This window comes from Oryctolagus cuniculus, chromosome 17 (genome assembly GCF_051225735.1).
Source record: "Oryctolagus cuniculus isolate XC-2025 breed Fujian yellow rabbit chromosome 17, ASM5122573v1, whole genome shotgun sequence".
Lineage (NCBI taxonomy): Eukaryota > Metazoa > Chordata > Mammalia > Lagomorpha > Leporidae > Oryctolagus > Oryctolagus cuniculus.
Window position 1 is genome coordinate 607,896 of NC_142883.1, and position 114,670 is coordinate 722,565.

At 61.9% G+C, this 114,670-nt stretch overlaps 6 protein-coding genes and 1 non-coding gene across 29 annotated transcripts; 3 read left to right on the forward strand and 4 right to left on the reverse strand.

Moving 5' to 3' along the window:
* The first annotated feature begins 7,775 nt into the window (after positions 1 to 7,775).
* TRNAM-CAU (transfer RNA methionine (anticodon CAU)) lies at positions 7,776 to 7,847 on the forward strand. Its single transcript has one exon. It is a non-coding gene; the product is annotated as a tRNA-Met (tRNA).
* A 1,447-nt stretch (positions 7,848 to 9,294) lies between these two features.
* Positions 9,295 to 34,754, reverse strand: NARF (nuclear prelamin A recognition factor). Of its 7 annotated transcripts, none has more exons than XM_051838812.2 (12): positions 34,598 to 34,754; positions 34,227 to 34,310; positions 32,116 to 32,259; positions 26,533 to 26,665; positions 22,099 to 22,233; positions 16,567 to 16,685; positions 15,279 to 15,408; positions 13,055 to 13,118; positions 12,647 to 12,703; positions 12,360 to 12,497; positions 12,099 to 12,256; positions 9,295 to 10,507 (listed from the first exon to the last, which is right to left on the reverse strand). In XM_051838812.2, exons 1-12 carry the CDS (start codon positions 34,622 to 34,624, stop codon positions 10,266 to 10,268), a joined length of 1,431 nt encoding a protein of 476 aa, XP_051694772.1. In that variant the 5' UTR covers positions 34,625 to 34,754; the 3' UTR covers positions 9,295 to 10,265. The 7 variants fall into 7 exon arrangements, with proteins under 7 accessions (XP_051694772.1, XP_089174665.1, XP_089174666.1 ...); XM_089318539.1 differs by lacking the exon at positions 34,227 to 34,310 and adding an exon at positions 30,873 to 30,950 and having other exon boundaries at positions 34,598 to 34,721; XM_089318540.1 differs by lacking the exons at positions 34,227 to 34,310; positions 34,598 to 34,754 and adding exons at positions 30,873 to 30,950; positions 32,721 to 32,918.
* Positions 34,755 to 40,076: 5,322 nt separating this feature from the next.
* On the forward strand, positions 40,077 to 44,453 carry CYBC1 (cytochrome b-245 chaperone 1). Its single transcript, XM_051838820.3, has 7 exons — positions 40,077 to 40,168; positions 40,441 to 40,527; positions 41,032 to 41,073; positions 41,271 to 41,344; positions 41,720 to 41,816; positions 42,581 to 42,725; positions 43,100 to 44,453. The coding sequence occupies exons 2-7, from the start codon at positions 40,443 to 40,445 to the stop codon at positions 43,218 to 43,220; spliced, it is 564 nt and encodes a 187-aa protein (XP_051694780.1). The 5' UTR covers positions 40,077 to 40,168; positions 40,441 to 40,442; the 3' UTR covers positions 43,221 to 44,453.
* On the reverse strand, positions 44,391 to 57,985 carry HEXD (hexosaminidase D). 5 transcript variants are annotated; one of them, XR_016224385.1, is made up of 14 exons: positions 57,844 to 57,985; positions 57,380 to 57,515; positions 57,091 to 57,200; positions 54,909 to 54,996; positions 50,684 to 50,848; positions 49,542 to 49,725; positions 48,884 to 48,955; positions 48,306 to 48,501; positions 47,332 to 47,414; positions 45,796 to 45,874; positions 45,614 to 45,715; positions 45,330 to 45,512; positions 44,689 to 44,882; positions 44,391 to 44,587 (listed from the first exon to the last, which is right to left on the reverse strand). XR_016224385.1 is itself a non-coding variant. In XM_051838803.3 (14 exons), the coding sequence occupies exons 2-14, from the start codon at positions 57,461 to 57,463 to the stop codon at positions 44,412 to 44,414; spliced, it is 1,623 nt and encodes a 540-aa protein (XP_051694763.1). In that variant the 5' UTR covers positions 57,464 to 57,515; positions 57,844 to 57,985; the 3' UTR covers positions 44,391 to 44,411. The 5 variants fall into 5 exon arrangements, 4 of the variants coding, with proteins under 4 accessions (XP_051694763.1, XP_051694764.1, XP_069916184.1 ...); XM_051838803.3 differs by having other exon boundaries at positions 45,330 to 45,419; XM_051838804.3 differs by lacking the exon at positions 57,844 to 57,985 and adding an exon at positions 57,667 to 57,791 and having other exon boundaries at positions 45,330 to 45,419.
* On the forward strand, positions 57,887 to 91,374 carry OGFOD3 (2-oxoglutarate and iron dependent oxygenase domain containing 3). Of its 13 annotated transcripts, none has more exons than XM_070060079.2 (10): positions 57,887 to 58,118; positions 62,012 to 62,229; positions 62,599 to 62,865; positions 67,361 to 67,436; positions 70,183 to 70,223; positions 70,999 to 71,074; positions 71,480 to 71,536; positions 74,467 to 74,620; positions 81,825 to 81,948; positions 90,729 to 91,374. In XM_070060079.2, exons 1-10 carry the CDS (start codon positions 58,045 to 58,047, stop codon positions 91,301 to 91,303), a joined length of 1,662 nt encoding a protein of 553 aa, XP_069916180.1. In that variant the 5' UTR covers positions 57,887 to 58,044; the 3' UTR covers positions 91,304 to 91,374. The 13 variants fall into 13 exon arrangements, 7 of the variants coding, with proteins under 7 accessions (XP_069916180.1, XP_051694756.1, XP_069916181.1 ...); XR_016224382.1 differs by lacking the exon at positions 90,729 to 91,374 and adding an exon at positions 86,756 to 87,032 and having other exon boundaries at positions 57,901 to 58,118; positions 70,183 to 70,225; positions 70,907 to 71,074; positions 71,480 to 71,590; XR_016224381.1 differs by lacking the exon at positions 90,729 to 91,374 and adding an exon at positions 86,756 to 87,032 and having other exon boundaries at positions 57,901 to 58,118; positions 70,183 to 70,225; positions 70,907 to 71,074.
* A 6,793-nt stretch (positions 91,375 to 98,167) lies between these two features.
* On the reverse strand, positions 98,168 to 99,521 carry UTS2R (urotensin 2 receptor). The gene has a single exon (XM_051838865.3). It carries the CDS (start codon positions 99,464 to 99,466, stop codon positions 98,300 to 98,302), a length of 1,167 nt encoding a protein of 388 aa, XP_051694825.1. The 5' UTR covers positions 99,467 to 99,521; the 3' UTR covers positions 98,168 to 98,299.
* A 10,893-nt stretch (positions 99,522 to 110,414) lies between these two features.
* LOC103347578 (testis-expressed protein 19.2) lies at positions 110,415 to 113,896 on the reverse strand. Its single transcript, XM_051838838.3, has 2 exons — positions 113,814 to 113,896; positions 110,415 to 112,364 (listed from the first exon to the last, which is right to left on the reverse strand). Exon 2 carries the CDS (start codon positions 112,348 to 112,350, stop codon positions 111,286 to 111,288), a length of 1,065 nt encoding a protein of 354 aa, XP_051694798.1. The 5' UTR covers positions 112,351 to 112,364; positions 113,814 to 113,896; the 3' UTR covers positions 110,415 to 111,285.
* Between the last annotated feature and the right edge of the window lie 774 nt (positions 113,897 to 114,670).

Here is a 114,670-nt window from a genome sequence, read left to right on the forward strand (position 1 = left end):
GCTCCCTGCTAATGCACTTGGGAAAGCAGTGGAAGATGGCCCAAGTCCCTGGGCCCCTGCACCTGCGTGGGAGACCTGGATGGAACTCCTGGCTCCTGGCTTCAGTCTGGTCCAGCCCTGGCTGTTGTGGCCATTTGGGGAGCGAAACAGCAGATGGAAGACCTCTCTCTCTCTCCCTCCCTCCCTCCTTCCCTTCCTCCCTCCCTCTCTGTCACTCTGCCTTTAAAATAAAATAAATAAATCTTAAAAAAAAAAAGGAAATAACTCAAACTGCCAACAACACAGCAGAGGGGCTGGCAAAGCACGTGCCATGCACAGAGCCTTCCCTCACCAGGGGTGAGTCCACATCCGGTGCACGGTGACGTCACCACACAACCTCAGAGCTGCTTTCTCCTCCCTCCCTCCTTCCCTCCCTGGCTTCCTTCCTTCCTCTCTCTCTCCCTAAAGATTTATTTATTTATTTGAACAGCAGAGCTACAGAGAGAGAGAGAGAGAGGTCTTCCACCTGTGGGTTCATTACACAGATGGCTACAATGGCCAGGGCTGGGCCAGACTGAAGCCAGGAGCCAAGAGCTTCTTCCCGGTCTCCCACGTGGGTGCAGAGACCCAAGCACTTGGGCCGTCTTCCGCTGCTTTCCCAGGCCACAGCAGAGAGCTGGATGAGAAGTGGAGCAGCCGGGACTTGTACCGGTGCCCACGGAGCTCCTTCACATGCTCGGGGTGTGCAGAACTCGGCACAGAGTATTGTGTCACCACAGAAGCCGGAAACGCCACTGGACGACATCACGGGAAACGAGGCAGGCAGGGCTGCAGGAAGTGACAACACAGTGGAGACAGCCCGAGACTCAGAAGGCTCCCAAAGAGAGAAAAAAAAAAAAAAAAGGCAAAAAAAAAGCAGAAGGAAGATGAGGGTAGCAGAGGGGAAACCCGAGATGTGCCCAGCGGGCAGCCGCCCACCGATGACTGATGTAAACACGGCCAGCCCGCAGGAACTCCACCCAGCGCTGCTGAAAGATTAATTTTTAAAAAGATTTTAAGTTCTAGTCCCAGCTGCTCCTCCTCCAATCCAGCTCTCTGCTGTGGCCTGGGAGGGCAGTGGAGGATGGCCCAAGTCCTTGGACTCTGCACCCACGTGGGAGACTGGGAAGAAGCACCTGGCTCCTGGCTTCGGGTCAGCGCAGCTCCAGCTGTGTGGGCATTTGGGGAGTGAACCAACGGAAGGAAGACCTTTCTCTCTGTCTCTCCCTCTCACTGTCTGTAACTCTACCTCTACCTCTCAAATAAATAAATAAAATCTGAAAGAAAGAAAGAAAGAAAGAAAGAAAGAAAGAAAGAAAGAAAGAAAGAAAGAAAGAAAGAAAGAAAGAAAGAAAGAAAGAAAGAAAGAAAGAGCCGGCGCCGCGGCTCACTAGGCTAATCCTCCGCCTAGCGGCGCCGGCACACCGGGTTCTAGTCCCGGTCGGGGCGCCGGATTCTGTCCCGGTTGCCCCTCTTCCAGGCCAGCCCTCTGCTGTGGCCAGGGAGTGCAGTGGAGGATGGCCCAGGTGCTTGGGCCCTGCACCCCATGGGAGACCAGGAAAAGCACCTGGCTCCTGGCTCCTGCCATCGGATCAGCGCGGTGCGCCGGCCGCAGCGCGCAGGCCGCGGCGGCCATTGGAGGGTGAACCAACGGCAAAGGAAGACCTTTCTCTCTGTCTCTCTCTCTCTCACTGTCCACTCTGCCTGTCAAAAAAAAAAAAAAAAAAAAAAAAAGAAAAGAAAGAAAGACGGAGCCACAAAGATACACAGGGGGTGGAGGGGTCTTCCATGTGCTGGTTCCTCAAATGGCCGTAATGGCCAGGCCTTGGACAGGTCAAAGGCTGGAGCTTGGAACTCCATCCAGGTCTCCCACGTGGGTGACCAGAACCCGGGAACCCGAGTCATCGCTGCTGCCTCCCGGGCGCACTGGCAGAAGCCGGGTCAGAGGGGCAGCGGTCGGGCTGGATTGACCCCAGGCAGCCCGATGTGGGATGTGGTGCAGTGCACCGACCCCTGACCCAGTGAGCCGAATTTGTTCAAGACTGCAATCCTGAGCTACAGAAAATCAACCAAAACATACAACACACACGAGATGCTCTCAGAACATCTTGAAATAACAGCAAACCTGCTGTGACGTGGGCAGACTAAGCATCGCCTGAGTGGTTTTGCTCGTGTAGGTTTTCCAAGATGGATGCCGCTCATACCACACAGGCCTCCACATCAGTGAGCGAATCAGGAACCCTCAACGGTTCCGAAGGAGCTGGTGCGTGGCACAGTGGGCAAGCCGCCGCTGGGGACGCCGGCATCCTGTATCTGAGTGCCAGTGCTGCTCCGCTTCCAATCCAGCTCCCTGCTCGTGAGCCTGGGAAAGCAGTAGCAGATGGCCCAAGACCTTGGGCCCCTGCACCCGTGGGGGAGACCCGGAAGAAGCTCCCGGCTCCTGTCAGCCTGGCACAGCCCCAGCCATTGTGACCCCTTGGGGAGTGAACCAGCGGATGGAAGACCTCTCCCCGTCACTCTGCCTTTCAAGCAAATTCATAAGTCCTTGTTTAGAAAAAGTGAAAAGGATCCGCAGAACACGTGGAGACGGTGTCTACTGGGTCAGGAGAGGAAAGGACACCACCTCTCGCGGGAACAAACAGCTCAAGGTGTGAGGTCCAAGTGCAGAGAGGAAGGAGTTACAAACGCGACGGTTTCCGTTTCTGCCCGATGAGACAGGAAACGCTGAAACCCACCGCGTGGGGAGTGTGGCACCGCGCTGGGGGGCAGCCCCTGAACCCCACAGCTCACCGAGCGTGGCCAATGCGGATGGAAACTTTTGCCAGTAAGAACATAAAAACGACCGAAGCCTTTCTAAATAATCAATGGTAAAAGGCAAACTCGAATTATCTTTCTTCTTAAAATTGTTTATTTGGGGGGCCAGCATTGTGGTTTAGAGGGTTATGCTGCTGCCTGCAGTGCTGGCATCCTGTATGGGCACCAGTTCGTGTCCCAGCTGCTCCACTTCTGATCCAGCTCCCTGCTAATGGCCTGGGAAAAGCAGCGGAGGACGGCCCAAGTGCTTGGAAGTAGCTCCTGGCTTCCACATGGCCCAGGCCTGGCTGTTGCGGCCATTTGAGAAGTGAACCAATGGATGGAAGATCTCTCCTCCCTCTCTCTCTCTGCTTTCCAAATAAATAAGGCTTTTAAAAATTATTTATTTGGGGCCGGCGCCGCGGCTCACTAGGCTAATCCTCCGCCTAGCGGCGCCGGCACACCGGGTTCTAGTCCCGGTCGGGGCGCCGGATTCTGTCCCGGTTGCCCCTCTTCCAGGCCAGCTCTCTGCTGTGGCCAGGGAGTGCAGTGGAGGATGGCCCAAGTGCTTGGGCCCTGCACCCCATGGGAGACCAGGAAAAGCACCTGGCTCCTGGCTCCTGCCATCGGATCAGCGCGGTGCGCCGGCCGCAGCGCGCCGGCCGCGGTGGCCATTGGAGGGTGAACCAACGGCAAAAGGAAGACCTTTCTCTCTGTCTCTCTCTCTCTCACTGTCCACTCTGCCTGTCAAAAAAAAATTATTTATTTGAAGTGCAGAGGGCAAACAGGGATCTCGGTTTTAACCGCTAGCTCATTCTGCAAATGGGCTGGGACCCTGCGCGGCTGAAGCCAGGAGCCTGGAACTCAGTCTGGGTGCGGGGACGCAGCTCGGTGAGGGGCTGCCTCCCAGGTGCGCATCAGCAGGAAGCTGGGCCCGGAGGAGGCGGAATGGAACCCAAGCCCCAGGCCAGTCGCCTGCCCCATCTCCCTACTGTCGCTATAAAAACAGCATTCCTGGGGCCAGCACTGTGGCAACGCGGGTTAAGTCACTGCTCTGGACGCCGGCACCCACACGAGTGCCGGTTTGAGGTCAGCTCCCCGGTTATGCACCCGGGAAAGCAGTGGGTGATGGTCCGAGTACTTGGGCCCCTGCTGCGGCCATTTGGCGAGTGAACCAGCACATGGAAGGACTGTCTCCCCCTTTCAGCCTGTCATTCCTTCTTACAAAGCCACACCCCTCAGGCCAAGTCCGCAGCCAGACTCGGCAGACACGTGAGGCTGTCGCTGGGCAGGTGCAGGTGTCAGCGCCCCACTTCCTATCCTTGCCCCCAAAGCAAGGGCTGCAAATCGCACCCGGGGGAAGGCCCCACTCCCCGGGCCGGCCGGCGGGCACCTGAGGGCTGGGGGCCAAACCCACCCCCGCCCGCCCCGACTCCGCTGCGGGGGCCACAAGTCCCGGCCACGCACGGGGACGACGGCTGGGCAGGGCCGGCGGGCACAGGCGGAGCGACAGGTGTGGACGTGCCACTCCCAGGCCCCGTGGCCTGCGCAGACGTGACCCTGCCCGCCCCAAGGGCCGGTGACCCCGCGCTGTCGCATCCCATGTGCACGCGTGAACCCCCGGTCCCCGTGACCGGTGCGGGCGCCGCGACCCCGCGCTCCGACGACCTCTCGGGTCGGGACTGAGCACTCGCGCCCAGAGGCTGCCGCCCTCGGGCTGAGAGGCCGGCGCAGCTCGGTCCCCCCGGCCCGGAACGCTCGGCGCGGACTCCCGGGGCAGCGCGGAGCGCGCAAGCGCAAAAGTGCGTGCCTCGCGAGGGGCGGGGCGGCGACGCGCGAGCACGTGACGGGCTGGCCACGTGACTGGCCGCCCCAGGTGACCCGCGCCGGTCTCGCTGCGGGACGTCGCAGGGTCCTGCTCCTCCGGAGCGCGAAGCCGACCCCCGGCTCGCCTGCCCCTCGCTCTCGCGCTCTCCCCCGGCGCTGGCGGCGACCCCGGCCACCGAGCGGCTCCCGCCCGCCAGGCGGACTCGCCTGGAAGCTGACAGGCGGCAGGGACGGCCCCGGTGCTCGCCACTGGGCAGTGTCGGTCGGAAGCGTGACCCCACGCCTCTCAGGGCCAGCTGCCCCGGAGCGTAAGGTACCGGAAGGGCAGCTTCCCGGCGTCCGTCAGGGACGGGGTCAGCGAGGTCGCCGCCCCCAGCCCGCGGTGCGGTTTCCGGTGGTCGCTGGGACTCGTCCGCAGGGTGTGAGCCCGGCAGGGTCTCCCTCCCTGTCCCCATGGCCGTCTTGGTCGGCGGCCACTCCACCGCGTCACCAGGGTGGCTGCAGAGGCTGCCCGGTCCGCCTGCCCCGCGCTGGGGGTCGGCTCTGAAGTTCTGGGCCTCTTGCAAGCCCTCGCATCCGGCTTCACTGAGCCGGGAGATGGCCACCTGTCCACCTGCAGCCGCGCCTGGACTGCCCGGACGCGGGGATGCCGGTCAGATCCTGGCGAAGGCTCGGGCTCCAGAGCAGTCCTGTGGCCTGGGAGCGGAAACTCGGCCTGCGGGTGGTCCCCTGGCCGTGCGGCCCCGTGCCCTGTTGTGGGTGTCGCAGCTGGAACCCGGGCTCCGGCAGGTGTGGTCCCGTACTGGGTCATAGCTGTTTCCGGTCGTGCTGCGAAATGTTCTGTTTGTCCCGCGCCCCTCCCCAGCTTCCTCTTACCTAAGACCACCTGGAAGTGCGAGGGCCAGTGAAGGGATGGGACATGCTGGCGCGAAGGTGGGAGGGAGGCCGGCCTGCCTCAGCTGTCAGGGTGGACGCCCCTCAGAGGACAGCCACAGCCCCGTGTGGTGGTCACGCCATCACCTTAAGCTCTCACAGAGCCCAGGACCTACTCCCGGCCTTTACCTGTTGTCTTTGGGATACTGACCCCCCACTCCCGCCGTTGGGCTTGTTTGGCAAAGTAACTCATGGGTGGCCAGTGCTGTGGCTTAGCAGGTAAAGCCGCCACCTGCGGTGCATCCCATGTGGGCGCCAGTTTGAATCCCGGCTGCTCCACTTCCAGTCCAGCTCTCTGCTAGGCCCTGGGAAAGCGGAGGAAGATGGCCCAAGTCCCACCCGTGTGGGAGACCTGGAAGAGGCTCCTGGCTCCTGCCATTGTGGTCACATGGGGAGTGAACTGACAGATGGGAGACTCTCTGCCTCTCAAGTAAATAAATAATTTAAAAAAGGTAATTCATGGGACTTGCAGTTTGGTGTAGTAGGCTAACCTTTGCCTGGCACGCTGCCTCCCACGTGGGCACCAGCTCAATTCCCGGATGCTCCACTGCCGATCCAGCTCCCTGCTAATGTGCCCGGGAGGGCAGTGGAGGACGGCCCAAGTGCTTGGGCCCCTGCAGCTGCATGAGACCAGGATGAAGCACCTGGCTCCTGGCTTCAGTGTGGTCCAGCCCTGGCTGCTGTGGCCATTTGGGGAGTGAACCAGTAGATGGAAGACCTCTCTCTCTCTTTCAAATAAAGCTTCCAAAAACAAATTTTTTTTCATTAGACTGCAGCCATTTCCTTTGAATACCCTGGCTGATACTAATAGCTTGATCCCTCCAATTTTTTTTTTTTTTTTTTGACAGGCAGAGTGGACAGTGAGAGAGAGAGAGACAGAGAGAAAGGTCTTCCTTTGCCGTTGGTTCACCCTCCAATGGCCGCCGCATCGCACCGATCCGATGGCAGGAGCCAGGTGCTTCTCCTCGTCTCCCATGCGGGTGCAGGGCCCAAGCACTTGGGCCATCCTCCACTGCACTCCCTGGCCACAGCAGAGAGCTGGCCTGGAAGAGGGGCAACCAGGACAGAATCCGGCGCCCCGACTGGGACTAGAACCCGGGGTGCCGGCACCGCAAGGCAGAGGATTAGCATATTGAGCCATGGCGCCAGCCCAATCCCTCCAAATTTTTCACTGGCTCAAGAGAACTGTATTTACTATTAAAGTCCCACTTTTACCATAAGTTTCACTGTGGATTCAAGGGGTTTGTCGCCCGAGGATTGATGTCCAGAATGTTCACGCCTCTTTGAAAACGCAGGCTTTTGGGAAGCAGATGGATGGCTTCAGTCCTCGGTTCCCCGCCACCCACTTGGGAGACCTACACTGAGATCTGCACTCCTGGCCTCGCCTGGCCCAGCCCGGCTGTTGCAGGCATTTGGGGAGTGAACCACTGGTGGGAAGCTCCCACTGCCTCTTTCAAACAAGATAAAAACTGAAGTGAGCACTGCAGTGCCGAGGGCCAGGCGTCCCATGTCGTGTCTGGGTTCAAGTCCTAGCTCTGCTTCCAATGCCAGCTTCCTGCTCGTGTGCACCCTGGCAGGCAGCAGGTGGTGGCAAGTACTTGGGCCCCACCACCCACATGGGACGCGCAGACCGAGTTCTGGGGTCTTGCCTTTGGCCTGCCCCAACCCTGCTTGCTGTGGGGATTTGGTGAATGGACCAGTGGATAGAAGATCTTTCTGCCTTTCAAATAAAAAAAACTTCTTTAAAGGTAAAGAAAATATAGGCTTTTATTTTCCTTCAAACCATGAACCTGAACAAGCAAGAATCTCTTGAGACTTCGGTTCTAGGCAGTTTGGAAAGAAGAAACTGCGCCCATGGCCACAGGGAGAAGTGCTGAGCAGAACTGGAGGGACAATCTGTGACCGTCCAGGTAACAGGAGACGGAGACATGCTCTTTGTTCCTCTCCAAACGTCAGTCACCACCAGCACCTCCAGCCATCACCCCGTCCAGGGGCACGGACACTCGGGGCTGCACAAGCTGTTTCATTGTTAACGGCAGAAAAGAACACAAATCCAGACTTCTCTGTGTGATGAGGGAAGGGCAGACTTCGTCTGCTGTGTGATTGGACACCTGCCTCGTCTCACCGGCCCTGGCTTGTCCTCTGGTCATCTGGGGACACTGTGACAGCAGTCAGAGGCAGAATCAGCCAAGGACCTGGCAGGCAGCAGAGTGGCGCAGCGGAAGCGTGCTGGGCCCATAACCCAGAGGTCGATGGATCGAAACCATCCTCTGCTATGTGCTCCCTTTTCCTTCCTGGCCCCAAGCTGCACACTGCTACTGCCAAGGCAGGGCGGGCGCTGGCTGCAGCCAGGACCACGGTGCAGCGGTCAGCACTCCGGACTCTGGGGGGCTTGTGCACCCCTTTCCCCCACTCTTCCCCTCCCACCACCTCTCCTCAAGGCGGGCCCTGGGGCTGTGGGTTCTATGGTGTAACAGTTAGCACTCTGGACTTTAAATCCAGCAATGTGAGTTCGAATCTCTGTAGAACCTACCCCACCCAGTAGCTATTTTATAGACCTGGGGGCCTCCAGTACCCCTCCAGGGTCCACCTGCATTGAGGCTGAGCCCTCACCTGCCACCCTCAGGCTGGGCGCCTGCAGCACCCCTCCCCCTTCCAGCCCAAGAATGCCTCAGGTGTACCCAGGACTGCAGCCCCCACCCCCCACATCAGAGGTCCACCTGTTGGTCCTGTTTCCCAAATGCCTGCATCAGCTGGGCTGGGCTGGGCTGAAGCCAGGAATCCCAGCCGGGTCTCCCACGTGGGCGCGGGGGCCCACACACTTGGGCCATCCGCTGCTGCTTTCCCAGGTGCCTCAGCAGGGAGCTGGACTCAGAGCGGCACCCAGGTGTGACGCGAGCATCCCAGCGGGGCTGCGCCCACAGTGCCTGGAGCTCAGCTGTCCCTCCCTCCACGCACTGCCTCCATCTCCCACATGGGCGACTGGCTGTTTTGCCGGCTGCCGCAGCTCGGTTATGCCATACACAGACCCAGCAACAGCATCGAGGTGCTCATCAGGCACCTGTCAGGCGGTTTCCCGGCTTCCGCTGGGGCCACCCCGCCAAACCGCACTCTCCAGCAGTCTGCAGGGGTGCGAGTCCCACCTGCCCGTGTCGGGCACAGACCACCCGCGCCTCCGTCCACAGAGGTGTTCAGCCCTGGCACCTGCTCTCCTTCACTCACAAAGTGGAGGCCAAGAGGCCAGGGGGCCAGCACTGTGGCGGAGGTTAAGCCGCCACTTATGCTGGCATCCCATACGGCACTGGTTCAGGTCCTGGCTGCCCCTCTTCCAATCCAGCTCCCTTGGAATGGCCTGAGAAAGCAGGAAGACGGCCCAAGTACTTGGGCCCCTGCACCCGCGCGGGAGACCTGGATGGAGCTCTGAGCTTCCTGCTTGGACCTGGACCAGCTATTTGGCGCAGTGACCAGAGCATGTAAGAGCTTGCCTTCTCTCGCTAATGCTGCCTTTCAAGTAAATAAATATTTTTTAAAAATTACTTTAACACACACACGGAGAATCAGCCACGGCAGGACCCTGACCTGCAGCAGGGGCTCGTGGCACGGTGGTCACTGGGAGGCAGCCCTCCCCATCTGACTGCTGGTGAGGCTGAGGGAGAGAGGACGCCCCCGACCGCACACCAGGGGAAGTGCAGGGTCTTGTGCGGGCTGGGGCAGCACCCACACTCACTCTTCCACTGTTTATTCCACCACCAGTTACTTCAGGCTATGTACATGGATTGAAAGCAAAAAAATATCCCATTTAACACAGCACGTCCAGTTGTCTACCTGGACGGCACACAGGCACACACGACATGGAACAGGATGAAGGCAAGCCAACGAGAAGCTTCACGACACACGGGGCTGGGGCCACCTCCCCTGTTCTTTCTGAAACCACGTGGGCCTCTTCAGGCGCCCTCCCAGGATGGCCCTTGTGCGGTGCTGCAGGTGCGCCGGCCCGCCCGCCGTTGGTGGACACGCGGGCGCCCAGCAGCAGGCCCTGGGCAGCTGAGGGGATGAGCTGGGTCCACTTGTGTGAGGTCCCGTCTGAGGCCGAGGACACTGGGAAGGATGAAGGGGTGCAGAGGGGCCCCACGGCCTGTGGGGCAGACTGTCCACCGGGGTGACGCTCCACCTGGGGGGCCTTCCCTGTCTCCAGTAGGGCTGAGCCCACATCAGCTGAGGGTGGCCACAGCAGGGTGGCGGCCACTGCTCTCTGGTGACGGTGACTGTGCAGAATTTAGGATGCCCCCCCCCGAGATGTAAATGGGTAAATGTAACAGCCACCCTGGGTAAGGCAGTGGGGACCAGGCACTGCCAGCCCCCACAGCCCCAGAGCCTTCTGCGTCCATTTCTACCTCAGTGACCTCTGGGGCCTGGGAATCAGAACTCTGGGGACCTCAGCTCTCCACAGGACACTTTTTGGATTTTTTTAAACCTAACAGTGTAGTCTGTTCTGTCAGTCTCCGGGACTCTCCCACCATCTTAGAATAAAAGGGCACTCAGTCGGGGACGCCTCTGCTCCTGTTGACACATCCCAACCCCACGCACAGTAAGATAGCACCACGTGACACGGGGCCACCGACACGGCGCGGCAGAGCCCGGGGGCCCGAGAGGCGGCCTCCTCCACGCTGAGACAGCCCAGCCTGCCGGGCTCTTCACCACTTGATGTCCAGGCTGTCCGTGCAGTGCTCCGGGCTCTGGAAGGTGGTGTGCAGCGCCTCCTGCACTTTGGGGGAGTCGCTGCCTTCCAGCCACTCCTGGTACAGCGCCTGCACATGCGCGCTGGTCTCCGGGGGGTGCACCGGGAGGGCCGAGTAGATGCCTTCCATCTGCCGCAGCAGGGCCTTGTCCGCCTGGCCGTCCTCAGTGCGGGCCTGGCCCCTGCCGTTTAAACACCCTGGAACACACAAGGGGAGCCCTCGGCAGCAGCGCTAAGGACGCTTTCGCTTTAGGGGAGACAGTGTGGGGCACGCGTGGCCTGAGCCTGCCTCCGACACCTGCGTCTCCAGCTTCCCTTGGACAGACCACACCAGGAGAGCGGGAACCGTGGGCGGGGAGCCGGGCGTCCCGCCAGCGGTGGGCCATCTGAGTGGCACCCAACACCGAGGCCTGAACAACCACACGCCTCCCTCCTCTCAAGCGTGCCGTAACTGACAGCAGAAAGTCACTTAGAAGAATTCGCAGACTCCCGCCATGGCTGAGCCCATGTCTAGCGGCCCCCCGTCCTCTGCAGCCTGGCCCCAGGGTCTGTCCACGGGGGCTTCCACGGCCCCATGTCGCTGAGAGACAGCGTCTGCTTCTCTGCCCGAGCCCACGCCCAGAGCAGACGGTCCTCTCCGCCCCTCGGGCCCTGCCCCTCCCCCTCCCCCTGCCTCACTGGGCGCTGGACGCACCTGGCGTTTCCACCGAGCCTCTGGCATCCCTCACGCAGAGAGATGTGAACACCCCGATTCCCTCCGAGCCAGGGGCTCCTTTGTCCGACCCCACCCCTGGTCACAAGACCCCTCCCCGTCTGGGCCCCCTTCTCACCCACAACCTGCGATGGTCCATGCTCCGTCCACGCAGCTCACACCACGCCCCTCCTGCACCCACCCCGCAGGGGGCCCCCCACCGACAACCAAGGACAGAACCCGGCCCAGCCTCAGTCCCCACATCTCAACACTGAGGTTCACGGTGTGTTCCCCACACCCGCAGCCACAGGGCAGTGGACTCTCCTGGTACCACATGTGGGCGAGGCCATTTCTAAGGCACGCCACGCAGGTGGGAGGGGACAGAGAGAACTGGCGGTGTCAAGGATATCACACCCAGCTCTGAGGGTGTCCACGCCCATCATGGGTTGGGGCTGAGAGCCCATGGGGGCCCATGCCTGACCTCGGGGACACGCCTGACCTCGGGGGCACACCTCACCTCGGGGACCCACGCCTCACCTCGGGGACACGCCTGACCTCGGGGACACACGCCTCACCTCGGGGACACGCCTCACCTCGGGGACCCACGCCTGACCTCGGGGACCCACGCCTCACCTCGGGACACGCCTGACCTCGGGGACCCACGCCTGACCTCGGGGACACGCCTGACCTCGGGGACCCACGCCTGACCTTGGGGACACGCCTGACCTCGGGGGCCCATGCCTGACCACGGGGACACGCCTCACCTCGGGGACACGCCTGACCACGGGGACACGCCTGACCTCGGGGGGGGGGGCACGCCTCACCTCGGGGGCCCATGCCTCACCTCGGGACACGCCTCACCTCGGGGACACACCTCACCTCGGGGACACGCCTCACCTCGGGGACACACACGTCTCACCTCGGGGACACGCCTGACCTGGGGACACGCCTCACCTCGGGGGCCCATGCCTGACCACGGGGACACGCCTCACCTCGGGGACACGCCTGACCACGGGGACACGCCTCACCTCGGGGACACGCCTGACCTGGGGACACGCCTGACCTGGGGACACGCCTCACCTCGGGGACACGCCTCACCTCGGGGACACGCCAGCACCTCCACGAAGTGGTAGGGGAGCCTGCCCCTCCTGAGCTTCAGGACCATGTTCTGGATGTTCCTGAAGCCGTAGGCGGCAGCGAAGCGCAGCAGAACCTCCCCGTTCTTCTCAAGGGTCACCTCCTGGAAGTCCCGGTTTCTGTCAGGTCAACAGAGCGGATGTGAGCGACCGAGCCTGTGCACGCAGACAGGCCTGACGCGGCTGCACTGGCCCCGGCCCCGGCCCCGCCCGCCCCGCACACCTCAGGGCGCGGTAGGTGACCTCCTCCACGTGCTCGTCGAACAGCTCCTTGGCCGCGTGCCTGAAGACGTGCGCCAGGTACCCGTCGGCGCCGGCTCCGTCACGGCGCCCCACTCTCTCCTCCCTGCAGTCCCCAAACCTCGGCAGGCACAGGAAACAAAGGGCTTTGCTACTGCTGCTAAAGGCGCCAGAGTTCACCAGACCACCCAGGGCGGGGCTCCCCGGCTGCCACTGCTGCCTGCCTGTGCCAGGCCAGCCTGAGGAGCCCCAGGCCCTGGGGAAGCTGACCTTCTGCAAACTCCAGTCTCGCCTTCCACCACCAAACACAGCACTGGGGCCCGAAGGCTGCAAGGGAACGCACAACACTGGCCTCACGGCAACTGCCACTCGCTGCAGGCACCCAGAAGCCCGGAGCTGCTCTCTCAGGGCCAAAGGGCTTGAGGGAGTCCCTGCTCTGTTCTCTGGGGCCAACGTGCCGTATTTGGGACAGGAGGGTGCAGACGTGACCCCCACAGGGTGGCTGCTGCACCACGGGAGCCCTGAGCCCCTTCATGGCCCTGCCTGCATCCGACTCCAAAGCTGACAGGGTGGCTGGGGCTGCAGTGTGGCCACACGCACACTTCACGTGGCCTTGTCACACAGAGTGGCGGCCCTGGGACAGGTGGGGGCCTCCTCCCACCTCGAGAAGCCACTTACAGAGTGTCCACAGCGGCATCTTTCACAGAGAGGTCGCTCTGCTCCATTATCTGAGCAATTTCACCTGCAGACAAACGAGAAGGGACCTCGTGGCTGCGAAATCTCCACACAGGCAGCAGGCGCCCACCTCAAGGACAGAGTAACGGTAACAGAATGAAGACACGACGGGGCCAGCGTCGTGGCAGCGGGTTAAGCCGCAGCCCGCGATGCCACCACCCACGTGGGCACCGGTTTGTGTTCCGGGTGCTCCACTTCCAATCTAGCTTCCGGTTAATGGCCTGGGAAAGCAGTGGAAGATGGCCAAAGTGTCTGCGCCCCTGCTACCCATGCGGGAGACCCAGATGAAGCTCCTGGCTCCTGGTTTGGCCTGGCCCAGCCCCCAGCTGTTGCAGCCATCTGGGGAGTGAACCAGCAGATGGAAGATCTCTCTGTAACTCTTTTAATTTTTTTTTTAATTTTTATTTGACAGAGGTAGACAGCGAGAGAGAGACAGAGAGAAAGGTCTTCCTTCCTTTGGTTCACCCCCCAAATGGCTGCCATGGCCGGTGCTGCACCGATCTGAAGCCAGGAGCCAGGTGCTTCCCCTGGTCTCCCATGGGGTGCAGGGCCCAAGCACTTGGGCATCCTCCACTGCCTTCCCGGGCCACAGCAGAGAGCTGGCCTGGAAGAGGGGCAGCCGGGACTAGAATTCAGCGCCCATATGGGATGCCAGTGCCGCAGGTGGAGGATTAACCAAGTGAGCCACGGCACTGACCCCTAAATAAATTAAAAAAGACATGGATAAAATGTAACAGTCTGATTTTTCTTTATGCCCTTGAACTGACGGATTTATGCAAACAGTGTCTCCAGCTCCGTGTTTTTGCTTCCCAGTGTAACTTCTGTGCCTAAACCCGCATGGACAGGATGACCACACACACCGGCTGCACTTGTATGGTCATGTCCACGGTGCAATGAGATCAACTGAAATCAGAAGCACTTTCTCTCATTTCACACAGGGGCTTTTAAAAATATCTACATGTATTTATTTGAAAAGTAGAGTAAGCGAGCGAGCGAGCGAGCGATCTTCCATCCTCTGGTTCTCTCCCTCAAGTGCCCACAATAGCCAGGGCTGGGCCAGGTCAAACCCGGGAGCCCAGAACTTAACCCTGGTCTCCCACGTGGCAGGAACCCACGTACTAGAGCCATCATCTGCTGCTCCCCCAGGGTGCACTCAGCAGGAAGCTGGATTGGAAGAGGAGCCAGGGTTCAGGCCCAGGCACCCTGACATGGCACATGGACGTCCCAGGCAGCAGCTTCACCACTGTACCACAACGCTTGCCCGACACAGGCATTCCCGGGAAGAAAAGCTGACAGACAAAGTGAGTCTTCTAAGACCACCACGGCACAGCCGGGTAAGCCGCCACTTGCAACATCAGCGTCTCACGCGTCCACTTCAGATCCAGCTTCATGCTAATGGGACTTGGGAGACCCGGGTGGAGCACCTGGCTCCTGGCTTCGGCCTGGCCCAGCCCCAGCTGTTGCAGTCGCTGGGGAGGGAACCAGTGTCTGTGGCCTCAGACACAGAACACAGGGCAGCTCTGCGAGGCTCCTACTGCCCTGCGAGCAGCCAGGGATGGACCCTCTGCCCTTCCTGCCCCTCCTGCCCCTCCTGCCCCTCTGCCCCTCCTGCCCCTCCTGCCCCTCCTGCCCCTCCTGCCCTGCAGGCTGGGGCCTTCCTGGGGGTGTCAGCCTGCTCCCAGGTCCTGCGGCTCCTGAGTGGACGCCTGCCCTCCATGTTTGTCTCTTGAAAGCCGAGCTCCCACTAGCCTAAACAAGACAGGGCCTGTTTTCAGAGTCCCTTTGAAGCAGAGCTGCCTGGGTTTCTACAAACTCTTGGCTTCCCAGGTGATCCCGGCACACAGAGCTGCCGCTGGCTCCGAGCATCCGACGGTGCCAGCAGCGCCGCGGGGCAGGTGCACCCTGCCCTCGAGCGCAGACTTGACTTGTGAGGAGGGGGCTGAGGGACACAGCCAAGCCGTGGCCCCAGCAGGCGCATGAGCTGCTCCACTGGGAGGAAGAGGCAGGGGACGCAGGACCCGACACGACCCTGCGCTTCTCTTTCAGGCAGAGCCCCAGGGCCCTTGGCTGTCAGCGCCCGTGAGGGCGGCCAGAGCTGCCGGACCCCGTGTGCCTGGCCAGCTGGGGACGCCCCCAGTGCCCAGGCACGGCCCTGCCCACCTCTCACCTGACGTGAGCACACAGTCAACACCGCGGGACCCGTGCAAGGCAGCAGGAAACCCTTCTCGAAGAGCCTCCAGCTTCTTGTCATAGCAAGGGGCCACGATCACGTGGAAAATCTTCTCTGGAGACAGGTTCTGGGGGAGAAGCACTCACGTTTAGGGCTGGTGGAGACAATGCAGCGGCTTCAGCACCCGGCCCAGAGTGCCACCCACGCTGTCTCAGCTGCTGCAGCTGTGGTGGGGCCCTGCCCTGCAGCCTGGGTTCCTACAGCCACATCTGGCTCCCACTGCCACCTCAACCACACCAGCACCGTGTCCACGAGCGTCCACTGCCTCACTCCACCGAGTTGGACTCAAAGGGTCTGCAAGCCAGCAGCCTAAGAGCCTCCCTGGGAGACAGGAGCTGAGCCTGCCCATGGCGGTGACACAGCAGGGGGCGTGGGCTCCCCAGGCCACCCCGCCTGGGGCCGGGCCACACAGCCTGGGCGCCAGCAGACACTGAGTGACCCTTTGGTCAGGTGAGAGGCTGCAGGCCAGGCCTCCAAGGCTCAGCTGTCCCTCACCAGCGCCTGCAGGACACTCAGAGCTTTACTGCAGCCGGGCAGGACAGGGCTGCAGTCCTGAGACGCCTCAGAAACAGCTGGACCCCACAGGTGGGGACAGGGCAAGGAGCAGGTAAAGATGTCCCTGACTCATTTTCCCCAACAGCACACAGCCCTGACATCAGTTAAAAATTCACCAGCTGTGGTGATCTGATGAGCAACAGGTCAAGAGAACATCCCATTGCTACAGTAACGGGGCCCGTGTGGCTGTCTCAGGATCTCAGGCCGCAAGACTGCTTCTCTAGACCCCATGGTGCCCGAACGTGGCTGTCCCCAGGAGGACAGAGGGGGCCCCAGCGGCTGGGGGCCTTGCATGGGTGCTGCAGAGACGGAGGGAGTCACGGAGGACTCGGGAGCTGCCAAGGGCCAGGGCGGGGGGCACGCAGTCCCATCACATGGAACCGCAGATCTCACAGAAGCAGCTAAGGGAGTCACGTGACAGGGGTCTCCCCGGAGAGGCCGTCCCAGAAGCCTTGGGCCTCATCCCAGACGTGTGCAGTTTCTCCTGAACCCAGCACCGGCGCAAGTGAGCACCAAGTGACACACGGGAGCTTACGGAGATGAAGCTGTTAACAAAGGGAGGGGCACGGGGTGGCGCCACAGGCCCGTGCTCACCTGGGGGCCGAGACCGCCTGACCACAGCCAGGGAACACGGTGGTGCCCACTCCATCCCTGAGTAGCCCCAGCTTACCTGCTGTCTGGCAAAGTAGTCCTTCACCAAGGAGCCCATGACCTGCTGGGGGGACTTGGCAGTGCAGAGGTGGGGCGTGACGGGGCGGCCCAGCACCCGCTCCGCGTATCGGACCCAACCTGGGGAGAGAGGAGGCCCACAGGAGAGTGAGTCCACCAGGTCCGCTCCTCGCTGCCCCCTCCCACCTTCCTGCTGCCCAGGGGAGGCTGGGACACCTCTGTTTCAGGTCTGGTCAGGAATCTGCAACGCCGTCTCCACCACACTCCAGGCTGTGGGTCCCAGGAACCCACACGGTGGGGGAGGTCCCGTCAGAACCCCAGCAGGAGCTCCAACAGGAGGAAGGCACAAGGCGCCAGCCCCCACAGAAGGGTACAAAGGCCTGAGCCTCAGACCCAGCACACGCGCCACCTGCTGACGCTCACGTGAACTACAAGGCATCTTCCAAAGCTCCTGGAAAACGCATCTTAGGAGAAAACCATGCAAGAGTTTCTTTTTTTTTTTTTTTTCTGACAGGCAGAGTAGACAGTGAGAGAGAGAGAGAGACAGAGAGAAAGGTCTTCCTTTGCCGTTGGTTCACCCTCCAATGGCCGCTGTGCCCGGCGCACCGCGCTGATCCAAAGGCGGGAGCCATGTGCTTCTCCTGGTCTCCCATGGGGTGCAGGGCCCAAGCACCTGGGCCATCCTCCACTGCACTCCCTGGCCACAGCAGAGAGCTGGCCTGGAAGAGGGGCAACCGGGACAGAATCCAGTGCCCCGACCGGGACTAGAACCTGGTGTGCTGGCGCCGCAAGCGCAAGGCGGAGGATTAGCCTAGTGAGCCGCAGCACCGGCCAAGAATTTCAAAAAAAACTTTCTTTTTGCAACAAACTTATCTTTTAATTCCATTTTTCCATGAGTTTCTGGAAGTACCTTCCTACAGACCCCAAATCATGAACCACCAGGGCAAGGCGGGTGTTGTGCTCACTGTCCCCAGCCCAGCTGAGCGTCTCCCATGCTGCTGCCACCGCCGCTCCCAGAGAGGTGGACACAGGTGGCGCGGTCAGCTGACCTCTGTACCTAACAGCTTCTCCCAGCACAGCTCCCGGCAGGAAGGGAGCACTCACTGGGCTGCAGGGCTCCTCAGAGCCCCCCACCAAGTCCAGGTCATTGTGCCAGCCACCAGACATGCAGCAGCGTCTCGTGTGGCTAGGATGAGTGGCAGCTGCTGCTCTGCCAAACCCAGCTCATCCTCCCTGGAGCCTGCCCCAAGGGCAAGGCAGGGGAGACCTGGCCACAGCTCCCCCATGGCTTCCTCACACACAACCCCCACCCCATCCCACCTGAAGCCGTCTGCGCTCAGGCTCCCTAACCAGACTGTGACACCTGCGTGTCTCACAGTTCCACGGAGCCACAGCTCTCTCCTGCCTCCCACTGGGTGCAGTGTGGTGGGCACGAATCAAGGATGTTCCAATAAAACCTTCAGGTGGGCAACACTAATCTTCAACCCTGGGCCCGTGGACACACACACACGTGCGCACAGAGCACCCTGGCACCCTGGCCAGGCAGAGGCCTGGGGATCAGTACGGGCGGCGAAGGTTGCCCAAAGGGTGCAGAGGGGCTCAGGCCCTCGTCAGACGCAACACTGCCGACTGAAATATCCAACCCTCAGGCCATGGGGACAGCTGTCCCAAGCCCCTATACATTTCATAGCTCTTGCCACACACACACACAATTGCTTCCACTGGGGGAAAAAAAAAATGGGGGCTGGCGCTGTGGCATAGCGGGTAAAGCCACAGCCTGCAGTGCTGGCATCTCATATGGGCACCAGTTCAAGCCCCGGCTGCTCCACTTCCGATTCAGCTCCCTACTGTGGCCTGGGAAAGCAGCAGATGGCCCAAGTCCCTGGGCCCCTGCACCCGTGTTGAAGACCCAGAAGAAGCTCCTGGCTTCAAGTTGGCACAGCTCTGGCCATTGCGGCCATCTAGGGAATGAACCAGTGGATAGAAGTCCTCTCTCTGCCTTTCACATGAATAAATAAATCTTAAAAAAAAAAAAAAAAAAATTGCCTTAAAAAGCAAGAGCACCTGGCAGGCACAAGAGCTGTGTCCTGTGTGCCACCTGCTGGCCGCTCCGCCCCAGGACAGAAGGGCCATGAGCTTGGAGGATCGCGCCGCAGGCCGCGGGCAGGCACAGCGCAGCGGGGAGGCTCCAGGTAGGAAGACGAGGCCCCAGTCCTCGCATCTGAAGGACCTCGACGGCCAGAAAGCCCGGCGTGCCCCGGGGAATTCTGATCCAGGCCTCAACACCGAGCGCCAGCGCCACACACAGAATGCGGCGGCGGCAGCAGCGGCTGCGGCAGCACGGGCACGAGGAGAGCACTCACCCGCAACCAGGGGGTGGCGGCCCCGCGCCTGTCAGCGTCCCCAGCGAGGTGAGAAGACGAAGCGTGCAGGGGGCTGGCAGAGACCGCAACCACAGCTCTGCTCACTGGTGCTCTGGGCGGGGCAGGAGAGGACCCCTGGGTTCTCACGGACCTGAGCCAGAGTCCAGATGTCCAGCAGCTCAGTCACCCGCCCCTCCTCTGCTGGGTACTGGGCAGGGAAGCCTGGCAGGTGGCACCATGACTGCAGGAACGTGGAGCCCGGCTGAGACGGCTCTGCACTGTGTTCCAGGCCAGGCCTAGATGCCGCCCGAGGAAGCCGCTGTGGGCAGTGGTGGGGTCCCTGCGCCCCCAGGCCATGAGGACTCTGACCAACTGTGGCTGCCAGGGAAAATATTTTTAATTAATTTATTTGAGAGGCAAAGTCAGAGAGAGAAAGAGGGAGAGAGAAAGAGATCTTTAACCCGCTGGTTTGCTCCCCAAACAGCCGCTACGACCAGGGCTGGGCCAGGAGCTTCTTCCAGGTCTCCTGCGGGGTGCAGGGGCCCGAGGCTTGGGCCATCTTCCACTGTTTCCTCAGGTGCGTTTGCAGGGAGCGGGATTGGAAGTGGAGCACCTGGGACTCAAACTGCCACCCATATGGGATGCGGCGCTGCGGGCATCTTAAATCTGAAGGCCACTCAGGGACCCCGTACGTGACTACCCCACACCCAATTCCGGTCACCAAGTGAACTCAGCTCAGCAGGGTGCTGGCCCCTCTCCTTACATTGCCAACGTGAGTGTAAGGAAGGTCTGGTCTCCAGCCGGATCCCCCGAATCCTGCCCTGACCACCGGAGGCAGAATGCACCTGTGCAGCAGCTGCAGTTGTGACGAGGAGCCCCCAGAGGAAAGCACAGCATGACCAGGGGAGAACATTCTAGAAGCTCCAAACCTAGAGGGAAACCACCCTGCAGTGAACTGTCACACACAGCAGTCCGCAAGCCGAGACCTGCAGCGCTGCGGCACTGTTTCCACTGCACTCAGCCATATCCGCCCCACAGGGCCTCCCACAGACGATGCGTTTTGCTGGTCTGGTGTTGGGAGATACCGTCCACTTGGTGGCGGCACCGAGGACAGAAAGTCTGGAGACCACTCTCCCTAAAGCACACTCTCCTCTTGGCCATGGGGTTGAGCTGGGAACCACGCTGCCCATGGCACCACGCCAGACCCCAAGGACAGCCCTCAGAGGGAGGAGGGGCTGGCGGCAGGGTCGCCACACCCACGCCAGGACAAGCAGACAAACCCCTAGGTGTGTGATGACGGCAGCGCTGGGCCTGATGCGGCCCCTCGCCGAAGTCCAGAGTCCGGATGGTGCACGCTGGGACCTGGGGTAGAGACGTGAGTCACTGTTCTGCCCCAGAGCGCACTTGCCTACCCCCGCTCAAAGCTGAGCAGAGCGCAGCAGGCCTGGTCCTTGGTGAATGAGTCAGCCCACGTGGCTCTTGAACGAGGGGCAAATTTCCGTTTCCTGCTTCATAAACGGGTGGAAAGTATCACCAAGTTCTCAGTGACCCCACCATCGACATTCTGTTTTATTAACTCCCAGTCCTAACGCGCGAAGGCTGACATACGCCATGCTAGAAGAACGGCAAGCTGTGATGGGGGAGGGTGACAGAGGCCCAGGCTGCGAGCAGCTCAGCCAGGCGGCGGGGCTCTCAGGCCTCCCGAGTTCAGCTTCTGAATGGCAGGCGGCTGCCGGTGCAGATCCCTTCCTTCCTCCCTTATGGGTCACCTTCAAAACCTTCCAGAACGGAAAACTCCGAGACAGACCTCGCCAGGGCTTCAGTCACCGGCTCTTCACAGTGAAGAGGGCTCTGTGGGGCACTGCGGCCCAGAATAGGCAGCTGCTGGGATGCCCACATTCCACGTTAGAGCGCCGATTCAAGTCCCAGCTACTCTACTTCCTAGCTCCCTGCTAGGACACCTGGGAAGCAACAATGGGTCAAGGACCTGAGTCCCTGTCACCCCTGTGGGAGACCTGGACAGGGTTCCTGGCCAACCCTGGCTGGGGGAAGGAACCAGTGGATGGACGGTCTCACTCTGTCACTTTGCCTTTCAAATAAATAACTTTTTTTAAACAGCGCTTTACAAAGCGCTCCCTGGTAGAATCTGAGCATTAATGTGAAAATGTATTTTTATTTTTTAATACTTATTTAATTCGGAGTTACAGCAAGAGGGAAGGACAGAGACAGAGACAGAGATCTTCCACCTGCTGGTTCTCTCCCCACGTGGCTGGGGCTGAGTCAGGCCAAAGCCAGAAGCCAAGAGCTTCATGCATGTCTCCCACGTGGGTGCACAGGCCCCTGCACCTGGGCCGTCTTCTACTGCTTTTCCAGGCACGTGAGCAGGGAGCTGGATGGAACTGGAGCAGCTGGGACTTGAACTGGCGCCCACATGGAATTCCAGCATCACAGGCAGTGGCGTTACTTGCTACAATGCCAGCCCCAAAATGTATTTTTAAAATTATTTGAGAAGGAGAGAGCGAGCGAGCGGGCGAGCGAGCGAGCACGCAAGCGCGAGTGCACACACGGGTTCACTCCCCAAATGCCTGCAATGGCTGAGATGGGCCAGGCTGCGGCTGTGAGCCAGCAGCGATACCCAGGTCTCCCACAAGTGGGCGGCAAGAACCCAGTCACCTGAGCCGTCACCAGGGCCTCCCGCGGTCCACGTTAGAGGGAACTGAAGCCAGAACAGGAATCAAACCAGCACCCTGATGGGGGCATGGATGCATGCACCCCCGGGCTAAACAGCTGCCTGCAATGTGAGCAAGTTTTTATTCTATAATTTTAAGCAACAAAGGATACATGAGTGTTTGCCAAATTATTATCTGATTATGTGGCTATCTGAAATATATACTTTTAAGAGAAAGTAGGTTTTTCTTAATGAACAGTATATTTACCTTAGATATATGAGAAATACAAGTAAGTGAAAAAAAATCACCATTGGCCATCAGGTCCTCCCCACAACCCACCCTCAGTTCCTAATTAACAACGGCTGACAGCAAACCGTGCAGGGGGCTGCGCTCCACGGCCGGGCCTGCAGGTCGAGGGGGTGGGTGCCCCCACTTCCACCTGCCCCCAGACTCGGACTCTTGGGAAGCAGTGCGCCAGCCGACACACAGCGAGTGGCTCACCGGGACAGGCGGAGGTCAGCATGGGCAGCGCACACGCGTCCTGGCCGTGCTGCTGGTAGCGGCGCACAAACTCCCTCTGACTCTCCAGGATGCTGAAGTCCGCAGCTATCGTCGTATCAAACACGTAGTGCACCCCTGCGGGAAGACAAGCAGGCTCAGGGCTCACAGAGTCCCGCAGCTATCGTATCAAACACATAGTGCACCCCTCGGGAAGACAAGCAGGCTCAGGGCTCAGGGCCCCGCAGCTATCGTATCAAACACGTAGTGCGCCCCTGCAGGAAGACAAGCAGGCTCAGGGCTCAGGGTCCCGCAGCTATCGTCGTATCAAACACGTAGTGCGCCCCTGCAGGAAGACAAGCAGGCTCAGGGCTCACAGAGTCCCGCAGCTATCGTATCAAACACATAGTGCACCCCTCGGGAAGACAAGCAGGCTCAGGGCTCAGGGTCCCGCAGCTATCGTATCAAACACGTAGTGCGCCCCTGCAGGAAGACAAGCAGGCTCAGGGCTCACAGAGTCCCGCTGCTAGAAGCTAAGCACTTCCTCCCCCCTACTCATTTTTTCTTACGTTTAAAAGACAAATTTAAACAGCAAATTCATTGTGGTTCAGCGTGTTAAGATGCCACTTGCAATGCCAGCATCCCGTGAGTGCGCCAGTTCAGTCCTGACTGCCCCAGTTCCGATCCTTCTAACGCATCGGGGAAAGCAGCAGCAGATGGCCCAAGTACCTGGCCCTGGACCCACACGGAAGAACTTCGTGCAGTCCAGAATCTTGGCGTTGGCCTGGGCCAGCCCTGGCCATTGCAGCCGCTTAAGGAGTGAACCAACATCTGGAAGACCCCTCTCTCCGTGGCTCTTTCAAATGATACATAAATCTTGAAAGAAAAAAATCCATGGAAACTAGATTTAAATGTAAGTTTTGGTGCAAAGTATTTTAAACCCATGTTTGTAAGGGGCCTTCAAAAAGGAAAACATGTATTAAGAAAAATTCTGCTGGGGCCACTGCTGTGTGTAGCAGGTAAAGCCGCCGCCTGCAGTGCCAGCATCCCATATGGGCGCTGGTTCAGGTCCTGGCTGCTCCACTTCCGATCCAGCTCTCTGCTGTGGCCTGGGAAAGGAGCAGAAGATGGCCCAAGTGCTTGGGCCCCTGCACCCATGTGGGAGACCTGGAAGAAGCTCTTGGCTCCTGGTTTTGGCCTGGCCCTGCCCTGGTCATTGTGGCATTTGGGGAGTGAACCAGTGGATGGAAGATCCCTCTCTCCCTCTCTCTCAATCTGTAACCATACTTTTCAAAATAAATAAATAAATCTTTTTTTTTTAAAAGGCAGAGAGAGAGAGATCAATCAATCAATCTTCCATCCACTGGTTCACTCCCCAGATGGCAGCAACGGCCGGAGCTGTGCCGATCTAAAGCAGGAGTTTCTTCTGGGTCTCCCATGTGGGTGCAGGGCCCAAGTCCTTGTGCCATCTTCTACTGCTTTCTCAGGCCATAGAAAGAGCTTTTTTTTTTTTTTTTTTTGGACAGGCAGAGTAGACAGTGAGAGAGAGAGAGAGACAGAGAGAAAGGTCTTCCTTTTGCCATTGGTTCACCCTCCAATGGCTGCCGCGCTGCAGCCGGCGCACCGCACTGATCTGAAGGCAGGAGCCAGGTGCTTCTCCTGGTCTCCCATGCGGGTGCAGGGCCCAAGCACTTGGGCCATCCTCCACTGCACTCCCTGGCCACAGCAGAGAGCTGGCCTGGAAGAGGAGCAACCCGGACAGAATCCGGCGCCCCGACCGGGACTAGAACCCGGTGTGCTGGCGCCGCAAGGCAGAGGATTAGCCTAGTGAGCCGCTGCGCCGGCCAAGAGCTGGGTTTTGAACTGGTGCCGATATGGGACGCGAGCACTGCAGGTGGCAGCTTTACCCACCACGCCATGGCACTGGCCCTATATTGTATTTTTTTTTTTTTCGACAGGCAGAGTGGACAGTGAGAGAGAGAGAGACAGAGAGAAAGGTCTTCCTTTGCCGTTGGTTCACCCTCCAATGGCCGCCATGGCCGGTGCACTGCGGCCGGCACACTGCACTGATCCGATGGCAGGAGCCAGGTACTTCTCCTGGTCTCCCATGGGGTGCAGGGCCCAAGCACTTGGGCCATCCTCCACTGCACTCCCTGGCCACAGCAGAGAGCTGGCCTGGAAGAGGGGCAACCGGGACAGAATCCAGCGCCCCGACCGGGACTAGAACCCGGTGTGCCGGCACTGCAAGGCGGAGGATTAGCCCAGTGAGCCGCGGCACCGGCCCTATATTGTATTCTTTAGGGAACATCTGGGTATTTTTATCTGCAATTGGTTGAATCCCTGGTTGCAGAAACCATGCATATAGAGGGCAGACAGTATAATACTCAATTATATGATTATTGATTATATAAACTTTTTTTTTTGACAGGCAGAGTTAGAAAGTGAGAGAGAGACAGAGAGAAAGGTCTTCCTTCCGTTGGTTCACCCCCCAAATGGCCGCTATGGCTGGCGCGCTGCGCCGATCTGAAGTCAGGAGCCAGGTGCTTCTTCCCAGTATCCCATGCAGGTGAAGGAGCCCAAGCACTTGGGCCATCCTCCACTGCCCTCCCTCCTGGGCCACAGCAGAGAGCTGGCCTGGAAGAGGAGCAACCAGGACAGAATCTGGCGCCCCAACTGGGACTAGAACTCAGGGTGCCACGCCACAGGTGGAGGATTAGCCAAGTGAGCCGTGGCACTGGTTGATTATATAAACTTTTAAATATAAATTTTAAAAAATCTCCCCAAATAGAGTCTTTGACCGTGAGACAATATGGATGCAACAACTCTCATCCCTGGTAAAACTAAGCTACCCTAGGCTTTAAAATTTATTTATTTTCCAGAGAGAGAGACCATCTATCTGATAGTTCTCTCCCTATGACTGTACCAGCCCCGCAGGAACAAAGCTGAGAGCTGGGAATTCAATCCAGGGCTCCTACTCGGGTGGCGGGAGCCCAGTGTCCTGAGCCATCACTCTGCTCCCAGGGTCTACGTTAACAGGAAGCTGGCGTCAAGTGCCAGTCAGGGCCGGGGACTGAACGCAGCTGTTCTATGTGGGATGCAGGTCTGCCACAGGACCCTGACCTCCAGGTCACAGCCTGCTCCCACCCTGGCTTTTTAAGGCCAAAAGCATGAACGGATGATTTAATGAACAGCGGCTCAGCTTTGGCTACAACACTTAGAGCACTGAAGAACAAGACCCCACCCGAGTGAGGCCCACAGGCTGCTTCTGAGGCTACAGACCCTCCACTACAGTCCATCCCATAAAACCAGGGGCACAGTAAAAACTCTTACTTGCGGATCACCCAGGTGTCCTGAATTCACATGTCAACTGCTAGGGCTCTAAAACACCAAGAGCAACAAGCCGGGCTGCTCGGCTTCGCAGGGCGCAGGCCAGTCCAGCCTGAAGACGCAGCTCACCCCAGTGCTGCCCTTGAGCGCCGAGTGTGCGCTGTGTGTGCATGTGCACGTGTGTGCGTGTGTGTATATATAAAAGTACTTTAGCTTCCCCACATACATCAGCAGGAAGCTGGCCACAAGCAGAGGAACCAGGACTCAAAACTGGCGGTCTGAGATGCAGGTGCCGCAAGAGGCACACAGCCCACTGCGCCCCCACACGGCCTCCACGGTGCTCCCCACAGAAGGAACACGGCCTGCTCCCTTCCTGCTCTGCTCTCCAGAGCCTCTTGGGAAACTGGACACCCACCACGGCAGACACCATTCTCCATCAGACAAACACTGTGAGCTGACGATGACTGGCAGATGTGCTGGGGGGGGGGGCTCCTACCTGTGCCTGTCCACACAACAGGCAGGCAGCCACTTCCTGCTGCCAAAGGGGTCAGCCCCCACTGTCACAAAGCACCCATGCGCCCATGGCAGGGAGTGAGCGACACCCGCCCGCCAAGGGTTTTAGGCTGGGTTTCGTGACCTACAGGACTGGGTCCATTTACAACCACCAGACTCTCCTGGAGGCTTCTTATCTAGCCTGCCCTTGAAAACTGAGCTGGAGATAAAAAGGGCCTTAGAAGCTCAAGTTATCAACACACAGAAGCTCAAGTAACCGACCCAGGGTGTATCAGAGATAACCCACCCAGGGTGTATCAGAGATAACCCACCCACCCAGGGTGTATCAGAGATGACCCACCCACCCAGGGTGTATCAGAGATGACCCACCCAGGGTGTATCAGAGATGACCCACCCACCCAGGGTGTATCAGAGGTAACCCACCCACCCAGGGTGTATCAGAGGTGACCCACCCACCCAGGGTGTATCAGAGATGACCCACCCACCCAGGGTGTATCAGAGGTGACCCACCCACCCAGGGTGTATCAGAGGTGACCCACCCACCCAGGGTGTATCAGAGATGACCCACCCACCCAGGGTGTATCAGAGGTAACTCACCCAGACCTTTGAGGAAGCCGCAGAGTCTCCTGGAGGCATCAGTTACACTGAGGCTGAACTTAGCAGCAAAGTAAGGCAAAGACTGCGGGCACACAGACACGACCAGCACTTTGTGCTCTGAGGTATCACATTTCTAGAAGAAACAGAGGAAAGTCACACATGTGCTCCTTGTACAGCGGGGAGCAGACCTCCTAATGCAAAGTTCACACAAGCGACATGATCACCGTCCTATGCAAATACTAATAAAACAAACACTGGCAAGCAGAATTAAGAAAAAGACAAAAACATCAGGATTCACACGACACATGGGCAGGTGTCACAGTGCCACAGCTTAAGCCACCATTTAGGACACTGGCACCAATGCCGGAACATCTGGAATCAGCAGATGATGGCCCAAGTTCTTGGGTCCCTGCCACCCACATGGGAGACCAGGACGGAGTTTGACTCCTGGTTTTGGTTTGATTTGCCTTTCAAATAAAATAAAAATAAAAAAAAGTCAGGGGCTCGTGCTACAGCGCAGCTGGTTGAACTGTGGCCTGCAGTGCTGGCATTCCATGTGGGCACTGGTTCGAGTCCTGGCTGTTCTACTTCCGCTCCAGCTCCTTGCTAATGTGCCTAAAAAGGAGAAGATGGCCCAAGGGCTTGGGCCCTGCACCCATGGGAGACCCAGAAGCAGCTCCTGCTCCTGGCTTCAGCCTGGCCCAGATCTGCCTGTTGGCAGCCATTTGGAGAATGAACCAGCAGGTGGGAGTTCTGTCTGTCCCTCTCTCTCTCTCTCTCCTCTTTCAAATAAATATAAAATGAATAATCCTTTAAAATTATAACTAGTTTATTTGACAGTTCTTCCATCCACTGGCTCATTTCCCTATATGCCTGCAACAGCCAGGGTTGAGCCAGAACAAAGCCAGGAGCCTGGAACTAATCCAGTCTCCCACTAGGTATCAGGGAGCCATCACCCACTGCCTCCTAGGGCGCTCACTAGCAGGAAGCTGGAATCAGAATCGGAGCTGGGACCGAAACCCGAGCCGACAGCCCAACGGGCGTCTTAACTGCTGTGCCAAATTCTGCCTCAGAAGTGGATAATCTGAAAGGAAAATGTAAATTACAACATTGGCCCATAAATCGCTGAAATGACCCAATAACACTAAACACAGACACAACGAAATGGTGTCTAGAGTCTTCTCCCAACAATCACTCAGCTAAGCGACTCAGTGACACGTTCCATCACGTTTCTAAGGAATACGCACTTCTCCTCTCATATAAACTGTTCTGAAACACACAAGCACCAGGGCCAGCTACCACCTGCAACATGGCATCCCACATCGAAACACCAGCTCAGGTCTCAGCTACGCTGCTTCCCATTCAGCTCCCGGTGAGGAGCCTGGGAAGGCAGCAGTGCTGGCCTTGGACACCACCCTCCCTCCAACGTGGGAGACCCCGATGGAGTTTCTGGCTCCTGGTTTTGGCCTAATGCAGCCCAGCTGTTTTTCTTTTAAGATTTATTTATTTGTTTGAAAGGCACAGTTACAGAGAGGCAGAGGCAGAGAGAGAGGTCTTGCCCCTGCTGGTTCACTCCCCAAACGACCATAACAGCCGGAGCTGGGCCTATCCGAAGCCAGGAGCTTCTTCTTGGTCTCCCACGTGGGTACAGGGGCCCAAGGACTTGGGCCGTCTTCCACTGCTTTTCCAGGCCACAGCAGAGAGCTGGATGGGAAGTGGAGCAGCCAGGACTTGAGCTTGCGCCCATATGGGATGCCAGCACTAAAGGAGGCGGCTTTACCTACACCACCAGGCCAGCCCCACCCCGCCCCGCCCCCCCACCGCTGCCCCGGCTATTTCAGCTAGCAGATGGAAGATCTCTCTCCCTCTCTCTCCCTTTCAAATAAATAAATACATACATACAGAATATGAATAAAATACATTAAATTAAGGTAATAAATAAAAACAGGTGAGCACAAAGTCCCAAGGCTATCAACACCCTGAAGGCAGAATCTGAAGCTGGAGGCTTGCCAGAAGAGATCCCCGGGAACCAGGAGCACGTGGACCACAAGTGCGCGGAGTGACGCCTCTCGGGCTGCCCAGGTGTGACCAGGGAGCAGCGAGAGCAAGGACGTCCGAAAAGACGAAACTTACTTGTAGCCAATAAGCTGAAAAGCCCTAAGACAGCCCAGTAAACGTGGGAACATTACCAAAGTCCAATAAAATGCCACACACAGGGAAGCATTTAGCCTGGTGGTAAGCTGCCCGTTGGGACACACACCCCCTTGTCAGAGGGCCTGGCTTCAAGTCCTGGCTCTGGCTTGATTCCAGAAGGTCCAATCAGATTCCACACTTCATCCCTACCCCAGACGTCAGCGAGAAACCAAAGGTGACTGCAGCCGGCGCTGCGGCTCACTAGGCTAATCCTCCGCCTTGCGGCGCCGGCACACCGGGTTCTAGTCCCGGTCGGGGCGCCGGATTCTGTCCGGGTTGCCCCTCCTCCAGGCCAGCTCTCTGCTGTGGCCCGGGAGTGCAGTGGAGGATGGCCCAAGTGCTTGGGCCCTGCACCCCATGGGAGACCAGGAGAAGCACCTGGCTCCTGCCATCAGATCAGCGTGGTGTGCCGGCCGTGGCGGCCATTGGAGGGTGAATCAACGGCAAAGGAAGACCTTTCTGTCTCTCTCTCACTGTCCACTCTGCCTGTCAAACACACACACACACACAGGTGACTGCAGCAGCGGCTCATGAGAAAGGAAAACAAAGCAGCACAAGAGCTGAGGTTCACGGGCGACTCCCCGCAGGTCTACCAAGGAACTGAGGGCACTGTGCCAGCAACCCCACCCACAGACAAGCAGGCCGAAGCTGCTGTGTGATACGGGACAGCAGGAAATACTGGCGGTCGGAGGCTGCCTGTCCCCTGCGGACCCCTTGAGAAGCCCACGTGACACCATCAGGGCCAGCCCTGGAGCACACCATCCTCGGGCGCACCCAGCATTCCCAGAAAGCCAATGGCGGAGCTGCCACTGTGGCACGGAGGGCAAAGCCAGTGCCTGCGATGCCGGCAGAACCCGAGAGCTGGTGCGAGTCCCAGCTAACGCACCTGGCAGGAGCAGTCAGCCCAGGTGTCTGGGTCCCTGCTACCCGTGTGGGAGACCTGGATGGAGTTCCAGGCTCCTGGCTTCAGCCTGGCCCAGCTCTGGCTGCTGCAGCTATTTCGGGAGGGAACCAGCAGATGGAAGACCTGTCTCTGCCTCTTGAGAACTCTGCCTTTTAAACACTTAGATACATCTTAGAAACAAACGAAAACGAGCAAGCCCAGAGCAGCTGGGTCTGCGGCTGACATCACAAACGCAACACCAGTGCACAGCCAGGAGTCCAGGGCTGTGCGAGCAGAGGCAGGCAGAGGCGCCCCAGGAAGCAGACTCCGCCTCCGCCCGACGCCTCCCTGGGCGCGTGCAGGGCGTGCAGGGCTCAGTCCTCAGTCTTCCTCAGGGAGCAGCCTGTGACCGTGAGCGCTCAGTGTGAGCGCAGGGCTCAGGAGGGAGAAGGGCTCCTCACGCCCGTCCCAAGCACGCCTCGAGCAGCGCGGCTCTCCTGCCTCCCGCCTTTCAGCTGTGGCTTACGCCAGCCTGATCCGGGTTCCTGCCGCGACAGCCGAGGTGCCGGTGGCCGGGGGCACGAGTCCCTGACAGGCCTTCCACTTAACAGTGAAGCCGGCCAGCACATCCACTACCGGTCAGGACAAGACAGCAGTGCCATCCGTCACCACCGTGAGACCTGGCCGATCGCGTCAGGAAAATGAAGATACGCAAGTCTCCTGAAAAGCCACATACAGGGCAGGCGTGGTGGGTGAGTGCCAGCAGGACACACACCCCGGCAGCAGTGTGCCTGCTTCCAGACCCGGCTCAGGCTTCCGACTCCAGCTTCCTGGAAGGCGGCCAGCCACGGATCCAGCAGTGGGACCCCTGCTCCCCAGACTGGGAAGCCTGGACTGAGTGCCAGCTTCCAGCTTCGGCCTGGCTGTCTCAGCTGCGAGAGCACTGGGAGTGAACCAGCAGATGAAAGCCCTCTCCGCCTCTCACGCGAAACACGGTGACCAGCCTGGCAAAACCCACGTGCAGCGTGTGCGGCCGAGGGCCTGAGGCTGGACACACAGAGGACGGCGGGAACCCGGGTCCTGAGGACGTCACGGAGTCCCACTGAGCCTGCAGCCGCTCACCTCCAGACTCCTCCACAGAGCGACTTCCGACTTGATAAATGCCACGGGGAGTTTTGTCACTAGCAGCTGAGTGTAATTCTGAAACGTCATACAGACAAACAGCACAGCAAAGAGAGCCGGTACTGTCCGGTTAAGTACCCACCAGCAGCACCAGCATCCCCTGTGGGCTCTGGTTCGAGTCCCGGCTGCTCTACTTCCGATCCAGTTCCCTGCTGATGACCTGGGAAAGCAGCAGAAGATGGCCAAGTCCTCGGGCCCCTGCAGAAGCAGCTCCTGGTTCCTGGCTTTGGATTGGCCCAGCTCCAGCCATTGCGGCCACTTGAGGAGTGAACCGGAGGATGAAAGACTTCTCTTTCTTTCTTTTTTTTTTTTTTTTTTTTGACAGGCAGAGTTAGACAGTGAGAGAGACAGAGAGAAAGGTTTTCCTTTTTGCCGTTGGTTCACCTCCCAAATGGTAGCTATGGCCGGCACACAGCGCCGATCCGAAGGCAGGTGCTTCCTCCTGGTCTCCCATACGGATGCAGATGCAGGGCCCAAGCACTTGGGCCATCCTCCACTGCCTTCCCCGGGCCACAGCAGAGAGCTGGACTGAAGAGGGACAACCGGGACAGAATCCGGCGCCGCAGGCAGAGGATTAGCCTAGTGAGCCGCAGCGCCGGCCACGTTCTCTTTCTTTCCCTCTCTTTGTAACTCTGCCTCAACTAAATAAATATTTTAAAAAATCGTCAATAAGCATATTAAAGATCTTCAGCCTCTATAATCAGAAAAATGCAAATTAGATAAAATTTTCTACTCAACACATTAGGAAAAGGTGTGAGTTTGCTGTCGCGTGTCAGGAGGACTGGACACAGCCATGTGTGAGCGCCACTGCTAGAAGGAGAAAGTGAAATACGCACTTTCGGGGCCAGCGTTGCGGCACAGCAGGTTAAGCCACAGCCTGTGACCAAGGCATCCCGCGAGCACAGGTTTGTCCCGGCTCGTGGCCTCACACGGACCAGCCCTGCTCCTCGTAGCCCTCTGGGGAGTGAACCAGAAGATGGAAGCTCTCTAACCCTGCCTTTCAAATAAATAAATGAGAAGACCACGACCTCCACCTCGGCAAACAGCTTCAGAGGCACTGACAGCCCATGACTGTGGGCACGACACCTGACCTCACCTGGCTGAGGCCTCCCCTTCAGCTAGGGGAGCCCGATGGGCGACAGCAGCCCCCCACCCACACCCCCACTGCCGAGTCAGGGAGGGAGTGTGACTGTGCGGGGACTGTGTCCGTGATGGAGAAGGGCGTAGGCTCAGGGACAGGGCGTAGCCACACAGGGACAGGGCTGGGACAAGCAAGTGATGTCCCCACCCCCCGCCGCAGCACCAGCGAGCCCTGGACACCGTACCTTGTTAAGGTTCAGGACCCGGAAGAAGTCCTTGGCATTCTGCTGGGAGAGCTGGACGCCCTCCTCTGCAGTCACACAGCTGTCACACGCCAGGCAGTCGCTCAAGAAAATCTTGGCATCAGCCAGCTTGTGGAACGCTCCCTTCTGGAAGAGAACATCGAGGTCTGGGAGGACGCCTCACCTCAGAACACGGCGCGAGGGAGGGCGGAGCACGAGCCCCCCCCCCCCCCCCCCACACGACAACAGCAGGCAGGAGGCAGCTTCCACCTCCGAGCAGCCTGAGGCCGTACAAGGACACAGGCCCCAGCCCGTGGTGACGCTGCCGGAGACCCTGCAGACAACCGCCAGGTGGAAGCCTGCCCCACGTCCTCGGGGAAGGCAGGGTCTGGGAGCAGCCCCGCCCGCCCGGCTTCTCCTCCCTGCAGTTCTGCTCAGCAGGGCCTGGGGCACAGCTCTGCTAGAACCTGAGCTGCCCCCACCCCGGCTCCCTGGGGTGCCTACAGTCCTGGCCTCTCCCTAGAGGCTCAGAGCTTGCACGGCTCCCTGCTGGCTCAGGGCCCCCACCTCGCTGAAGCTGAAGCCCGTCTGTCCACCCCTGGTCTCACCTGGACGCCGGCACCCTCTCCTTCCCTAGAATCTGCTAAGACGGAGCCGCATCTGCACTCTGCTCAGAGCCCTCCACAGCCGCCCCCCATGTAGAGGTTCAAGCTGGTGGGTGTGCTCCCCATCGCGCCCAGTCACAACGGCCCTGGCTGGGACTGCCACACTCTGGGACACACCCCCAGCCAGCTCTGGGCTCACTGAATGGCCCTGGCTGGGAGGTCCTGACACCTGCCAGCACCACCCTCATCCACCAACCGCCTTGCCCCCCGGGCTCCACGTGCTCAGCCCTCCTGGGTACAAACTTCGGTCTGAGAGTACACACCCCAGAACGTGCCGCATACAGACCGTGCTCGCTACTGGGCGGACGGACGTAGCCCACTGGAATCATTTCAACACATTATGAGAGCCTGAGCCACGGGTCCCGTTTGCTGTTGTTTTCCCCTTTAAACACGGACTGACAGGAGCCAGCTCGGGTGCCCTCTCCCCCACAGCCACTCTGAACGGAGCTCAGCCCACTGCCTCCTCCTGGAAATGACCCAATGGCCCCGAGACGCCTGCTCACTGGGGGTCTTGTTCCACTACCGGTGATTCAGGAGGTCTGTGTGGGGCCCAGAAGCCTGTACTTCTAAGGAGCTCCCGGAGCCTGGCGCGCGGTGCTGCACTAAGCCCGAGGCCCGGCCAGCTGCACCAACTCGCCATCCTCCCGCGTCTCCTGCTGCAGGGCCGGCTCTCCCGCACCTGTCACATTCCTCCCTTTCCCCTCCTGCCCTAAACGCACGCGCCGTTCCCTTCCACCACCTGGCCTATCGCCTCTGTCCAGAGCAACAGGGGCCTGTGCTGCCTCCAGCCCAAGCTCGGGGCCTGTGGAGCTAACGCCGCGCCCGGGTACAGCCTCTTAGCTCTGCCGCTCTGGCTGGCTCACGCAGGTCCCGTGCCCCGCCAAAGCTGCGCCCCAGCTGTTCCCCGGCTCCCTCCAACCTGCACTGACACACACCTGCGCTCCCCCGAGCCCGGGGGCCTTCGCGATCGCCCACTGCCCTCCACTGAGCGGGTCAGGGTGTGCGACACCCTCCGGGCTGGCTGCTACACCGGCTCGGAGCTCTCCCCGCCCTGCGCGCCCGCGCTGTCCGTGTGCCCACCACCGACCTGCCGAGACAACCACCTAGGCTGGGGGTGCCTTATCTCAGCCTCGCAGAACCCGGGAGGGGCGCGCCTCAACCCCCCGCATCACTGATAGCGAAGGGGCTGGAGCTCCGCGCAGGGGTGCGCCCAGAGGAAGGCCCGCCAGACGCAGGTCGCGGCAGAAGCGCTCAGCGCCGGCGCTCGCGGGGCCCTCCGTGGAAGGCGTGACGGCTGCGTCTCCGCGCGCCGCTGGGGCGGCACTTACACAGCACACGCAGCTCGGAGCGCGCATCAACTCCCGGCCAGGCAGCATCTCAAAGAGAAGCAACCGCGAACAGAGGCGACGGCGGCCGGGCCCCGGCCGGCCCCGGCCGGCGCACGCTCACCTCTCCGCCCGCCCGCGCCGGGCTCGCGCTCGCCTCGGCCGACACATCCTCCGCGTCCTCGGTCTTGCTCTTCTTGCTACATTCCTTAAAAAGGCAAGGGGGCGTCACTGACCGACGACTCTGCCGCTGCCCTCCCTCACGGCTCGGCCACCTGCCCGCAGGTGCGAGGGCGACCCCGCGGCGCTGCCCGCTCCGGACCGAGGAGCGCCGCCGCCTCGGCCGGCCGGGGCCGCCGCGAGGTTCGGTCTCGGTGTCCCGGGCTGAAGGCTCGGGACCGTTTTGCGGGACAGGGAAGGATGGACGGGCGCGCGAGAGCCTGCCGCCACCCGCACGCGGCCCGCCCCAGCCCCGGCCCCGCGGTCCGCGCCCACCTTGCGCGTGCAGTGCTCGCACTTCATCTGGAGCGCGCGGGCGGAGGCCGGCGCCTCGGCCTGAGGGGAGCAGCGCGGACGCAGACGCGGCGCCCGCCGCCCGCAGCCCTTTGTCGTCCTCGCTGCGGCGGGCCCCGCCCCGGCGGCTGCGCCCGGCCAATGAGAGCGCCGGGACAGGGCGAGCCGCACCCTGAGCCAGTAGGAGCGCGCGGAAGGCGCTTCGGCCCCGCCCCACACGGCTGGGTCTCGGCCAATGAGGATGCCGGAAAGAGGCGGGCCCGCCCCTGGAGCCAATGCGACGGGCGACGCCGCGGGGTCCCGGGCCGGTTCCCGCGAGGGTTTCCGCTTCGGGCGGGCCGGCGGGGGCTGCTTAGCCACGGGCGCGGGGGAGGGGCCGAGGGAGAGCCGCCTGCGGCGGGGGCGCGCGTCGTCCGCTCGGCCCCACACCCGCCTCTGGCCGCCGCCATGGCCGCCCTGCCGCGCGGCACGTAGGCCGGCCGGGCGGAAGTGCGCGTGCGCGGCGAGCGCCGCTGGCCCGCGTGGACGCAGCCGGGCGGCACGAGGGCGGCGTTTTCCGTTCGTGTCGTTGAGCGCGGGAGCGCCGCGCTCCGCCGGCCCGCCCCGGGGTCCCCGCCAGGGCCCGCTTCCGTCGGCCGCTGCGGTCCGAGAACCCTGACCGGGTGCCCGGTCAGTGTTTGGCCTGAGTCCCGCGGGTACTGGTCAGGGCCGCACTTTACAAAGCTCGAGGAGACTGTCGTCCCCCACGGAGCTGACTGGAACCGCGCAAAACCGGCGGCACGCGAGGGCGCTCGGGAGTCCTGGGACCCGGCCGGTGCACTCCGCGGACGCGCGTGGGGACGCGGAGGTCACTTTCCAAAATGCAGTCGGGGACTCGGACTTGGCACTTGGCAGGCTGCTGCCCGGTGTGAGCTCTGGGACGAGGCCGGCTCCCCCACCGCTCTGACCACCCGCTAGCGAAGACTGCAGGGCCACACGTGACCGCCACCCACGGGCAGCGCTGCCACGCGGTGACTCGCTGTTAGCGTCCCCGGAGTCCACATCTCCCCTAAACCCCGCGCCCGGGTCGGGTGCAGAGCGCGCGTGGAGCAGTCAGCGTGACAGGAAGCGCTCCCGCGTGTACAGCCCAGAGTCCCGATCCTGCGCCCCTCCTGAAGGCAAACCCTCCCCTCGGAGCGTCAGATCAGACACTTACGCCTCAAAACCCCAGTAGGATCTTTTCATGTTAGATCATTAAAAATGTTCTTATTTATAGTTTTCCATTTCTTAAAAAAGTTTATTTATTTGAAAGAGTTACAGAGAAATGTAGAGACAGAGAGAGGTCTTCTATCCACTGGTTCACTCCCCAAATGACCGCAACGGCTGGAGCTGTGCCGATCCCAAGCCAGGAGCCTCTTCCAGGTCTCCCACGTGGGTGCAGGGCCCCAAGGACTTGGGCATCTTCTGCTGCTTTCCCAGGCCACAGCAGGGAGCTGGACCAGAAGTGGAGCAGTCAGGACTCGAACCAGCACCCAAATGTGATGCCAGCGCTGCAGACTGAAGCTTTAACCCACGGTGCCAGAGCCGGCCCCGCGTTTTCCATTTATATACCATATTACAAATACATCAATCAACCTTGGGAAGTCTTAACCTTTCAGTCATTCAATCCATGTCAGCACTGCACAGAAAACATCTCCCTTCAGTTTTCAGGAATGAAAGAGTAGTTTTAGATTTGTATATTTATTGTTATTTTAAAGATGTATTTATTTGTTTGAGAATCAGAATTACAGAGATGGAAAGAGAGAGATCTTCCATCCACTGGTTTACTCCACAGATGGCCTCATGGCCAGGGCTAGGCCAGGCCAAAGCCAGGAGCAGCATCTCCCACAGGGGTGGCAGGGGCCCGACTCCTGGGGCCATCTTCTCTTCTTCTCCAGGTCATTAGCAGGGCGCTGGAGCAGAAGTGGAGCAGCCAGGACTAGAACTGTTGCCACAGGGATGCTGGCAATTACAGGTGGAGCCTTTATCTGCTATGCCACAATGCTGGCCTCTAGTGTTTTAAAAGCAGAATTGCAATGCTATCTGTTACAACACTTCGCAGTCAGTCTCGTCAATGCCCAATGTCCATATTTCTCAATTGTCTCATAAATTTCTAGCGAGTTTAAATCAGGATCTAAATAAGTACAATGTGTTCTATATCGAAGTTGATTTAGATGTTCCTTAAGTCTTTCTTTAAAAAAAAAAATCCTGAGGCCAATGTTGTGGCGCAACAGGTAAAGCTACCACCCATGACGCCGCATCCCGTGTGGGCACTGGTTGCTGTCCCAGCTGCTCCACCTCCCATCCAGCTCCCTGCTCACTGTCTTGGGAAAAGCAACGGAAGGTGGCCCATGTTTAGGCCCCGTCACCCTCGTGGGAGACCAGGATGAAGCTCCTGGCTCCCGCCTGGCCCAGCTCTGGCCTTTACAGGCATCTGGGGAGTGAAACAGCAGATGGAAGCGCACGCGCTCTCTCTCTGTAACTCTTTCAACATAAATACATATTTTTCTGAAAAATCCTTATTTTGAAATAAGGCTTGCTATCCGGGTGTAGAGCTCTAGCCTGAAGGTGTGACTTGGTTGAAGTCTGTGGGTTCCAGCCACATCCCCCTTCCCCTCTGCATCATCACAGGGAACCGGGCCTTCGTCTGCAGGCTTTCCCGAAATCACTGAGGTGTCCCTGTGCGAGCTTTCAGGGTATCCTTGTCCTCTGACTCTCCAGCAGATGCAGGCTGGATCTCACACCCAGGCTGTGGTGGTGTTTTGTTTTTATAAGACGACTTCATAGAAGGGGCTGTGTTCTTTCCGTGTCTGACTGTCCTTTTGTGGTGCGAATTGGCAGCCATTTATGAAACTGCCGAGACCCATCACTTCTTTAAGCAGATGTGTGAATTCCACCATTTCTTCCTGCTTAGTGGAAACAATTTTTTATTAAAAAAAAAAGATTGATTTATTTTAAAGGCAGAGGTAGAGAGATATCTTCCATCTGCTGGTTCACCCCCCAAATGGCGGGGCCTGGGTCAGGCCGACGTCAGGAGCCAGGAACTTCACTTGGGTCTTGCACGTGGGTGCAGGGGCCCAGGCACTTGGGCCGTCCTCTGCTGCTTTCCCAGATGCATTAGCAGGGAGCTGGGTCAGAAGTGGAGCAGCCGGGTCTTGAACCCGCGTCCACACGGGATGCCTGTGCTGCAGACAGAGGCTTTACCTGCCCAATGGAAACACTTCTACCTGAAAAATTCTCCTCACCACTGGTTACACTGCTATAACCTTATAAAAATAGGCAGGATAAATGTTGGATTCCTTCTCCTAATCAAACAGCCAAAAAGCCCTGATTGGTAGTCACTTCCAAAGTGAACAAAGTTTAAAATGTCACCGTGACCTGTGGGTTTCGGCTCGATTTCCAGCGGCACCGCTGCCTCGCCCATCCGAGGTCCTTCCACAGAGGTGAAGTGGTCTCCCTAAGTGGGAATCGACATTAAAACCCACAAAGCCGATACTGAAATTGTGTGCTGCTCCCGGCTTGTCTTTGTAGCACTTTTAAGCAGACAGTACTGGGAAACATACTTTTTTTTTTTTTTTTTTTTGACAGGCAGAGTGAACAGTGAGAGAGAGAGACAGAGAGAAAGGTCTTCCTTTGCCGCTGGTTCACCCTCCAATGGCCGCCGCGGCCGGTGCACTGCGCTGATCCAAAGGCAGGAGCCAGGTGCTTCTCCTGGTCTCCCATGGGGTGCAGGGTCCAAGCACTTGGGCCATCCTCCACTGCACTCCCGGGCCACAGCAGAGAGCTGGCCTGGAAGAGGAGCTACCGGGACAGAATCCGGCACCCCAACTGGGACTAGAACCCGGGGTGCCGGCGCCACAGGCAGAGGATTAGCCTAGTGAGCCGCGGCGCCGGCGCTGGGAAACATACTTTAAAAAAACAGTTCTTATTTATTTTCATCCACTTAAAAGGTAGAGCATGAGAGAGAAAAAGATATCTTCCACCTGCTGGCTTCCTCCCCAACAGCCAGGGCTGGGATAGGTTGATGCCAGGAGCCAGGAACTCCATCTAGGGTTCTCATGTGGGTGGTAGGGACCTGAGTCCTTGGGCCATCATTGGCTGTTCCCAGGACACATTAGCAGGAAGATGGACTGGAAGCAGAGGAGCCAGTGGAACTGGCACTCAGAAACATTCTTTTTTTTCTTTTCTTTCTTTTTCTTTTTTTTTTTTTTTTTTTTTTGACAGGCAGAGTGGACAGTGAGAGAGAGAGACAGAGAGAAAGGTCTTCCTTTTGCCGTTGGTTCACCCTCCAATGGCCGCCTCGGCCGGCGCGCTGCAACCAGCGCACCGCGCTGATCCGATGGCAGGAGCCAGGTACTTCTCCTGGTCTCCCATGGGGTGCAGGGCCCAAGCACTTGGGCCATCCTCCACTGCACTCCCGGGCCACAGCAGAGAGCTGGCCTGGAAGAGGGGCAACCGGGACAGAATCTGGTGCCCCGACCGGGACTAGAACCCGGTGTGCTGGCGCCGCAGGCGGAGGATTAGCCTATTGAGCCGCGGCGCCGGCCCAGAAACATTCTTTAAATGTTTAAAATTTGAGGGGCGGGCACTGTGGTGTAGTTGGTAAAGCCACCACCTGCAGTGCTGGCATCCCATATGGGCGCTGGTTCGAGTCCCGGCTGCTCCACTTCCCATCCAGCTCTCTGCTGTGGCCTGGGAAAGTGTGTAAGATGGCCCAAGTCCTTGGGCCCTGCACCCGCGTGGGAGATCTGGAGGAAGCTCCTGGCTCCTGGTTTCGGATTGACCCAGCTCTGGCTGTTGAGGCCATTCGGGGAGTGAACCAGCAGATGAAAGACCTCTCTCTCTGTCACTCTCTTTCAAATAAATCAATCAAGTTTAGGGGCCGGCGCTGTGGCTTAGTGGTAGAGCCGCCACCTGCAGCGCCGGCATCCCATAGGGGCACCGGTTCAAGTACCGACTGCGCCGCTTCCGAAATGCAATTGCGGACTTGACCTGCCCAGTGCCGACGGCGTTATCTCCTGGCCGTTCGCTATCCCGTGTTCAGCAGCGCCAACCAGACCAGGTGCGGTAGTCGCTCCCTTCACACGCGCACAGCTCCCCGGAGGTTGGCCTTTACCCGCGCACACGGCCGCACCGGGAAGCACCGGCTGTGAGCGCGGTGCAGGTCCCCGGCGACGGCGGCAGGCAGCAGTCAGCACGTCCCGGCCGCAGACGCCGTGGCGGGCAGAGGTCCCCGAAGGGCGCTGCCCAAGCGAACTTCCCGCAAGCTTCCGCTGCGTGAGCCGGCGAGTGTGCGCCGCGCAACGGCGCGGCGTGCGCGCGGGCCGCGGGCCCCGCAGACCCTCCGTGCGCCCCCGCGCCCGGGCCCCGGAGGCCCCGCGAGCCCGGAAGTCCGCGCGCCCCGCCCTCGAGCCCGGAAGTCCGCGCCGCCCCGCCCCGCCCCGTCGCAGGTTCGCGCCCCTGGGTGGCGGCGGGTGCGGACGGGCGCGGCGCGCTTCCTCGGGCCGGCGAAGGCGCCCTGCAGCTTCCCGTCAGGTGGGCGCGCCGGGCAGGGCCTGGGGCTCACCTCCGGGGGGCGCGGCGTGTGCGGGGGCCGGGGTCAGACACCCGAGTTCACTGAGGCTCGTGAGGCGCGCCCTGCCGGCGTGGGCTGTGGTCTCGAGCTGTCCCGGCACTGACGCGCCAGGCTCGGGTCCGCGGGGCCCGCGCGGGGACGAAGGGTTCCGGCAGTTCCGGGTGGGGGGTGCACCGAGTGCGCCTGGGGCCGGGTTTGCTGGGCTGACCGGCGGGCGCTGCGTGTCCTGCAGCGATGTACATGCAGGTGGAGACGCGCTCCAGCTCCTGCCTCCACCTCAAGAGGGCCCCCGGCGTGCGCTCCTGGTCCCTGCTGGTCGGTAAGGCCGTGGGCAGCACGCGGGGCACAAAGCACTTCCTCCTTCCGCTGCCGGCGGCGCTCTGGCTCTCGGGTCCCCGCGCGGGGCCGGCAGGCGCCGCTGTCCGCCGCCCTTCACCGAGTCCCGGCGCCGGTGCTGTGATGCGCGGGTCGTGGGAGGGCTGCCCGCGCGCCCGCGTTTCCGGTTCCCTGGCTCAGTGCCCTGCGGGAGTCCACGTCTGCCCCTCGCGCCGGTGGCTGCCCGTGGGGAGCGTCCTGTGGCCCCTCCGGCACCGTGTTTCCGGCGCGCGCTCTGACCCCCTGCCTGGCTGGCTTTGCGCCCTGCTGTGGTTTTCGGGCCTTCGTTCCTCAGCGGGTGCTGCCAGGGTCACCCCCATCAGGACAGTCTCCTGAGACCGCTCTGGGGCCCGCACGGGTCGTGTCCAGTGAACACTGCACTCCAGGCTGCCCCGCCGTGGGAAGGGCCCGCGAGGACCCAGTCGGAAGCCTCTCGCTCTCTTCACAGGCATCTTGTCCATCGGCCTGGCTGCTGCCTACTACAGTGGAGGTACAGGACACCTCCCCAGTGTGCCCCGTTTGGGAAAGTGTGGGTCAGCAGGACAGGTGATGGCCAGGGCCCGCACGGGCACGGGCACTGTCAGGCCTCCCCTTCCCCCCGCCCTAACCTAGTGGGTCTGGGGTCAGGCTGTGCTGGGCAGGGTGCCTGCCGGCACTCACGGGGTGGCGTCCTGCGTCTGTTTCCAGATAGCCTGGGCTGGAAGCTCTTCTATGTCACGGGCTGCCTGTTGGTGGCCGTGCAGAACCTGGAGGACTGGGAGGTAAGGCCGTCAGGTGGGGCGTGGGGGGGGGGGCACGCTCGGCTCTGGGCCCTTCTGCAGCAGGAAGGTTCCGGGTGGCTTAGTGCTCCGTTCCCGTCCTGAAACACCTGTCCTAGCCGGTGGCTTCGGTGTAGCGGGACGTGGCCCCTGAACGTTGCCTGTCGGCGCTTGGGCCAGGGACTCCTCTAAGGGGGTCTTCCTTCTGAAGTACCCTGTGACTGGTTTTGCTCCTGGGGCTGCCGTGGCAGAGGGCGAGTGCCATCCTGTCCCCTCCCTGGCCTCAGTGTCCTTGCCGTGTGCTTGTTTGACCCCGGGAGGGCACCTGCCCCACCCAGGACGGGGAGTGGGGGATGTGCTCAGCACTCTGGTTTCCAGGAAGCCATCTTCAACAAGAACACCGGCAAGGTCATCTTGAAAACGTTCAGCCTCTACAGGAAGCTGCTGACTCTTCTCAGAGCAGGCCACGACCAAGGTCAGTGTGCAGAGGAAGGGAGCCCAGAATGGCTGCTCAGCGCCTGAGGCTGAGACGCATGCAGCCAGCCAGGGTCCCCCCACGTCCCCGGCCTGCAGGGCGGGGTCTAGGCAGATGCCCCAGGTCTGGAGAATCCTGGGTTCTGCAGAGGCGCAGCCTGCCGGGGCGGTGGAAGGGGCTAGGGTGCATCCTGGCTCTGGGTTCTCCCCCTCCCCCCACTGAGCTTCCTTTGTCTGGGTGGTGGGGTGGTTGTGGGGCCCGGGAGGCAGGGTTACAGCAGTGAGCAGGTGACTGGAGCCAGCCACACTCCTCTCTGCTCCAGGGGTCACACGGCTTTTCCTAGGCCGTGGCCCTGCTCGGCCTGTGGGGAGGGATGGGTGGCTAGAGGAAGCCCCGGCCTGGAACAACTTCTGAGCCTGGAACTGGTTCAGCTGGGAGTAGGCAGAAGGTGCCACAGCCACTATCCTGGACCCTGAGGAGCTGGTTTCCAGGGCATCACAGGGAATGGCCAGGAAGCCCCCGCTTAGTGATTGGTCATGGGGGCCTTAGCCTTGGGTGTGCACGTGAAGACAGGAAGGGCTGAGCTGGGCTGTGGGCTCACACGGGTGTTTTGGCTCCATGATGGGAGCCCTGGGTGTGGCCTCACCAGGAGATTCTCGGGCCCAGGCTTGGACAGGGAGAGGTAAATGCTTTTGCCACTGACAGGTGCCTCGTGGCACAGGTGGGGTCGGGGACGGTGTGGCCACTGACCCGTCCCTCCACAGTGGTGGTCCTCTTGAACGACATCCGGGACGTGAACGTGGAGGAGGAGAAGGTCCGATACTTTGGGAAGGGCTACACGGTGGTGCTGCGGTTTGCCACGGGCTTTTCCCACCCTCTCACCCAGAGTGCTATCATGGGCCACCGCAGGTAAGACCCGGCTCAGGGCGGCAGTGCCTCATGCAAGGCGTGGCTGATCTGGCTAGAGCCTCCCACCCTGTGCCTCGGCCCTGTCGGATGACCCTCATGACTGATGGCCCAGTGTTGTGGGGCAGGAGGGGCAGGAGGGGCAGGAGATGCTAGTGTGTACACAGGAGGGGGGCCTGAAGGGGAGGCACAGGCTTGTGACAGCCCTGCCATGGCCACCTTGGAGAATTGGGCTAGGGTCAGGTACAAGTGGGACCAGACAGGAGATGTGGGGTCTGATTAGAGCCTAGGGGCTGCTGGACACGGGTGGGTTGGGTTGGGACTGGTGTGGCCTCCTGCTGGCTGCCGCCGGCTGACCTGGTGCTGGCCTCGTCCAGTGACGTGGAAGCCATCGCTAAGCTCATCACCAGCTTCCTGGAGCTGCACCACCTGGAGAACCCCTCGGAGTTGTCTGAGAGCAGCGACAGCGAGGCCGATGGTCCTGGGAGCCAGAGCTGACAGCCCAGGCTGGCCCTGCGTCCGGTCGTGCCTCCAGCGGAGCGGCTACCGTGAGGCCTGCCCAGAGAGCTGCTTGTGCCTTCTGGCCCTGCTGCACGGACTGCGCAGAACCACAGGCTGCGCCTTTTCCGAGGGCAGGGCCAGGGGGCGCTGGTGGGGGTCTGTTAGGGGATGTAGGGTGGGGTGCTATGTCCAGGGAGGCCACAGGGCTGCAGGGCTCGAAGTCACTCCTCGGAGTCGGGCAGCAGCCCTGGCTGTGGCAGGTGGGCAAGAAGATGGCGGTGGCACAGCCGGTCTAGGTAGGCCCATCCATGGCCTCTGAAACAAACAGGACCTGGGCTTTCTCCAGCGTGATGACCACAGTGCTGGGCCAAGCTGCTCTGCGGACACCAAGTTCTCTTCCTGCTGGACACCCCCATGGCCAGGAGCTTCCCCAGGGCAGCCCTGGCTGCCAGGGAGGGGGCAGATCCCCGGGCACCCCCTGCCGGAGGCAGCCTCTCCCCAGGGGCCCGCTCTTCCTGCGCCCGGCCCAGACAGCTGCCTCCTTCTCACCAGCACAGCAGCTGGGCCATCAGGAGCATCCACGCCCTCCCCGCAGCCTGGGCAGAGGCGTGTGTTGAGAACAGGAAGTGACTCGTGCGGTGTCTTGCAGAGCTGCAAAGGGGTTCTTGCGCTGGAGGTGAGTTCCAGCCCCCCCTCTGGAGCCCTGGAAGGCTCGGCAAGGGGGGGAGCCCTAGGCTGCAGCCACCCCCAGGGACTGAGAGCCGCCGTTCTCCCAAGAAGCCCGGTCTCTCCAAGGCACAGTGTGCGCCAAGAGTGCCCGCCTGGCTGCAGGCCTGTGAGCTGGAGGCGCTCGGCCCCTGGCCATCCCCCTGAGCCTGCACACCTGGACTGGCCAGGCTGCAGTGACCCCCCCCCCCAGAGGCAGGGGCCCAAAGCCACTGGGGAGGGGAGAGGAGAGGAGAGTGAGGTCCTGACAGTGCTGCCCAGCAGCCCCTGGGAGGGCCATGGCCATCTAAACACGGAGTTGGCTTCTAAACGGGTGGGTCTGAAGTGGCTGTGGGCCTCGCGGGTGCCGTCAGGCCCCTTCCCCACAGGGGCCAGGCCAGTCCTGCGGAGGGAGGGACTGGACTGGAAGTCATAAACCAGGGTGCAGACAGGAAGCCTGTGTCCGACTGCAGCTTTCACTCTTTATTGCAGAATAAAGTTCTGTGTGCAGGTCACGGCCCCAGGTCCCTGCTGAGTGAGTGTGTCCTTTGCTGCCATCTGCTTCTCCTTCCCCAGAGACCCCTGCGCATCCTGGGGGTTACCCAGCCCCGCACAGCCCCCAGGTTCAGCAGGGAGTGGCTGCGAGGGGCCGGCTGCAGCTAGATGAGGGGACAGGGGTCACTTCAGCCTGGTACTGCCTGGGTCCACAGCACAGGGCCCTCCAGCCCCCACTCAGGCCCCTTCCCTCAGGGGTCCTGACCTTGGTTCCAGCAGGGGCCACCAACCAGGAACTGGGCCGTGGCCGCCTCACTGAGGTCCTGCAGCAGTGCCTGCAGCTGCCGCATGCTGGGATGCACGTTCTCCTCCAGCCACTCCTCCACGGCGTCCGGCTGGAAGGTGCGCTGCAGGGCTGCCTCCAGCTCCTGCACAAGGGCACTCCACCTGCCCAGGAGGCTAAGTACGGGAGGCCTTGAGTCCCGAGGACCCCAGGACTGCGCGTGGGCTACGCACGCCTCAGTGCTCAACAGCCGTGCTGTGCCTCGGTGACCCTCTGAAGCGGGGCTGCTGGCTCCCACCTCACCGGGCCTTGGGACAGATGCATGAGCAGATCTGTCATAGTTTCACCTCTGAAGCTGGGTGCACTGTCTAATTAGCTGGCATTTTCTTTCCTTGCGGTTGGTCCATGGACCTGCCAAGATCCTAGCTCACAGCCCTGAACCCAGAGGACAGGAAGGCTGCAGAGATGAGCCCCGAGACTGCCCTGGCACCCGGCAGCGTTCAGCCTGTGAGGCAGGAAGAGCCCCACTGTTCACTAACGTGGGAGTCCGCACCCACGGGCCCCTGGCGCCGTCCCGTCCCCAGCTGGTTCCCGTGGACAGTGGCGCGAGGCGGGATGGTTACCTGCGTGCCTCAGGCTGGATGTGCTGGATCATGACCGGGTGGATGAGCTTGTGCCTGCGATGGTAGGGGCTGAACCAGCCGGTCACGTACCTGGGGCAGAGCCACAGTCAGCTGTGGCAGCCGTGGGGGTTATGCTAACACCTGCAGACAAGCTGAAGAATCTGCTGAAGTTTTCAACTCTCCCTGTGTAGGAGGAGGCCATAAGGGGCCCATGTGCCTGTCTATCCGTCTGTCCACTCACCTGTGCACCTCCCATGCACCTGCCCGTCTGCTGGCCCACCCACCTGTTCCTCTCCAGCAGTGCATCCACGGAGCTGCGCAGGTGGAGGCTGACTTGGGTGACAAGGGCGAGGATGTTGCTGCCAGGGAAGGAGCCAGCCCCCTTGCTGCCAGAGAGCCACACTGAGGACGGTGGTCCCCACGGGGGATCCAGGGGCTGGGGAGTGGGGTGGGATGACCACATTACCTCGTAGAGTCCGTCATCTCCAGGCTTGAGAGCCCGAGAAGGTTCTCCACCTTGGTTTTAACATCTTCGGTAAACCCTCCTGAAACCAACACAGGTGGAGATGGTCGGAGGGGCCTTATCCCTGTGCTGGCCAGTGTCCAGACCTCCGGGCCCGTAGAGCTATGGTGGCCGGCACAGAGTGGAGAGGCGTGAGCCCAAGACCTCTCCAGAGAAGTCCTTCTCATTAAATGTGAGAAATATGGAGCAGACAGAGTTCCTTTGCTAGTTCACTCCTCAAATGCCCACAATGGCTGGGGCCTAAGCTAGGAGTTGGGAACTCAATCCAGATCTACGTGTGTGGCAGGAACCCAGTGACTTGAGCCACTGCCTGATGCCTCCCAGAGTATTAGCAGGAAGCTGGAGACAGGAGCAGGAGCCAGGGCTCGAACCCAGGCGCTCTGATAGAAGACAAATGCATCTTGACTGCTACACTGAGCTCTGTCCCCATTAATTTTAAAAAGAGAAAACAGTGGGGGGCCCAGCGCTGTGGCATGGGAGGTAAAGCCGCCACCAGCAGTGCCAGCATCCCATATGGGCACAGGTTCAAGTCCCGGCTGCTCCACTTCCAATCCAGCTCTCTGCTATGGCCTGGGAAAGCAGTAGGAAATGGCCCATATCTTTGGGCCCCTGCACCCACATGAGAAACCTGGAAGAAGCTCCTGACTCCTGGCCTCAGATTGGCCCAGCTCTGGCCATTGTGGCCAACTGGGGAGTGAACCAGTGGATGGAAGACCTCTCTCTCTGTAATTCTGCTTTTCAAATAAAGAAAGAAAGGAAAGAGAGACGAGAACGGCACTGCTGGCAACCCACCAGACGAGCCGCTGGCCCTGCCTGTGGGGCAGGACTGACCTGCAGTTGTCCACCACTCGTGCAGCTTCCCACTGTGGCTTACTTGGCAGAGCAATGTTCTAGAGCGCCTGAAACCAGTGAGGCCTACAGCTACCAATGTGATCAGTGTGCGGGAGACTCGGGGCAACAGGCTGGTGCGGGCTGGCAGGAGCCTGGGTGTGGGACTTGCCTCCTCTTGACCAGCTGACACTAACCCTCCTCCTCCTGTTGGGTTCTCAACGGCTCAGAGTTGACAGTTCAAAGTCATCCACAGGGATGGACTCTGGTGTAGCAGTTAGGACAGCTGGTCACTGCTTGCATTCCACCCCCGATTATCTGGGATCAGTTCCAGCTTCTTGCCCTCGTGGACCCGGGAGGCAGTGGTGATGACTCAAGCATTGGGTCCCTGCTGCCCGCATGGGAGATCCGGAGTCGGTTCCTGCCTCCCACCTGCTTTAGGCTTGAGCTTGAGGACCCTCAGCGGGGTTGGGGTGGCTGTCGGGGTGAAGGGGAAGGAGGGAGCGGCCTGGGCTGACGATGGTGGACAAGGGCTATCTGTCACACTGCCAGGCTGACCACAGACCAGCAGGCAGAAGTCCAGGGACACAGGACAATCAGCTTTCTAGCTGTCTGGTCTCCCTGGGAGGAACCAGTGGGGCTGAGACCTACCATGCAGGAGCAACTGCAGACAGGCGGCCAGGGACGGGATTCCCACAGGAAGCAGCTCACACAGCACTGAGAAGTGGTCGTACCTAAGGCCACGAGAGGCGCACTCAGCTCCCCAGCCTTGGCCTCAGCTCCCCAGGTTGTGCTCTGGTCCCTACCCCCCCGCCCAGGCTGTGCTCCAGTCCCTACCCCCCCCCCCCCAGGCTGTGCTCTGCTCCCTACCGCCCCCAGGCTGTGCTCTGGTCCCTACCTCCCCCCTCCCCCAGGCTGTGCTCTGGTCCCTACCCCCCCCAGGCTATACTCCGGTCCCTACCCCCCCCAGGCTGTGCTCCGGTCCCGACCCCCACCCCTCAGACTGTGCTCCGGTCCCTACCCCCCCCCCCAGGCTGTGCTCCGGTCCCTCCACCACTACCACCACCCCCACCCCCCGTGCACAGGCTTCATCTGAATCCCCAGGAGGAGGATGTCAGGTCACGGCGTGTGTCCTGAGCGAGGGCTGACGGGCACTTGGTGCTGGGCATGGCACCTCCCCCAACCCAAGCCCTGGTTTCCTCAGTGGTCATGGGATGTGACATGTGCCCACCGGGGTGGCAGGCACTGCCTGGGGTGAACCCCAGCAATGCCCCAGCCACTGCCCTGAGCGCTGTCCTGAGCAGAGTTGAATGCAGACTGAGGTGGACCAGTGCCACATGGCATGATGGGACTGTGGGAACCATCTAGAAGCTTCTGCAGAGCCAGCTGCTGCCTCCAGCTGTATGGAACAGAATGTGAGGCACAGGTGCCGGGTCAGGAGCACCTGGGTGGCAAGAGGGGCCGGGGACTGAGCTTGTGACCCTGGACTCCGGCCGGCTTCCCCTCAGCAGAGCGGGGGTGAAGGCTTGACCCCCGTGGCTGAGGCCTGAGCTGCTCCCCCTTAGCTGACCTCGGGGGTGCTGGGAGCCACCTGGACCCCCAGGACGGGAGGCCTGAGAGCTCACCTCTGCCAGCCGGTCAGGACGATGCCCCGCAGAGCGTCCGTGGGCGCGCTGCCTGCCACCTGCAGCCACTGTGTGTGGTTGTGGAGGTGGTACTCGATAGGCGGCAGGGCCCGGCTGGCCCCCGTGGCCCCCTTGAAGGCACTTGCCGCCCAGAGGCGTGGGAAGCGGCACTCCCGGAACTTCTCCATGAGGAGGACTGGGGAGAGAGCAGGTGGTGGGCGATCTCGGAGGCCGCACGGCTGACACCATCCCTGTGTCACCCACTCGTCCAGACCCACAGGGAGCAGCCAAACCGCTGAGCCAGACCTAGTCACCAGCTCACCAGGCAAACTCCGCAGAGAACCAGGAAGGGGAAAACTTTTTGTGAAGGGCCAAGATGACCTCATGGCCGTCCCAGGCTGGGCAGGGCACTTCCCGGGTGGAGTCTGGTGGAGCAGGGATAGTGCCCAGGCAGGGGCCGTGCCTGACCTTTCTCATCAAGGCCCATCAGCCACACTAAGGCCAGGCAGTCGGGGTACAGCGGCACGTGGGCCGGCACGTGGGCCGGCACAGGCGCATCCCGGCGACTCGGTACTGACCCTTGCTGTGCACGTCCAGGTCGGCCCCGTAGTCCCAGAGCACTGGCTCCACCAGCCGCGGCAGCCCTGATGCTGGAGACAGAGCAAGGCCATGTGGGGGGACCTGTCCCCACGCCTTGTCCCGCCCCTGGGGCTCATTCTTTCTAAATGGGAGCGTAAATCATTTCTCCTGGCCACAGGTCATACGCGGCCTCAGCACTTGCTTCACTCTGGAAAGTTCCCTGACCAGACGGAACTGCAGGTGGTGACTCTGGGAGCTGGGGGGCCCCTCCCAGGAGGGGCCTCTGCCTCTCTGCTCAGCAGGGCCGCCAGCCCCAGGGCCACTTGGCACACACTGCTAACTGGCGTCAACTTTCATCTGTCTTAACTCGGCAGTGGCTGTCACAAGGATAGGATGCAGGAGCCACTCAGAAGCCCAGGTGGCAGCAGCTTGGCTGGCCCTGGCTCTGCTCTGGGTACAGCAGGGACGTGTTTAGCTCTAGCCCCTGGCACTCCCCTGCAAGATGCCCCAGTGACTGTCACAAATCCCTTACACCTGGTCTTTCCAGGGCAGAACCCTGACGAGGTGGTCAGGGCTCATCCTGCGTGCAGGGCCCTTCTCGGGGGCCTGCCGAGGGAGGTCCCACCCTCACCCCCAGCCCAGCCCCGCACGTCTGACCTGTGAGCTGGTCCTGCGGGATGTCCCGAAGCATGTCATCCCACACCAGGGGCGTCGTGCCGGGGTGCCGGGCCCGCACGTGGCTGGCCACAGCCCTCATGTGGGACAGGCACAGCGCTGCCTTATTGTTGTGCTCCTGCTGCAGCCAGCGCCTCGAGGCCTCGCCTTCGCCCAGGTAATACACCTGGAGGAAGAGGTGGCACGGGTTTGCCGGGTGGCCGCGTGTGGAGAGGGGGAGCTCAGGGCCTTGCTGGCCGACAGTGACCCTGCCTTCTTCCAAGAGGAGGTCCTACGCTGCTTACAGCTCTCACGTCACAGCTGCCACGAGCAGGAGCAGGTCGTGTTCACCAGCAGACAGAGGGTAGCACAAGGTGCCCTGTCTACACGGTGGTCAGTGAGGTGTCCCGTCTACACTGTGGACAGCGCTGACACACTGGTGCCCGTGAGCACTGAGACTGATGTGGGTGCAAGAAGCCTGCTCACAAGGCCATGGCGTGTGACTATGTATGGGACGCGTCCAGAACATGTGACTCCACGCGGGCAGAAAGTGCACTGGCGTTGCCAGAGGGGTTTCCCACGGGTGAAGTGAGGGTTGTGGACTCGATGGTGCACACCCTCAACGCCTCAGGAAGGTGCTGAGGCAGTCACTCTCCCACAGCGGCGGTGGTCGCTGCATTTCATCACAAACACGCGGGCACAGATTTCCTTTAAGAAGGCGGGGACCCTCGGGGGCTGAAACACTTGCCTCCAGCACAGAGCTCACTGACCCGTCCTGGGCTCAGCTCTCCCAGGGTGAAGGGTGGGGCTGCGAGGGCACGTCGCCAGCACTCCCGTGACCCACCTTCCCAGCAAGTCCTTCCGGGCCCTTCTCTCACACCCCAAAACTGCTTTTCTTTAGTAGGAACAGAACAACGCCCTCCACCTCCAATGCAGAGCCTGTGGCATGAACCTGCCCCTGCTGGGGGGAGGGAGCGTGGCCATTTGGGGGCCCAGCCTGCCCAGTGAGTGCAGTCCCACCTGGCCCCAGGCACTGAGCCATCCACCCCCGCAAAGTATGTGCTAGAACAGCCCCCGTGAGTCCTGTCAACTCGCCGGGAACACGGCTTGGGAGGAGGTGAGAGGGTGTGGGAGGAAGCACCCACCTCATCGCATCCGATGTGCAGCCACCGGGCATCTGGGTGCAGCGCCAGCACCTGGTCGATCATGGCTCCCACCAGAGCCAGGGACTCTGGCTCATGGGGGTTCAGGGTGTTGGGGAAGGGCGGTACTTCTCGGAGGTGAGCGAACGTTGCGTGCTTCAGCACAAACTGTGGAGACAGGGGTGGGTAGGGTGCTGACGGGAGGGGGAGGGGGACACAGGGAGGCTGGCGCCTACCCCCTCTACCCTGTACCCTACAGTCCTGGGCAAGAGCCCTCAGCTCTGATCAAGCCCTGAGCTGTCTCTGTTCAGCCGGTCCAGATGGCCCCTGAAGGGACAGAATTTTCCAGAACCTGTTCCTACCTGGCTTCAGTGGCCTTTCTCCAGCTTCCAACTCTAACCGTGGAAAGAAGGCTCCGCCTGCTGACGGCAAGAGCTGGGCACGCCGCCTCTGGCCTCTGGGGTGCAAAGGCGGCGGCAGGGTTCCTCCCCAGAGCAAGCGGAAGCACAGGGTGACTTTGTGAGGGCGGCCCTTTCAGTGGGCGGGCCCCCAGCTCGCTGAGGCCCGGAGCCTGGCACACACCCACCCCTTGGGGCTACATCCTGAAAGCAGCAACTTGGAGGAAAACCCTGCCTTCTGCTGGCCGAGGCAGACCCCTGGGAGGCAGAGCCATGGAGGACGGTCCAGGCTCTCACAGAGACCTGAGGAGGCCGGGGGGAACTGCCAAACCAGCTCCAAACAAGGGTTCAGGCCTGTGGGATCAGGGTGCCGACAGGACCTCTACCCAAGCCCTTGTGACCTCCAGCTGTGAAGACAGAGGGGTGAGAGTGGGAGGCCACACAGCTGGGGAGGCGGGGGCACCTGTAGAAGGGCTCAGAGGCCAGGTGGCTGGGGAGGGGGGGTCCTCCAGGTGAATCTAGGGGACCCTCCCCAGCACCTCCATAGGGGAGAAAATAAACCTCAGACCTGCTATTACACATTCCCTAAAATGCCCAGTCTTCAACCAAAAACTACAAGACATGCAGACCAACTGGAAAGCAGAAGCCAGACCCAGGGATAGCCCGTCAACAGAGGCTGACTCTGAGCGCGCCCATGTGTGCCAATCAAATCTCTCTGAATGTGCGCAAGAATTAAGGAAAGAGCCCACGGGACAGGCTCTGCAAAAGACCTGAAATGTCAGAAGGCAGTCCAGGACTGTGACAACGAAGAAACAGAAGTCTGTCAAGAGAGGAAGCAGACGGGCAGGGCCTCGGAGAGCTGCGGACCCTGCACAAGTCAACACGCGTGCAGCGGGAGCCCCAGAGGAGGAGGAAGACGATGGGACGACTGAAGAAGCGGCCGGAACGCCACAGAGGCAGATCTAAGTTCAACAGACCCCAACCAGATCAGTGTGAAGAAATCTACATGGAGATGGAGGAAATAAGGCCGCGACCAGACCCAGGAAGGAATGCGGCCCCCGCACGCACCTTGAAAAGTTGCTGCTTGCAATTAGCTGGCGAGGCAGCGCCCGCGGAGCGGAGAGGCCCTGAGCTCTGCCTTCCGTAACTCTAACGATAAATCTGTCCTGTAAGTCTGCCCCGGTTTCTCTTTCATAAACATACTGGGCCCACCGACCATTCAAAGTGTGGTCTCGAGTCACGAAGACCAGTTCCCCTTAAGTTGTCCTAAGTCACACAGGCTGCAATTTAGACCCACCAGTGCTGCAGCGGTTAAGGCATGATGCTGACGAACCTACACATAGTGTAAGAAACCCGTGTTTGATGCTCAGGCTCGGGAAATGATTCCCACTGAACCTGCTGGTGTCAATAAGCCGTTTTCCATCCTCCACCTCTCTGGTGCCTGTTTGAAGGAATGCGGTTTTCCCACCAGGTTTCTGTTACAGAGACACAGCACCATCCGAACACTAACGGCAAGTGCCACAGCAGGTCTTGCAAACCAAGGAAAGCAAAGGAGACTGTGTGGGCAATCAAAATGCAGTCAACAGCTGACGACCATGTTCATGAAGCGGAAACACAGGAAAGAGATAAATTTCCCCCAAACTGATTTATGGAGTTAATGCAACTCCAAAGAAAATCCCAGCAAGGACCAAATCTAAAACATATACTTGTGTGAAGAGGCAAAGCCACTAGACCTCTCTGTCCATGCCCCTCTCTCTCCGCCTCTCAAATGGAAAAGGGAAGTAAGTAAATTAAAAAAACAGAATAGCGAAACAACTCTGAAATTGGAGAAATCACCTTTTTTTTTTTTTTTTTTTTTTTTTTTTGTGACAGGCAGAGTGGACAGTGAGAGAGAGAGAGACAGAGAGAAAGGTCTTCCTTTTGCCATGGGTTCACCCTCCAATGCAGGTGCAGGGCCCAAGCACTTGGGCCATCCTCCACTGCACTCCCTGGCCATAGCAGAGAGCTGGCCTGGAAGAGGGGCAACCGGGACAGAATCTGGTGCCCCGACCGGGACTAGAACCCGGTGTGCCGGCGGAGGATTAGTCTATTGAGCCGCGGCGCCGGCCATATCACCTGATTTTAACTCACAAGAAGCAGTAAATGGCATCAGCAACAGACATGCAGATCCGTGAAGCAGAGTATCCTGGGAACGAACGCTCACAATGCGGCCAAGCGGCTGCTGATGAAGCAGAGGCAGCGTGGCAGCAGGGCCGAGGGGCATCGGCCCTGTCAGGAGGGTCTCACAGCCAGCCCGGAGCTGGTGTAGACAAGGGTGGTGCGGGCAGGCTGGAGGGAACAGGGACCATGACACGAAGAGCAGGCGTGGGACTGATCTGGGTTGCCCAACCTGAGACTTGGAGGGGTCCTCGGTGGAGACACAGCAGGCTGGGGACAGGGCCTGGGAGTCACTGAGGTGTGGACAGGAAGGGGAGTTAGGAGCAGAAATGGCAGAAGGCAGAGGAAGAGCGGGAGGTGGGGAGGGGCCCAGCTGGAGCAGCTCCAGGCGCCCAGGATGCGCCCAGGATGCGGGACAGTGAGGAGGGGAAGCAGAAGGCCGGGATCCCAGGAGGGGCGTCCACTGAGGGCCCAAGGAAGAGAGGACTGGGACCCAGGACGGAATCCGAGATGTCGGGGACACTGGTGGCCTCAACAGACGTTCTGCGATTGCAGAGCCAAGAACGCACACCGAACTCAGAACCCAGGAGAGCGCAGGGAGCATGCACCCAGCGCGCGCAGGCCAGACCGGGAGAGCTCCAGAGCCACGGGAGAGGCCTGTCCACGTGGAAACCAGGAGGTTCCTGCGCGGTGTGAGCCACGGCAGGAAGGGAGGGGCGGGCAACAAATCCCACCTGTGTCCCTAGGACAGAGTCAGTGCTGTAGCTTCATGTGTTTCCCATGTGTTTGACACAGACATGAAAAACACGTTTGGGAAATTATTCTCAATCTTGACTGAGACAAAGACATAAACTGAAAATTAAAAGCAGGTTTTCTTAATAGTTATTGAAGGGAATTAAATTACCTTCAACAAATACAATGTAAAAAGCAAACGCGGGGCTGGGGGGCTCCATCTCCTCCCTGCTCACTAATTCAGGACTCTCTTACATAATGGTTGCAGATTTATCTGTTTCCCCAAGTAGACTATGAACAACTTGACAGTGTCAACCATTTCTAACTCATCTTTTGAACCTCTAGCATCTTTTAAAAATTTTTTATTTGAAAGAAAGAGAGAGGGAGGGAGAGGGGGAGGGGGAGAGAGAGAGGGGGAGAGGGAGAGAATTCTACCCACTGGTTAATTCCCCAAATACCCAGAACTGGGAGCGGGCCAGTTTGAGGCCCGGAGCCAGGAACTCCACCCTGGCACCCCCACGGGTGGCAGGGACCCGAGTGTTTAAACCAGCATCTGAGGCCTACCAGGTGCATGAGCAGGCAGCTGGGTCAGCAGCCGAGGCCAGGCTTGAGCCCAGGCAAGTGAACGGAAGATTGATCCCTCTCTTTCAAATAAAATTTTCAAATAAACAACTCTTTGTAAAAAAAGTTCATGGAAAATGTTCATGGAAAATGCAAGAAAAAACTAAGCATGGATTTCACAACTTTTTTACTAAAATAAACTTTTTAATTAAAAAAAAATGCCACCTGGCCCCATGGAAGTCACTCACCCCTTCTGTCCCTCTCCCTCTGTTCCGCCCTGGCCTGGCATCATCTGGCCTCTGGCCTCTTGGTGCAGGGCTGAGCTGGAGGCCCCTGGACCCTATGCCTAGCACCAGGTGACTTCTACTTGGGCCACTCACCTCCATGTGTCCAAATGTCTGGACCAAGGGGATGACCTCCAGCTCGCTCAGTCTGGCCAGATGCAAGATCTCTTTGACTTCAGAGGGGCTGGGGAGACAAAAGCCACCCAGAAGCTCACGCCTGAGGTCAGCACAGCCACTCTCACACCCCCACCCCCACCCCCACCAGGCCCTGGAGGGTCCTCTGGGAAAACACGAGGCTGCCACCTCCTCGGAGCCCACAGGTCCCGGGAGGGCATTACATCCCCTAGTAAGTCTGCTTTTCCCAGCTGCTCCTACCCAGACACTACAGGGTGATGTCACCCACCCAGAGTAGGGACTGGCAGCCCGGCCCAGGGCAAATTCGCCTGCCACCCGTGCATCCCTTGGTCCCCTCAGGCCAGCACTCCACTGTCTGGAGGTCACGTCCCACTGTCCCGTGCCTACCTTTCCCTTTCTCACAAGCTCCATTGTGAGCGGTCATCTACAAATTTATCTCAGAAATAAAGCTACTGAACAAACAAGAGTATGTGCGGGACAGTGGTTCATTCATACGAACTGCTCATTCAGGGATCTGATGAACAATAGGTCCCATTATGATAAGGCTACGGAGCGCTTGGGGCCAGAAAGTATCACCGTGCTGGCCAGTGTGCTGAAACCAGAAATCTTAGAGGTTTGCCTGCTGGAGTCTTACGTGAGAATAGCCCAAAATAAAGATATTTCTCTTTTACACAAAAAGCGAGCAAGCACGCGCCGACTTCCAGCTCGGGCCCTCTCCGCCTCCGTCCGCCCCTGTTCCAGCTCGGGCCCTCTCCTCCTCGGGTCCGCCCCTGTTCCAGCTCAGGTCTACCCCTGTTCCAGCTCGGGCCCTCTCCGCCTCCGGTCTGCCCCTGTTCCAGCTCAGGCCCTCTCCGCCTCCGGTCTGCCCCTGTTCCAGCTCGGGCCCTCTCCTCCTCCGGTCCGCCCCTGTTCTCGGGCCCTCTCCGCCTCCGTCTACCCCTGTTCCAGCTCGGGCCCTCTCCGCCTCCGTCTACCCCTGTTCCAGCTCGGGCCCTCTCCTCCTCGGGGCTCGGGTCTGCCCCTGTTCCAGCTCGGGCCCTCTCCGCCTCCGTCTACCCCTGTTCCAGCTCGGGCCCTCTCCGCCTCCGTCTACCCCTGTTCCAGCTCGGGCCCTCTCCTCCTCGGGGCTCGGGTCTGCCCCTGTTCCAGCTCGGGCCCTCTCCGCCTCCGTCTACCCCTGTTCCAGCTCGGGCCCTCTCCGCCTCCGTCTACCCCTGTTCCAGCTCGGGCCCTCTCCTCCTCCGGTCCGCCCCTGTTCCAGCTCGGGCCCTCTCCGCCTCCGTCTGCCCTGTTCCAGCTCGGGCCCTCTCCGCCTCCAGTCTGCCCCTGCCCAGGGGCACAAACGTGGAGCCCGAGTGCGCCCGTACCCTCCCACGGCAGCAGCAGGAGCCTTGCCTGCTCTCTTCGCACACACAGCGCATTGTCAGTTTTTGGTTTGTTTTTTTTTTTTTTTTTTTTTTTTGACAGGCAGAGTGGACAGTGAGAGAGAGAGACAGAGAGAAAAGTCTTCCTTTGCCATTGGTTCACCCTCCAATGGGCGCTGCGGCGCACCGCGCTGATCCGATGGCAGGAGCCAGGAGCCAGGTGCTTCTCCTGGTCTCCCATGGGGTGCAGGGCCCAAGCACCTGGGCCATCCTCCACTGCACTCCCTGGCCACAGCAGAGAGCTGGCCTGGAAGAGGGGCAACCGGGACAGAATCCGGCGCCCCGACCGGGACTAGAACCCGGTGTACCGGCACCGCTAGGCGGAGGATTAGCCTAGTGAGCCGCGGCGCCGGCCCGCATTGTCACTTTTTGAAAACGTTGCTGATCTGGCACTGCATGGTAACTTCCGCTCCCCCTGTTGCCACGCGAGGCCTAACACCTCTCCCAGCCTCACCGGGCCTCCCTGTTTCCTCTCGGGTCGTTCGTTCCCGGCCGTCTCCCTGCCTGCTCCGCTCCCGGACTGCGGCCCAAGGAGCAGCCTGCCTCCCTGCAGAGGGGAGCGGCGCCCTTCCTGCCTGATGCTGCCGTCTCGTTCAGATGTTTCCAGATTTCTTCAGGGACACGCTACATTCCACACGTTTTGGTTTTATATTTAATTCTTCTTGTAAGAAAAGTACCCAGCACGGCCAGGCTGCGCCCGCCCGCCCGCGGGGCCCTACCTGTAGGCGTGCGTGGCCCTCAGCAGCCTCAGGCGGCCCTCGTAGGGAAACGTGTCCTCATATTCCACGAGGAGGCCGTTCGCGCCGAGCTCGCGGAACAGAGGGAAAACCTGCGGCAGGCGTGGGAAAGCGGCTGGGCCAGGGCCGCGGTGGCCGGCAAAAGCCCCGCCCGGCGCCCGGCGCAGCCCGCGGCCCGCGTCCTCCGCCGCTGCCCCCACCCCGCTCCGCCCGGAGCCCAGGGTTCGCGCGCGGGTGCGGACAGACGCGGGCCCCGCGCGAGGGGCCTCACCTCCGCGAGGTACGAGACCTTGGGCGGGGCTCCCTTGAGGTCCAGATGGACCAGCCTCCTCTCGAACGGCGCGGCCCCCGACATCCAGGACTGCGGGCGGGCTCCGGCCACCCACGCCCTCCGTCAGGACCCTGGGCTGGGGGAGACCCCGGGTGAGCGCGCCCCGCCGCGGCCGCCTGAGGGCCCGGCCTCGGACACCCGCCTCAGGGCCCGCCGCGCCGGCCGAGCGCCCGGCTGCTGGAAAACGTCTTAGCAACCAAACCCACGTCCCAGGGGACATTACTAACGGGGCGCCCCGCGGCTGCGGACGCGGACGGCCCGCCTGAGCGCAGCCCGGCCCGCGCTCGCCAGTCCCGCCGGCGCTCGCCACTCCCGCCCGCCCTCGCCACTCCCGCCCGCCCTCGCCACTCCCGCCCGCGGCCGCGCGCAGGTGAGGCCGGGCGCGCAGTGGGCAGCGCGCGCACCTGGGGGCGCGCCTCGGCCGCCGGCCGCCGAGGGAGGAGGCCCCGCCCCGCTCGACCGCTCGGCCGCCGACTGCTCGCGCCTGGCCGCCAGCCCCGGGGCCGACGGCCGAACGCGACGCGCCAGCGTCCCCGCGCCGCCTCGCGCTTCCTGTCACCGAGCGCGTCCCCGGGCTCGGCGGCTCCCGCGTGCGGCCCGAGCCGATGGCCCCACAGCGGAGGGGAGCGCCCAGGGCGCCCGACGGCAGCACGGCAGCCGAGCGCCGGCGCCCGAGCAGGTAGCGGCGAGCGCGGAGCCGGCGGGCGGGCGGGGCCTGCGGCGGGCGGGCGGGGCCTTTGTCGTGGCGGGCGGGGCCTGCGGCGGGCGGGCGGGGCGTGATGGGCGTGGTCTGCAGGTCGCTTCTGCCCCCGCCCGGGCTGGAGGAGGGTCTCTCCGGGTCCGCCTGCGGCCGGGCCGGGCCGGGCCGGGCGCTGCGGTGGCTCTGGTCTCTGCGGCTGGACTGCGTGGCGGCGCGGGGCCCTCACCTGCCCATCCGCCTTGCTGTTCCTGGCCGCGGCGAGGCCCTCCGTCTGGCCCCAGGACCCCCGGTCTTGTCCCTTCGGCCTCCCTTAGGGCGCTGGGGGGCGCGGAGCAGGGGCAGCGCCTGCGTGAGCGAATGGACGGGGCCGGGGGTGGCTCTGGCCTGGGCGCAAGTCCGCTGGCACAGTGCACCGGGGAGTCGGAGGGCGCGGCGGGCGCAAAACCGCTCCCTGGGGGACGCAAGCAAGCCCCCAGCCCCACCCCGCGGCCTCCGCCGGCTCTGGTCCAGTTGCGGGGAGGCTGGGGTGCGGGGCCTGAAGCCGCAGCCGGTCGGCCGCCCGCACCGCGTCTCAGCTGCCACCTCCCCGTGCCCCGCTGTCCCTCCCTGCTTTGGGGCCTGGGAGCCCGGGAGCCGCCTGGTTGATGGGCATCGGCTGAGCGGCCTCTGCGGAGTTTGAGGCTGGAAGTCGGCCACGGCCCCACACCTGGGCCCTCCTCGTCGGCTTCCCGCCCTGGCCCCCGTCCCTGCCTAAGTTCCACCTGCCTGCGGCTCCCAGGGCTCTGATACCGCCGCCAGGCCACACTGCCCTGCCGGGTGCAGGGCCCCTTGCCCAGGACTCCCACCGGCCTTTGACACCTGATGTCAGCCCCTCCTGGAGCCTCAGCCCTCAGTCCCCGCCCTCCCTCCCGGGTCTCTCCGTGGTGGTTTGGCCAGGCTGGCCGCCACCAGGCTTCCTGGCCCGGGGGCCACACCTGGGGGTGATGTGAGTGTGCTGACGCGAGGGCTGCTGCTAGCGTGGACGTTTGACGTGGGGAACTGCGGGAGCTCCCGACAAGTGTGGACAGAGCAGGGATGGGGAGGGGGCTTCTGTCTCATGAGCCTGCTGTGCAGCGGCTGGCAGGTCAGGGCCCACACACCCAGCAACCCGAGCTGGCAGCGCTCCGCGGGCCGCCTGCCCTAGGATCTGGAGGGCTCAGGGGGGACAGCCCACATCTAGGGGGAGGGACAGCCTGCATCTAGGGGCTCAGTGGGGGGCAGCCTGCACCTAGGGGCTCGGGGGGGACAGCCCGTGTCTAGGGGCTCAGTGGGGGGGCAGCCCACATCTAGGGGCTCAGGGGGGACAGCCCGCGTCTAGGGCCTCAGGGGGGACAGCCCGCGTCTAGGGCCTCAGGGGGGACAGCCCGTGTCTAGGGGCTCAGGGGGGACAGCCTGTGTCTAGGGGCTCAGGGGGGACAGCCTGTACCTAGAGGCTCGGGGGGACAGCCCGTGTCTAGGGGCTCAGTGGGAGACAGCCTGCACCTAGGGGCTCAGTGGGGGGGGACAGTCTGCGTCTAGGGGCTCAGGGGGGACAGCCCACGTCTAGGGGCTCAGGGGGGACAGCCCGTGTCTAGGGGCTCAGGGGGGACAGCCCGCGTCTAGGGGCTCAGTGGGGGACAGCCCGTGTCTAGGGGCTCGGGGGGGCAGCCTGCACCTAGGGGCTCAGGGGGGACAGCCCACATCTAGGGGCTCGGGGGGGACAGTCCGTGTCTAAGGGCTCAGTGGGGGACAGTCCGCGTCTAGGGGCTCAGTGGGGGACAGCCCGCGTCTAGGGGCTCGGGGGGGACAGTCCGTGTCTAGGGGCTCGGGGGGGGGGACAGTCCGTGTCTAGGGGCTCGGGGGGGGACAGCCCGCGTCTAGGGGCTCGGGGGGGGGACAGCCCGTGTCTAGGAGCTCAGTGGGGGGACAGTCCGCGTCTAGGGGCTCGGGGGGGACAGTCCGCGTCTAGGGGCTCGGGGGGGACAGCCCGTGTCTAGGAGCTCAGTGGGGGGGGGACAGTCCGCGTCTAGGGGCTCAGGGGGGACAGCCCGTGTCTAGGGGCTCAGTGGGGGACAGCCCATGTCTAGGGGCTCAGTGGGGGGGACAGCCCACATCTAGGGGCTCAGGGGGGACAGCCCGTGTCTAGGGGCTCAGGGGGGGACAGCCCGTGTCTAGGAGCTCAGTGGGGGACAGCCCGTGTTTAAGGGCTCAGTGGGGGACAGTCCACGTCTAGGAGCTCAGGGGGGACAGCCCGCATCTAGGGGTTCGGGGAGGGGGGACAGCCCACATCTAGGGGCTCAGGGGGGACAGCCCATGTCTAGGGGCTCAGTGGGGGACAGCCCGCGTCTAGGGACTCGGGGAGGGGGGACAGCCCGTGTCTAGGGGCTCAGTGGGGGACAGCCCGTGTCTAAGGGCTCAGTGGGGGACAGCCCGCGTCTAGGGGCTCAGGGGGGACAGTCCGCGTCTAGGGACTCGGGGAGGGGGGACAGCCCGTGTCTAGGGGCTCAGTGGGGGACAGCCCGTGTTTAAGGGCTCAGTGGGGGACAGTCCACGTCTAGGAGCTCAGGGGGGACAGCCCGCGTCTAGGGGCTCAGGGGGGACAGCCCATGTCTAGGGGCTCAGTGGGGGGACAGCCCGTGTCTAGGGGCTCAGTGGGGGGACAGCCCGTGTCTAGGGGCTCGGGGGGGACAGTCCGCGTCTAGGGGTTCGGGGAGGGGGGACAGCCCGCGTCTAGGGGCTCAGTGGGGGGACAGCCTGCGTCTAGGGGCTCGGGGGGGACAGCCCGCGTCTAGGGGCTCGGGGGACAGCCGTGTCTAGGGGCTCGGGGGGGACAGTCCGCGTCTAGGGGCTCGGGGGGGACAGTCCGCGTCTAGGGGCTCGGGGAGGGGGACAGCCGTGTCTAGGGTTTAGAGCTCACTCGTGGTCTGGTGTGTGTCACGGGTGCGTGATCTTTCAGCACACAGAGCGGCAGTGTGGATCCCGTGCTGTCTGCTCGTTGGGGCTTTCCTGACCTTGCTGTTGCCAAGGTCCGTGTTGAATCCATCAGTTAAGATACGTCTGGAAGGGCTGGCGTTGCGGCGCTGGCATCCCGTGAGGGCACCAGTTTGAGTCCAGCTGCTCCACCTCCAAGCCAGCTCCCTGCTGGTGCTCCCTGGAAGGCAGACGAAGACGGCCCAAGTCCTTGAGCCCCTGCACCCACCTGGAGACCTGGAAGAAGCCCCTGGCTCCTGGCTTTGGCCTGGCCCAGCCCTGGCTCTTGTGACCATTTGGGAAGTGAACTAGCATATGGAAGATCTCTCTTCCTCTGTGAAATTCTGCCAAATAAATAAATCCTTTTTTAAACAACGTCGTCTGGAGGACGCTAGGCTCAGGCTACGTGACCCTTAAATCTGGTGGTTTGTTCCTGAGAGGAGTTCTGTCCCTTTTTGTCCCGGCCGCTCTCGGATTCTCCTGGATAAGGTCTCAGATACCTCGTCTGACCTGCAGCCGCGGTCTGACTGAGCGTGGGTAACCCACAGAGCCTTTCTAAGCACCCCCCAAAGCAGAGCTCCTAAAGAACGTGTCACACAAGAACATTTGTCTGTCCCTCCCTCCATCCTAGTTCAGTCGACAATCTGAAACGCTTCCGTTGTAACTTTGCTGAAATACTGTGTAGGAGCTTTGGCCAGCCCTGCCTGTCGGGCTGGGTCCCAGGCTGCCCCCTGAGAGGGGGTGCCCGGGGCGGGCGGCACTTCTGGTCCCTCACCGCCTGCTTCCCTGGCACAGGCGGCCACTTCCGTGTTGACAGAGGCCCAGCCTGGGCTGCCCACCGTTGAGCGTGCGTGTGAGTGACAGCAGTTGTTTCCTGTTCTCAGCACCAAGAAGGACCGGGCCCTGCGGGAGGTGCCAGGGGCGTGCCTGAGGACTGCAGGCCTGGGGGCCGGCCTCGCGCTGGCCGCACTCCTGCTCTGGAGCAGTCTGGGGACCGACGACGGTGTCACCGAGGTCCTGGCTCGCCGCGGAGAGCTTGTGGCAGGAAGGTTCGTCGAGGTGCCCTGCTCCGAGGACTACGACGGGCACCGGAGGTTTGAAGGTACGGAGCCCAGGAAGACAGGCAGCCTGCGTCTGAAGTGCACCTCGCCTCTTGGGAGGACCGTGGTGCGGGCGGCAGAGGTGGCTGCCCCCCACCCCCAGGGAGGGCCCGCCATCTGCTGGGACGTAGCAGGTTCAGAATGAGGAAGGTGGGGGTGAGGAAGCTGAAACCAGGAGAGTTGACTGTGGAGCCTTCAGGGTCCCAGCTCCTGCAGCTGGTTCCCCGGGAGCAGGTGGCACTCTGGCCTGGCGGAGGCGGGAGTGGGGTGGAGCCACGGGGCGGGGGGGCGGGCCAGGGGCAGCGTTCAGCACCCTGGAGAGCACACCGCCCAGTAGGGCTGACCCCAGCCTGAGCTGCTGTGTTTTCCAGAATGTTCTGTGCTACTGGATGTGTTCTCAGTTTCACAAAGCCAACCTAGCACCGACGGCTGGGTTTTCAGAGGCGGAATTCGGCTTTTCATCGGCGGCAATGCTTCGGGCCCGAACCAAGGGAAGACTGCCAGTGCTTCCACAGAGGAGCTCCCGGGAGGAGCTGCTCTGGACAGAATCCCGAGGGAGGATGAGCCCACGTCTGTTGCATGGGCTCTGTGTCCTCATAGACTTTTCCCTGGACCTCCGGCTTTCAAGACAGTTTTTGGTAGTTGGCATTGAAGAGAAGTGTCTCCCTGCCCATTTAATAATTTAGCACCATGTAGAGTGGCTGAAGGCGCAGGTGCTTGGCCCAGCTGTTCAGTCAGTCCAGCAGTTAGAGTGACTGCGCCCCACATGGGATTGCCTGGCTCTGAGCCCTGGCCCCGGCTCCTGACTCCAACTTCCTGCCAGTGTAGACCCGGGACGCAGCAGATGATGGCCCCTGCCACCCATGTGGGAGACCTGGATTGTGTTCCCAACTCGGGCTTTGTTCTGGCCCAGTCCTGGCCCTTGTGGGCAGCATAGAGGAGCATTTTGTCTGTCTCTTAATTTTAAAAGAGGGAATGAGGAAGAGGGAATGGAAATTAAGTTTTTTTTTTTTTAAATGTTCATCATTAAAAAAATTCATTTTAGAGGCAGACAGATAGAGTGAGCTCCCATCTGCTGGGTCGTGCTCCAAATGCCCTCGACGGCTAAGACTGGGCCAGGCCGAGGCTGAGAACCGGGGTCTCAGTCCCAGTCTCTGACGTGGGTGGCAGGGACCCAAGTACTCGTGCCATCACCTGCTGCCAGGGTGTGCATCAGCAGAAGCTGGAGTTGGGTTCAGAGCCAGGACGTGAACCCGGCACTCGGTGTCGGCTGTGGTGTCACACGTGGGCCAGGTGCCTGCCTGGGAGTGAATGTTTGATGGGAAGATGGGAAATTCTGCAGGTGGCGATGGTGGCACAGCCGTGTGCCTGTGTCCAGTGCAAGCTGGGTGTGATCTGATTTATAAGAGAGAGGTGACGGGAAGGCACCCCTTTAACTTTAAACCTGATTCCATTTCCTCCTGTGGCCCCTCGGGACCCTGTGTCTGGCACTTGGGCTGGCTATGAAATGTCGCCTGTGACTGCCCATTCCGGCCCTAGGCACGTGTGTTACTGCGTGTTTGTGGCGTGTACACACACCTGTGCTGCTGACGCTTCCTCACAGTGAGACACACGTGGTCACTGCTGGGCAGCGCTGCGCTGTCCTCTGCTGCCTGCGTGGGTTACCTCCTCTCCCCATGGTTCTGTTTCTCGCTCTCTTTTTTTTAAAAAGATTTATTTATTTATTTGAAAGGCAGAAGGAGGCAGAGAGATCCTCCATTCCTCGATGGCCTCAGTGGCCGGGACTGGGCTGGCTGAAACCAGAAGCTTCCAGGTCTCCACATGAGTGCAGGGCCCGAGCACTGGGGCCGTCCTCCACTGCTTTCCCAGGTGCACTAGCACGGAGCTGCATCAGAAGTGGAGCAGCCAGGACTCGAACCAGCGCCCATAGGGGATGCCAGTGCTGCAGGCAGAGGCCTAATCTGTTGTGCCACAGCACCAGCCCCTCTGCTTCTCTTTTAACAAATTTATTTTGGGGCTAGTGCTGTGCTCACCGGGTTAAGCCACCGCCTGCATCGCTGGCATCCATGTGCACACTGGATTGGGTCGCAGCCGCTCCACTTCCCATCCAGCTCCCTGCTAATGCACCTGGGAAAGCAGCAGAGGATGCGCCAAGTGCCTGAGCCCCTGCGCCCATGTGGGAGACCCGGAAGAAGCTCCTGCTCCTGGCTTTGGCTTGGCCCAGCCCTGGTTATTGTGGCCATTTGGGGAGTGAACCAATGGATGGAAGGTCTCTCTTTCTGTCTCTCCTCTCTCTGTAACTCTGCCTTTCAAATAAATCTTAAAAATTTTTGTTTTCATTTTATTTGAAAGGCAGAGAGAGGCAGAGATCTTCCATCGACTGGTTCACTCCCCAAATGCCCACAACAGCCATGGCTGTGACAGGCCAAAGCCAGGAGCCTGGAACTCTAAACAAGGCTCTCACGCGGGTGGCAGGGACCCAAGCAAGTACTTGGGCCATCGCCTGCTGCCTCCCAGGGTGTGCATTAGCCGGAAGCTGGATTGGGCGCTGAGGCCTTCTGAGAAGGGTTGCACACGTTCCAAGCAGCGTCTTAGCCACTGCACCAGAACCCGCCCGTGGGTCCTGTTTTCTTGCTTTCTTGCAACTCTGCTTCAGTTTGCCACCACAGGTTGTGAATCTCACCCACCAGGCCCTGGATATTATTTTTATAAGATTTTTATTTATTTATTTGAGAGGTAGAGTTACAGACAGTGAGAGGGAGAAACAGAGAGAGGTCTTCCTTCCATTGGTTTACTCCCCAGATGGCTGCAATGGCCGGAGCTGTGCTGATCCGAGGCCAGGAGCCCGGTGTTTCTTCCCAGTCTCCCATGCAGGTGCAGGGCCCAAGCACTCAGGCCATCCTCCACTGCCTTCCCAGGCCACAGCAGAGAGTGGATTGGAAGAGGAGCAGCTGGGACTAGAACCAGCGCCCATAAGGGATGCTGGCACCACAGGCGGAGGATTAACCCACTGCACCACGGCGCTGCCCCCCCCCCCGGATATTCCTGTGTCTTGTACACACTTCTGAGCCCTGCCTTGGGTGGCTGGTGCCACCTGGGGGTAGGTGGGCCTTTTGGATCTTGCCTGAAGCTTTGCTGTGAAGAACCAGAGCAGCGTTTGGCTGTAAGTCCCCTGTCCCAGGCGAGATCCTGTCCTGTCCTGCGTCTGTCAGTGTCCCCTGATCCCTGCCTCATGCTTGTGTCAGCCCCTCGTCACAGGGGCCCACTGTCCTCTATTAGCCCACCAGTTATTTGGAAGCATTTTGTTTACTTACTTATTTAATTTACTTAGAAAGACAGCATGACCAAGAGGGGAGACACAGAGAGAAATCTTCCATCCACTGTTGCCCTCCCCACACTTAACTCAGTTTAACCTAAGCCAGGCTGAGCCAGGAGCCGGGCACTCCAGCTGGGTCCCCCACGTGGGTGCAGGAGCCAAGCACTTGGGCCTCTTCCGCTGCCTCCTAGGGTGCATGGTACAGGGAGCTGGATCGGAAGGGTGGAGTAGCCAGGATTTGAGCCAACATTCCGATATGGGACGTGTGTGTTCCCAACTGTGGGTTAACCCACTGTGCCGTGCCTTCTCCTGGGAGCATGTTTTTAAAATGCCAACATTCGGGGCCAGTGCCGTGGCATAGTAGATTAAGCCTCTGCCTGTGGTACTGGCATCCCATATGGGCACTGGTTCGAGTCTTGGCTGCTCCACTTCTGTTCCAACTCTCTGCTATGGCCTGGGAAAGCAGTAGAAGATGGCCCAAGTGCTTGGGCCCCTGCACCCATGTGGGAGACCCAGAAGAAGCTCCTGGCTCCTGGCTTCGGATCAGCCCAGCTCCTGGCGTTGCAGCCATTTGGGGAGTGAACCAGTGGATGGAAGACCTCTCTCTGTGTCTCTTCCTCTCTCTGTACATAATTCTGCCTCTCAGATAAATAAATAAAATATTTTTTAAAAATGCCAGCATTAGGCCGCCGCCGTGGCTCACTAGGCTAATCTTCCGCCTTGCGGCGCCGGCACCCCGGGTTCTAGTCCCGGTTGGGGCACCGGATTCTGTCCCGGTTGCTCCTCTTCCAGTCCAGCTCTCTGCTGTGGCCCAGGAGTGCAGTGGAGGATGACCCAAGTGCTTGGGCCCTGCACCCGCATGGGAGACCAGGAGAACCACCTGGCTCCTGGCTTCGGATCAGCACAGTGTGCCAGCTGCAGCAGCCATTGGAGGGTGAACCAACGGTAAAGGAAGACCTTTCTCTCTTCTCTCTCTCTCACTGTCCACTCTGCCTGTCCCCCCCCCCCAAAAAAAAAAAAAAGGGCTGGGAAGACAATTACCTTTGTCATAGCCTCCCTAAAAAAAAAAATGCCAGTGTTCATGGAGTCTTGGTTTTATGTTTGGAAAAATTTGTTTCCAACCCAATGCATTGTAGTTAGGAGAAAACTGCGGTACAGATCCTCTGACATTGGCCCTGGCTTTCTTCCTGCTGAGAGGGTGATGGGTTTATGTGCCCATTCCATGTGTGCCTGGGAAGTGCCTGTGAGTCCTGTGTGCTTCGTCCAGCCCACACCATGTGCACACGGAGCTGCGTGGCTTGACCTGTCCCGAGTGTCCAGTGCCACAGACGGACACCGCAGCCAAGTGTGGTGCCCTGTGACCCCTGGCCCCAGGCCCCAGCACTCAGCACCGAGCGTTGCCTTGTCCAGTGTGGGGCTGCTGGAGGCTCGGGGCGCCCAGTGAGCTCCAGCTCCGGGGGTGTCCTGTCCAGTGTGGCGCCCAGTGAGCCCCGGCTCCGGGGGTGTCCTGTCCAGTGTGGCGCCCAGTGAGCCCCGGCTCCGGGGGTGTCCTGTCCAGTGTGGCGCCCAGTGAGCCCCGGCTCCGGGGGTGTCCTGTCCAGTGTGGCGCCCAGTGAGCTCCGGCTCCGGGGGTGAGCACTGGGTACACTGTTGCTTTTTCTGAGATTCACAAGGAGCCAGGTGTTTGCTAAGCTGCCCCCTCGCCTATGGAAGGGCCTGGCCTGCCCATTCCACCAAATCCCTTGCCCTCAGCAGGTGGGGGCGTCCCAGAGGCGTCGCTGGGACTCAGGGTTTCACTCTGGTTGTCGTCCCTCCAGGCTGCACCCCCAGGAAGTGTGGCAGAGGCGTCAGCGACGTTGTCATCACCAGGGAGGAGGCGCAGCGGATCCGCAGGTGCCTATGTCTTGGCTTTGTTCCCGCGTGTCTGTGGGTCAGGTTTTTACTTTTTTTTTTTCTATTTACTTATGTATTTGAAAGCCAGAGTTACAGACAGAGATAGAGAGATCTTCCGTCCGCTGTTTCACTCTCAACGTAGCTGCAACAGCCAGGACTCCGCCAGGCCGAGGCCAGGAGCCAGGGATTCCATCCGGGTTTCCTGTGTGGGCGCAGGGGCCCAAACGCTGGTTCCTTTCCTGCTGCTTTTCCCAGGCTGTTCACAGAGAATGGGATGGGATGCGGAGCAGTGCCACTGGGGTGCCTGCCGGTGTTGCTACTAGGCCACAGTGCCAGCCCTGAGGGTCGGGAGAGCCCGTGAAGTGGGAAGTGGACAGGTGAGGAGGCAGGAAACCACACTGAGATGACTTTGGGGCCAGCGCTATGGTGCAGTGGGTTAACGCCCTGGCCTGAAGCGCTGGCGCCAGTTCGAGACCCGGCTGCTCCACTTCCAATCCAGCTCTCTGCTACAGCCTGGGAAAGCAGTGGAGGATGACCCAAGTCCTTGGGCCCCTGCACACACGTGGGAGACCAAGAAGAAGCTCCTGTTTACTGGCTTCGAATCAGCACAGCTCTGGCTGTTGCGTCCATTTGGGGAGTGAACCAGTGGATGGAAGACCTCTCTCTCTCTCTGCCACTCCTCTCTCTGTGTAACTCTGACTTTCAAATAAATAAATAAATCTTTAAAAAATGACTTAGAAGAGCATTACAATGCCACGTGTGTTCCCTGTGGGACAGCCCCGCCCCTGTCCTCAGTGTCACAGCCCCGTCAGTCCTCAGTGTCACAGCCCGTGTCCTCAGTGTCATGGCCCCGTGTCAGTCCTCAATGTCACACCCGTGTCCTCAGTGTCACAGCCCGTGTCCTCAGTGTCACAGCCTGTGTCAGTCCTCAGTGTCACAGCCCTGTGTCAGTCCTCAGTGTCACAGCCCCGTGTCAGTCCTCAGTGTCACGCCCCGTGTCCTCAGTGTCACGCCCCGTGTCCTCAGTGTCACGGCCCCGTGTCCGTCCTGTATTTTCTGTCGTGCGTGCGTCCCATGTCTGTGTCAGTTCCTGCCGAGCCCTCCCACGTCCGCCCTCGTGTTTCCATCCTGTCCATCCCTGGGAGCCTTCGAGGGCAGAGGTCTTGTTCTGTGGAAGAGGCCGTAACTCTCCCTGGTGCTGCTAGAATGTTCTGGGCCTGGTCTCCTTCCAGGGAAGATGCTGCCACAGCCTTTGAGGGCGCCCCAAACGCCTGCCTGTGGAGACCCACGTGCACTGCCCTGGGCAGACGGTCACGTGTGCATGGCCCTGGGGTGGACGGTCACTGATCCAGAGTGGGGTTGGGTTCGGCCTGTAGCCGACCCTGCCATGGCCCCTGGACAGCACAGACACCTCCTCAAAAGCAGGTGGTGCTGGACTTGTTTGTTTGAAAGGCAGAGAAACAGGGAGAAAAGAGGGAGAGCGACCGATCTTCCATCCAGTGCCTCACTCCCCAAATCACCGCAGTGGCCAGGGCTCGGCAGCTGAATGCAGGCGGCAGGAGCCCCATCCAGGTCTCCCGCATGGGTGCAGGAGCACAGGCACTCTGGCCACCTTCCACTGCTTTTCCAGGAGCACGAGCGGGGAGCTGGGTTGGCGTGGGGCAGCCGGGACCCAGCTGGTGCTCGTGGGGGACGCCGGTGTTGCGGGCGGGGGGCTTCCGTGCTGCCCCTCCCGTTATTTCTGGCATTTCTCTGAGGGAATCGGTGTCTAGGCCAGGGTCTGCAGGCCCTGGGAGGTCCTGGCCCTGCAGGAGTCTGGGTCCTTTCTGGCCCCGGGCAACTCGCAGGTCGTCATCCTCCTACCCTGAGCTGTGACTGTCAAAGGGGACCCCTTGCCCAGGGACCCCAGGAGTGTGTCCACAAGTACCCCCCCCAACACGGCCACAGGACTGCGGGACGTTAGACAAAATTTAGCTCCCAGTCCCCAAGCCTAGCCGTGTGTCAAAGGGGACAGTGACGTGGTTGTCTCACTTAGCCGAGTCCAGCCCTGTGCTCAAGCGCTTGTCTACACCACAGCACCAAACCAGCAGGGCCGTGCCACAGGGCCGTGCCACAGGGCTGTGCCAGCAGGGCCGTGCCACAGGGCTGTACCCCAGGGCTGTACCACAGGGCTGTACCCCAGGGCTGTACCAGCAGGGCTGTGCCACAGGGCTCTACCACAGGGCTGTGCCACAGGGCTCTACCACAGGGCTGTACCCCAGGGCTGTACCACGGGGCTGTACCACGGGGCTGTGCCACAGGGCTGTACCAGCAGGGCTGTGCCACAGGGCTCTACCACAGGGCTGTACCACAGGGCCGTGCCACAGGGCTGTGCCAGCAGGGCTCTACCAGCAGGGCCGTGCCACAGGGCTGTACCCCAGGGCTGTGCCACAGGGCTGTGCCACAGGGCTGTACCACAGGGCTGTGCCACAGGGGTGTGCCACAGGGGTGTGCCACAGGGCTCTACCACAGGGCTGTGCCACAGGGCTGTACCACAGGGCTGTGCCACAGGGCTGTACCACAGGGCTGTACCACAGGGCTGTGCGGGCGGGGCTCTACCAGCAGGGCTGTACCACAGGGCTGTGCGGGCGGGGCTGTACCAGCAGGGCTGTGCCAGTGGGGCTCTACCAGCAGGGCTGTGCCACAGGGCTGTGCGGGCGACACTCTGCCCAGATCACTGCGGGTAATTCTGTTGCTTCCCCCACAGCATAGCCGAGAAGGGGCTGTCCCTGGGAGGATCCCACGGAGGGGTGAGTTGTCTGTGGCTCCTGCCCCGTTTCCTCTGCCCTTCAACTGTGCTGTCACTCAGAGAGGAAGGGGACAGCATGGGACGTGCAGCGTCCCCCGTGTGCCCATCCAGGGGCGTGGGCCAGCCCCGTGTCCACATGTCTCCCAGCACCAGCCACAGGAGCCCTAACCTAACCTAACCTAACCCACCGGTGCTGAGCGGGCACAAGGCGCCATTGTTGGGAAGATCGTGCCCTGGGCGTGCGTCACGGCCTGGCCCTGGTCACACTGGAGTTTGAGAAGCTGTGGGCAGGCAGGCGGCTGTGGGGTGGGGGTCGGGTGGGGGCCGAGGTCTAGGGTACAGAGCAGTGGCGGCCTGGACCCCCAAGTCCTCAGGCTGATGCTCGCCTGTCTGATCCCGTGACCTGAATTCCAGACAACCTGGACTCGCGTCTGGCAGGAACAGATCAGTGTTTGCCCGGAGAAGGGGCGTGGGGGGAGGGAGGTAGGGGGGGGCTCCCCAAGGGCAGGCAGATGCAGCGAGGTGCTGGTGGCTTCCGGGTGTGCACCCGTGTGCGTCAGTTCACCTGGGCAGAGCCCCGGGCACGGAGGGAGGGAGCGGACGAGACGCACCGCCATCCGGCCGCAGGTGTCCGTCTGTGGGCCGTCCCGAGCCGCAGAGCGGAGTGGTCTTTCTGCTTCAGGAATCAGAAGACGGGGTCTGGCCAGGGAGCGGTGAGCACACAGCACCCGTGCTGCGCCCGCGCCCGCCGCCCAGCCTCACGGCTCTCCTCCCGGGCTTTCCAGGCGTCCATCCTGGACCTGCACTCCGGGGCCCTGTCGGTCGGGAAGCACTTTGTGAACCTGTACAGGTGAGAGCCCCTGTCAGGCGCTGAGAGCAGGCTGGGCTGGGAGACCGCTCTCCCCGGCCTGACCGCGGGCAGGTGCTGTCCACAGAGCTCTAGGGGAGGCTGCTGTCCGGTCCCGGGACCTGCTCAGGCTGGGGGTCGGGGAGGAGGAGGGAGAGCAGACGCTGGCTCCTTAGAACTGCGGCCCAGGGCCGTGTGAGCGGGGGTCTGACGGGGTCCTGCAGGTTCAGCGTCGTCCTGTCCCGAGCCTCTGACCCCATTCCCGCTAGCACGCGGAACTCTCTTGGAATGAGGGCAGGTGGGTTTCCAGGGCCTGGCTGGTTAGCGTGGGGAGAGACTGCATTGAGAGGAGATAGGGAAAAGCCTGGTAAGATATTGCATTTGTTAACACTGTTCGCGTTTTCACAGATACTTTGGGGATAAAATACAAAATATCTTCTCAGATGAAGACTTCCAGTTGTACCGGTGAGAAGGGGCGAGCTGGGATCTGCGGTGGTGGAACTGAAGGAGAGGTCCGAGGTGTGAGGGAGTGACACCCAGGACGGGGGGTGGAGGGGGTCCCTCAGGTCCTGTAACAGCCCCCGGCCTGCAGGGGGCGCCGGTGCAGTCACCCAGCCCTCATGCCCAGTGGCCGCGCCATCGCCTGGGGCATTGCTCCTTCATTAGCGTTTTACTTTGGGATAATCGGGGTGTGTCCAGAGTGACAGAAACGACGCAGGGAGATCTTGAGTGCCCTCCGCCCAGGGGCCCCACTGGCAGCAACGTGGCCGATTTGATGCCACTCCTGGGGGGCGTTGCTGAGAGCTCTGTCCTGTCACGTCTCCAGCTGAGCGAGTCCCCGTGACTGCCGTGGATCCAGCACACGCCTGTGGACGTGGACGTGTGCATTGTGTTGTATATGCGTGTGGGGACGCACGTGTGCACACATATGCCAGTGTGTGCTTGTGCATGCAGTGTGTGGTGTAGCCATGTGTGTAAGTGTGCATTATGCATGTGTGCAGGTGGAATCAGGCCTGTGGCGTATAAGTTTGTATGATGTGTGCAAGTGGGGATGTGTGTACATGTGTAGGTAAATGCCATTGAGACGTGCAGGTAGGGACACGTATAGGTACATGTGTGTGCAGGTGGGGATGTGTGGGTCTGTGTATGCAGGTAGGTGTGTGCAAGTGCCCGCGTGTGCAGCTGGAACATGTGTAGGTCTGTGTGTGCAGTGGGGACACATATAGGTACCTGTGTGTGCAGCTGGGACACGTGCAGGTGCCCATGTGTGCACTGGGACACATGCAGGTGCCCATGTGTGCAGCTGGGACACGTGCAGGTGTCTGTGTGTGCAGTGGGGACATGTGTAGGTCTGTGTGTGCAGCTGGGACACATGCAGGTGCCCATGTGTGCAGTGGGGACATGTGCAGGTACCCGTGTGTGCAGCCAGGACATGTACAGGTGTCTGTGTGTGCACTGGGACATGTGCAGGTGCCCATGTGTGCAGCCAGGACATATGCAGGTACCCGTGTGTGCACTGGGACGTGTGTAGGTCTGTGTGTGCAGCCGGAACATGTGCAGGTACCCGTGTGTGCACTGGGACATATGCAGGTACCCATGTGTGCACTGGGACATATGCAGGTACCCGTGTGTGCACTGGGACATGTGTAGGTCTGTGTGTGCAGCCGGGACATGTGCAGGTGCCTGTGTGTGGGTAGGTGCGTGTATGTACGTGTGAGTAGTTAGGTAGATATGCAGATAGGTGTCGTGTGCTACAGGAAGACACAGGCCAACCCTTCCAGCACCACTCCCCTAGTTCTCCCCCCCACAAAGAGCTGGCCCTCTAGAGTCCAGTGTGAGGGCTCTGCTCAGACCTTAGAGTGTTCGTGCTGGCCAGCAGCTGCCATCAGGAAGGGCCCCGGTCCACTGTGGATGCTGATCTGATGACCAAGGCTTGGACGGCAGGGGTCACAAAGCTGCGTGTGTGAGGAGGAGCCTGCCCCCGGCCCGTGAGGGAGGGGCTGCCAGCCTCCTGGGACACCACCTCGTCCTCGGCTGCCTGGCTGCCGTGGACCCAGCCCCTGGCCCCTCACAGGGTCCTCCTCCAGGCCTCTGGTGCAGCATGGGCTGTGGGTACTGCGGCCAATCCTGCGAGGACTTGGTCCTCAGGCTCCAGAGGTTGCCATGTGTGTGTGCCGTCCTGTCCCACGTGTCCAGGATGTCATGTGCGTGTGCCGTCCTGTCCCACGTGTCCAGGGATGTCATGTGCGTGTGCCGTCCTGTCCCACGTGTCCAGGGATGTCATGTGCGTGTGCCGTCCTGTCCCACGTGTCCAGGATGTCATGTGCGTGTGCCGTCCTGTCCCACGTGTCCAGGGATGTCATGTGCATGTGCCGTCCTGTCCCACGTGTCCAGGGATGTCATGTGCGTGTGCCGTCCTGTCCCACATGTCCAGGGTTGTCCTGTGCTTGTGCCGTCCTTTCCCACGTGTCCATCGATGTCATGTGCGTGTGCCGTCCTGTCCCACATGTCCAGGGATGTCATGTGTGTGCCGTCCTGTCCCACGTGTCCAGGGATGTCATGTGCGTGTGCCGTCCTGTCCCACGTGTCCAGGGATGTCATGTGCGTGTGCTGTCCTGTCCCACGTGTCCAGGGTTGTCATGTGCGTGTGCCGTCCTGTCCCACGTGTCCAGGGTTGTCATGTGCTTGTGCCGTCCTTTCCCACGTGTCCATGGATGTCATGTGTGTATGACGTCCTGTCCCACGTGTCCAGAGATGCCATGTTGTTTAACATTCTGTCATCTGGTCAAAGATGCCATGTGTGTAGGACATTCTGTCACATGTTCAGAGACGCCATGTATGATAACCTGTCACATATGTTTGGGGCTGTCGTGTATAGGACATTCTGTCACGTGTTCAGGGATGCCATGTGTGATATCCTGTTACATGTGTTTGGGACTTCATGTGTGTAGGACATTCTGTCACGTGTTCAAGGATGCTGTGTGTGTGATGTCCTATCCCATGTGTCTAGGAATGTCATGTGTGTTTGACATTCTGTCACATGTTCAGGGATGGCGTATGGGTGTGACATTCTGTCATGTGCTCAGGGATGCCATGTGCATGTGACGTCCTGTCCCACATGTTCAGGGATGGCGTATGGGTGTGACATTCTGTCACGTATTCAGGGATGCTGTGTGTGATATGCTGTCATGTGTTTGGGACTGTCGTGTGTGTATGACATGCTGTCGTGTGTCCAGGCATGCCGTGTGTGTATGACATGCTGTCACGTGTCCAGAGATGCCGCGTGGCCCATCCCACTGCCCTCCCTGGGTCTGTGTGGCGGTCCTGGGCCCTGCGGAGAGCTACCTGCTGTCCCCCGTGGCCGAGCCGCTCTGTGACGGCTGTGTCCTCTGCAGGGCCGTGCGGCAGAAGGTGCAGCTCGCCATCGCCGAGGCCTTCGGCATCAGCGCGTCCTCGCTGTACCTCACGAAGCCCACGTTCTTCTCCCGCATCAACAGCACGGAAGCGCAGACGGCGCACGACGAGTACTGGCACACGCACGTGGACAAGGTGAGCCGCCCGGGGCGTCCTGGTCTCCCGCGGGCCTGTTGCCACGGCGCGTGTTTCGGCATCTGCCCCCGAGGCTCCAGGCGCTCCCCAGACGTGGCTGCAGTGGCCGGAGAGCGCGGGGAGGCGGCCCTCAAGGAGCAGGCAGCTGTGCTGGTCCTGACCTCTGTCCTGGCTCGTGCTCGGCCTCCACGGTGGACGGGGCTGGCAGGGGCACTGCAGCCTCTGCCACGGCCCCTCCTTGCCCGGGTCCCTGGGAGGGCGCCCCCCACCTCCTCACCCGGGTCCCTGGGAGGCCGCCCCCACCTCCTCACCCGGGTCCCTGGGAGGCCGCCCCCACCTCCTCACCCGGGTCCCTGGGAGGCCGCCCCCACCTCCTCACCCCGGGTCCCTGGGAGGCCGCCCCCACCTCCTCGCCCGGGTCCCTGGGAGGCCGCCCCCACCTCCTCGCCCGGGTCCCTGGGAGGCCGCCCCCACCCTCCTCACCCGGATGCCCTGGGAGGCCACCCCCCCGACCTCCTCGCCCGGGTCCCCTGGGAGGCCGCCCCCACCTCCTCACCCCGGGTCCCTGGGAGGCCGCCCCCCACCTCCTCGCCCGGGTCCCTGGGAGGCCGCCCCCACCTCCTCACCCGGGTCCCTGGGAGGCCGCCCCCACCTCCTCACCCGGGTCCCTGGGAGGCCGCCCCCACCCTCCTCACCCGGATGCCCTGGGAGGCCACCCCCCCGACCTCCTCGCCCGGGTCCCCTGGGAGGCCGCCCCCACCTCCTCACCCCGGGTCCCTGGGAGGCCGCCCCCCACCTCCTCGCCCGGGTCCCTGGGAGGCCGCCCCCACCTCCTCACCCGGGTCCCTGGGAGGCCGCCCCCACCTCCTCACCCGGGTCCCTGGGAGGCCGCCCCCACCTCCTCACCCGGGTCCCTGGGAGGCCGCCCCCACCTCCTCACCCGGGTCCCTGGGAGGCCGCCCCCACCTCCTCGTCGTGGCTTGGGCTCCGTGCAGGAGTCTCACTGGGCTGTTCCCGGCCACAGCCCTATGCTGCAGCTCCCTCCCACGTCCACAGACGTTCTGCAGTGACAGCCGTGGCCACTGTCTCAGGTGGACGCCCAGGCACCCCCAGACACGAGACGCTCCGTCGGAGCAGCCTTGGGAGGCGCTGGCTCAGACGCAGAAGTGCCACCGGGGTCTTTCAGTCCCAGGCCCCCGGCCCCGATGGCCCTGTCCAAGGGTGCCCGCCGCCCTCCCTGCAGGCCTCCCACTCTGTGTTTGCTGATCCGACCCGCACCTGTGTCTAGAACGTGCCATCCACTAGCACTCTGTGGCACAGGACTGTCCCTCGTCTGTGCTGGCCAGCACGGTAGCCATGCGTGGCCACTGAGCTCCTGGACGTGGTCGGTGTGCTAAATGACTCGGTCTCGTCGCCTTAGAAGAAAGCCGTCCATGGCAGGTGGCTCTGTGTGACCTGATCAGAAAAAGGGTCCAATCTTTTTTTTTTTTTTAAAAGAGTTATTTATCTACTTATTTGAAAGGCATAGTGACAGACAGAGACGGAGTTCACTCCCCAAGTGGCTGCCACAGCCAGGTCTGGCCCAGGCCAAAGTCTGGGGCCTGGGCCTCCATCCTGGTCTCCCCCTCTGGGTGGCAGGGAGCCAGGCACTGGGGCCATCATCCGCCTTCCCAGCCCAGTAGCAGGGAACCAGATGGGAAGCGGGGCAGCCAGGGAACCCACGCTCTGTCACGGGACGCCAGCTCCACTTGCGGGGCCGCAGTGCTGGCGCCGGCTGAGACTTCTGATGGAGGACAAGCTGGGGGCTGTGACCTTGGGGGTGCACGTGACCCGAGTGGGGCAGACGGCACCGTCCACAGGAGAGAGCGGGGACTCCTGGAGGGTGAAGGCAGGGCCGCCCTCTGAGGCCCGGGGACCTGGTCCGGGGAGGGCAGTGCTGGGCGCAGCCTGGTTCAGTGGCAGCGCCAGGCACGGGGACAAACGCTCAGGCAGAGTGAGCCGGGAGCCAGGAGGCGCGGAGCCGGGCCTGCAGCTCCCGCGGGCCTTGCCGACCTGGCGCGGTTGCTCCTGGGGCTCTTCCGGCACCCGGCACCTGCCCGGCTTCCCTGCTCAGGGAGCTCCAGGTTCTCACGCGGCTTCTCTCGCGGGCCCGGGGTTGTGATGTCTCCGTGCTCCCCGTGCCCCTGCTGCCCAGGATGCTGTGCTCGCTGGGATCTCGCTTCCCGCTGAGGCTGCTTGCGGCCCAGCGCCCAGCGCGGTGTGCAGGACCGGTGCCGCTCTGGTGTTCGCTGAGCCGCTGCTGAGGAGGCCCCCGTGGGCCTGGCCGTGGGGCGGGGGCAGCCCAGATCCGTGTGGAGTCCCGTGCCCACAGCTGGCATGGCAAGTGGCGCGGTACCGAGATGCCTCATTGGCCCGGGCTTGCTCCCTCCCCTGCACACCCGCCTCCTGACCAGAGATGAGCATGGTGTCATGGTGACGGGAGGGGGACGGACGGGCGTTGGGACTTTCTTGAACCTTGATCAGCTGTGCTCAGGTGAGTTCAGCTCGAGTGCGTGGGCCACATTCCCATGGTGCACTGGGGTTGACGGAATCACCGCGGCACCGGCACCCCGGGTTCTAGTCAGATTCTGTCCCGGTTGCCCCTCTTCCAGGCCAGCTCTCTGCTGTGGCCCAGGAGGGCAGTGGAGGATGGCCCAAGTGCTTGGGCCCTGCACCCGCATGGGAGACCACGAGAAGCACCTGGCTCCTGGCTTCGGATTAGCGCGGTTCCCTGGCCAAGGCGGCCATTAAGGGGTGAACCAACAGAAAAGGAAGACCTTTCTCTCTGTCTCTCTCTCACTGTCTGCTCTGCCTGTAAAAAAAAAAAAAAAAAAAAAAAAAGTAGCTCAGGCCTGCGGGTCAAGGGTTGCGTGATGGGGTGGTGACAGAACGTTTTTCAGATGAGTCCAAAATTGCCCGTCAGCCCAGAGGTGCTGTCTGTCTCCTCTGTCCATCCGGGATGCCTCATTGGAGGACACCTTCGCATTAACACTTCTTTAGTGGTCTCAGCAGGACTCTGTTTTTATGCAAATATTTATTTGTTTATTTGAAAGGCAGAGTGGCAGAGGGGGAGAGGGAGAGGGAGAGATCTTCCATCTACTGATTCACTTCCCAGATGGCAGCAGCGGCCGGGCTGTGCCAGGCTGAAGCCGAGAGCCAGGAGCCCTGTCAGGCTCTCCCACGTGGGTGCAGGGCCGAGGCGCTGGGCCGTCCTCCGTGCCTTCCCAGGCCACAGCAGAGCTGACGGGAAACGGAGCAGCCGGCTCTGGAATCAGCAGCCGCGTGGGATCTGGCATCGGTGCAGCTGAGCTCCCTGGGCCGCCCCGCTGGCCCCGGGCCGTGAGGTTTTCAAATATGTTTTTCTGCCTCAGTCTGCATTCTCCTGGGACCCGTGTGACACAGCTAGTGGCTTTGATGTTACCCAAGGCCCCCCAGGCTCTGCTCACTGAATAGTCAGACTCCCAGCGTGGTGTCTGTCCCTGCAGCTAAGTGGGCGTTCGAATAGCCGGTCTGTGATAAACCAGCCCAGTATGGGAGCTTCCAGGGCGGAACGCCCAAACCTCGCTCCAGCTCACTTCATGGAGAGCTGGGGGGACGAGGCAGCTCGGCCCTGAGCCTTCTGGGGGAGCTGCTGGCGGGTCACGCACGGGGTGGGGGTCCCCTCATGCACACCAGGTCACCCTCACACCCAAGCAAGCATTCAGCTGCCTGTCAGCCCAGTGCAAAACAGGGACCCGAAAGTTCGCTCTCCGTCTCCTCCCTGCCCTCTCCACCTCCCTCTCTTTTTCTTTCCCTCTTTTTCTACTCTTGGGGCTAGCACTGTGGCGTAGTGAGTTAAGCCACCACGGGCAGCGCGTATGGGCACTGGTTCGAAGCTCCTGGCTCCTGGCTTTGGATCAGCTCAGCTCTGCCCATTTGGGAAGTGAACCAGTGGATAGAAGACCTCGTTCTCTCTCTGTCTCTGTAACTCTGCCTTTCAAATAGATAAATCTTAAAAAATAGTTCTCCAATAATAAAAATAAATAAATAAAATCCTTTATAAAAAGTATTCATTTTCAGTGAACACTTTCTGACATTTTCATAGAGAGGCAGAGAGACAGAGGTTTCCCATCTGCTGGTTCACTCCCTGGTGTCCATGACAGCCAGAGTGCGCCAGGCTGGGGCCAGGAGCCAGGAACTCCCTCCTGGTCTCCCTTGTGGGTGTCGGGGACCCAGCTGCCTGCGCCAGCACTGCCGTCTCCCAGGGTGCTGGAGGCAGAACCAGAGCCAGGACTCTGATATGGGAGCCGAGCGTCCCTTGAGTATCTTTAAGATGTTATTGGCCGGGCCGGCGCCGCAGCTCACTAGGCTAATCCTCCGCCTTGCGGCGCCGGCACACCGGGTTCTAGTCCCGGTCGGGGCGCCGGATTCTGTCCCGGTTGCCCCTCTTCCAGGCCAGCCCTCTGCTGTGGCCAGGGAGTGCAGTGGAGGATGGCCCAGGTGCTTGGGCCCTGCACCCCATGGGAGACCAGGAAAAGCACCTGGCTCCTGGCTCCTGCCATCGGATAAGCGCGGTGCGCCGGCCGCGGCGGCCATTGAGGGTGAACCAACGGCAAAGGAAGACCTTTCTCTCTGTCTCTCTCTCTCACTGTCCACTCTGCCTGTCCAAAAAAAAAAAAAAGATGTTATTGGCCGGCGCCGCGGCTCACTAGGCTAATCCTCCGCCTTGCGGCGCCGGCACACTGGGTTCTAGTCCCGGTCGAGGCGCCGGATTCTGTCCCGGTTGCCCCTCTTCCAGGCCAGCTCACTGCTATGGCCCGGGAGTGCAGTGGAGGATGGCCCAAGTGCTTGGTCCCTGCACCCCATGGGAGACCAGGAGAAGCACCTGGTTCCTGCCATCGGATCAGCGCAGTGCGCTGGCTGCAGCGCGCCGGCCGCGGCGGCCATTGGAGGGTGAACCAACGGCAAAAGGAAGACCTTTCTCTCTGTCTGTCTCTCTCTCTCACTGTCCACTCTGCCTGTCAAAAAAAAAATTAAGATGTTATTTATGTGAGAGGCAGGGTTACAGAGAGAGAGAGAGGGAGAGAGAGAGAGGTCTTCATCCACTGGTTCATTCCCCAAATGACCACAACAACTGGAGCTGAGCCGACCCGAAGCCAGGAGCCAGGAGCTTCTTCCGGGTCTCCCACGCCGGTGCAGGGGTCCAAGGGCTTGGGCCATCTTCCACTGCTTTCCCAGGCCACAGCAGAGAGCTGGATCAGAAGTGGAGCAGCCAGGACTCAAACCAGAGCCCATATGGGATGCCAGCACTGCAGGTGGCAGCTTTACCCGCTACACCACAGTGCCGGCCCCAGGCCCTCATGGTACCTCATGGTACGAACCATAGTGCCAAATGCCTGGCCCTCGGCTCTCTTGCCGTGTGCCTTACTCTGGGCCTCCACAGCAGAGCGTGGGCAGCGGTTCCTGTGTGGGAGGCTTTCTGGAAGCCCCTGTGATCAGGAGCCCGGCCCCCTGGGGCTGAGCTGGGGCCTCAGAGTGCAGCCGCCCCCGGCCTTCCTGCCGCCCGCCGTGTGCGGTGGAGTAGAGCAGCGCCGGTGCTGGGTGAGTGCCGGGCTGTGGGGAGCAATCCGGACTGGACTAAGTTACTGGAATTAAGACTTATTCTATGCATCTGCTCTCCCACAATATGGCGCTGGGAGAGAAGAAAACAGCTTCTACACAGCTGCCTCCAGTTCAACCAATAAACTGTAGGACTTGCTCCTGATTGGAGAGCAGCGTGCTCGGCGTGTGGGCAGCCGAGTTGGGATTGGTGGAAGAGGACTATAAAGGAGGAGAGAGACAACATGCACCAGGAACATCTAAGGGGAACACCTGTGCAGCCCCCGAGAGAGCCGGCCGGCGGAGTGCCGCTCCCCTGCGGAAGTGGGGAATGTGGCCAGGGGGAACCGCCCTTCCACGGAGGTGGAAGGGACAGTAGCCAACCCGGGAAGAACCAGCAGCAAACCCGGGGAGGGCCGAGCAGACGAAAGAACAGCGCAGGGTCCTGTGTCGTTCCTCCACGAAGAGGGGGAGCGACACCGGGCCCTGGCGTGGGCAGTGCACTTGAGTCCCCCAGCTCAGCTGCGCTGGGGCCCCAGGTCCGGCTCCCAGTCGGCTCCGTCGGCTCCATCACCGTGTGGCTCTCACCCTGCTCAAGACTGGGCACTCGCTGGCTTTGGTGGGGCCCCTCCCCCAGTGCTGGCGACCGCGGAGCCAGGCAGCGAAGCAGCCCCTGCCCCCAGCGTGCGGCCTGATGTGCTGGGGTGGGGAGCAGGGGTGGGAGAAGGTTCTAGAGGTGGTGGTGACGGCAGCTCCACCGCGCGTCCACGGGAAGTGGTGAAAGAGCCATGAATGGACAGCAGATATTTTTGCACCAAAATTTGGTTTTTTAATCCCATCCTGTCAGGAGGTCCTGTGCACTGACAGGCGGTTAGGGTGGTAGACTTTCTGTCGTTCACATTTTACCTCAATTAAAAACAATGCCTGGGCAGTGGCCTGTGCCGCCAGCATCCCAAATGGACGCCGCCTTGAGTCCCGGCGGCTCTGCTCTGATCCAGCTCCCTGCTGTGGCCTGGGAAAGCAGAAGATGGCCCAAGACTCTGGGTCCCTGCACCCGCATGGGAGACCAGAGGAAGCTCCTGGCTCCTGACTTTGGCCTGGCCCTGTAAGTGAAAATGAATAGATATTTTTAAAAAAAAAGTTTATTGGTGAGGCACACACACACACAGATCTTGCACCTGCTGGTTCACTCCCCAAATGCCCCAACAGCCAGGCTGGCCCAGGCTGAAGCCGGGTGACCAGAACTCCATCTGGGTCTCCCATGTGGGTGGCAGGGGCACAGGTATGTGAACCGTCGCCTGTTGGGAGCTGAGCCAGGGGTGAGGGAGCCGGGACATGAGCCAGACACACCTGGGATGGGGCGTGCGGGCAGTGGCTCGACACCTGTGCCAAACACCTGCTCACCCAGGCAGCTGGGCGGGGAGTGCCGGGGGAGAGGCGTGAGCCCAGGGCTCCACTGTCTCCCCGAGCTGTGAAGGATCCGGGGCCCCCTCTGGACGCAGGTGCACGTCTGTTTATTAGCCGAGGGGCCGCCCTCACAAGCGCACGGTCGGGTGGGGTCTGACCGCTGCTCCCGGCTCTGCCGCAGGTGACCTACGGCTCCTTCGACTACACCTCACTGCTGTACCTCTCCGACTACCTGGAGGACTTCGGTGGAGGGCGCTTCGTGTTCGTGGAGGAAGGGGCCAACAAGACGGTGGAGCCACGAGCAGGTGGGACGCGCACACGCTGTGGGGCGGGGGGTGGAGACCCACTGTGTGCCAGACCTGGTGGAGACCCACTGTGTGCCAGACCTGGTGGAGGCCCACTGTGTGCCAGACCTGGTGGAGGCCCGCTGTGTGCCAGACCTGGTGGAGACCCACTGTGTGCCAGACCTGGTGGAGGCCCACTGTGTGCCAGACCTGGTGGAGACCCACTGTGTGCCAGACCTGGTGGAGGCCCACTGTGTGCCAGACCTGGTGGAGACTTGTGTCCGGCCCAGGCCAAGTGTCTGCCTGGGTCCACTGCTGGCCGCCGTGTCCCGTTCTGCTGAGCTCCTCACGGGTGGCGGCTGAGCCGTGATGGTCTTCAGCCTGCCCCGGGCCCCTGGACGTCACCTTGACGTCCAGGGGCCCCTCCGTCCCTCCTTGTGGTGCTGCAGCTCTGAGCCCTTCTCCGAGGAGCCTGGAAGCTCAGGGTTAGATGAGGCTCCCTGCCCATCGTCGGTGTCGCAGGCAGCAGCGTCCTGAGAGGCCTGCCTGCCACGCAGCCCTGCGGTGCCCAGGGCTCGGGCTCGGGCCTCCCTGAAGTACAGCCCCAGCCCAGCCCAGCCCAGCTAAGCCTCACAGACAGAAACTGGACTCTTGGCCGTGGCCCGAGCACCGTTGGGACCACGCCTCACCTGCCACCCTGCTCCTCCAGCCCTGTGTCCCCCCGCCAGGTCCAGCCTGGCCAATGGGGCTGTCCATGTCAGCTGGTCCACAACACCTGCTGGCCATGGCGTCCTCCGAGCTGTCCGTATCAGGCAGGGACTTGGCTTTTAAATCAAAAGGCATGGAAGGATTTGGAACAGCTGAGCGCGTCCCCACCCTGAGGCTGGCACTGGAAGGGGTGGAGGCAGGAGGCCGAGGTGTGGAGAGCTGGGGACACCGCTGCCTCTGTGGAGCAGAGGCCCTCGGGCAGAGAGACTGCTGCCAGGCAGGGCGTCCGGAGGGCTGGGAGCCACCTCCCAGGAGCGGGGTAGGTGTGGTCAGCCCAGGCCCGCCGCGTTAGCCACTGTCCTTGTCCTGTGGCCAGGTTTTCCTCTCGGTTAGCCCCCCAAGGGGCTTGTGGGCAGCCTGGTGGGTGTCCAGTTCCTCGGCACCTGCTGGTGTCTGTCGAGTTCCAGCGCCCGAGGGGGTCAGTCACCTGTTGCCCCAGGACACAACCGGGGCATCCTTCCTCGGGTTCCCGTGGGTCAGGAGTCGGCGTGGCCTAGCTGAGCCCTCTCAGGGGCTCCCAGGCTCGCGCACGTGGTCGGCAGGACCCTGCACCCGTGGGTCAGGAGTCGGCGTGGCCTAGCTGAGCCCCCTCTCAGGGGCTCCCAGGCTCGCGCACGTGGTCGGCAGGACCCTGCACCCGTGGGTCAGGAGTCGGCGTGGCCTAGCTGAGCCCTGTCAGGGGCTCCCAGGCTCGCGCACGTGGTCGGCAGGACCCTGCACCCGTGGGTCAGGAGTCGGCGTGGCCTAGCTGAGCCCCCTCTCAGGGGCTCCCAGGCTCGCGCACGTGGTCGGCAGGACCCTGCACCCGTGGGTCAGGAGTCGGCGTGGCCTAGCTGAGCCCCCTCTCAGGGGCTCCCAGGCTCACGCACATGGTCGGCAGGACCCTGCACCCGTGGGTCAGGAGTCGGCGTGGCCTAGCTGAGCCCTGTCAGGGGCTCCCAGGCTCGCGCACGTGGTCGGCAGGACCCTGCACCCGTGGGTCAGGAGTCGGCGTGGCCTAGCTGAGCCCCCTCTCAGGGGCTCCCAGGCTCGCGCACGTGGTCGGCAGGACCCTGCACCCGTGGGTCAGGAGTCGGCGTGGCCTAGCTGAGCCCCCTCTCAGGGGCTCCCAGGCTCACGCACATGGTCGGCAGGACCCTGCACCCGTGGGTCAGGAGTCGGCGTGGCCTAGCTGAGCCCTGTCAGGGGCTCCCAGGCTCGCGCACGTGGTCGGCAGGACCCTGCACCCGTGGGTCAGGAGTCGGCGTGGCCTAGCTGAGCCCTGTCAGGGGCTCCCAGGCTCGCGCACGTGGTCAGCAGGACCCTGCACCCGTGGGTCAGGAGTCGGCGTGGCCTAGCTGAGCCCTGTCAGGGGCTCCCAGGCTCACGCACATGGTCGGCAGGACCCTGCACCCGTGGGTCAGGAGTCGGCGTGGCCTAGCTGAGCCCTGTCAGGGGCTCCCAGGCTCACGCACATGGTCGGCAGGACCCTGCACCCGTGGGTCAGGAGTCGGCGTGGCCTAGCTGAGCCCTGTCAGGGGCTCCCAGGCTCGCGCACATGGTCGGCAGGACCCTGCACCCGTGGGCTGTTTGCTGGGGGCCTCCTAGGCCGTCCCAAGGGTCTCTCTGCACCTCCCGGCCAGCAGCGGCTCCTCAGAGCAGGAGAGTGAGGGAGACGGAAGCCGTGGGCTCTGTGCCCTGATCCCAGAAGTGGTCCCCACACCTGTGGTCCACTGTGTGCCTCGGGGGAGCCGCTAGGCCCAGGCCACACCTGGGGGCCCAGGACTGCGGGGCTCTCGGGGCTGCCGCGTGTGGGGCAGGGGCCTTGCAGTTGGATTTCTGACGCCGGGGTGCCTCTGCCACCTCAGCAGCCGCGTCTGGGGCCTCTCCCGTCTCCTGTGAGTCTTCCTCCTGTGGATTAAAGGCCCTCGTGGGCGTGGGTTTTTCAGATGCTGCCTCCTGATATCTGGATTTTGCCTTTTAATTTTCTTTTTTTTTTTTTAAGATTTATTTTTTTGTTTGAAAGGCAGAGTTACAGAGAGGCAGAGGCAGAGAGAGAGAGGGAGAGAGAGGTCTTCCATCTGCTGGTTCACTCCTCTCAAAATGGCCGCAATGGCCAGAGCTGGGCCGACCCAAAGCCAGGAGCCAGGAGCTTCTTCCTGGTCTCCCACATGGGTGCAGGGGCCCAGGGACTTGGGCCATCTTCCCAGGCCACAGCAGAGAGCTGGATTGAAGTGGAGCAGCCGGGACTCAAACCGACGTCCCTATGGGATGCTGGCACTGCAGGCGGCAGCTTTATCTGCTGTGCCACAGCGCCGGCCCCATCTTTTTAATTTGCTTAATTGCACGATTGTTTGAAATTATTTATTTATGTATTTCTTTGGGAGGCAGACAGAAAGGAAAAGCGATCCCATCCGCTGGTTCGCTCCCTGAGTGCCTGCAGCAGCTGGGGCTGGGTCAGGCAGAAGCCAGCAGGCGGGAGCTCCGTCCAGGTGTCCACACGCGGGGCTGGAGCCCAGCTTCCTGATGTCTCCTGCTGCCTCGCAGGGTGCGCCCGAGCAGGGAGCTGGATTGGGAACAGTCGGGACTCGAACCCGGGAACTCCAGTGTGGGATGTGGGCCTCAGCTGTTAGGCCAGTGCCTACCCCAGTGGTCGCATCTGACGAGAGAGAAGCAAAACACTGAAAACCCTCCGGAAGCTCTGCTTACTGTTGTCATCTTAGGCTTGGTGCTTTGGGTCCTGCCTGAGGAGTCCCTCCCCACCCCGAGGTCGGAGAGATTTTCTCCTGCATTTACGTCTAGAGACTGTGGTTTAGCTTTTACCCCTCGGTCCACTCTGGGGGGTGTGGTGTGAGGTCAGGGCCCTGACCGCCTGTCCCCTGTGCTCTCAGCCTGCAGTGGGGCGCATCCCCAGGCCGTGCCGGTGTGTGTCTCTGCATGGGTACACGCTAGCCAACACCTTTACTGCAGCTCTGGCAAAAGTCCTAAAAATAGGTGGCATCAGTGTTGCTTGTTTTTTTTTTTTTTTGTTTTTTTTTTTTTTTTTTTAAGATTTATTTATTTGAAAGGCAGAGAGAGAGAGAGAGGACTTCCATCCGCTGGTTCACTCCCCAAATGGCTACAACGGCCAGAGCTGGGCTGATCCGAAGCCAGGAGCCAGGAGCTTCCTCCAGGTCTCCCACGTGGTGCAGGGGCCCAAGGACTTGGGCCATCTTCTGCTGCTTTCCCAGGCCACAGCAGAGAGCTGGATCGGAAGTGGAGCAGCTAGGACTCGAACCTGTGCCCATATGGGATGCTGGCACCACAGGCCGAGGCTTAGCCCACTACGCCACGGCGCCGGCCGCTGCTTGTTCCTCCTGTCATTTGGTTGGGCAGCTTTCTCTCCTGCCTTCACACGTCTTTCCCAATCAGCTTGGTAGCGTCTGCGGAAAGCCTGCCCGGGCGCGTCTGGGGCTCGTGTTGTGTCTGGAATGCGTGAAGTGCCACGATGCGGCCTGAGCCCTTGCCGCGTCCCGGGGTCACTGCGCTGCCCTGGGCCCACCTTCTGTGTTTTTCTCTTCTGCGTGCCGTGCGGAAGCAGAAGCGGTCAGCGTCGGGGGCTGAGGTCCTGGGTGCCGGGGCGAGCTTCCAGCGTCCAGGGTTTGGCAGGCAGGAACCCAAGGGCACCGTGCCCGTGCCTGCCGCGAGGCGGCTCTGAGCTCCCGAGCCTCCGCTCGCTGGCTGCAGGCAGCGCAGGACAGCCCCGGGCTGCGTTCCCTCCTTTCAGACAGGAAGGCCATGACGTTGTGCGGGTCCCCCCCCCCCCCCCCCGCTGCGTTCCCTCCTTTCAGACAGGAAGGCTCCCGCCCCCCACCTGACGTGGGTGGAGCTCTCCCGGGGCCTCGGAAGGGGCCACTTCCCATCTCCTCCCCTGGATGGGAGCTGGGCGTCAGGGGCTGCGTGCTGTCCTGTCTGTGGGGGCTCTGGGGGCCCTGCGGCCCCGCTCCGTGCGGGGAGGGCTGTTGCTCCCACCGCTCCCCTGCTGCAGCTCCAGTTCCCGCCCCAGCTTGCGTCACCTCTCCCTCCCTGGCTCCCCCCCCAGGCCGGGTCTCCTTCTTCACGTCCGGGTCTGAGAACCTGCACCGCGTGGAGAAGGTCCGCTGGGGCACCCGCTACGCCGTCACCATCGCCTTCACCTGCAACCCCGACCACAGCATCGCCGACCCCGCCTTCACGTAGCCGGGCCAGGCTGGGCGCCAGGAGGGCGCCTGGGGAAGCCGTGCCCTCCGGTGCGCCAGTCCCACCGCACACGGTGCCTTAGCCAGGGTCCGACTTGCTGATGACTTGGTCTTCATCTGTGAATAAATTAAGGGAGCCAGCCTGTTGCCTCCCAGGGGTCTGTGCCTGCCTCGGCCTCTGGTACCGCACGCGCTCCTCTCTCCTGCACTGTGGGCAGGTAGAGGCCTCCGCGGCTGGGCCCGGCCTGTGTCGGGGTGTGCAGGATCCGCACGCTGCACCACCTTGGGGCGAGGGGGCCTGGGGCTTCCAGGCGGGGCCGGAGTTCCAGCGTCCCGGCAGCTCTGAGCGCACACCCAAGGCTGCCCACCGAGACGACCTGGGCACCAGTCGGCCATGCTGCCCAGCCCTGCGCCTCCACCAGCCGACTGGGTTCTCGCCCAGAACTGCTGTTCCCGGCTCCCGTGGGCTCCCTGCCTGCCGAGGCTCGGCTGGCTCCCCTGCTCGTCCTGGTCTCTCCCCTGCCTTGCACACGGGAGTAGTGGTCCGAGGACAGAAGGGACCAGCTGGGGGAGCCGGGCAGGGCGGCCTGTGGGGGGGGGGGGGGGGCTCGTCCACCCAGCCTGGCTCCCGGCCCGGGCAGCGGCGCTGGGGTTTGGAGTTGGAGCTCTGTACGTGGCTGCGAGAGCCAGGTTCTCGTGCTGGCCCTCCCGTCCTCCTCCGCCCAGCCAGCAGGGACAAGTGGCCTGCGGACACAGACCTGCCGCAGGTGCCTAGGACCCGAGGAGGCCACTGCCCGGGAAGTGAGGGAGGTTCTCCCCTGGCAGAAGGAGTGAAGACAGAACAGAAGACAGGCTCGGGGGACCTGGCCGGTAGCAAGTCCAGTCACCCCGGACCCCGAGCGCTTACCGAGGAGTGTTGGGCCAGGAAGAGCCCGCAGGGCGGGGGTCAGCGTCATGGTCGTGCGTGCCGTGCTGGCAGAGGACGGTGCTGACGTGGTCGCCATCCCAATACACGTCTGAGCAGAAGCTCGTGCGAGGGCCGGACCGGTCCGCTTCCGGCGTTCATCCGAGGTCGGGGCCACTGCCTCAGGTGCAGCCCAAGGACAGGTCGCCCTGCTGGCTGGCGCCTGTTCGGCCCACAGGCCAGCACCCCTGGCCGTCTGTGGCCCCTCACGTTTCTGGGGCACAGTGGTTACAGCGCCGCTTGGGACGCCCACGCCCCGATCGGAGTTCCAGCTCTGCTCCACGCGTGCTCCCTGGGAGGCGCAGGCCCTTGGGCCCCTGCCACCCATGTGGAGCTCCTGGACCCTGGCTTCAGCCTGGCCTGGCCCTGGCTATGGCCCTTGTGGCCACCTGGGACGGAACCAGCAGGTGGCAGACCCCTGTCTCTCCGTCTCCGTCCCTCTGCCTTCCAGATGAGCAAGTAAGTTCTTTTGAAACCCCCAGGAAGCCTGGAGGCCCCTGAGGCAGGAGCGGCCTGGAGCTGGTTGTGGGCTCCCCTTGCTCTGTGCACCCTCGCGGGGCTGTGGGGGCTCCAGGGGAAAACTGTTTGGAAGACGCAGTTTGTTGCTGGAAGTTTCCATGGGGGGATTGCTGTGGTGTGGGCAGAGCAGCTGGGCCCTCAGCCTGGGCTACACTCAGGGCCCACACACTGCCCTGAGGCTCAGCTCGGCTCCAGACCCTGATAGAGGTGGGGGACTGGGGCCACCTCCACTCCTGAGAGGCAGCACTGGGGTCATGGTCATCCCCATCCCATGGCTCCCAGGCCCGGCCCTGCCCTGCACCTGCTGTCCTGGGAGGGGAGGACGAGTGCCACCCCGGTCCCCACACTGCCGCCCTCCCCAAGGCCTGCCTGACCCTGGCTCTCCCAAGGCAGAGACGCCCCCTTTACCTGCTTGAGGGCTGCAGGGGGAGGGGCCCCAGCACAGGTGGGGGCCACACAGCGGGCCCCATCCCCTGTCTCCCAAGGCCAATCCCAGGCTGGGCTGGGGGCCGACCTTGTAAGCTGCTCCCACCTGACCTGTCAGAGCAGAGCCCAGACCCCTCACCAGCACCTCCCTGAAACCGTGCCCACCCCACGTGGGTCCAGCTGGAGGAGGGTGCTGGCCTCTGGCTGCCTGTGCCCAGCCTGGCATGCAGGGGGCAGAGCCCGCGGCCATGGGCAGAGGCTGAGGGCACAAAGGGAGGGAGCCTGCCCCCCAGGCCTGAGACAGCCCCGTCCTGGTCTTCAGCCCCCAGAGGAGTTGAGGTTGGGGCAGCTGGCTCTGCCCAGGAGTACAGAGTGGACACCCAGTCCTGGGATAAGACGGACCCTGGGTCTCAGCAGTGCCACGGGCACACCTCTGGCCACCAAAGGCTCAGAGGCCTGGCACGGTCAAGGCTGCCTGGACAGCCGGCCGCCTCGCCCAGCGCCCTACAAAAGTGTCCCCTGGAGCCCAGTCCCTTAGCTGTGAAGGGAGCAGGGGCAAAGGCTGTGGGCTCAGCCGAGGGGCCACCCAGAGAGGCTCCCCAGCCAATCCCCAGGGCCTAGGGGCCAAAGGGCAGGGTGGAAAGGGGGTGGGGGCTCCCCAGGAGGTGACCCTCTGAGCTGCCTCCAGGTGCTGAGTTGCGCCCCAGGCCAGCAGAGCTGGGGGTGGCTCTGCGGGTGGAGCCCATGTGGGGGCAGAGCCGAGACGGGCTGGAGTTCTAGGGACTGACTGCAAGGCTGCCTCCTCCCACCTCCCCTGGCACCCGGCCTCGGCGTCCACAGCCCTAGGAGGGAGAAGCAGCCTGGGGCCAGCTCCGGCCCCTGCACCTGTCCCAGGCAACCTGGAGGCCATCACTCCTCTGGGGCCTGGGTGTGTCCTGGGAGAACTGGCCTCCCCTGACCCCAGCATGGAGCTGGCCTCCCTACAGGCCTGGGAGAGGCCCAAGTCTGGAGTGCGTGACCGCTGGCCGCTGGCTGCTGGCAGCCCGGCCTCCTGCCCTGCCGTCATCCGTCTGGAATTCACAAAGGCCAAGCTGCCTGGGCTGGGGGGGGGCACACACGGCCCCGCGCTCTGGGGACTCAGCTCTGCAGCTGTGGCCGACCGCGCCAGCTCAGCTCTCAAACCGCGAGCGCCGTCACCTCCGCCACCTCAGCCCTGCTTGGTGGGGCAGTGTCCGGAGCTCCCAGGCCAGGTCAGCAGGGTGTCCGCTGCCCCCAGGGGCGTTCCTGTAAAGACGGGCACGACCACCCGCCGGGGGCACAGCAGCCCGGGGACAGGCGCTGGCAGCCCTGGTGCATCCTTGGCACCTCCGGGCAGGTACAGCCGGGCAGCCACAGTCTGGACCCTGCAGGGCCCTGGACTGGGCCAGCTCACTCTCCTGGGGGCTTGGAGGGGCCTGGAAAAGTCCTCTGGCCCCCGAGGCCAGCCTGGGAGAGGTGGCGTCCACGCCCACTGCCCCAGGAGACAGCCCTGCTGGCGGGCCGGGGCGTGAGGGTGCCTGGACGTCAGGCCTCACGCTGGTCAGCGCCGCCGGGCACCCGCTCTCCATGCATGTTCACAGCCAGGGCTGTGCCCTCTGCAGGCCTGACCGGGGCCCCGGCCGCCCCCTGCCTCCCCCAGGGGTGTGGGGTGGGCGTGGGGGGCCCAGGGCCTGGTGCCCGCCCCTCCCCTGCGGCAGGCCCCATCCTGGGCTGCCCCGCGCCCCGCCCCCAGCTCCACCTGAGCCCACACAGAACCTTGACCCCAGCTCACTTAGGCTCTTACGGGAGGCACCTGCAGCACCGTGCATGCCAGGTGGACGTTGACAGCGCTGGCACGGTTTCTGCCAAAAAGAAACACCTGCCAGCAGCTCCTCTCCACGGTTCACCAGGAGACTCAAACCAGAACTCCATGGCAGCCGGACCAAGCCCCCAGGGCGGCCACAGCCGAGGGGCAGCAGACCTGTGTGCCCCCAGCGCACGCCCCAGAGCAGCCGGAGTGGCCCACGGAGGCCGACACAGCGTGGGCACATGTGAAACCCAGACACAAACGACTGCAGGCCACTGGGTCCCATCCATGACTGCGACGGACAGGACACGGCCACCGGGGCAGCGGAGCTGTCAGGACAGAGCCTGGGCCGCAGGTCCCTGGGGCATCTCCAGGTCCCCATCCTGTGGACGATTCCAGCTAGAACCAGCTGGAACCCAGGGGTCGGCCGGAAACCGCCGGGACCTTGCCTTGCTTGCAGCCCCCGGGCAGAGAGGACTTTGGCCAAGGTCCTCTGCTGGGGCTCGGACAGGTCCGGTCAGTGAGCAGAGGTCCCGCCTCCCCGTTTGCCCACCCCTGCCCTGGTCACAGGCGGCCAGGCTGCCCACTGGGGGACTCACGCAGCAAAGGGGCCCAGGCCCCTGTGGGAGGCGTGGTAGGGGGAGGTGGGCACCTGGGAAGCGAGGGCTCAGGCCCTGAGACACCTGAATGAGTTCGCATTCTGAAGCCCTGCGTGGGTGTTGGAGAAATTTGAGAAAGACCCAAAAGAACAAAGTTGTGGGTTTTTTTGTTTTTTGTTTGTTTGTTTGACAGGCAGAGTGGACAGTGAGAGAGAGAGACAGAGAGAAAGGTCTTCCTTTGCCGTTGGTTTACCCCCCAATGGCCACCACGGCTGGCGCACTGCAGACAACACACCACGCTGATCCGAAGGCAGGAGCCAGGTGCTTCTCCTGGTCTCCCATGAGGTGCAGGGCCCAAGCACCTGGGCCATCCTCCACTGCACTCCCTGGCCACAGCAGAGGGCTGGCCTGGAAGAGGGGCAACCGGGACAGAATCCGGCGCCCCAACCAGGACTAGAACCTGGTGTGCCGGCGCCGCAAGGCAGAGGATTAGCCTAGTGAGCCGCGGTGCCGGCTAAGAACAAAGTTATAAGAAAATTCCCTAAACTTTTTCCATCAAGAGCTAACACCCTTGACCACTGAAAACCTCTAGACCCAACTTTAGTTCCCATGTGGACAGCGCACACACACTGCACACACGTGCATACCTGTGCACACGCACACACACACCCCCCTGTTCTATTACGTAGTGTGTATTGTATGCATTACGCAGCAGGTGCGCGTGTGCTATGTATTATTTGTTATGTATGTAGTGTGTATCGGCAGTATTTGTCATGCATTAGTGCACACCATGTATGTGGTATGCACACGTGTTAGGCAGGAAGTTAGAAGCTGCCCTGTGTGTGTGAGAGGGGCCTGAGGAGCAGAGAAGTTTCTCTGGAGAGGAACGCAAAGCCTCAGCAGCAGCCTAGTAGTCCACACTGCAAAGTCCTGCCCAGACCTGACAGCGTGCAGTTGGGCTCAGCCCTCCCCCCAGGGGAAGCTCCCTAGGAGAACCCTCTCTCCTCAGCACCACATGGGTTACCTGGCCTGGTAACACAGAGCAGGAAAACAAAACCACATCCTTCCTCCAAGGCAGGCACCCTAGGGGAAGCTCCCAGTCTGCTAGCACTGAGTAGAAAACCTGGGGGAGAATTTTTCCTGATTTATAATCAGCAAACCCTTTGTCCTGGGGGAGGGGGAGGGGAAGAGGAGGGGGGGGGAGGAATGGCGGAAGAACTGGACCCTTTCCCTGAAAGCCCAGGCTGAGTGTGAGGCGGGCACTCGCGTTCTGAGAGCCCTCCCCCCTTAACCCCTGCACCTGCTGCGCACTGCTGTCTCCTGCCTGAATTCTTTCTTGCAGGAGACGAGGGCCCCTCCCCCCGCTCCTCTCCGCTGACATCTGTGGCGGCCTGATGTTTGTTAGGCATCGCTTGCTGTGTATTTTATGCCGTGTGTGCTGTGCAGTCTCTCACTCTGTCCCCCTGCAGATGCACCCCACTAGCCACCCTCCCACTGGCCTCTCTGGAAACACACCCATCCACGCCACGCACGTGTGCGGAGAGCCCAGGGGGCTGGCCTGGGTCTCGAGGTCAACACCTGCCTCCCACGTCGAGCACCGGGCTGGACTCCGCCGCAGCCCCCGGCTGGTGCACACACGCAGGAGGCAGCAGCGGTGGCTCTTGCCGCCTGCTTGGGAGACCTGGGCCGAGGTCCTTGCTCGCGGCTCCGCCCGGCCCGGCGCTCCTGTCTGTCAGGTCAGCAAAAGCAGAGCAGTGCTGAAGGGAGCGCCCTTGCACACGAGTCTTCCCCCAGCTCTGGTTTTTCAACACAGGATAAAGTCCCGGAAACGGCGTCGCCTGAGCAAGGTGCGCCCAGGCTGGCATGGCTCTTTTTTCCCTCTGATTAATGAGTTTTCAAAGGTCAGAGAAGGGAGGGGAGATCGCCCATCTGTTGGTTCGTTCCCCAAATGGCCACAGCAGCCAGGGCTGGGCCAGGCTGAAGCCAGGAGCCAGGAGCTCCACCCACGTCTCCCACGCGGGTGCAGGCGCCCAAGCACTTGGGCCGTCCGCTGCTGCTTTCCCAGGTGCATTAGCAGGGAGCTGGATGGGAAGAGGAGCAGCTGGGACTTGAACTGGCGCCCGTGTGGGATGCCGGCCCTGCAGGCTTGACCTGCTCTGCCACACACTGGCCCCACCCCTCCCCCACCTGCCCTTATTTTAGAAATACAAGTGTATTCACCCACAATTTTTCTTCATTCTGTTGACTTTATATCTCGTGTATACATACAAATTTCATACAGGTTTCACTTTGACTTAGGGACTCAGCCACAGTCCCCAGTGCTGGTCCTTGGCCTTGGCCACCCCTGGGCACCCTGGGAGGCCCTGGTCCCTCTGCTTTTCTGGCTGTCGGATGGCTTTTAGAGCAACCACGGGGTTTCCTCCCAGTTCTCTCCACACCCCGCGGTCAGTGCTGAGCAGCTGCCTCCCAACACCCTGCCCAGCCGGTCCTGGCAGGACTGCCCACGGCTGCCACCCCAGGACTGCCCACGGCTGCCACCCCAGGACTGCCCAAGGCTGCCACCCCAGGACTGCCCATGGACACCACCCCAGGACTGCCCACGGCTGCCACCCCAGGACTGCCCACAGACGCCACCCCAGGACTGCCCACGGACACCACCCCAGGACTGCCCACGGACGCCACCCCAGGACTGCCCCCAGCTGCCACCCCAGGACTGTCCATGGACGCCACCCCAGGACTGCCCACGGCTGCCACCCCAGGACTGCCCACGGACGCCACCCCAGGACTGCCCCCAGCTGCCACCCCAGGACTGTCCATGGACGCCACCCCAGGACTGCCCACTGGCAGCTCCAGAGTAGGAGGCCGAGGGTGAACACTGTCCCCAGGTGGGAGCATTGGAGCCACCCAGGCGCCACGTGGAGCAGGTCAGAAGGCACTCAGAAATGGAGTGTTGCGGGCCCGGCACCGTGGTGCGCTAGGTTAATCCTCCACCTGCAGGACCAGCATCCCATGTGGGCCGCAGTTCTAATCCCAGCTGCTCCTCCTCTGATCCAGCTCCCTGCTGGTGTGCATGGGAAAGCAGTGGAGGATGGCTCAAGTCCTTGGGCCCCTGCACCCGCGTGGGAGACCCAGAAGAAGCTCCTGGCTCCTGGCTTCAGGTCAGCTCAGCTCCGGCCACTGCAGCCATCTGGGGAGTGAACCAGCAGATGGAAGACCGACCGACCGACCTCTCTCTCTGGCTCTACCTCTCTCTGCAACTCTTTCTAATTAATTAATTAATTAAAAATCTGCTTCCCAGGACATGCAGGACAGTGCTCAGTGCCGTGGGTGGGGAGCAGCCAGGCTCGGGGCTGCCCGGGAGTGGCCAGGGTACCAGCCTTGGCCTCCATCCTTGTGGCTCTGTGGCTTAGCCAAGGACGCCCGGTGGCACGGTCAGCACCAGGGTCATATCTTGCTTCCCACAGCCCCTCCCGAGGCCCTGGTGGCACCTGGGGTCTCCCTCGGGCCCTGCCCACCGCTGTCCACGCTTCCTCTCTCTCCCTGGCTCGGCAGGCGGTCCCAGCAGTCTGGGGAGCTACTCCCAGATGCCCCAGGGTCAGCATCCGATCCTGGAGTCCTGGGAAACCCCCAGGCCCAGCAAATCAGGGTCTTCGTTCCCCCCGGGCCCCTGGACCAGCAGCCCTGCCCGCTGCCCTGGCTCTGTGAGGCCCAGGGCTGGAGTGGGCTCTGCCCTGGGTGCTCCCAGGCCTGGGGCCCCACCAGGCAGCAGCACCCACGGCTCTGTGGGCACCTGCAGGCCACCTGCAGGCGCACCCTCAGCTCATGCTGCCTGGGCTCCGGCTCAGACTCCAGACGCACGGCCGGAGGCGGGACCAGAACCCCGGCGAGCGGGAGCGTCCACTGTAACCCTAGGCGTTTGGACACAGGCCGGTGACACGGGGGTGGGCTTTGGGCCCTGACTCTGCCGATGGCCCCCCCGCCCTCCCCTCCGCGAGCGCACGCAGTCCCGTCGCCGGGTCAGTCTCTGTGTCTCCGGGGCGCAGCGAGCCCTCCCTGTCCGTCTCAGTTCCTCCTGCGGCCGTGGAGGCGGCGTCTGCCTCGGCGAGGGTTCCCTGCCCACAACTCGGCAGCCCCGGGCGGGGGAGGGGCCGAGCGCCACCCCCGTGACCCCCGAGGAGCCAGGGAAGCCTTGAGGAGCAGCCCATCCCCAGAGGAAGGGGTGTGTGGGCACGCACATGCATGTGGTGTGATGTGCATGTGTGCACGTATGTGGTGTGTGGAGTGTGCACGTGGCATGTGGTGTACATGTGTGATGTGTACATGGTGTGATGCGTACGTGGCGTGTGGTATGTGTACATGTATGTGTGGTGCAATACATGTGAGTCTGATGGAATACAGCTTGTGTGCTGGCACACGTACATGTTTGGTGTGGTGCATGTGTGACTTGGTATGATGTATGTGTGTGGTATGATGTATGTGTGTGGTGTGATGTATGTGTGTGGTGTGATGTATGTATGTGGTAGTGTGTAGTATGTGTGTGGTGGTGTGTAGTATGTGTGGCATGCTGTGTAAGTACACGTGCACATGTTTCATGATACATGTAATGTATTTGATAGAAACACCCGTGTTCTTGGTGACACATGTGCAAACTTGGTCCCATGCCACGTGTGGCATTGTGTGTGTATATGAGGTAAGCTTGCACTGTGCATGTGAGTACTTGTGCATGGTTAGCATGACACGCGTGCATATCTGGTGTGATATGACACACGTGTGCACATGTGTGCTGCCACACCCTCTTGTCCTGAGCCTTGAAGCCCCGCAGCCCGGAGTGGCCCTGAGCGGCGACTGCAGGCACGGAGCTGCCCGCTGGGCCCCAGGCTCGCCCAGGACAGCTGCTCCTTGTTATAAAAACGGGGACACGTGTTGGGGGCAGGAGGGAGGTGACAGCCGGCTGCTCCTGCAGGCGTCCCCACAAACAGCGCAGCAGCTGTCCCCTGGGACCCGCCCGAGACAGGAGACGGACGCCACCCAGGTTCAGAGCAACTTTACCCAGCGTGGGGAGACGCCACTGGACGACAGGGCTGCCCAGCACAGAGGCAGGGGCACACGCTCGGCACAGGCAAGCCAGCCTCGGCCCACGCCGCCTCCAGTTTCTCAGACGCGTCCAGGGCAGGCACCGCCAGGCCTGCGGCCACCCGGCTGCGGGCAGAGTTCCGGGTGACACGAGCCGGGCGGGGCGCTCTCTGGGCCCGTGGCGCCAGGCCAGGCTGATCCAGGCCTCACAGAGCAGGTGCCGTGTAGGCGGGGTCACCTCTGCCCACCTGGGAACGGGGGTGGGGCTCACCCAATCAGAGGGTGGCTGAGTGAGCCACAACCTGGAAAAGAAGAGGATCTGCCCCAGGCTGCCGCACAGGCCCCACCTGCAGCCCCCACCTGCCACCTCCCCCCAGTCCCCCGCCTGCAGCCCCCACCTGCCATCTCCCCCCAGTCCCCCGCCTGCAGCCCTCACCTGCCCCCACAACCTGAGGTCCCCACCTGCCACCTCCCATCCGCCCCCCACCCGCCTGCAGCCCCCACCTGTCACCTCCCACCTCCCCCCCCCAGCTCCCACCACCCCCAGCCTGAGGCCACCCATGTCCTTGGAAGACTTTTTTTTTTTTTTGACAGGCAGAGTGGACAGTGAGAGAGAGAGAGAGAAAGGTCTTCCTTCCGTTGATTCACCCCTCTGTGGCTGCCTTGGCCGGCACCGCGCTGATCCGAAGCCAGGAGCCAGGTGCTTCTCCTGGTCTCCCATGGGGTGCAGGGCCCAAGCACTTGGGCCATCCTCCACTGCACTCCCTGGCCACAGCAGAGAGCTGGCCTGGAAGAGGGGCAACCGGGACAGAATCCGATGTGCCAGTGCCACAGGCGGAGGATTAGCCTAGTGAGTCGTGGCGCCAGCCCCTTGGAAGACTTTTTAGGGCTTCCACACACCCCACTTCCCCACAGCTCCCAGGAGGCCCTCACTCCGGCTCCGCTCTGTGCCTGAGCCACTCCCTCCTTCCTGCCATTCTGCCCGATGGCCGTGCGGCATGTGGCCTGCCCTCAGTCCCCCAAGGACCTGGCTGATGGGGCCAGGCACAGACCCCTCCGCTGACCATGGCTCTGGGAATGTGGCCACACTCGCATCCTGTGGGCTCGTCCCCTGGGTCCACCGCTGCCCCTGGACACCACCAGTGACTGGCTCTGAGTGGGGTTGAGGGCGGGGCTGGGGCTGCAGGGCCGACTCCTGGACCTGACCCTTGGGTCACATTCTGACTCAGGCCATGGGGTCATGGGGGGTGGGGCCGGGAACGGGAGTCACTCTGGCTGGAGCTGCTGCCACTGACCTGGCTGGGGAGGTGACAGCCACAGAGAGGGGGCCGTGGCTATCTGGCCGGTCCCTGTCAGCCCCACAGGCTCAGGTGCTCCGGGAGGCACCGCACTGGGGCCGGCGCAGGTGCGTGTGGACGCACACTGGCTCAGTGTCCCCCAAGCCCCTGACCTGCAGCCCAGGGCTGCCCCCAGTGGGCCTCAGTGCCGGCGGGGACGCCCCAGCTGCACCCACAGAGCCCGGGCCCGGCTCCGGCTCTCACATCCCTGGTTTCACCCTGGCCGCTCCCCAGGGACGGCAGCATCAGGCTCTGGCTCTGGCTGGGGAGGGGGAAGGCTGTGCCCCAGAGCCAGGGCAGGGTCCCTTCAGCTCAGGCTGGGGCCACGCCCGCCCCAGCCCCCCCAGCCCCCCCTCCAGCAGACTCAGCGCTGCCTTGTGCACATCTCCACCTCACCCAGGGGTCGCCTGCACTTCTGTGGCCCTGGGCAGACCCTGCCTTCCGGCTGCAGGGCACCGTCCCGCTGCCGAGTGCACCTCCTGCCCGACCCTCCCCGAAGTCCTGCCAGCGCCCCACGCCAGGCTCACGGGGGAGGTGCCGATGGGTCAGCAGACGCCAGAGGAGAGGAGCCGGGAGCCAGCGGGGCGTCCGGGTGGTGGAGCCGGGAGCAGCGGTCCCGGGAAGGCAGCCTGGGTTCCGCCCTCAGCCCCGGGCGCACACAGGACTCAGGCACAGGCCCCTCCGGGGGCCGCGGGCGCCAGCACGACGGTCTCGGTGGGCTGCGGGCTGCTGGACATCAGGGAGCGGCCGGAGTCGCGCTGGAAGCGGACCGGGCCCTGCAGGACGCTGGCGGCCGCCGCGGGCCCTCGGGCGCTGCCGCCGGGCGCCGGGGAGCGCTGGCGGCCGCGCAGGTACTCCCGGTAGTTCTTGGTGAGCAGCGTGTAGAGGAAGGGGTTGACGCAGCTGTTGGCGTAGGTGAGGCAGGTGGTCAGGTAGTTGACGATGCGGGCCGTGCGCGGCGCCAGGGGCAGGGCCTGGCGGTACTGCGCCAGCAGCTGCCACAGCCAGAAGGGCAGGAAGCAGGCCCAGAAGAGCAGCACGATGCCCAGGATGAGGCAGAGCACCCGGGGCCGGGGCAGCCGGCGCGTCTGCTGGAAGCAGGCCTGCTGGGACCGCCAGTAGGCCCGGGCCAGGCGGACGTACAGCAGCCCGATGACCAGGCCGGGAGCCAGGATGCTGGTGCCGAACAGCAGCGTCAGGTAGGCGCGGTGGGCGCGCGGGCTCCAGGAGGGCAGGCAGAGGCGCTTGGGGCCCCGGCGGGCCAGGCGGATGGCGAGCGCCATGGGCAGCGTGAGCAGCAGCGCCAGCAGCCAGGTGGCCAGCACCAGCAGCTTGCGGTAGCCCTTGGAGCGCTGCACCGTGTCCAGCGGCCGCAGCACCGCGGCGTAGCGCTCGCTGCTCATGACGGTCAGCGTGAAGATGCTGGCGTGCATGGTCAGAAAGTCCAGGCTGAAGAGCACGCGGCAGCCCACGTCGCCGAAGCGCCAGTCCTTGGTGACGTAGGTGGCCACGACGAAGGGGATGCCGAGCAGGTAGAGCAGGTCGGCCAGCGCCAGGTTCACCACGTAGATGTGCATGGAGGCCGAGGCGCGCAGGAAGCGGCACATGACCACCAGCGTGTACACGTTGCCCGCCACGCCCACCACGCCCATGGCCGAGAGCACCGCCCCGATGGCCCCCGTGGCCACCAGGTCCTGCAGGGAACTGTGCTCCGCCGGACTGGCCCACGAGCTGTTGAGGGACAAGTTGGGGCCACCGGGCGGCTCGGGCACGGCGCTGCCCGTCACAGCCAGCGTGGGGAAGGCACTCGTGGGCCCCGGGCTCAGCGCCATGGCTGCCCCTCACACGGGGCTCAGGGCTGGCGGGGCATCTGTGGGTGCCCGGCTCGACCTGTGGGAGAAGAGGTTCACGGGGGATGAAGATGGGCACCGCCCTGCCCAGCCGGGAGGCCGCTGCGCCGGGCACGGCTCCCAGGCCCACGACCCCCTCCCCCGAGCACGCCCGGCCAGGCTCAAGCCCAGAGGCCTCAGGGGTGGCCTGGGCATCTCTGAGAATCAGGGCACTGAGGGCAGCCCCTGGGGTGCAGCCGGGAGTGCTGGCCCAGGGCGCCGCCCAGGCCCGCGTCCTCTGGGAGCGGGAAGGGAGGGCTGCGTGCCCTGCAGTGCCTTCTGCCCTGGATGCTCTCTACGCTTCTCCACATCACAAATGTGAGAGCTGCTGATTTCTAACATGTATTTACTTCATCTCATTGGAAAGGCAGGGAGCGAGGGAGAGAGGCTGCCACCTGCTGGTTCCCGCCCCAAACACCTGCAGCCGCAGGGGCTGGGCAAGGCTGAAGTCAGGCGCTGAGAACCCCACCCGGCTCCCTCCGAGGGTGTCAGGGACCCAAGCGCTTCAGCCATCATCTGCTGCCTCCCAGCCGCTGGCAGGGGGCTGCATCAGAGGCGGGAGCTGGACCGGGCACTCCGCTACGGATGGCCAACTCCTGCACCGCCACATCCGCCCAGGGGAAGGGGTGCTTGGCCTGTGGTCGAGATGCAGGCTGGGACACAGCTCCCGCGTCAGAGCGGGCCCAGTCTCGGCTGGGACACGGGCTCCCGCGTTAGAGCGGGCCAGTCTCGGCTGGGACACAGGAGTCCCGTGTCAGAGTGGGCCGGTCTCGGCTGGGACACGGGCTCCCGCGTTAGAGCGGGCCCGGTCTCGGCTGGGACACGGCTCCCGCGTCAGAGCGGGGCCTGGGTTAGAGTCCCAGCTGAGTTCCCTAACCCAGCTTCCCACTAACGTGCACCCTGGGATGCCTCCAGCACTGGGTTAACGGGTTGAGCTGCCGTTTGGGACGCCGGCATCCCACATGGGTGCAGGTTTGAGTCCCAGCTGCTCCACTTCCCATCCAGCTCCCTGCTGCGGCCTGGGAAGGCAGAGGAAGATGACGTGAGTGCTTGGGCCCCTCACCCGTGTGGGAGACCTGGATGGTGCTCCTGGCTTAGGCTTGGCCCAGCCCTGGCTGTTGGGGGCATTTGGGGAGTTGAACAGGTGGATGGAGGATCTTTCTCTGCCTTTCAAATAATAAATTAATAATACAAAGAACTACAAATCAAGAAAGAAAAGACGAACAACTCACAGGGAAACAAAGACAAAAATGCCCGGACAGGGAGTCCTGAGATGAGGTCTCTGGTTGAGCAAAATGCAAGGGGAGTCATCACACCCCGGCGGCGCCCGGCCCCCAGGCCCACAGCCTCTCCCGCTGGGGGGCCTGGGAAGGCACTGGCAGCGCAGCTGAGCACCCGCCCACCCGGGAGCCCCACCCGGGCTGAGCCCCTGAGGCGGCTGCAGGTGTCACAGGAGACCGGAGCGCCCCTGTGGCTTCATTGCCCCGGGAGCTGGAAGCAGCCGGTGTCCCTCGGCAGCATGAAGGGGCTCACTGCGGCGGACACCACGCTGCGATTCCATTTGTCCCAGGCCGAGGTCAGGGGAGGCCACCCAGGGCAGCCGCCGCAGGAGGTCAGAGCCCTGCTCCCTCGGGGGCCTGGGTTTGGGTGGTAGCCACCGGGTCAAGGGCACTGAGCATCCCCGAGGCCCAGGCCGGGACCCACGCTTGCTGTGGGCAGTGACCGTCACCAGGAAGAGGGGCTAACACGTGACCCATCCAGCCTGGCACAGCCTCCCTGACAAGCACAGGGGACAGTCCCCAGGCCCTCACCCCCTCATAGGGCGCGGCCTCTGGTCCTGCGAGGGGCCTGGGGTGCCTTCTCCCCCCTGCCCCACGGCTCCCAGGTCCATGGGTGCCCCAGAACCCCTGACCACACGGCCCTCTCCATGCGGTGCCAAGGTTCTGGCAGGGGCGCAGCTGAACCCGCGGTCCCTCGGCTCCTCGATTGGGAGGCACCCGAGTCTCAGCCGCGGGGCCCGGTGCTACCCCGCAGATCCCCGCAGTGTGCCCGGCGGCGTGCGGGCTCCTCGGGTCCTCCCTCATTCCCCTCGCCGAGAGCCCCCCAGCCCCGCGGGGGCGCCCAGCCGGCTGGCCCCGGGAGCGTCAGGAGGGCTCGGCCCGCACCCTGCCCGGCGCGCCCCGGACCCAGACCCACCTGCAGCGGCCCCGCCGCGCCCTGCGCGCCCCTCTGTCACGGAGCCACCGCCCCGGCCCGCGCGCTGCCCCTCAGACGGCGGGGGCTGCCAGGGCGCAGGGCCGAGGGGCGGCCGCCAGTCCCGCGCCGCCACCTGCCCGGCCGCCAGCTGAGAATGCGCCGCGGCCCCGCGCCAGGCCGGGTATTTAGGACGGGAGAGCTCCGGGGGCGGCGCCAGGGGCGGGGTGGGGGGGCTGGGGAGATGGCGGCCCAGGGACGCCCCTGGCCCCGGGGAGAGGCGCCCCACAGCCAACAGCTGCCCCCCCCCCCCGCCGCCAAGCCCTTCCAGCGGGAGGCGCTGTCCAGAGCCCCAGCGCCGGTGCCGTGGGGGCCACCCGGAGAGGGCGGGGGTCAGGAGGCCTGCGGGTGACACCCCACCCCATCCCTAAGGAGGCACACAGAGGCCTTGGGCAGGGGGAGGAAGCCTGTGGCTGACTGGACCCTTTACCTGGCTCCTAACCTCTGACCTTCAACCCCTGTGGTCTGAGGGGTTGGGGTTGTGCCCGGCAGGCACTCAGTTCTCCCCACCGGTTCTCCCCGGGGGCTTTGCCTGGGGGGGGGGACATCATCGCTCTCAGCTCCGTCTCAGACATCCGAGAGCAGGTGGCCTGAAGCCCACTCACTGCAGTGCCAGCTCTGGCTGGAGGGGGACCAGCCCATCTCAGTCTGCCGGAGGAGGGCAGCGGGCAGCTGTGGGCGCGCGGCGAGCCTGCGCCACCTCGGAGCACTGGCCGATTCCCACCTTCAGCTCCCGGCGCCAGCTCCCCGCTGCTGAGCACCTGGCGACCGACGGGCCAGGCGCCTGCCGCCACCCGCAGACCTGGACTGACCCCCCATGCCTGGGGAGTGAACCAGGAGATGTGAGATCTCTCTCTTTCTCTGCCTCTCAAATAATAAATAACTTCAAAATTTTAAAGATTATGAGATGTGGGGGCGGGTGTTGTGGCATAGCAGGTAAAGCCGCCGCAGGGTGAGCTCCGACGGGCGTGGGGGGCGGGGCCTACCTCAAGTCCAGGTAACACAGAGTGAATCAGCCGAGGCCCCCAGGGCCTGGTCATGTCAGGGGAGAGGGGTGGGCGATGCCCCCAGAGTCCTCCCAGCATCCAGGAGGCCTCGGGAGAGAGGCCAGGCCCCCAGACCGGTGGGAGCTCCCACTTCCTCCGTGCAGCTCTGGGGTGGAGACCCCAGCCTCACCCACTCTGCCCACTGCTCAGCCCCAGGTCTCTTGCCCCCAGTGCCCACACCTGTGGCAGGAGAGGCTTCCCCCATCCGGTGGATTTGGGGGCCCCAGGGCCACCCTGGCTGCTGCTGAGACTGGCCCCAGGAGCAGGTGCTTGTTGGAATCTAGTTTGCCCTGGCTGGGTGGGGAGGGCAGCCCCCGGTCCCCTCCCTGGTGGCCTCATCTGGCATCCTGAGCACACCCAGCCAGCGGCCAAGGGTTCGAGTCCCTGTCTGTCCTGGGCTCTGCTTTGAGTCCCTGTGTCACCTGCTCTCTGTCGCCCAGCCTCCAAGTCCCCCTAAGTCCCCAGGGAGGCTCTGCCCCCGCCTGCCCTCAGCCTGCGGGCGCTGTCTGCCTGCAGACCCGCCCAGCCCAGCCCGGGAGCACCAGCCCCACTTTCCGCAGAGGAGCCCGGGCCTTGTGTTTGGAGGGATGATCTTTCTGAAGGCACGCACTTCCGTTTTATTCTGAATTCTGAGGAAAATGCGGTCCTGCGGCAGAAACGGACGTCAGGGTCTCCATTCAGTGCCCACCAAGTCCACCAGGACGCTGTGTTCGGCTCCCCACCCCTGCAGGTGCCCAGAGCAGAGCTGCTTCCCCGGCCCCGGCCGGTCCAAGGTGGGTTCTGCCTACTGAGTGACAGGTTTCTTAGGGCAAGACTGAGGGCAGGGCCCCCAGGCAGGGACGCAATGCGCTGACCAGTCCAGGAAGCCCCGTGAGCAGCGGAGGCCGTGCAGTGCAGAAACGGCCGGGCCTGGAGGCCCACTCGGGCTGGGGCCCCCGTCCATGGCTGAAGGAGGTCCCAGGGGAGCCCCTGCCGGCCGCCCCCTCTCCTGGAGAGCCCGCAGCGTCGGGTCCTTATTCTCCCAGGAGCAGCAGCCTGGACACGCCTGCTAACGTTCTCCCTGGCTTCTGGTCTCAGGCACATGGATTTTCCCAGTCCTGCTCCCAGACGCGGCTGTCAATCAAGTCAGGTGAAACTGCTCAGGTGTGCAGTGATCCTCGGAGACCTCCCACACCTGAGCGACCCCACGTGCTCGAAGCCAGACAGGAGTGCGTGTGCCTGGGAACGCCCAGGCTCAGGACAGCCACAGTGAGGGAGGGCGAGCCGTGTCCAGGGCCACAGAAATGTCCCCCAGAACCCACGAGAGGCCGGCGCCGCGGCTCACTAGGCTAATCCTCCGCCTTGCGGCGCCGGCACACTGGGTTCTAGTCCCGGTCGGGGCACCTGATTCTGTCCCGGTTGCCCCTCTTCCAGGCCAGCTCTCTGCTGTGGCCCGGGAGTGCAGTGGAGGATGGCCCAAGTGCTTGGGCCCTGCACCCCATGGGAGACCAGGATAAGCACCTGGCTCCTGCCTTCGGATCAGCACGGTGCGCAGGCCACAGCGCGCCAGCCGTGGCGACCATTGGAGGGTGAACCAACGGCAAAGGAAGACCTTTCTCTCTGTCTCTCTCTCTCTCTCACTGTCCACTCTGCTGTCAAAAAAAAAAAAAAAAAAAACCCACGAGAAACGTTCTAGGGGTCCCAACACTGCAGCCTTCCAGCTGTGGCCCTGGTTCTGGATCCACAAAACCTTGTATCCCGAGTGAGGGGGCTGGACAGGGAGCCTGGAGGGCCCTTCTGGGGGCTGCAAAGGTGGGAGTCGATGCCAGAGTAGGCACAGAGACGGGGGCTCCAGACCCCTCTCCTCACCACACCAGGAGGGGGTCAAACCCTGACCTGTGCCAGTGTAACAGACTGGGGGCCCTCCTATGACACCAAAGCAGTGGCCTCTGCAGATCTCCTGGGGGCTTTCCTTACCATCACCACCACCATCATCATCATCACCATCATCATCACCACCATCATCATCACCACCATCATCACCACCGTCATCATCACCATCATCATCACCACCACCATCATCATCACCATCATCATCACCACCATCACCATCATCATCACCATCATTGTCATCACCACCATCATCATCATCACCACTGTCATCACCACCATCATCACCACCACCATCATCACCATCATTGTCATCACCACCATCATCATCATCACCACCATCATCACCACCATCATCATCATCACCACCATCATCACCACCATCATCATCACCACCATCATCACCACCATCATCACCACCATCATTGTCATCACCATCATCATCATCATCACCACTGTCATCACCACCATCATCATCACCACCACCATCATCACCATCATTGTCATCACCACCACCATCATCATCACCATCATCATCACCACCATCATCATCATCACCACCATCACCACCATCATCATCATCATCACCATCATCACCACCATCATCAGCACCATCACCACCATCATTGTCACCACCACCACCATCAGCATCACCACCATCATCATTCATCATCACCATCATCATCAGCACCACCACCACCATCATCACCACCATCATTATCATCACCACCATCACCATCATCACCACCATCACCACCACCACCATCATCACCACCATCATCATCATCACCACCATCACCACCACCATCACCATCATCAGCACCACCATCATCAGCACCACCATCATCACCACCATCATCATCACCACCATCATTATCATCACCACCATCATCACCATCATCACCACCACCATCACCATCATCATCATCACCACCATCATCACCATCATCAGCACCACCATCATCACCACCATCATCACCACCATCATCATCATCACCACCACCGTCATCACCGTCATCACCACCATCACCGTCATCACCACCATCATCATCATCACCACCATCACCACCATCACCATCATCACCACCATCAGCGCCATCAAAACCCTCCTCACCTTCATCATTGAAAATTGTTTACAACATATTAGAAAAAGAGACAGAGGCCTCCCACTTGCTGGTTCAGTCCACTCCCAAATGCCCACACCAGCGGGGACAGGGCCAGACCAGAGCCTCCCCAAAAGAGCGCTGCCTCCGAGGCAGTGTTGTTTGTAGAGACGCTGCCCTCCCTTCAGTGCCGCCCCTCCAGGCAGGCAGTTGAGCTGCTGGGCAGAAGCCACTGGGCTGTGGCCACATCCTGGCGTCCTGGAACCTGGTCTTGAGAAATTATTCCACAGAGGGCAAAGGGGAGGCTCAACTTTGGTGGGGGGAGGGGAAGAGGAAGACCCCTCCAGAAAGGGCCAGCAGGGGCAGCCGTGGAGGGCCTGGGGTGGGGGAGTTGGGAATCTGTGCCCAGGGCCCTACACAGCACACAGAACATTGAAAACGTTGTGGCGTAGCAGGTAAAGCCACCGCCTGCAGTGCCGGCATCCCATAGGGGCGCCGGTTCAAGTCCCGGCCACTCTACTTCCGATCCAGCTCTCTGCTATGGCCTGGGAGGGCCGTAGAAGATGGCCCAGGTTCTTGGGCCCCTGCACCCGCGTGGGAGACCAGGAAGAGGCTCCTGGATGCTGGCTTCGGATGGGTGCAGCTCCAGCTGTTGTGGCCATTTGGGGAGTGAACCAGCAGATGGAAAAGACTTCCTCTCTCTCTCTCTCTCTCTCTCTCTCTCTCTCTCTCTCTCTCTCTCTGTAATCGTACCTCTCAAGTAAATAAAATAAAAGGAAAGGAAATAAAGTGTTTGGCACCGGGTTCCAGCCCCCTCGTCCCAGCAACATGCAAGAACCTCAGGCCTATTCTGCCTGAGATCAGCAATACGGCCGAGCTGGTGCCTGCTGGTGGCTGCCGGGCTGATAGGCACGAGGACGCTGTGTCAGTTATGAACCCAGACATGCAGCGCCAGCATCCCGTATGGGCGCCGGTTTGAGTCCCGGCAGGGAGCAGCACACGCGTGGCAGCCCCTCCAGGTGTTGGAAGACCCCCCGCCCAGCCTGCAGCAGCCACTCTGCCTCCTGACCCCAGCCCGGGGTGGGCACCCACTCCCAGGACCTCCTCCTTTCCCAAGGTGCTGTCTGCCCGGGTCCCATCTACCTTGAGCTGCGTGGACTTGAGCACAGCCCACAGGGCCACGTCCACGCAGTTCCATAAAGCCCTTGGCCTGGCATGAGAAGATGCAGGTGCACAGGTGGGCTGAGGACCGGAGCGCAGACACATACGCTCTCCCCTCCTGGGTGTGCGGTCCTGAGGCTGTGCACGTGGTACACTGGCCCCTGCAGCTGCCCTGGCCAGCCCTTCAGGCTCCCTGGTGGCCTCCCACAGACACTGGCAACCCAGAGAACAAGGCAGGTGAATTTTCTCCAAGTCCCTGGGCCTAAACCCTGGAGCTGTTTAGTTCTGTTCTGTTTTTATTATTATTATTATTATTATTTTTGAAGCAGAGAGAGAGAGAGAGAGTCTTCCACCCACTGGCTCACTCACCAGTTGGCCTGGCCACAATGGTCAGAGCTGTGCCAATCCAAAGTCAGGACCTTCTTCCTGGTCTCCCACATGGGTGCAGAGGCCCAAGGACTTGGGCCACCTTCTACTGCTTTCCCAGGCCACAGCAGAGAGCTGGATCGGAAGTGGAGCAGTCGGGACTCTAACTGGCGCCCATATGGGATGCTGGCACTGCAGGCGGTGGCTTTACCCACCATGCCACAGTGCCGGTCCCTTATTTTATTTTTATTTTGGAGCAGGAAGAGAGAGAGAGAGAATGCCCCCATCTGCCACTCCTGGGCCGGCAGAAGCTGGGAGCCAGAACCAGGAACTGGGGATGTCATCCTGGTCTCCCATGAGTGGCTAGAACCAGCCGCCTGAGCTCTCCCTGCGCCTCCGAGGGTCTGAGTCGGCGGGAAGCTGGAGCAGGGATGGAGCCCAGGAATGTGGTGCAGCTGTCCTACGTGCCAGGCCCAACGCCGCCCTGTGGAGTTGGTTTGGATGGGTTCAGGGACACGGCAGGACGGTGCTTCCCCCACACCTGTCCTCCCCTCGCCCCCTGTGGTTCATCCCCTCAGGTCCATGGGGAGGTGGTCGGCGTGAAGACCCCCAGCCCTCCTCCTGGGGGTCGGGGCCTGGAATCCGCGTTTCCACCAAGTGCCCAGGCCTTCACTGATGCGCGAGAATCGGGCTGCCTTGGGGCGCTGTGAACCACTGCTGCGTCCACGCCTTTCTCCGCTTAACAGAGCCAGGGACTCCCGTGATTTTGTAACAGGGTGTAATGGGGTGCAGGAGACTGAGCAGTGAGCCCCATCAGTCATAGCCGTTAGGGGGCATGGTCTTCATTACCCCTAATGAACCTCGGGGGTCTCAGCATCTCCAGCAAAACAGTGTTGTGCCATTCCTGGGGGGCGGGCAGGACGAGCGGTGAGCTCCACCGTGTTAGCCGTCAGTTCTCCTGCATGTTTATCAGAAACTGCACCGACGTTTGAGATGTAAGGAGACGCCTGGGGGCCGGCACGTGGCGCAGGTCAAGCCACCTGCGGCGCCAGCGTCCCATATGAGCGCCAGCCGGAGTCCAGGCTGCTCCGTTTCCCAGGCAGCTCCCTATTAATGTGCCTGGAAAAGCAGCAGAAGATGGCCCCTGCCAGCCACGTGGGAGACCCCGATGGAGTTCCCGGCTCCCGGCTTCAGTCTGGCCCAGCCCCGGCCGTTGCAGGCATTTGGAGAGAACCAGCGGATGGAAGATTCTCTCTCTCTGCCTTTGAAATAAAAAAATTATATAAAAAAAAAAACCATGCTGATGCTGCACCCGTAGCCAGCTTTGGCATTTGCTGACTCCTGAGCCCTGACCTCCACCCCCTCCTGAACCCCAGAGCCATGAGCTGCCCTTGGACGGCAGTTCTCCAGCTCTGTCTGCTACCTCCTCGTCCATCGACAGACAGCTTTCTCCTCCCTTTACCAGCCTTGTCCTTGTGATTTCAATTTGGCACCACTAACAGGGACTGGGCTTTCAGGAGCCATTTAAGATCTGGGAACTCACTTCTGGGAGAGACACGAAGGACAAACTGCGCTCTCGGCCAACTCAGCAAGAACGCCCAGGGTGTGGACCCTCCACTGAAAGGGACAGGGCCAAACGTGGGACCACCCAGCAGCTATGCCAGCTGGAGACCAGACACAAACGTGTAGGGACCTCCAGAGCTGCCATCTGAAAGCCTCTCCCTTGCCCATGCGCCTCGGTGGCCCAGCCCGGAGCAGCCTTGCGGAAGCTGAGCACACGGGCTGGCGTGTGCTCCCAGGTGAGCAGGAGCTCCCCTCACACATGGCTCTGAAGCAGGATGGAAGCTAGACTCACGTGGGGTCAGCACTGTGGCATAACGGGTTGGGCTACTGTTCGCAGGGCCAGCATCCCATATGGGTGCCTGCTCAAGTCCCAGCTGCTCCACTTCCAACCCAGCTCCTGCTAGTGCTCCTGGAAAAGCAGAGGAAGATGGCCCATGTGCCTGGGCCCCTGCACCCATGTGGGAGACGCAGAGGAAGCTCCTTGAGCAGCCCCAGCCGTGGCAGCTCTTTGACTTTTTGATTTGGCAGCACATTGCAGCAGATGTAAGATCTCCCTCTCTCCCTCCCTCCCTGTATCTCTGCCTTTCAAATAAATAAATAAATCTTTAAAGAAAAAAAGAGTTATAGCAAGTGAGGGAGACAGAGAGAGAGAGATCTTCTATCACTGGTTCACTCCCCAGATGGCCACAACAGCCAGGGCTGGGCCAGGCTGAAGCCAGGAGCGTCATCCAGGTCTCCCACGTGGGTGCAGGGGCCCAAGCACTGCGCCACTTTCTGTTGCTTTCCCAGGCCACAGCAGGGGGGTGCATGGGAAGGGGAGCAGCTGGGACTGGAACTGGCACCCATATGGGATGCCGGTGCCACAGGTGGAGGCTTAACCCGCTACACCACAGCACCAGCCCAGATTTTACTTGTAATTCTGAGGTGTGTGCAAGTATTTATTCACATGAAAGTCTGCTTGATGACACATCAATATTCAAAATGCAGCCTTTTCTTATCGTGTGTCTGGCTGAGAAACACCTGTGACTCACTCCCATCACGAGCCAGAGGAGACTCTTCACCTGTCCTGTGTCCCCCTCCCCCCGCCCCCTCCTACAGCTCCTGGGATTTCAAGCCCGCAATGGTGGCTCAGCTCAGATTCAGGCCGGTCCATAAGGACTCGCTGGGGTAGGCACTGTGGCTGAGATTAAGCCGCTCCTTGAGATGCCTTCATCCCATACTGGAGTGCCTGGTTCGAGTCCCAGCTACTCTGCTTCCAATCCAGCTTCCTGCCAGTGCCTCCTAGGAGGCAGCACATGTTGTCCAAGAGCTCGGGTTCCTGCTCCCGGGAGACCAGGCTCCAGGCTCCTGGCTTCAGCCTGGCTCAGCCCAGGCCCTTCCAAACATTTGGGGGAGTGGACCTGTGCATGGAAGGTCTCTCTCGCACTCACTCACTCTCACTCTTACAAAGAGAGAAAAACATAATAATAAACAATAAAGGAAAAGGACTTCCTGAGGAATAGTCATTCCTCATAGGCACTGGCTGCGAAGGTCTTATATCTTTATTTAATTAAAAACAATAAACAGGGGCTGGCACTGTGGTGTAGCTGGTAAAGCCGTTGCTTGCAGTGCCAGCATCCCATATGGGCACCAGCTCAAGTGCCGGCTGCTCCACTTCCAATCCAGCTCCCTGCCATGGCCTGGGAAAGCAGTGGAAGATGGCCCAAGTCCTCGGGCCCCTGCACCCCTGTGGGAGACCCGGAAGAAGCTCCTGGCTCCTGGTTTCAGATCGGTGCAGCTCCAGCCATTGCGGCCATCTGGGGAATGAACCAGCGGATGGAAGACCTCTCTCTCTCTCTCTCTCTCTGCCTCTCTGTAACTCTAGTTTTCAAATAAATAAATAAATCTTTAAAAAAAACATGCAAACAAAGCAACAGGAATTAAATGGCCAAATTGTGGCCATTATTTGAAACCAAGTCTCTTCCACAATAAACCAGACTCCAGTGGATCAACAGGGTCTTCTGGGACCCCAGAGACTGCCTCAGAAAAGTCACGGAAACGTTCGGGTTCCAGGGAGCGTGTCAGAAATGCGATGTCACGTCCACGGCCAGGACCGGCAAGCTACCAATGCCCCCTGTCAGGAGCAGCAGAGTAAGGGTTTGCAGTCACATCTGGATCAGTATCGCATCTCAAACTACGTGACGCTCACTGATAAGAATCTGTCTACAAGCAAAAACACTCATGGCGCGTTCCGTGAGGCCACGGCAGGGCCCATTCCCTAGCACCTAAGGCTGCTCAACACTTACTCTACAGGCAAAGGCACCTATCCTTGGCCCACCGCTCCCCTGGCTGTCATGGAGGACAACTGCTGGCCCTTTCCCTTTGCATGTGCTGAGGCAGCCTGAGTGAGGGTGCCTCACTTCTAGGGCTTGGGGCTGAAAGGTATGAAACAGGGCACCTCCCCCAGGGCTGCGGCGCCCATGTCAGGCATACTCTCCCCAGAACCCCGGGGAACACTGCTCCAGGTTCCAATGGCACAGGGATCCTGAAGCAGGGTGGTGGAGAATACGAAACTTGGGAGGGTGTTCTGCCTCTCCACCTCCCTTCCGGCCCAGGGAGCGTAAGAGACAATGGTGAGGCCCCTCATGAGCAGAGCCTTGTGTGCAGGGACCAGCTCGGCATTACTTCCTGCTGAGGTTTCTAGAATGCTCAGCTTCCACTGGTGCAGCTCCTGCTCCCCGGGGGCATCCTGGAGTCTCACCACCCACACCTCATCAGGCTCCAGCAGGAGCTTCCAGCGCAGGCCCGGGGCCCTCAGGACCCAGCCCGCTGTCATCTTCCGCAGGTAGACAGCATCATAGCGGCCCACCAGGGAGACGACCTGCAGGTCCAGCAACCAGGCCTCAAGCCTGGCAGAGTCCATGGGCCAGATGGTGCCCAGCTCCAACAACATGGGCTCCCCTGGGGGCAAGTCCACGTTGAGAACACCTTGCCATGGGGGAGGGAGGCTGGGCCAGTGTGAGCAGGAGGGAATGTCCTCGAATCTCCAGGGAAGGACCTGGGTCCAGTCAGAGTCCTCAGGACCCAGGCACAGGGACACTGCGTCCTGGGGATCCAGCTCGGTGGGGACAAAGTGGTGGTTCAGGCTCACCGCCTCCGAGGCTGCCGGGGCGGATGCCAGGGCCTCGGCCGCCCAGCCCGCGGAGCTCCCCTGCCCAGGCTGCCCTTGGCCCTGCCCCCCGCTCGGCCCCGCCCCCGGCGCCCCTTCCTGCTCAGGCTCTGCCTCGGTGAGATCCATGGGCTCCGCGTCCCAGGCGTCCTCGTCCCAGTCTTCCAGCTCCAGCGCGTCTTTCAGGTCCAGGAAGGCAGCCTTGAAGCAGGCAAAGCAGGTCCGCAGCTGGTCCCCATGCTGAAGCTCATACAGCCAGGATGCGTAGAGGTGGGACAGGCCCTCTCCAGCGTAGCGCGTGCTGACCGGGGGGCACATGGCCACGCTGCCTCCTGCGGGGGTGACGGCAGGGCAGGATTTGCACGGGGATCTCAGGTGGTCTGGCCCGAGGTACTGGGTGCCAGTGAGATGCAGGGAGATAAGGAAGTGGGGGGAAGGGGGAAGGGGGGAGGACAAGGATGAGGAAGAGGAGGAGAAGGAAGAGGAGGGGGACAAGGAGGAGGAAGAGGAGGAGGAGGAGGGGAAGAGGAGGAGGAGAGGGAGGAGGATGAAGAAGAGGAGGAGGAGGACAAGGAGGAGAAAGAGGAGGATGAGGAGGAGGGGGAGGGGAAGAGGAGGGGCGATGAGAAGCAGGAGGAGGGGGAGGAGGGCGAGGAGGAGGAGGGCAAGGAGGAGGTGGGGGGGGAGGGGGAGGAGGGAGTTTCCTTCTGGGGCTGGTTGGTGTGGGGCGCAGGGACAGGCCCGGCTCAGCGGGGACCTGTGGAGGTTGGGAGCTCGAGTTTCCAGAAGCTTCTCCAGGCTGAGGAGCTGCAGGCCAAGGAAGTGCGGCTGGCGCCCCTGGGCAGGGTGGGAGGCCGCGGGGCCCAGGCCTCAGCTGCCGGCCCCCCACCGGCCCATCAGGCCCCAACCCCCAGTCCTGGGACCCCAGCAGCCTGGCGGTCTCTCCGGACAGAACCGGACACAACCTGACAGAACCTGACGGAACCTGGCAGCTTTGACAAAACCCAAGAGAATCTAACAGAACTGAGAGACCTGACAGAATCTTAGGAAATCTGACGGAAGCTGACGGAACCCGACAGAAGCTGACGGAACCCGACGGAAGCTGACGGAAGCTGACGGAACCCGACGGAACCTGACGGAAGCTGACGGAAGCTGACAGAACCCGACGGAACCTGACGGAAGCTGACGGAAGCTGACGGAACCTGACGGAACCCGACGGAACCTGACAGAATCTTAGGCAATCTGACGGAAGCTGACGGAGCCTGACGGAACCCGACGAAACCTGACGGAACCTGACGGAACCCGACGGAACCTGACGGAAGCTGACGGAACCCGACGGAGCCTGACGGAACCCGACGAAACCTGACGGAACCTGACGGAACCCGACGGAACCTGACGGAAGCTGACGGAACCCGACGGAACCTGACAGAATCTTAGGAAATCTGACGGAAGCTGACGGAACCCGACGGAACCTGACAGAATCTTAGGAAATCTGACGGAACCTGACGGAACCTGACGAAACCTGACGGAACCCGACGGAACCTGACGAAACCTGACGGAACCTGACGGAAGCCGACAGAATCTGACGGAACCTGACGAAACCCTTCGGAAGCCGACGGAAGCCGACGGAGCCCTCTAAGGAAACCTCGTCCCAGGCCCTCCCCCACCCAAGACGACCCACGACCCCACCGTGGCCCAGGGGTCACTCTAGACCCGGGGCCCAGCACCAGGACCAGAGCCGGAAGCCCCTCCTCAGGAGACCCTCCTCAGGAGACCCTCACCTGGCCGCTGCTTCCGCTCCTGCGGGCGCCCTGGGGAGAGGAGGAGCCGCCGCCCCGGGTATATAAAGGGCCGCCTCCCATGATGCTCTGGGCGTATCTGCATATCTCCCATGAGCCTCCGCCCCCAGGACAGGAGCGCGGTTTGCTCCTCCGGCCTGGAGGTGTGCGGGCTCCCCGCCCCCCTGCGCCCCCCTGCGCCCACCGGCACCCCCCTGCGCCCACCGGCACCCCCCTGCGCCCCCCTGCGCCCACCTGCGCCCCCTGCGCCCACCTGCGCCCACCGGCACCCCCCTGCGCCCACCTGCGCCCCCCTGCGCCCACCTGCGCCCACCTGCGCCCCCCTGCGCCCACCTGCGCCCCCTGCGCCCACCTGCGCCCACCGGCACCCCCCTGCGCCCCCCTGCGCCCACCTGCGCCCCCTGCGCCCACCTGCGCCCACCGGCACCCCCCTGCGCCCACCTGCGCCCCCTGCGCCCACCTGCGCCCACCGGCACCCCCCTGCGCCCACCTGCGCCCCCCTGCGCCCACCTGCGCCCACCGGCACCCACCTGCGCCCCCTGCGCCCACCTGCGCCCCCTGCGCCCACCTGCGCCCCCCTGCGCGGAGTGGCCTGCGCCCACCTGCGCCCCTTCCCTGGCCCCGCAGGCCTCCCGGTCCTCGTTCGCTTTGCCTAAGTCTGCTGGGTCGATCCTCGCAGGCCCGATGGGTCGATCCTTCCTTGATCGATCTCTCTTCCTGTATCGATCTCTCTTCCTGTATCGCTCTCTCTTCCTGTATCGATCCTTCGTTGTGTCGATCTCTCTTCCTGTATCGCTCTCTCTTCCTGTATCAATCCTTCCTCGTATTGATCTCTCTTC

What these genes read in the sequence shown, in the direction of transcription:
- LOC103347578 (XM_051838838.3), bottom strand. Translation starts at nt 112,350, where the DNA reads ATGTGCCCCCCGGTCAGCACGCGCTACGCTGGAGAGGGCCTGTCCCAC.
- HEXD (XM_051838803.3), bottom strand. Translation starts at nt 57,463, where the DNA reads ATGTCGGGGGCCGCGCCGTTCGAGAGGAGGCTGGTCCATCTGGACCTC. An exon ending in AGGGCCACGCACGCCTACAG is followed by an intron (nt 54,997 to 57,090) that starts GTAGGGCCCCGC and finishes TTGTCTCCCCAG; the next exon opens with CCCCTCTGAAGTCAAAGAGA. An exon ending in CCTGGACGTGCACAGCAAGG is followed by an intron (nt 48,502 to 48,883) that starts GTCAGTACCGAG and finishes CTCTCTCCCCAG; the next exon opens with TCCTCCTCATGGAGAAGTTC.
- CYBC1 (XM_051838820.3), top strand. Translation starts at nt 40,443, where the DNA reads ATGTACATGCAGGTGGAGACGCGCTCCAGCTCCTGCCTCCACCTCAAG. An exon ending in TGCTGCCTACTACAGTGGAG is followed by an intron (nt 41,074 to 41,270) that starts GTACAGGACACC and finishes GTCTGTTTCCAG; the next exon opens with ATAGCCTGGGCTGGAAGCTC. An exon ending in GCTATCATGGGCCACCGCAG is followed by an intron (nt 42,726 to 43,099) that starts GTAAGACCCGGC and finishes GGCCTCGTCCAG; the next exon opens with TGACGTGGAAGCCATCGCTA.
- NARF (XM_051838812.2), bottom strand. Translation starts at nt 34,624, where the DNA reads ATGAAGTGCGAGCACTGCACGCGCAAG. An exon ending in ACTACTTTGCCAGACAGCAG is followed by an intron (nt 15,409 to 16,566) that starts GTAAGCTGGGGC and finishes CTTCTCCCCCAG; the next exon opens with AACCTGTCTCCAGAGAAGAT. An exon ending in GAGACTGGAGTTTGCAGAAG is followed by an intron (nt 12,498 to 12,646) that starts GTCAGCTTCCCC and finishes GTGCCTGCCGAG; the next exon opens with GTTTGGGGACTGCAGGGAGG.
- OGFOD3 (XM_070060079.2), top strand. Translation starts at nt 58,045, where the DNA reads ATGGCCCCACAGCGGAGGGGAGCGCCCAGGGCGCCCGACGGCAGCACG. An exon ending in GAGCGCCGGCGCCCGAGCAG is followed by an intron (nt 58,119 to 62,011) that starts GTAGCGGCGAGC and finishes TCCTGTTCTCAG; the next exon opens with CACCAAGAAGGACCGGGCCC. An exon ending in GGCTTTCAAGACAGTTTTTG is followed by an intron (nt 62,866 to 67,360) that starts GTAGTTGGCATT and finishes TCGTCCCTCCAG; the next exon opens with GCTGCACCCCCAGGAAGTGT.
- UTS2R (XM_051838865.3), bottom strand. Translation starts at nt 99,466, where the DNA reads ATGGCGCTGAGCCCGGGGCCCACGAGTGCCTTCCCCACGCTGGCTGTG.